Here is a 144,179-nt window from a genome sequence, read left to right on the forward strand (position 1 = left end):
GGACCTTTTGGCATATGCGCTACTGAAGTACAAATAAAGGTAAGAAAAATACAGGAAAACTATGCCATGTAGATACACTGTCTCTCAAAGTCACCCAAATATCTGTGTGTGGCTACTGCTGAAGGCATTTCTCCCCATTCCCAATTATTATCCATCTGTCTTCTCCTCATGGCTGGTTTAACCAGAATAAATGCCTTCTCCTCCTTTTAGATCAATGACATTCTTAAACATGACTGACAGAGGTGTGTGCTAGCTAGTAAGTGTGCTACTGATGCAAAGTTTATTAAAAATAAAAGCTTTGTTTTAAGATCCAAAAGGATCTAGAAAGGTAAATGAAAATAAAATATTTTGCTTGTGAAATCAAGCACTTGAAAGTTGGGGACATGAAATGCCTTTATTTGGGCACTTCTGAATATATTAGGATATAAACTTAATTATGCAGTGACTGACTGATGACCAGAAGGACTCCCATTTCATCCATTCACTGCAAAAAATAATTGTCACCTCGTACATAAAGTCATGCTAATGATTAAAGAAACTCCGGTGTTGCTAAGGGGAATAGCAGCCATACTTCACTAAGTACACACACAAGAGGATGTTAAATTACTTCAGATAACAAGATAAATGAAACAACGGGAGCACACCAAACATCTAGGCCACATACAGAAGGGTTCAGAAGAGATTCACCAATTTCATTTGCACTAAGGTACAAAATGCCAGAGGGGGTTGAAAATGCAAGCAAGGAAATATTTCCATGTTTGTCAGGAAAAAAAAAAAAAACAAAAAACAAAAAACAAGACATTACTGAAGTCTATAAAATTTAACAGAGAAATCAAATCTATTCTCCAATAAAGCAACCTGAAAAAAGCAGGGATAACCTTTTAAGCTATAAAGGGATAACAATACATAATTACAGATTTAGACAGCCAAAGTCTGATAGCCAAAGGCTTACATGGGATACGTTAATTAAAGTAGTTTCAACAATTTACTTTCCTTGCTGATGAGCAGTTTTCAAAGCTATTGACTGGGAACCTGATACTCTTTTATCTCAGTAATTCCTAAAGACTAGAGTTAAATTCTGTAAGTCCCTATACAGGGTTGATACATTCAAAGAAATATTAGACATTAAGACAGAAATTCAATTTATATAAAGTGCTTTAATTTCTTTAATGCAAATATAAAGAATTTTACTAACTCAGGATTTGGCCAAACGTCCGTGTTCTTAAGAGATTAACGCAAGAATGGCTACACCGGCTCAGACCAGCAGCACCTCTAACACTAGTGCCCTGCTTTCACCCATGGTTGGTAGGAGATACTTCAGAACAGTGAAGAAACACTACCTCTGGCTATACGCTCCTGGCTTTCAACAGTCAATGGTTTGAGATCCTCCTAACTGGAAATTGCATCTGATCATGAAATAGCTGCTAAGAGCTCATTTTTCTATCTTATGTTCAGCAAAGTAACTCTTATTTGATCAGCAAACACACAGAAATCAATCTAACAATTGTATGAATGGAATCACTTGCAAGTTTAGAAGTCTAGGCCAGGACAGTAAAACTTTCTGAAAGCAGCCACGTCCACCACTCTCTCTGGAACTCTTCTGTTTCCTCACTCCTTTCTCTAGTCACCTTCTCATGTGCCGTCTTTCCAGTTTGAGCTCGTCATAAATGGCTGAAATGTGAGTACTTATTGGCTGGGAAGGCTGTGTTTCCAACAGCAGGGGCACCGGGAGGATACACGGGCTCTTTGAGCCTGTCAGTCACAGAAAAGGTCCCAGACATGGCTCAGCCAGGAGGATAGGGAAGTGAGGGCATGGAGATATGAGCAACAGAACACAAATGGATGATGAGAATCTGAATAGCAAGTGAAGAGGTTGCATTGCTAGGCTGCTTTTCATTCTCCATTAAGGACAATGAATGCTTCGATTCAAAAGCAATCCCATAAAGGCACATTAAAACATTTAATAGAACTGATCTAAAAATGTTTATTGAAGAGAGACAACAGTGCCTGACAGATTTGAAGGGATGAAATAACAAACCACATTCATATATGGACTAATAAGACTCCACTGAAATTAATATCAGGACTGTGGCTTTGAACACAACTCCCCTTTGTATTTATGAGTAAAACCATCACAGCATTGTGTTTTCATACTAATGGCACAAAAAACTACTGAACTGCCACAGATTGCATACAGCAGACAACTCAGTTTATCCTCTGTTTAGTTATTTACTTACATCTTTCCTAAGTCACGGCAAGGTGGCTATAATATACCATCATCCCAATCTGTTTACCCTCTCACCAAGCAAAAATTTCTTCACAAATACAAGATAAAAACATGACCCTCTGCTACAAAAATCAAAGTGCCTGAATTAAAAAAGATAGGTGAATCCAAAAATGTATTTGTATATTAAGGTTTTATAAGCCTTGATGAGTTTATAGACGCTAAAGTTCTAGAATAAATTTCAGTGGTGCTAAATGTAACAGAAAGCTTCCTTTCTACACATTAAATTTGAAATATTTGTTAACGTCTTACATTTATCTCTTAAATGCCAGTCATGTAATTTCTGAATATGCACGATGAGTTGCCATTTTCACAAGATACATGATGGCCAAGCCCTTATGCTCATCAGCAAAAGTGGCAAGAAAAATCATTAAAAACTTCAATTTAACACATTTGTTCACAGCCACAGCAGGCTTTATTAGACTGTGCAGAGCATCACTCTCATGCAGCTTCACAGCTTTTGGACAAGAGGAGATACTGCTTTACAGTTTGCTTTCCCACCTCTCCATTTATTTATGCCATTTACACTGCTCCTGGTGGAGCTGGTGAATATAAGGTTTCTGGGCAGCAGGTGTAGGTAAAGCAAACACACGCTTGTCTGCCACTCGGCTTAGATACACACAGCTTCTTAGCATGACTCACATTATTCTTTCAGCAACCCCACCGTTTATAATTTGCCTTTCCCGCGGAGTCCCTGGCTGGCAGACTGCTAACCCTTCTGGAGCTGGTACTAAACCCAGATTGGTACTAATGGACTTGCCCTTCCCAGTTATTGTACCTTACATTTGAACTTCCCTGAGTTTAAACACTACAAATTTATGATTGATTTTAAAATATAAGATATTAAATACATGCCTTGTAGCTACAACACTTGAGCAGGTTTCAAGACACATGAGTTCCATGGCTTGACTGGCCACACTGACTTAGAATATTTATTCCTTAGGAAAAACACCACATGGATCACTTAATAGTCGCTTGCTAATGGATATCCTGCAATGCTCCACTTGTGCCTCCATAGCAAACACAGAGCTTGAATATTCACCCACTTTTATGTGAATTAGCAACATCCTGTTTCTTCTTCATATTTAAATCATGTAATGTTTGAATACATAATGGAATTTCAAATAATTTCCTACCAAACTGTGTGATCAACATGTGAATAACATTACCCCCAAAAAATCTGTAAGAAATTCAGCATTGAACTATTAGTTTCAGTAACAGTGATGCAGGTCCTATACATACAGATTTACTAAAGTCTTAGAGACTTTCTTAGTGGTTTAAGTTGCTTCACAATTTCAGGGGGTGGGGGGTGGGTGTATTTTTGTTTCTTTATTTGTTTGTTTGGAAGTGGGGGATTTTTGCTGTATTGCTGGTTATTGAGACATTCTCTACCAGTAAAAGCTGGCAGAAAACTACCATCGCTCATAGGATCTCAAGAGATCTGCTTTCTTCCAACATGAAGCAATCTCCAAGTATTTTGAAAGTTGTCAAAATCCACTAAAATAATTATTGGATTAATTTGTGATGTACAATGTCAATATCCAGCTATTGCTGTACAAGAAACATTTGATTATGGAGATACAAAAAATATACCATAAATCCTACTCACTTATTTTAAAAGACTAATTATTTTCCCAGTAGGAAAATCAGGCGTGTCTGTAAAAGAAACAGGGCAGAGGAAACTATAGATAATTAAGATGAGAATGAGAGCTCGGGTCGGGCAATGTGTGCAGTTCCAGTGTGGATGATCTGTGCTTGCTCTGAAATTCTCAGTGCAGCAAACTACTGTCTAGAACATGATTTTCTTCCTAGACAAGCATAACTTTGAGTTTAAGAGATCCAGAAACAGTTTTTTTGCACATATCTGCCTACAGATATGCTAGGTATAAAGCCCTTCTTCTACTCAGGTGAGATCTAGGAATTAATACAGTTGCTTAAACACTGCTATCCAGTGCTGCTTGAGATACTTTTGGAGAAAAACCTAACTTTTTTCCCTGTGGATGCCAAGTTTAGGTGTCTTAGCAGTAAGGAAGGTGCAAGGCGGATGATCCACTTCTTTGTCTCTTGAGTATGCATGTTTTACTACATCAAATGATGAGCTGAATCAATCAATTGACCAGTAAAACATAAACACTTAGCATACTGGCACCCTCTTACATATCGACAAGTAAATTTACAGACATTAAGTTTGATGCATATCTTATCGGTTGTCCATATATGATGTCCAGTGCCATTCCAAGACACTTGGGTACCAGCACTACACAGTGCCAGGTAAGATGCAGAACCTATAGAACACCACACCTTCCTTAAATGCCAGATGGAGATAAGCATGGTTACACAAGGGCATCTAGTATTGCATTAGATGTGCGGGAAACCTGGACAAAGTTCCAAGAGATCGCGTTAAGGAGAATGTAGAAGACCTAGGAATTAAGAAGTCCTAGAAATTTTCCTCAGTCCTCCACTGTGAAACCTTGTTCATTGCCTTGCTTGCTGCTGCAGATGACCCACACAGACATAATGGATATTAGCCACGTGTTTGTGTAAAAAGATGAAACGATTATTCGGTATTTTTAATTAAATGAAAATTCTGACATGACAAACTGTGGTAAATCCTTAGAACAGACTTATCCTGAGACACTTCTACATATGGTGTGCTAACTGTGGCTCAGTAAAGTTAAATGTATATTTTTAAAGACAAAATCATAGCAGTTTTGCCCACAGAACAGGTAGGATGAGATTCAGCTCTCCTACATCTGAACTAGTCACCCCCATGCGTCCTTTGCAGTCAGTCTGATCTATTCAAACACCTACTTTACAATGAGATTAATTGCACTTTACACTGATTAGACCTCCATTGACTGTAAAAAAAGGCAAGGGCAACAAGTTCAGATGGAGCCATCTGCACTGTATGAATTCCACACATTGTGACAAATGCAAATCAGATGTGTGCACTGAGCCCCTATTTACATCATTTTGGCTGCAAAAGCACCCTTGCACTTGCTATTTCAGATACCAATACACTCCCAGCCAGCATGCCCTCCCAGCTCCCCACGGAATATGGAAGAAGCCCTACTATCCAGCTAAGACAGAAGTTAACAGTGTGAATTATTTTCCCAAGGTCTCAGGATGAGTTTATAGTTTCATTTTCATTCAGTACTCATTCTCACAGACATAAGCTACCAATACACACTTCACTCTGCTGTGATGATAATTAATATTTGCAAAACACATTGAAATCTTTTGATGATATATAATTGTTAAGTACTGTTATTGCAGTTATTATATAGTTTGACTTCGGTCCTGACTTCTGTTCATGCTGCCTAGCTGTACTCTGATGGGACAGTTGCCATAATTTTCGGATTCCCATTCTTCAAGTATTTGAACTTAATAAAATTGAAGTGACACTTGAGTAGCAGAAGGTCAACAAAGGACTCAATAAAGAGCTTGTAGACATGGCTTGCCAGCTGTGGTCCTAGGTACTTGGATGCTGGTTCATTAAAATTTGTGATGTTGGTTCAAAGATCTAACCAGGCACAGAAGATGTACAAACCTGGGTATTTGGATTTCAAGTGAAAATCTTTAATAAGATTTATAGGCCAAACAGCAGAAAGGGTTAGTTTATTGGAACAGGACTCTTCAGTTGAGGGACTAGTAGTTTCTCGTACACACAACAATGAAGTCTTGAGTTACCACAGGCAAATAGCCAAACAAGAAAATTAAGTTAAATTAATATTCAAGTACTCAGTGATGCAGAATTCAGCTGATAAGCCTACAATGCCCAAATTAAGGTGTCTACAGTTACCACAGTGCCTACACCTCTAGTACAGTCAATGGGGCCTATGGTCGCACCTTGAGGGCTCAGTTCAGTTGCTCACATACTAGTGCCTGGTGTCACTGTGGGTGCTCTCAGATACCATGCCTAACCTCCAACAGCCATTTCTAAAGAACATACACCCACTGCACGTCCTACAACATATTTTCTAGCCCATGCAGATGTCTCAGATAACCTAAAGCATCTGAAATACCATAAAATGCTGGAGTTTATTGCATACATAGTTTGCGCAGCTGATCAGCTGAATTTCTCTGCTGCCTTTGCTGTACTGACCAGATTTCCATGCACTATAGTGGGAACTTAGGCATGCAGAGATTGAATCAGCGCACAAATATAGGTGTCTAATGACTTCTGAGGCTGCCTGTTTACTCAAGAGCTCTGCTGAGGCTGGGAGACATTACACAGGACCCAAGAAGGACTGGAGTCCTCTAGCCTAGTAGCTAAGAGCCATGTGGAATAACTTCTGAAGAGGCACTAGATGTCTAAGCTGATGCAGCTGAATCCCCTCATATATAGGCAGGTAACTACATTCAAGTATCTTAACCCTGAACTGAGTATAATCTTTAGATTCTGACATAAATGCTACCCCAATAATTTGTAGTTAGATTGTAGAGCTGATTAGAGCAATAGCTTATAAAGAATGTAATATTTAAAAGTAACCATTTGTGTTCACAGAAAAGTGAAAAGGAAGCAAAGACAGTGGTGCACACAACAGTGACATTTAATAGCTTAGCAGAAAACACTAAAATGCCTTGCACACAAACTTTATACAAAAGTGCAGTGAAACATTTTTAACCTAATAATTTACTGCCTGAATGGTGACAATGCATACAGGCTACAGTTGTTCAGAAGAAAAAGCTTTATGGTCATCTTCCCTACAGAGTACTATTTATCTATGCTTAAATCTATTTTATAGATATCTACTATGTCTAGGTATTGTTAATCTACAAACTACTTATCTTCTTTTATGAATAGAAAATATAGATGTTTGACATGTCTCTACAGTATTAGAATACAACTGATAATGATGGTGTTGAAGAGGACTGGAGGGAAAATAGTCATATCTATATTACACAGTTATCTTATTTTTCCTCAGTGCCTGGCAGAACTAGACTAAACTAAATATTCAATAATCAAAAGCGACCAAATACACTTTAGAAGTCAGTTGGATACAAAAAATGTAACCTCCCCATGCAGCTTAAACACAAAGCATACAGACTCTCTGGAGAAACAAAAACACTGAATTTCTAATAATTAAAATATTTAGTGACCTACTGTAAAGCCTTTGGAATAAAGAACTGCAAAAATTTCTTTGATTTCATGCTTACAGGACAACAGAGAAGGCTCTGTATGTACGCATGAACATGTTCTTACTGAGGATGATGAACTCAGTAGGACTCGGATGACTTACAGAACTTTCATATGAAGCACTGCTTTGAGCTTTTTTAGGTATTACAAGCATCCGAATATAGATTGTTTTGCATATTTTTTTACATTTACATATAAAAAAAAAAGTCATACTCTGAATCACTCCAAGCATTCCCAGTTGAAACCTTCTAACATTGACTCAGTTTGAGAGAAACTTTGTATTGCTTCTAAAAATAGTTGTGTGTGCACCTTGGTAAAACAGACCTTTACATGCTTTTAAATCCCAACAATAAGGCTTCATTTAATTAAAATATTTTTTAAAAAACTTGAAATTTGTCAGATATATCTGCTACTGACAGATAATGGGTATGTGTATAATGATGTGCTTAATATATACTGACAATTTATCCCTTTTACATTAGCAGGGTTATGGAAGTATAAGTTTTGACTAAATATGCAGTTTCAATGGCCATTTTCTCTTTAACATTCTAATGGTCAGTAGCAGATTCAATTCACAAAAATGCCAAAAGAAATTCAGATGGAATTAAAATATGTGTCCTGGTCTTGTTAAAAACAAGACCAGTTCTCTTTTAGTGAATTTTCTTTTCAGCTAAGTTCTTCTGAGTAACTGCACTTTTCTGAATTTGGCTGCATGTTTTTTCAGACACTGTTTGTTCTGGAGCTGATAACGATAGCAATGGTATGCAGAAGAGACCCAGTTTTAGACTTACTGCTATGGCAGCCAAGGTTACTGATAAATTTTGCACGTCCCATAAGTGAGAGGTGTGTATTTGCAAGGAGGGGCAAACAGAACAGGTGACTAAAACTGACCAACTGAGTATTCCATCCCATCCGCGTCATACACCCTATAAAAGATGGAGATCACGAGGGTCTTGCTTTCTTCGACCATGGCTGGCATCTGAAAAGGACCCTGCCTGTCATCCCTGCAAATTCGAGGCCTGGTTCCAGACCCTGCATCCCTGAATCCAGTTCTGGTTTGCTGTGGAATCCAGCCCAGGACTTCTGGGTGCCTGCCCTCCACAGCCGTGGCTGCACTACCCCAGGAAATTCAAGACTGGTTTTGTATATTTTGTATTATTTTCTCTATTTATTAGTAGCATTAGTAAAGCATTTTTACCTTTTTCCAACTTGCAAGTCTCTCACTTTTCCTCCTATTCCCCTTTCTTAGTGGGGAGGGCTGGGGCTTAACAGAGAGCATCTGCCACGGTTTATTTTCACCCTGCAGTAAACGGTGACAATTTGCAAGAATTGTTCTTATTGCAATAAGAACATTCTTTTTACAAAAGAATGAGATTCTTCTCTTTTTATTTGTTTGTTATTCTAAATCTGGGATAAATTAAAGACAGCACGGTACGCTGTTGCCACTTCTGAAACCAACAGCAGATCAGCCAACTACATGCAGGATGTTAACGTTCCAAGAGCATCATGGATGGAGCTGGCGTTTCCAGATCACTATAGGGGTTTCTACTTTTTGGCACTTTAAAACTTGCACTAGAACTACCTTGAAATGAAAAATTCTTATGTTAAAAAGACCAACTTAGAGATCAAAGCTCCTCAGTTCAAACACAGCTGGTGAGGGAACACCAATATTTCTTCTGTGACTGCTAAACTTCCCTTGTTGATACTTGAAGCATGAAGCAAAGGCAATATCAGGTATTCCAAATAGACACTTTTGCCTCTGCCTTATATTCCTCAGTTCTTAACCAATTCCTTACATTTTTGTTAATGCCAAAATATTTTATGCCTCTGATATTTTTATGTACTTAACTACAGGGAGCAATTAGAATACTGGCACTTCCTGGCTACTAACATTTAAAGCTTCTATCACAAGAGAAAAGGAACATGTCATGTATTCACAAGGAACAGAATAATTACCAACAACTGCTATTATTGGCATGTTCCGAATTAGCTCCAAACCAGCCTTTTTCTATGCCTTAACCTCCTGTTGCTCAGCAAGGAATAAAATCACTAAGCATCTCCGGAGATCAGGCAAGAACATATTTACTGGTTAAAAAAGAAAAAAAAGGCATGAATCCCAACCTGCTCCTGTGTGGAGCTACTCTAAATCAGGCTTTTTCTTCTATGAAAAATGGTGTGGACTCAAAGTCCACAGCATTAACTCGAAGTTAATGCAACATTATGACACAATTTTCAACTTCCTGCAGAATTCAATGTGTGAGAACAGTGGGCTCAAATGCATTCTTACATGAAAGAAACACCCATTATTTTTGATGTCTTTATGCATAGATGCTGATTTTAAAGGCATCTCAAGCAACAGTGAGAAACTACAACTAAAAAATTTATTAAGACCTATTTAACTGTATGGCCAAAATTCTACTAGAATGTATTAAAAAAGAGATGACCTGTAAAATTCCCTGATGGAATTCACCATACCAATATATACATCCTTTATAACAGAAATCTGCCTCTGAGCCTTGGTGTTGAGATAGGTGTGACACAGCTAACCTGCTTTAGGGAGAGGTAGCATCATCCCTTTGTGATGCCCATTTCACCCCACTCACCACACAGGGAACCAAGAAGTATGAGTAACTACCAGTTTCTGCCCAGATGGAGGCAACTGTTAATACAACACACACATTTAATCCAAGGAATCTCATGTCCAGCGACAAAAGTCCTAAAGAAATAAGTGGGTCCACGAGTCCACTTTATCACAGTTTTCTTTAAAATCAGGATCATAAAAGCATGTAAAATACATCAAATACTGTGAGAAATAACAGATGTAAGTTACAAAAAAGAACTAACATATTTCATCAAGATTCACAGAATTTGCTAGGCAACAATTCCTAGTACCATACATATGGGACCAGTATTATTCACAGATGTAAGCAGCATTCTTATTTATTTCAGAAAACATTCAGAACGGTAAACGAAAGAACCAATGTCATCAGAATTATGATGACAAGGCAAGGAGATAGCAAAGAGAGAGTATTAGGGTAAAAAAATCTAGCAAGGGATAGCTGCGTTACTTTTTACAAAGAACCTAAAAATGCCTCTCTGTTGGGAAAATCCAGTCCACTCTGAGACCTTTGAGAGCAAGGGCAGAGGAAAGGTCATCTCTGTCAGGTGAGGCAGGAGAATCACTTCACACACCCCAGCACCCGTGGAGCTCAGCTGTGCAGTACCAGTATGGAACAGTTCGTATTATAATACTGCAGGTGAGAGAGGCACAAATCCAGGTTTTACCAGCTCCTGACTTCATGGTGGGCTACACACACACCAGGCTTGAGAAGATTTCCTGGCACACTTGAGGAAATCGGGGAGAAAAAGGTCCAGACTTTGAGGAACAGGGACCCCAGAGTAGAAAGGGAAGCCTGGAATAAAGGAGGAGATACCTTTGAAGGACGTCAGAATGAAGTTTCATTGGTTTTAGTAAGCTGTCTGCTTTACAGAAAGGTCATATTAAGTAGCTAATAAAGGTTGTCATACCAGTCCTGACACATACAATAAATATTGAGGGTCACCGGATTTTTTTATTCTCACTTAAACCTTATCTTATATTTAATACTGCCTATTGATTTCATTTAGACCAAAAATAATTTCATCTTCTGAAGCAGAATTTAAAATAGATCACACGTTGTCAGCTCTTTCAAAGGAAATTTCTAAAAATGGTGGAAAAGCACACACAGCCCTATTCAGGATAAACACTAAATTTGTCCCCATTTTTGGTCCTTACTGGAGCTCACCAGAGTGAAGTGCTCACCACAGTCTTCCCAAGCACTGCTACCTGAAGAGAGGTCAGTGTCCATGTGGTGGGGCAAGTTTTAGGGTGTATATTTGTGGTTTGGTAGCAAAATGCAATCTGCTACTTGGAGTTAGTATGGCCCGAAGACATTGTCTTGGATGGAGAAGACAGAGAACTTCAGGTGCCACTCTCAGGCTTTCTGATGCCAGCAGAGGAATGGCCCCAAATGCTCCAGTAATTCTCATCATGATGGTGACTGGGGCAGATTGCAGCATGTTCAGAGAGATGCACAACTCAGTGACACCACAGAAAAATGGACTCTCCCACTTGCAGATAATTTTGTGTCAGCCAGAAGCCCCAAAGGTGGTATATTCATCAACAGTGCAGAGGCAGAACAAGGGCTGTTGTGGTACCCCTGTGATGAAGTCTTGGTCCTGGGCACCTGGCGTACCTTCAGTGGTCATCGAGGGAAGGGCAGGCTATGAAACAAAGGGGACTGCAAAGTTTGGGGAGAACAACTTAGTGATGCTCTCTCTTCCGGCACCAGCAAACTGGTACCCCAGCACAGTGTTTTGGGATATTTGGCTACTTTTGTGACAAGAGCAAGAAAAAAAAAAAAAAAAAAAGAAAAGAAAATGCTGTTTCCCAGTTTTCCATTACAAGAAAAATAAGAACACAGATTATTTGATGATGTATGACATAGTGCAGCCAAAAATACAGCTTCTCTTGTAGGCAGTCTTAGCTCTTCATGATCTTCATGACTTGAAAACTCTCTGTCCAAATTAGGTGATTATTTTTTTAAGCACATTCTGCTCAAAGAGTTAATATATTCAAATTACTCCTGGGTAAGGCTCCAATGAAAAGAACAGAAGTGTGATACAGCCCAAATACGATGCTAAAACCAAAAGCCTTGCTCATGGCGAGGTGTGTGCTCAAGGATGCCTTTGCCAGCCAGCACCTAAAAAACTAGGTCTGAGTTCAGTGGCAAAACCTTCCTTGTTCACCTATAACTCAAACAGCTGAATTTGAACATTTCAAATATTTGAGATGGCTGGATTGCACCAGAAAGTAGGTTAAATTGTGAAAACTAAATACAAATAAGATGAAATCTGGGCAACTGACAGCTCAAATTTGCACACAGGCAGCACAACGTTCTCCAAGCATATCTGGAGAGCAGTTTTATGTGTGCTCATTTATTATATCAAATAACAAATGGAATACATTTAAATCTCTAGGATCCGTTTGTTCTATATTTGTTTTCACTGTGAAGTTGTTTCCATGAAAGTCAATGCTTACAGTTAGGTAGAGCCTGTTAAACAGCTCCTCTCGGTGTGATGGAAATACACACTTAGGGCAGGATTTGGATGCTTGCAAATGGGTGCCTGGTGTTATCTGGGAAACCTCAAGATACTTGAAGTGGGCAGATACATATCAAGTCGGTACGTATGGCACGTGGGTTACATGGGACACTTCTGGAGCAATGGCCAAAGGGCAGACTACTCTAGGTGACTACCTAGAGTCCCTAACGTGGCCCTGAGCTCTTCAGCAGTAGCAGGAGAAGGCCATTGTGGGCAGCTGGAGCTCCCTGGGGGGCTTCTGGGTGCCCCTGACCTGGACTCCAGCCAGTCTTTGTTGTACCAGCCAGGTCTGCATGGGCATCTTGGAGATGTTGAGGCACCTCAAGTGCAAGCCAGTGTTACCAGTCTCCTCCTGTCAAACTGAGGATGCTGCTTTCTCCTTCACTCCCTGACTCACTCAAACAACACAAAATCAAGCAGAGGTAAAGCGAACAGGCTGCCGGTGGGCAAGAGAAAGCCGGCAATTGTCACAGGGGCCAAACCACAAATGGAAACAGAGATTTCAGTCAGTCCCTTTCATTGCATCAAGAAACTAAGTGAAGGCCTAGTTTCAGGCACAAACACACCTGGAGGGTATTTTTAAGTGAATTCACAAATATATCACTTCAGCACCAGCTGAAGTTTCCAGGTACTCTGCTGTGGGAAAAAAATGACAAAAATGCTACTATTATACCAAGGAAATTCAGAAAGATGTTGTTTCCTGGTGACAACAAGCAACATTCCAGGCAATCCTTTTCAGTGATTTCTGAATAAAACTGTTAAGTCATGGGCAAGGAAGAAATCTATACATAGCCACAAAAATGATATTATCTCATATTTCAGTTTCTGCAGGAATCAGTTCTATTCTGTTTTACTCTTTCAGTTCACATATACTTAGGAACAATTAACTGCCTCCATATGGAAAAAAAGTGAAATTATTACTAGTTTCATCTTTATAATTACTACATTAATACTAATTTACTATTGCTTGGTATTGTTAATTCTATATTATCTTCTAACTTTCTGTTTTATTTTGGTTTATTTTATTATACTTTAGTCACTGCTTTTATATCTTTTTTTCCTGTGGGAATATTTAAATTATTCTTAAAATTTCTGTGAAATCTAAAGCTACTAAAGTTGTTGAAAAATTACTGTTAGGTCTGCAATCTTAACTCTTTCACCACTCTCCATTGTGGAAGGTATATAAATGCTTGGGGAAAATCACAATTTTTTTCTTATTTATACAGTCGATTTTTCTAATAGGTTTACTGTATATAGGTTGGCACCAATTGATGTTAAAACACGAAAAATCAATCAATTAAGAATACCACAAACGTCTCTAGATCAACCCACACAGTGTTAGAAGCTATAACAGTAGTACTGGATGGTAAAGTAAATTTTCATAGATACGGTTATAACGTGAACTCATCAACAAGTTTTTACTGAGTAATATTTCAGTGTATCCATCATTTTTTCATAACCAGGACATCTTGCATGCACGTACACTGCTGTTTATTTTGGCAGTTCTTGCAAATCTTTCAGATGAGATTTCACCAGTGGTAGTGATTGCAAGAGCTGGACATATTTACAAAGGGAGGACAAGACTGGAGAAGACATTTTTATGTTTCACTCTGAAAAAAATAGAAGACTAATGATCACACTGATGTCTTTCAGTAGAGAATTCACACGGGAACAGCCTGGTTGCCAAGAATACTTTGTTCCTTGTGCTCCAAAATCAGAAACACAGGAAAAAATTGTTCCATTGGTCAAGAGGAGTGCAGCTTACACTGCAAATCATGATAATAAAGGGTAAGATATTTTTTCAGGGTAGCTTGGACCAGCCTCATAAAAGATGTTGAAAAAGGCAAATTTTATTCATCATTATGTGGAATTGTGCAACTGAAATTAAGAGTCGTATAACATTTTCTCACAGTAAATGACATCCTGTTTGGTTTGTGGGATTTTTTAGGGTTTTTTTTGTTTTACGGGTAATCTGGCTTCCAAGCAAAGAACACTACAAATGCAGCCTGGCAGCTACCTCACATCAGCTGAGCCTCATCAATACAATTTTACATATCAAGATGCATTATACGATGCTGATGACTGTTTCTGTAGTCAGTACCTTGTACACATGAAAATACTCAAGTCTGTCGATTTTTCATGATGCAGTTTGTGGAACATGTATGGCATCTCAGAAAACAGATGTTATTGCAGCTTGTTGCTGGCCCTTAGATGCAACTAGAACAAACCAACCAAAATAGTCATCCCCTGTACTGCCCTATCAGGATCTCTTCCCTGTTATATCCAGACACTTTCATTTATATACTTGATCATTTGTCTCCTTCTCTTCTGGTGCCAAGCAGTATCATGATGCCTCCCTAAAGCCCTCCATAATATGTTCCTTTTTTCCAATGTTAACCTGGGCTTGCTCTTGCGTCTGTTCACCCTTCGGCTGACACATTGCAGTGTTAAGTGCAGGGAAACACAAATGTTAACACGACAGGCTGTGCTTCCAGAACTGATCTTTCAAGCAGTGAAGCAAAATGTTGTCTTTCATTTCAGCACTGTAATCAATCAGAATGTAAAGCTTCACACATCCTCCTGGTTCCCAAGCATCACATTATTTGGTTAAGTTTCACTGTCCATGGACATGCTGCACAGTAGATGGACATTTGTCAGAATATTTTACTAATTTAAAGAAATGAATAAACACATAGAAAATATTCTATTAAAGGAAGTTTAGAAAAGGCACTTGTTATCTTTCAAAAAAAGAATCAAAAGAAAAATAAAATGCATTACATTACTTGGGTATGTTACTTAATGGAAGGCTACCTACAAGCAGATGCCAGGAAAGCTCCAGAAGGTGATTGCAATCTGAATGTTATACAGGTATATAGGGGAAACTTTTCCATTTTATTGATCAAAGCAGCACCAGCCTGGCATACACGGAAGTTCTCAGCTTTGTGTTTTGCTCTTTCCGCACCATTTTTAGGACAGCAATTGATGACAATTTTGGAAAGTAAAAAGAAACAGAAAATCATGAGGAACTGATCAAAGACCTGACACTGATTAGCAAAGAAAGTGTGTTTTGTAATTTATCCACAACAAGGAGTATTCAAGAGTGACTTCTCACCCTGCTCTAATAAGCACAGTACATGGCAACAATATTAATGTATCAGATTAAACATCTAGTAGGGAATGTACAATCTCCAAAAGCACTGTGAAATGAAAATGTGATTTTAAAATACATTAATTAAGAAGAATGAAATAGACGTCAAAAAGAAAACTCAAAAACAAACAATATAAAAGAACTAACTGCACTTTAAATGACCTCACGAATGAACAGACATTAGTGTAGAAGATCTTTTATTGGTGGATGCAAGAATATTTCCACTGATATATGTAACCTTTAACACTTTATTTTAGCTGCAGAGAAACATTTTTAGGGAGGAAAAAGATCAGAACTTTGGGACGCATCCAAAATCAATGTATCACTTCTTAATTTGAAAAGAAATATTTCAGACCTTCCAACTATTGAATTTAACTATTTAGATCTATTATAATGCTTTGGTCATCTATTTCATTATTTTCAAAGTGCACTGTATGTGCCCTTGAATTCATAAATTAATGTATAACTTTCTAAATCTAATTGCAGCTGAAATCTTGAAGTGTAGAAAGTTCAAGTTTTCCTGAGAAAGGTCAGTGCGAAATAAGAATGTATCATTTTGCAAAAGGAGGAATGAGGCAGAAAAATAATGTAGAGAGAAGCTTTCTTTTTTGAAGTGTCATATATGCTAAGATTTTGGAGTAGTAAATTCTAAATTACCATTTACAAAAACTGTTATCAAATTACTTACCATTCATACATATTGTCATAAAATTACAGGATATCACAACTAATTGCACCCCTCTTCAACTTCATCAAAATAATTTCTTTTGAAACACCTTACTTATACTCACCTCTTCCATAATGAATAAAAGCTGACATGCATGGCGATGGGAGATGCTACAGAATGCAATGCATTTCAGAACTGGCAGCAGAAGTAATAATCCATTTTCAGATGTATTGCTGCCTTTTATGCACATAACGCTATAAACTGGAGATACCTGGAACAGAAGCACTCTGATCTACAAATCATAGCATATTGCAATTTAAATAAACTGTGTGCTGTGAAGGAGCCATGCCTAGTCTATGTGTAACATTTTGATTTCTCAGCCTACTAAAACTTAAGGGGAAAAAAGCAGCAGTCCTGTTTATCCATTTGAATTCCAGAATGGAAAACAGTAAATTTAAATTTCTGTTAAGCTACTAAAAAAACACCACTTACATTAGTTACTTTAAAATTAATCTCTTAAATATCAGAATTATTCTCTTAAATCAAATAATTTATCTAGCTCTGAAAACTAATTCTGGACGTTTGCAGTAAGAATACGAACTATAGTAGCTATACCTAAATGACGCTATTTTTAAACAGATCATTAAATGAGTGAGATCAAAATGTCAGACTGAAATAAAAATCAAATTACAGTGTATACAACCTTTAACAGGAAAGCTTAACAATCACATTTTTTAAATGTCTTACCTTTAAGTAAAACATTATGGCAAAGATAACCCCAAAATAGCCAAAAAACAGGCCAGATGCTGGATAACAAAGCCACAAGTCGCCATCAAAGAAAAGATCAGTTTCAAGACCTGAGGCCAGAAAGGGCTGGAAACATCAGAGGGGCTTGAGTTCTCCTTCAGAGGGAAGGTGAAGCTTGTGTCACTCTTTCCAACGGGAGCCCAAAGTCTTCCCAGCTAGAGGATATTAATACTTCTTACTCATATGGAACATCTTCTTGCTATGTGATGTCTTCATGCCCCAATTAAAAAAAAAAAAAAAGCATTAAGTCTACGTACTATTTCTTCTACATAGTGTTATCACAAGGAAGCCTGGTTAAGGGTATGATAGAGAATTCAGGCAGATACATCGTCTTTTCAAGAAACTTGACTGTGCTTTTTCATTTCCTTCCCTAGCATTAAAAAAAAAAAAAAAGCCCAGATTCTTCCTGTAGCTTCAACTACACAGAATTTAAAAGGCTGCAAGATCAAGGGAAGTAAATCAAAGGAAGAAAAGCAAGGTTTGTCCTCCTTTCTGCTCATCAGGGAAGATAATTGTTATCAATCTCTAAAACTAAAAAATGTATTTGTTCATTTAAGTGAAATCTGCTGTTGCGCAGAGGATAAAGGTGGCCTTGTACTGATGCTCTTTGGAAAGAATTTCACTCTGCATGAATGAAGCAAAAGTGTCGTCTTTTATCTTACTTGGACTCTGTTTAGACAAATTTGACAGAGTAAGTGTGTTTATGCTCTGTAGCTTTATAACTCAATGACTTATTAAGTCATAAATCAATAAGAATGTGAAAGTGGAAGATCCTTTGAGTTTTTTTCCTTCCCCTCCTATTTTTAGATTATAAGAAATAAAAGGAGCAGTAACTACTTAAGATTCTCTCTTTACTGTCTGCCATTCAGGGGAAAAAAAAGATGGGCAAAAATAACCTCCCACTTGTGGCAATTGAAGTGATTTGTTCTGTGATATTTTTATGGGCTACTTGTGAAACTAGAAAGCAGGAGTGAAAGCTGGGAAGATCTTTCTACTCCTCACTGCCAGTGAAACACACAAGAATGTAAGCACATACTTTTGTACCCCTGCAGCTGCACCAGCTCTAAAACTGCCAATGTAAGAGTGAAATGGTTTGGACAAAGTTTCCTTGAAGGCTAAGTTGATTACCTGCATCATTAATAATACCGTATATCGTTTCTAGGAAAAGTCAGCAGCCTATCCAGTTGCGAAACTAAAATTGCTGGAGACTTTGACATTTTATGATATGTAATTTGTGTAACATTATTAAGGCATTAAAAGGTTTTACAATGCAAGTCGTACTGTCAAGAAGTAAAGAATCACAGGAAACTAATTCAGTTGACCTCCAATGCACAAAAATCAATGTCAAGTAGGAAACCAACATATTAAAAACCCCTGGCATGCTAAGGGCAATTAGATTCCAGACAAGCTTAAACAATTAATTTGCATTCTCTCTCAATAATCTTAGGGATCATTGAAATACAGTATCATCTAGATTAAAGAAGAAAGGCAATAAGGATGTGATACAAAATAAAAATATCCCAAATTGTTACTCTCAGTACTGACCTGCTGCCTTTCCAGGGCAATGCTGCAGAGTTGATCCTGCTGAGTGCCAACAGTCCAAAGGCTGAACACTGCTTGAGCAGCCTCTCAGCTTCCAAGATGAAATAGGTAACAGAGACACTTTAAATGACCCCTACACAAGAGACTGGTTCCAATTTCTCCCTAAATTTGTGTTTCTTAGCTTGACACTTTCCTAACTTTTCAACTTCAAGACTTAACCTTCACATTTGCTAGAATAAACTTTGGCTCGCAACAACTTTTTGTTTTCAAACTGGGCTCAGATCAATCTGACAACCCTAAGATGCTCTTTTTTTCCTTTGGCACAACAAATTTACCTTTCAAATAGAGTGTTTAAGATGAAAGATACAAAATTGAGACTGGTAGAAGGATTTTGGGTGAAGAAGGAGTAACTATGAAGGACCCAGGATGGGGCAGACAGAAAGCTCTGGTATATACTTCACTTTTTGTTATTTGTGCATATGCATAGTCTGAATCTCTAAATTTTTGCCTTGTTGGATTGATGTATATATTTGGCCATGTTTTTGACTTGTTTCATTACAGTAAATTTATCTGCTTTATCTACACACAGCGTTGGCAGCATCTACTGAAGACAACAGACACTGACTCCCCTCGTGAGATAAAAGCCTTCACTTATGCTACCCCTCACGCATCTCTGCTAACTACAGGTGTATACTACATTTATTACCAAAAGTGGAAAGTCTTTTTAGATCGTAAGAATATATGGTTATACAAGTAAAAACAAACAAACAAACAAACAACAACAACAAAACAACAACAACAACAACAAAAAAACAACTAATGCCATACTGGAAGCTATTTGTTGTTCATTTTCAAAACTGGCAAGGATGGAGAAATGAGAAAAATGTGGAATGAAAATGCATGGAAGAAAAATAAATTTTATGCACAAAAGTAGTATTTAAGAAAGCACAGTGAGAAACAGATAAAAGCAAAGTGAGATCAAATATATATGCATGCGTAGAAACAGTGATTGAGAAATGTAACTGCAGTGATTTCCATCCTCTTATCACAACTGAGCATGTACTAAATGAATAAACTGCTACTTGACATTTCCTAAATAAACATCATGGGAAGAATACTTTTTTAACTTTAATGAATCATTTTGGCCCCTACAAGAGAAAGTAGCTGTGAAGAACTATAAACTGTTTTGGGAAATATAATTCTATAATGGAGATATATACAGACTGAAATATGAGAAGTTGTGGTCTCCTACAGGTCTGCTTTGAAAGAGATTCTGATTCATCCATGCCCACTTCTACTTATATTTGATCATAGCTGTTGACATACCGTATGTGCCATGCAGAGATATTTCTCTACTAGAGGTAAGAGAGCCATATGGTTTGAGGATGACTATGAATTTTCGCAAGGCAAACTGAACCACATATATTTTTTTCTGTAGTTATTCAAACAAAACTACCCATTTAGCAAACAGAATATTTTCGATTCAGGTGGGATATTTTGGCGCATATAATACATTTCTAGAGAACTGAAAGTCTCTCTTACATACAGGCATAACTGTTAAGCTAATACTAACTTGGTGCATTAATGGTCCTCTTGTTCACCATGCATGGTTAGATAAATTCACTGTAGTAATGAACTGAAGCAGCAAATAAGACTTGTCTTGTTCATGGAGTAGAACTGAAGCAGCTGTTTTTTGTTTGACTGATGCAGTTTGAAAGGGCCCCCTGATGGTATACCCTAGAAAAAACAAGGGTTTATTTCAATGCTCTTTTTATTACCAAAATTACTCCTAGGATTATCATAGCTATACAAAGAAATTGCTTTGGCTAGGTGTAATTGCAAATAGGAAAAAATGTTCCTGCCAGAGCCATGTGTAAAATAACATTTCACAGAATCACAGAATAGTTGGCGTTGAAAGGGACCTCTGGAGATCATCTAGTCCACCCCCCATACTAAAGCAGGTTCACCTACAGCAGGTTGCACAGGAATGCATCCAGGCGGGTTTTGAATATCTCCAGAGAAGCAGATATTTAACCACCTTTATTAAGGCACACAAAAACTATCCCAGTAATTACTCCAATGTCCATAATTTAGCCAAAAAAAGCTCTCAATCAAGATGAAATTTAGTCATCCAGTCTATGTCTATGAATATTTCCTATTAGAACATTCACTGCCAGAAAAAAAAAGTTGTAATTTTGAAGTGGTAACTTGACCAGGACGGGTGATGTCCAGGGAAGCCTGCCGAAGGTACGCTCTTGTACTTGGTGTCCAGACACAGTGGAAACCGAATATCCAAGGCTTCCTCTGGCTTAGGTATGAATGCCCTATTCAGGGACACATTTCTTCTATCACCTCTACCTATTAATATTGAAGTAACTTGCTTCATATATTTGAATTTATTAGAACATAATTTTTAGCCAGCCATAATGAACCTTGACATTTTGTCTTGATTTGGTAACTTTTAACAGCTTGGCACAGCCAACAATATCACCATTAATACTGGCGGGACTTTGCCCTGCACAAATGTGAAATCCTGATCCCACTAAGTCATTAGAGATATTAACACCAAATCAGTGAATACTGGATTTGACTGTGCAGTTTTACACATTATACAGACAAAACACATAAACACATTCCCCCCAACACCTCTGTCAAAAGTACTCAGTGTTTGCTGGTTGTTAAATGCTTGCTTAAAGCATTTATGACTTCACTCTAAGTGTAACTTCAACTTGTAGCAGAAATTTGAAGTCATTTCAGAGGGACTAGAGATTCTAAAAAGTTAACGAAGAGGTATGCCCTATACTGTTCTACTGCAAATGAGATACATGTGCAACTAAATGCAAATAGCACCTTATAGTGCTAAAATGAAAAGCTAAAAATAATCTAAAATAGAATCAACAAATTCATTTGACAGTCTTAGCTTTTACTTCACATGTAACAGAACAACGGCATAATAAATGCATGCTTTATCTTAGGAATATTATGTCACATCGCACAGGGTCTCACTACAGCACTCAGAATTAAATCTCCAATTCATAACATTGTAATTCATAAAATTATTAAACATCATCTGAGTCCATTTTAACCACATACTAGACATCTTGAAAAGCATGAAAAAATCATGGGGGGAACAATCTTTCAAATATAAATGATAAAATCTGGTTAGCACTGTAAAAATAGCTACATGCAGTAAAATTAAAACTTGCTATTTTGAAAGAAAGTGCTTTGTGCAAACCATTTGGAAATTACTTGAAAGCATAATTGCTATATTGCTGAAAGTACAGAAATATAAAACTTCTACTGTTCTTATTTTACCTGTTTTCCAGATAAAACACAAAGAAATGAAACCAATCACAGATGTGAAAGCCTGGTACCTCAATTACATCTGCATTATAAAATAGTATTATCCCCTGCCCTAGACCAGAGCTGCTTTTTAAAACAAGTCCAGTACAACTAATAGGCTCCCATGACACACCCCAAGCTTCAGTACAACAGATTCAGCTACTAAGACGCAACACCAGGTTTCTCAGTCCTCTGCCCTTGGACTTGGACTCGGCCATATTCAGGTGACCCTTCCTCCTAGCAGGATACCCCCTTGCAGCCAATCTGCTACCTAAAAGACTAGAGATATTCAGTATTTCAAAATTTGCCAGTGCTCCGTTTGCAATGCTACTCTGAAGCACACACAGATCTATACAAAACACTCCAACACTAAGGAGGGCATTTGAGTTTCGCAGCCTTGTTCTCGGGCTCACACCACCTAGAGTGATTGGAGCACTTGATGTCGTTCTAAGTGCTTTAATTTGGAAGAGATTCAAATATCACCCGCTCCCAAGACACATTAAGCCGGTGTAAGCCTGTGCCGTAACGAAACACAATCGGAAACAAACAAAAGGTTTGTCGCCGAAGATTAGAAACCCTTGGAAGTTTCAGAGAAGTTGAGGTCGAAGGACTTGGATGTGCATTTATCGCTAAACGCCGCACGTCACCGGCATCGCTGTTAAAACTGGGGCACGGGCAGTCTAAGAATTAGGTTACGAAGGCGACAGAAAGCGAAGCCGTAGGTGAAAGCCCCTTCGGCATTTTCCGCCGGCTGGAAGGCTCCCCTCGCTCCCCTCCCTTGGACCCATCCGCACCGGCCCCACCGCATCGCCCCGCGCCGGGCTGGGAGGGGCTGCCCGCCTCCCACCCGCCCCGAGGTGGCGGCCGCCGAGCGGTCTGGAGGCTCCGCTCCGGGGGGCGAGACGGGCCGGAGCGCCCTGCGTTTTTAATATGATGTTGCTTAATTATTTGATTTCTCCAGCAGACGGTGTTTCAAAGGACCGCGGAGGCACTCGGCCAAGCCGGACGCAAACACCGCCCTCCCAGCGGGGAAAGCTGTCCCTGATCGCCCCGGCGACCGGGGGCAGCGCGGCAGATGCGTCCAGCCCCTGGCGCCCGCCTCCGCGCTTCGGATGCGCGCCCGCGGACTTTTCCAACCGCGCCGAGCCCTGCGCGCCCGCGGCGGAGCAAATGCGCGGAGCCGGCGCGGGTAACGCGCGGGACGCACCCGCCGCCCGCCCGTCCTCGGGTGCCGGGCTGAGGTCACGCCGCCGCTCGGGGCCGGGCCGCCCCTCCACGGGCTGTGAGAGGCCAGGGAGCAGCGCGGCCCTTCCGACGTACCCGCAACCGCCGCGGCACGGCGACCGGGAAGGAGAAGGGGAAAGCGGTGCAGATGGCAGCGCGGCTCCGGCCCCGGCTCCCCCGACCGGTCCTCACGGGGCAGCCACGAGAATCACGCGCTCCCAAAATTTAAATCGCCGCCGGTACTGCGGCTCCGCGAGCAGCATCGCCCGCCCCGCCGCTTTCTCCGGCCAAACCGGCCGCACAGAGGGTCCGTCCGCCGTCCCCCTCCTCCCCGCCTCCTCTCCCGCTCTGTGCGGCCGGTGCCAGCCCGCAGCCGCCCCGCGCCGGTACAGGGCACGCTGCCACGCAACCGTCCTGCCCGGGCTGTGCCGGAGCGAGACCCACGCCACGGCGAGACCCACGCCACGGCCAGCGCGGCGCCGGGACGCGCCGATGATGGGGTAGGACGCCACAACCGACGGCGCGGCTGGCGCGCCCTCGCCCCGCTGCCCGGGGACGCGTCCCCGACGGCGCCGGTCCCCGCACGCAGCGGCACCGGCACCCCCATTCCCTCCGCTGCCTGAGCGGGGGCATCCCGCCCCGACGGCGGCCCCCTCCCTGCCTCCCTACCTTTTTCAGCGCTGACATTCTAGTGCATTATTAACGCGGCGGGCGCGGGCTGCGCGCGGGGCTGCCGGGTCAGGCGGAGGAGACGCGCGGCCGGGAGCGGGAGGCGCGGCGAGCGCCCAGCATCCCCCCGGCGCCGCTCCCCCCGCCGGGGCGCCGCCGCCGCCCGCTCCCCGCGCGCCGCCCGCCGCGCGCCGCCCCCCCTGCCCGCGCGCACCCCCGCCTTCGCTCCCGCGCGCGCGGCGGCGCCTGCCGGCTCTGCGCAGCCGCGCGCCCCCTGCCGGCGCCCGCGAGCACAGCGCCGCACACGGCGGGCGGACGGGGCGGGGCCGCGCGGGCACGCCCCTGACAGCCTCTCCACCAATCGTGCGCGTCCATTTCTGTGACGGACAGGCGCGGCGGCGAGCAGGAAGAAGGGTGAGCGCGGGGCCGGTTGGGCTCCTCGGAGGGCGCCGCCGGGGGCCATGGCCCTGAGCTGGAGGGAAGGTAAGGCCGGGCCGGGTGAGGGGCACGGAGCGGGGGTGTTACTGCTGCCGTGCCTGCTCCCTGGGGCCGGGGACAGAGGCAGCCGGGGTGAGCGGCCCCAGGCGCGGCAGCCCTCAGCTGAGGCGCGTTTCCAGCGGGCGCACCGTGCTGCCTACGGCCGCGCCGCGGGACCCGCGTGTCCCGCTCCTCGGCGACCTCTCGCGCGGGTAGGGGCGGCGGTTCGCCGGGAGCGGGCGAGGAACGGAGCCCCGGAGAGAGAGGCGGCCCGTGCCCAGGTGCATCCCCGGCGGGGGCGCAGGGCTCGGGCTGAGCTCGCAGCTCCGGGCCGGTTCCCTCCGGCGCCGAGACGCCGGGCAGAGCTCCTGCTCTTGCTCCTGCCTGGGGGCTGCGAGGGGCGATAAATAAAATTATTTAATCGTGAACTATTCTAAGATGAACGCTTTTTTTTTTTTTTTCCCTCAGTGTGTATATGCATGTTTACTCGTTAGTGACCACATAGCGTGGCTTATTTAAGGCATGTTAGCACAATTCTAAAATAACCATGGTACTGTGCTTGCATAGCAAAAAGAAAAAAAAAGCCTTCCCTGTCCAAGCGTAACTTCAGTGTGGTTTGCCTTTATGCTTTATAAAGAATGGCCTTGTGCGGGAAGAATGCAATATTAAAAATACAGATGTTCTCGAAATGATATCTTGTTCTTAAGGGGGGTTGAGTGTTGCTGAGCTATAAGAGAGCTGAATGTTTGCCTGCTGTAGTGACTTTGTGTCTGGCTCTTCAGTTTTCAAGCAGTTCCAACAGGCTGAAACTTTTATTTTTCCTGGAAGGATAACAATGTGAGAGTGAGACTGAACAGCAAGGGGTAGTGTATAAGCTGGCTGACTGCAGCTAGTGATAGTTTTGAAGGAAGTATAAAAACAAGGTAGGATTTTCTGTGGTTTTGATGCAGCTTCATTATGAGAAATGGACAAGGCTGATGAAATAACTGGTTTTGCTTCTAGTGCGACTTCCTTTGAGGAAAGGCAGATAATAACATATTGGTGTCTTCTGGGAGAAAGTTAGAGTTGGGAAGAGTGAGTTCATGCACTCATAAATAAACATGTGACTGTAGAGCTGCAAGGGGGGAAACAAATTTCAGAGCACTCAAATTGTTTAAAACCAAAGGTCAGATAAAGAAACACTTGTTTCTGTAGGGTGGAAGAGAAAGCTGAAATTATTGTGCTGAGTGATGGTCTTTACTGTGTGAAGTTAGAAATCATTTAAGTTGTCTTCAGCCACACTAAGGAATGCTGACTTAAGATTGGGACAAAAATACAGTGAGGAATAAAAGAATGGTGGGATGCCATGTGGTCACTCAGGATGAAATAACAAAATTGCAAGAGTTTATAACCTTGTCTGATTGGTCTCTACAGTCAATATATGGACATTTTAAAATATTTTTAAACATTTTAAAGTATATGGGTACATTTTTAAAAGACAGGTGTCTCAGGCAAGAGCTGAAAAACTTTTACATGTGTCTCTTTAGGGTTGATTTTACTCCTTCACATGGGAATAGGTTGAAGATGTTGAAGATAAACTTTTGTCTGCATTACATGTGAACACTTAGGCTTTTTATTTTATGTTGAACTGAGCCATAATACAGAATAAATGGGATGGTCAACAGCTTGTAGGTTATGGGTCTGATTGTCAATGAAGAGAATCTAAATAGCCGAAACACAGTAAGACAGCACTGCAGGTAAGTAAAACACACTTCATTTTGCCAGGAAAGGATTGGGCAGGTGTAACTGAGAAAGCACAAAGGTTTTGAGTTTTGTGGGGCTTTTTGTTTTTCAGTTGCTCATGTACCAATGATTCGTAGCAAGGTAGAAGCAATTGTCATATGTATTACTGCCAGGATGATTATCCTCTCTGGAACATCTGGATTCATAATTCATAGCTGTTAAGCGTCATCAATTGTGTCTTTAAAACTGTAGTAGTAATTCTTGAAAGTTAGTGCAAGGTAATGCTATTGTAAAGGGTTATAGAGTGGCATGCCAGCTGCCAAAGGGTAGAGTTAAGATGTTGGTGTAGGTATAGTATAAGTTACTGACCTTAACTGCTGATAAAAAGTGATATGGAAGTTACTATGACATACAAAGAATGATCCAGTGGTGCTACAGGGGACATCATATTTGAGCGATTCTGTGATTAAACTGAAAATCAAATGCAGCCAATTGATAGTCATCAACACTAACAAAAGGTTTTAAACAGTGAGAATATTTAATAGAGCAGTGCTATTTTGCTCTCTTTGCAATGAGTCAGATGACTTGGGCTTGCAGCAGGAAGCTCATACTTAATAGGGCTTGAAATGAGATTGCAGTTCCTTAGCTTTAGGGGTTTGTTGTTTTGGTTTTTGTTGCTGTGTATTTTTTTTAAATGGCCATATCAGATATTAAACAACTTAGTTCTTGCAGAGAAAAACACACTTAAAAAAAAGTTTCTAATTTTTTTAAGAAAAAACTTGCTTCTTACAGATCTTGGTTGTTTGGATGAGTTTTTTTTTAACTCAGCATAATTTTTGGAAAATACTTTAGGGCTTTTTTTCGCGGGGGGGGGAAGAACCCATTTTTTTAGGGTGGGTATATTTTCTTTCACCAGTGTATGTTTATCAGTAAGGAAAATAGTAATTAGAAATTGAGTTTGGTGCCTGATACTGGTTTCATTTGCTGTGGGAGAGGTTTCCTGCTCCCCCTACCCTCCCCAAGCAATTAACAATGCATGTTGCTTTCAGTGACCAAAGATTTATTACAGCTCATCAAGATCTAAATTTTACTTGGATTGTAGTTGAACAAATCAAGAATATCTGTTGTTTTGTTACAAAATGTAGAAGTTGCCCTAGAGCAACTGGTATTGAAGAAAAGGCAAAAATGACACATCTAATGGCTTTGTATTTAGAAAGTCTGAGGGGAACTCACACTCATACACTGCACAATATGCACAGCCTGTCATAATGTGGTCTTTGGCGTTCTGTATTTTCTGTGGATGGTTGGTTTTTGTGTGTGTGGTTTTGTTTGGTTGGTTTTGGGTTTTTTTCCAGGATAGGGGCTGGTTTGGGGTTGGTTTCTTTTTAAAAATTATACTTTGGAGTAATTCTTATCTACTTGGCAGTGAGATAGGATGAACCACAAGTGATAGATAAGACTGTTTAAACATACTAGGATATTTTTAGGAATGGGTGTATGTACTTGTGTTATTTAGTAAAAGACATAAGTGGGGGAGGAGGTGATATGCGTGTGCCATTTTCATGTGTTGGTTTGGGGTTATTTTATCTTTTTGAACAGTGTGTGATACCTTTCACTCAAAACTGGTTTTGAGCTTGTTATCAGTAGATTTCTGGAATCTGTGGGCTATCTCAGAGCAATTCCTAAAAAGTTAAGGTTGTGTTGTGGTTTAACTCCAGCCAGCAGCAAAACACCACGTAGCCGCTCGCTCTTTTCCCCCAGTGGGATGAGGGAGGGAATCAGAAGAGTAAAAGAGAGAAAATTCATAGGTTGAGATAAAGACAGTTTAATAGATAAAGCAAAAGCCCCGCACACAAGTAAAGGGAAACAAGGAATTCATTCACTGCTTCCCATCGGCAGGCAGGTGTTCAGCCATCCCCAGAACAGCCAGGCTCCATAATGTGTAACGGTGACTTAAGACGAACGTCATAACTCTGAATGTCACTCCCGCTTCCTCCTTCTTCCTGCTACTTTATATGCTAAGCATGATGTCATATGGTCTGGAATATCCCTTTGGTCAGCTGGGGTCAGCTGTCCCAGCCGTGTCCCCTCACAACTCCTTGTGAACCCCCAGCCTACTCACTGGTGGGGTGATGTGGGAAGCAGAAAAGGCCTTGGCTCTGTGCAAGCCCTGCTCAGCACTAACTAAAACATCCCTGTATTATCCACACTGTTTTCAGCACAAATCCAAACCATAGCACCATACCAGCTACTATGAAGAAAATTAACTCCATCCCAGCAAAAACCAGCACAGACTGTTGTTTCCAGTAGGCAGTATCTGGTTTCTTATGTTTTCAGTTCTCTAGGAGTTTTCAACGTTTTGAACTAAAGAAAAGTTTGCATTTCTATTAAGAATTGCCAATGGCTTAAGTTAAAATTCCTTTTATGACTAGAAAGAAAATAAAAATTCTCTCTCACTGAAATTTTTAGGGTTTTTTAATGATGGTATATTTGGTATAATATTTATTTCCATTATATGCATATATACATATGTGGGCATGCTTGCAGAAATTGCTGGATATTCAAGTCACAGCAAAGTGGGATATATTTACTTTCTGAAGAAGGCTATGTAGACATTCAATTGTATTTGTGTTTTATATGATATGGACTTACGAAGTTTCCTTTTAAATAAAGCTTAAATGATGCAGTCTTGTGGAACTTTGCCTGTGCTAAGTGATACTACCCTTGCCAGTTTCATGGTTTGTTTTGTAAATACTGGTATATTGAGCTTCATTTTAGTTTCATATGAGCAGAGGCAGCAATCTGTCTTTTTAAAAATTCCAGACTTTTCTCTTCACTAATCTGAACTCTGACTTTTTTTTTTTTTTTACAGTGTTCACCTATTGTTATGGCAGTGTGTTAGGCCAGTGTAGTACTATTTTTCTGTTTTCTGTGTTGCCCCCAGCATCTACCATGGCATTTAACTTTAGCGCACATGCGTGGTACAGTTTACTCACTTGAAGCCATATGCTTTTTTAATTCAGATAAGAGTTCTTTAGGTTGAAGTCAGGTTTAAGTTTACTGAAACTTAGAAAGTTTATGCCTATGCTGGCGGGGACTGGTCTTGATGATCAGTGATGTTATATGTGCACAGTCTTTTTTTTTTTTTTCCCCACCCTCTGAAAATCTGTCTTGGAAAAGTCTCTTCCAGCTCTGGTTTACAGTTGGCCTGACTTCAAGTAGCCAGAATTACTAATAATAATAACATTCAGTGAAGTTGAGCTTTAGTAAAACTGTGTGAGATATCTTTAGATGTTTTGAGTGAGACCTGTTTGATTGTGCAAGGTAAGATCAAGATAACCGTGCACTATGAGAAATGTATTAAGTATTGTGAAAGATGTTTAGAAAAATGGATAGCATGCACAAATTGAAATAATGGTGAAAATGTTCTGTTTTCCCAGGACTGTAGTAGGAAGTACATATCTTACAAGGTTTCACTACAAGGCAGACAGGGCTCTTATGAACAGCTGGAACAAAATCCTGATGTTCTCATTGTATTGGTTATGTAGCTTCTTATCATCTGTGTCATGCCAAGTTTATTAGATGTCTGGGAGCTTGCGGTTACAATTAAGGTGGCCTACTGAGAGATCTTGAAAGCCTTTGTTGAGACAGGATGGCAGGATCTATTAGTCAGATTCTTATTGAACTACACAGTCATGCAGAATTTGATGACAGATGTACCACCAGTATTACTGATTTGAAACTGCAGTGTGACACAGAGATCATGCTTGAAGCTGAGTCAGTTTTGTCTAAGCTAACAAAATAAAATAAATATCTGCTGATGAACCTCAATATCGTGAAGTTAGTATTACAAACTAGATTTAAAATTACAGCGTCTGAGCTTTTGTGCAGCTCCCCATGACATTTTGATTAACAACTGTACTGATATGCAGATGGCGGATATCTACTAGTTCAGGCACAGAATTCAGATGAACTTGAATACAAGTAAATTCTTCTGTTACTTGATTCACAAAGAGTACTTGTGTGTTCTCCTTTTTCCTGCTAAATAGATAGTCTTAACTGCTAAAGCTATTATTATAGACATTTTACTGAATGTCAGTGAGATTGATTGTGAAACTGGGAAAGAGGACCACTCCCAACTTACGTGTAGACATTCTGTCAGAAGCTGTACAAACTTTTCCCTTTAAGCTGTTATCCAAGTTTTATGAGTCTAGTGGAATTAAAAGATTGTGTGAGGAGCAAGTCCAGTTAAAAATAATCAGTTTGTCACATCAGCATTTCACCAAGGTGTTTCTACTCAGTCTTAATTCTGAGTGTTGTAATTAAAACAAACAAATAAACAAAAATAAAAACAAAACAAAAAAAAACCAAAACAAAACGTGAGCAACCCACCCTCCTTGACATCTGCTGACCCACCCAGATGATAACAGCTCGGAGGGGAAATAGAGTGAACAGCTGAAGATGTTGTAGATGATCTGCAGAATGGCATCCTCTTTGACCAAACACAAGATCTCATAAGTTGTTAGCTTCTGTGTTTGTCTACATGTGCCTCTTTCAAGAGGTAGTCAGCTTCACCCTGAATTTTCTGCAGCAGATGTTTCAGTCCATACTTTCATCCTGTTCTGTTCTTTAGCCACTGTCCTAGGAACCTGTTACTGTAGCTTCACCTGTGGGATGAGGACTGCTTGCAGATTGTGAACACAAAGCAAAATACTGTAAAATCGGATGCTTTCCATTCCTGTGTATGTAAAACTGTACTTCAACCACAGCTAGAATTCTGCATATTTCACACCTTTTTCCCCCTCTTTGGAAAGATCAGTTTTGTTATTCCCATGACAATGTTTTGCTTTGCACACACTCTATCTGTGATGGAATGGAATTATGTCACTCTTGGAAAAGCTCATGTCACTGATAGCAGGAAAATTATATTTTCCTTTTCTTCTTCCTGACTTAAACAAGAGCATCCCTTCTTAAATGTAACACTTAAGATGATCTGAACCATCAGGCTATACAGGATGGAATTGCATGTCACTACATTCTTTTTCTTTTTCTTGTATAACTGTGCAGCCTGAACATTTTTGGAAATGGGAAAGTCATATAAAAGTGAGTGGGAGTGGGAAAATGATAGCCTGTTCAGCTGCCATGGAATGCTTTGTTCTAGTTAATTCCTCCCTTTTCTGTTTGATTTTAATCTGTTGGTAGTTCCTGAGCTGGTATCCCAAGTCTGGGAATATTCTTTGCAGCTAAGTGATCTCTACTATAAGAGGGGTTTGTACTTGGTGCAGTATCACCTGTGCTGTGTACATCTTGGATACCCAGTGGCTGGTTGGCAGAATTGGTGTCTTGTATTCACTAGGTCTCTGGAGGGGTGTATAAATGGCCTTGCATGTGTCTACTGTTGGACATCATAACTGCAGTCTGAATTCTACCCTTAGCGTCTGAAATATAAACTAGGTGCCTTTATCTTTTTGAGACTTGCGGAGCTATGACCTGAGAATCACTGTGGGTTAGGCCAGAGTGAAGACCTTTGTTCATCAGTTTGGCCAGCTGAGCAACTCCTTCAGAAAGAATCCAGAAGACCTAAACCGTGAAACTCCATCCTGTATGTTTAAAGGGCAAGCAAGCTTTGTGGGGAATCATTTAAGGGAGTGGACAGTAGCTTCTCAAAGGTTATCATCAGTCTTCTGCCTGCTAGCTGGTAAGAGTGCCAGTCTGGTTAACATTTTCTGGCTGTAGCAGTATCTTAAAATGCTTTTACACTCAATTGCTTTGGGATCTAATGAAATCCAGGTATCTCTTTTTCAAGTGGTCCAATTCAGTGTCTCTGGTCAAGAGTTGCCTGTCCAACTATGATTAAAGAAGAGGAGATTATCCAGGCAATACAGTTGTTATACCCAACTAGGCAAGGCCCTAAGCAGTCTGTTCTGGTTGATCCTTCTCTGAGCATTAGGATTAAACTAGATGATATCTGGAGGTTTCTTCCAACCTTAACAGTTCTGTGATTTTTATGACCATTCTGTGAAGTAATTGGCCTTTGTAAGAGGTGTGATGCTTACATAATAAAAGAGGCTTTAAGGATTTAAATCCTTTTGAATATCAGAGGGTAATTCTGCACTAACAGAGATGAACTGAACATTTTAATGAGACTTGTCCATATGTTCTGCATGTGGATTATCATTCTGTCTGCTCTTTCCATCTTTTCTGTTCTGCTGTACTAGCTTTTCTTCTGCTTTAGCAGAAATAGCATGTTAACACATCTCACACATGGGATGGTTTCAGCAGAAATTCCTGACTTTTCCCTTTTTGGAAGACTCTTCTGTTTGTAGGAAAGAGAGACCAAGTAGGGCACCTTGCAAGCTTCACAGAGTTCTAATGTGTTCAGTGCTCTTGGTGCCACTTATTTTATTCTTGCTGCCCAAGTTGCATTTGAGTAGGCATAAGGCAACCAATTGAAAAACATGGTGGGGGTGCTTAGAGTATGTATGTCAAGTAGCCAAAGGTACATGGCAAGCATTCTCCACAGAAATGTTTTTGAGGAAACGGCTGCTTCCTACACTCACCTGTACAGGAACACTTCTGATGTTGTTCAGAACTTTGTTTAGTTATTCAGCATACTTTTGTTACAGTTTGTAGTCTTAACTGAGTTTGAAGTCATGCTGGCAACCCCAGGAGAACCTTTATAAATCTGCAGTGCTATTCTAGTGTTGGCACCTGTGTGTGTTTGTGGGTAGTCTCCTTATGTACATAGAAACTGACAGTGGTGTCCATTTAATATGTTGACGGCAAACAATGCATTTATTTGAAGCAGTCTTTTTTATCTTCTCACAAAATTGTGGTAGAAAGATCCTGAATGTTTATAATTTGTATCACTAGCCAGCAAGTGTTCTGCACTCTGTTTCTTGGGATTATACTTTGCTTTGTTTATGTTATGTCAAGCTGTAGAGACCTGGTGCTTTTTCAATTTTCTAATGTATTTGTACTTCACCGTTTACACCCATGATTTGTCAAGAATTAACCATGGAACTAGTTTGGTACTTGTTCTCATTTCTGAAAATACTGGCACCTTTTCATCACTGAGGAATTCCTGGAAAGATAAGTCTTCTGGTGTTGCTTCAGCTCATTGCACAGTAGGAACATTCAGTGCTTTCAATTAATAGGGTGGGTATTTTGATAGTTGCATGTTTTCACATGAAAGTGATTTTTTTTCACTTTTGCAATCTAATATTGTCTTCTGAGTAAGCTTTGCACAGTTGTAGGTCAATTAGAATTGAATTTTTTTATTGAAAATGTTGAGGCAATTGGACTAGGTGGTCATTGTAGGTCCCTTCTTACTGAAAAGTCCTATTCCAGCTGAAGAAATACACCAACTGCTCTCTTCATCTTGTGTTTGCAGCTTTCTGCATCTCAGGCACAAGGCCACAGTAGTTTTTGAAGCTCTAGAAGTACACAAAAGCCATGTACTTCACTGTAAAATGGCATAGGCTTTTAATAAGCTTTCATTTTTCTCTTTAATCTTTATAACCTTGTTAGCAAAGGCAATGTCAGTGTAGCCTGGTCTTCCTCTACAGCAGAAAAGCTAAGACTGTCTTTAAACCTTTAGGATTTGGGCCAGGTATTTCAGTTAATATTATTAGTGTGCAGTACCTCCTTTTGGCTATATGCCTAGCTCTTACATTGTGAAGTTTTCTTTGTGTAGTCTTGAACTGTGTTCAATCTATTCCACAAAACTGGTGTGGCATGCACAACTCTTGTCCTCGCCACCACACATGTGAATACAGTCTGATGTCTGGTAAATCCACGTAGATTTGGAACACGAAGTCATTGTTGGTTGATTATAAAGTCTACTGCTTCTCTCACCTTCACTCACCTTCAGTATGTTGTTTTCAGCATTATACATCTCACAGCATAAAGAATATTTCCACTTTAGTGTTGATGTCCTGTCAGCTTCCTAGAGGTGAAATAGCACACAAAACGTGGCAAGGACTTCTTCACAGTTCTTTTTGTGCTTTCGTTTGGACTCTGGAGATACCAGCAATGGAAAAATCTTTCCACATACTACTCAGAACTGAAATGGCTACTAAGTCTGCTATGATAACACAAAATGCCAGATTGTGGTGGTCCCTTGGCCATGCTCATCTAACCTAGAGGCTCAGAGCTTTTTCCAGTTGTCACTGTGTAACCAGGTGTGCAGAGCCGTGTCTTCCTTCAGTAATATCTACAGCTACAGGAAAATTTTCCTTCACGTTGCAGAATACATTCCCCATTGAACTCAAGAAAGCATCTTCAGTCTCCAGTAGGTTGGGAGTAAGGAGCTATCAATTATACCTCAGAGAAGCAGAGCTGTGATAAGCTACTGTGATATGTTTTTAAAGACTTCCTGCATATTGGGTGAACTGAGGTCTTCTTTTCATTAATTCTTGCCTGGTCTCTTCCCTGTAAAACTTCTTGAATTACTCTGCTGTCTCAGGTTTTGTAGGGACTTGCAAGCAATGCAGTGCTAATGCTAACAAACATTCTGTGTTGCTTTCAACATGAGTTTTACATCAGTCCCATTTCTGTCCCCTAAACCTCTTAGCTCATCTGCTTTCCTCTCTCACTTCCAGTTTCTCATTTGTTCGGGAAACTGCTTTGTTCAAAAAGAGAGATGTATTTGCAGTAGTTTTTTTTCCCTTTTTTCCTTGTAATTGGCTTTTTATTGCTATTCACTTTTCTTTCCTGTTCAATTACAGGCTCAGTTCCAGAGATAATTCCCCTCAAACTATTCTTTCTCTTCAAAACCTGGTATTCCAGTCTGGTAATATGTGAATACAATTGTAAAGAATGTCCTTAAAAACGTATTCTGTAGAATATATTACATTCACCTTCTTGTACCTTGTGCATTAGCACTGTGTGTAAATGTGACAATTTTTGTTGGTTCTGACTCCAGATAGTGTAGCCCTGATCCTTCTGCGATCTCCCTCGTATTTTCTTTCAGTCTTTTTTTTTAAAAACACATCTCAAAATTATATATGCATGTTTAGAGACACCAGTCGGGTATGAAGAGTAGAAAAGTGTTCCCAGATTGGTCTCTTGAAAGCCTACATGAATCTGTACAGATCCTTCATTAGTTATGTTGCCTGGAAAATAAAGGCAACAAATAACCATATGTACTTGGCTATGCTATGGTGAGAGCAAGTCTCACAACATTTTGGAACTCTGATAGGTTAGATATGTCTTTGGTAGTACATATTTTTCCTTAAATTTTCTTTATTGCAAATCTCCTACTAAAAGAGAGTTCTTTTTAAGGGTTTGAGCAGTTCTTACCAGATGGACTAATCTCTGAAGCTGCGCAGTGCCAAAGACATCAGGGTAAAGAGAGTTTGGAATAGGGGAGAAAAGCTGCTCTGTAGCATCAGGCAATACCAGCCTCCTGTAATTAAGCCAATGCTCATGGATATCACAGGATATCTTCTTTTTCTTTTTTTTTTTTTTTAATTTATTTTTTTTTAGGTAATTGCAGCAATAAAACCCTAAGAAAAGACCATCTTCTGTCATTTGAAAAATGGTTTGGTTGCTCAGCTGTGGGACTCTTACCTTAGCAGAGTGCTGCTTTGGAGTGTGTAAAGCTGCTGAGTATGGCAGGATAGATATTCCTCAGAGCCTCATTTCCTTGTTCATTGATACGCAGACAAACTTGTTCAAAAAGTTTTGGACTGCAGGCAGATTTTTTTCAGGCTAGAATATACTCAGGATTCAAAATAGTTCAGACTAAATCAGTCAGGTTTTTTCAGCTGCTTTCTGTTGATACCACCTTCTCCATTTTCCTGAGGAAGGATACTGCTGGAAACATGGCTTCCTTCTGCCATCGGATGGTTTGTGATACATCTGGTCGTGAACAAGGACCTAGGTCATACCTAGATGTCACCACTGCTCGTTTCTGTTCTGTTGTGATTATTAGGATTTGCAAGGCCTCTGAAGAGCGGGCTTTGCAGTGCCGAGGTGCACCGACACGGGTGTGAAAGCATTGCAGGCAGTGACGCACCCCCCACTCTGCATCCAGCTGCCTGTGCCTCCTGAAAACTCCAACCTGTAAGACTGGATGTTGCATTGCTGTTGGCAACTAAACCACATCTTTGCTGAAGTAAATCTATTGCTGCTACTGATTTTTCTTTCTAAGCAAGAGAGATTTTTGTGGAAGAACACTTCCCTCAGTATTCACACTCTCCAAAGGCAAGCGTTGTTTCACCCTGTTTCTGAAGTGTAGGTATTAGAGATGGGGAGAGCTCCATGTGAATGAGAAGGAATGAATGGCTCAAAACTGCTCTCGTACTGCTTTCTGAAGCAGTGCTAATGTGCATATGAGTGTAGTCCCTGTATTTTAAAAAGGAAAAAAAAAAGTAAAGTCATTTTTTGTGGGGGTAACTGAACAGATGACTAGGGAAACTGGATTTTAAGCATTAAATACACTGTACTTATGAAGAGGCTGCCTCTCCTCAGGAGATTTGGAAAAGATCTATTTCCATATATGGATTCATTGGTATCGCAATGATCATTTACTTTGGGAGAATAGCTTCCTCAGTGTAAGTGCCTGGATGCTAATTTTGTGTACTGGTTTTGGCTCTGTTAATTTTCTGCATAACAGCTCCTATGGTGCTATGTTCGGATTTGTGGTAAAAGTGTTGATAACACCCCAATATCTTGGTTATGGCTGAGCAGTGCTTATGCAGCGCCAAGACTGCCCTGCCAGTGAGCAGGCTGAGTGGGCCAGAAGCTGAGAGGCAACACAGCTGGGACAGCTGACCCCAACTGAACAAAGGGATATTCCATGCCCTGTGATGTTGTGCTCAGCAATAAAAGGTGGGGGAAGGAGGAATCTTTGGAGTGACGGTGTTTGTCTGTCCAAGTAACAGTTACACGTGATGGAGCCTGGATTTCCTGGAGATGGCTGAACACCTGCCCATGGGAATGAGGGAATGAACTTTTTGTTTTGCTTTGCATACAGTCATGGCTTTTGCTTTACCTGCTGAACTGTCTGCATCTCAACACACAATTTGTCTCAGTTCTACTTTTCTGATTCTCTTTCCCATGTCACCTGTGAGATATTGAGTGAGCAGCTGTGTGTGGCTTAGCTACTTACTGAAGTTAAACCATGATGTTTAGTAATGGCACTACTAGAGTTAGAATGCTGCCATGTCAGTAGCAGTACTAGGGGAGAGAATCCAGAATAAATCTCTTGGATAACTTGCTTTAGAGTCAAAGATCTGCAGAGGGCAGTTAACTTTGTTGAATTACACTGCTTATTTCTGTTTATTTTCCCTGGTTGTCATCTGAGGAGAGAAATTGTAGATTTTGTCTTTCTAGATGTAGAATATCCTGGCAAGGGAACCTAATGAAAATAGACTTTTGAAACACTTGTTGATGCATGTCTTTCTGGGAATAGTAGTCTTAACCCATAACTTGCAAAATGGATTGTGCTTACTTCATGGGGACATCTCTGGCAACTTGTCACAGGTTTTTTTTCACAGCACTGAATGACGGATAAGTATAAAAAAAAAAACCAGCCTTCATAAGCACAGTTTCCTGGACAAGTATCTCTTCAGGCTTACAGACTTTTTCATAACGTCAACAATTATTCAATAGATGGGGCACAAGCAAAAACTGATAAAGTATGAACTAGTAAGAGCTCAAGAGAAGTCTAACAAGACGTTCTGCCCCATAGTTAGTCATTTACATGACAATTGAAACATATCACCAAGGTACATCTGGATACATGACTAGAAGATAAAGTTTGTCTCTCAAGGACTGGTGGTTCAAGGATTTCTCAGTTTGATTATGGTGATTTTTTTCTTTTAAGTTGTAGAAGGAAAGTTACTTATTGAAGAGTTACGTGATGATAGTATGTTTTTCTGTTAAGTTGCAAAAGGAGCCATTCTTCTTATAAGAAGTCCTTTCCTCTTGATAGAATTGTTTTGTTAAGAATCTGCAACAAATTGCTTGTATAGTGTCCATACACTGTATGTTAAATTTACAGTTGGAACTTGGGTAACATATTTTTCTCCAAATGTGTCTTTTTCACTCCTCCCCCATCCCACAATATCTGCTTGACCGTGTAGGATTTGTGAAACTGAGGATGTTGTTTTGCAGTAGATAAATCTTTTAGTATTACTTTATATTTTTATATAATATGTAATTTCAAGTGATTGAAATATGCATGCATATAAAGATGATAGTTCTGTTGATGAGTAGATTATTTGCATATATTTCTTTAATCAAATGATGCTTGCATTTGAGTAACTCGTAACAGATTGCTGGTGAGAAAGGGGCCCATAAGAGAAAGAGGCGTGTAAGAATACTGCTAATTCTGTAGAAATAATTGGGTTACCATGTGTTTCTGCTGCTGTCTACTTTTAGTTTTTCTGTGTGATTAAATAGTTGTAGCTTACTGATTTTAATGAGTGATTCAATTGCAATGCCTCTGTGCCAGAAAAGAGACCTGCATTTTGAGCAGCCTTAGAACACTTGTGTAGGAAGATACTTGTTTAAAAGAAATTTTAAAAATTAATGTTTATTTAGTGTGTAAATGCACTGTACTAATTTATTGCCAGAATGTAGTTGAACAGAGGACTTTATATGTAAACTTGCTAGTGAACTCTGAAATTTTAAAGCTTTTTTTCTTACGCAGGTTTAGGACTTTGATATGTTTTCAGCTTTACCTGTGAGAGGTAGGGGTTACTGAAGACAGACTTGTATGGAATATGAAGGAAACTATCTCGTATTAATTATTTAAAACACTGTATTTCTTATCCCACTGGTTTCTTATCCCACAGTGTTCATAGGGAAAGTACTGAAACGACTCTATCCTGAAACTTCATCATCTTCTCTTGCACATACTTCGACTAAAGAAGAGGAGGCGTATCCCAGAAATCTGGGCTCAAAATCCAAAGAAAAGGATTTGGATAACGTTCAGACTTCATCAGCAGAGGCTAGCACATCAACTGCTACACTCGGTAAATCATTTGAAGGTGAGACTGCATAGTCCTTTTTCTGATAATATGCTTTTAACTATAGTTATTTTACTTGAGAACAGTATGTTATCTACTTTTTTATCTGTTGATACCAACAGACAAATTTGAATACAAGGGCTAGTGGTACTTAATACCTAGAACATCTGAGGTCAATGCAGAAGTCCTCTGTTTATACCTGGTTCCTAATATATTGTTCTTCAGGTTAATGAAACAAAAGCTTTTGATCCAGAATCCTAATACAGCTAAAAAATAAAGCTCATGGGGAAGGGAACACGGAGTGAAAAGAACAGTTCTGTATTTAGGATTTTCACAGCAAAGCAGCAAGGCTGTTCCTGAAACTAACAGCAAACTAACCAAGCATATTTTCTATTGGAGGCAAGCAAATGCTGTGGTAGTACAAAGAGAGTTCTGCCTTGATTGTTCTACAAATGTGTACTTTAAAAAAAAAGTCTTGAAGAGGATTGCAGTGATAAACTCATAGGAAAAACAGAAATCAGTTACTTATCTGTGAAACCAACATATAGCCTAACTATTCTTCTCTGGTTTTGATTTTATTTAAATTTAAGAAGCTCTTGCACGAATAGTCATTTACATGTTGTGATTTTTATGGCATTGGACACTGAAGGTACGAGTTTAGTGATAGGTCATAAGATTTGGAGCAATAAACTGTGTGGGATTGGAAAAGGAAAAACATAAAAGCATCGACTTTTTTGATCATACACTATTTTAATTATCTTCTTTCTTGTAGACCGTTTAAGTAACAGTAGTCAAAGATGGACAATAGAAATGGAGAGGTGGATATTTTTGTGTGTGCTAATATGAACTCCTTGCTAGAAAGTGATTATTTCAGTCCTGCAAAATCTACTGAAAAATTCAATTGTGACAATTGAGGATTTCTTCAAAAAGAAGCTGACTTAAAATCTAAGTATTTTTTAGCATTAACAGCTTTTTCCTGTAGAACTTATCCCAATGTTTTACTTGCCTTTAACAGTTATTTTCAAATTGTGAAAATACCATTACTGATATGCACAACCTAACTCCCTCTAGATTCTTCTTTTTATTGGAATGCAGCTTGCAGCATTGCCTTAAATGTCTGCATCTTGACGTGTAATAGGGACTTATGCCCATAAAATTTAAAGATCCTACTTTTTATATCCTGTAAATATTTGCATTTATTTGCAAAATTATTTGCATTTGAGATAAGTAGAAGTTGAGATGTCTAAGTGTATAAGAGATCAGGACCCATGTAAATGACTGGTTCTTATCTAATAAGAAGTTTAATAATTTAGTATCAGAAAGGATTGTCCCACAAAGCTCCCCACATAGTTCTGGAACTAAAGCTCAGAATAACTGGCAGTTGAAGAAAAATTCAGAGGGACACTGTCCTTTGACTACAGAGTGAACTTCTGAATGGTATTTGCATTTTCTTTGGGGAGGTGGTTGTTCTGTTAGGGAGTGGAGAAAATGTGGAGATGCCACGCTTCTTCTCAACCACAAAGGAGGGTGGTCACATATCTTGAAATGGGAGGCCGGTGAGAGGGGAGTGTTTGGTTTTTGTTTGTTTTCCCTGAAGTGAAATAAAAACCCCAGCAAACCCAACCATCTGCTTGTGGCCAAAACTTCCATTCAGGGGCATATTAAGATGTACCTTCCCTTTGGATTCTAGTTGTCCTAAATCAGTGGGGTTTTTTTACCCTATTCTACCAAAATACTGAAATGAGTGTAACCAAAATAGGGGTTCCCTCACCCCCAGGACAATTAGATAAGACTTTTTAAACATTTTTCCCCTTGAGGAGCTTGATTATTCCATTTCATGAGCTGTAGTTCTTAATTTTCAGAAGATTTAAGAAAGGAGCTTTTTATTGCTTCAACATAAAATTAAAAGACTGTCTAGATAACCAGCTTTATTACCTTAAAACCTTTAAAAATTACACATACATGTAATAAACTTGAGCCTTCTTGGCAGTCGAAGTATTAAAGAGAGCAATGGAAAACTGAAGGTTCTTTCAAGTAAGTGGACTAATTTTTTTTTCTCTAAGCTTGTGAATATGCTTCCAAGTGCGGCATTATAAATGCTTAAAAACCTGCTGTGCTGCAAAAAAAAGTGTCTGGCAAAAGACTGAGAAAGCATTTTTAAATATGGATAGCTCACTTGGTTCTGAGCTTTGACTAAATTTTGTTCTGAGGATTCGTTTTGTTTGGTGTTGACCCTTGTTAGGGCAAGATCTACTTGCAAAAAGCATTAATTTCGTGGAGAATGTTTCTCTTGAGGTCTGCAGTTCTGTGATTTCTTTACTTTTGTTGATACTTTAAAACCTCACTAATCACTTTTAGTAGTTTTATAGTATACTTTTGAAGTAGACATTCATGCTTCTGAGTAGAGACTTACTGATTGTAGAAGTGGCTTTTTTAATGGCCGCCTTAGTCTCAGACTTTTTTCTTGGTAAGAATTACAACCAACTTTTGAAGGACTTGGGATTTACTGATCAATGTTTAGCATTTTCCTTATAAAAATTAAAATTTAAGAGTTGCTGCAGAAGTATAATTGTATGTGAGCAAAATGTATTGTATACAATTTTTCTGCATAAACAAAAGTGCAACGGCATGCTCTGTGTTTTCCTTAATTCTGAAAAAGGAAATTGAAATGCAGAGAGCCTAGGCAGACTCTTGGGTCTTGTGGAGGACACCTGTTTGATCACTTTTTATCTCCTTCATTCATTTAATGAAGAAATTATTGAAAAATAATTAATGAAGAAAAATACTAAACTAGTATTACTCCTAAGTTTTAGGGTTTTTTTTCTTTTTTTCTCTTTTTTTTTTAAAAAAAAAAAAAAAGAGAATCCATATTATGTGATATTAATAGAAAAATGCAATTTACTCCATATTAATTAAACAAAGACAATGTCCACCAACTGGGCAATATATTTTCACCTTTTTCCATTGAAGTTATTAGTGCTGACAGTATGCTGTGTTTAAGAAATCACCACTGGGACACCTGGACTGTGTCCTTACTCATCCTAATCCTGTCTTCCTGCAGCCATTCTGTTATAGAAAACTTAAGTTTGTGACAGAAGTGCCTAGAAGACAGAACTTTATTAAAAAATATGCATGGACAGCCCTGGTTTTTAGTTGATGGAATTGATGAAGTGCATATGCATAAGAAATTAAGCTCTAGCAGTACCCAGTGCAGTAAACAGCTTTGAGACTTGTTCAACAATTCAGCTTCGTTTGGTTAATTACTCTGAAAAACTGTCTGTTGTGAATAAGCTAAGGAGAAATGGTCATTATTATACAATGAAGTGTTGGTACACACGCTTTTGGTTTTCTCTCAAGGGTTTAAAAATTCTCTTATTACATACTGTATTATAGTGACATTATACTGTGAAAATGAGATTGATACATGCAGAAGCGAGTAGGGTATTTGCCTGAAGACGCCAGTCTCTGGAGGTTATGGTAGAAATGGTGCCCAACCAGAGTTACCAGCTGGTGGCTGTATGCTGGGGGATGATGCAGAGATCTGAGGTTTGGGAGAGCAGGGGAGAAAAAAAAAAATCAAACTCAAACCACAAACAGATAAACCTGCCTTTGTTCAGGCTGAGTGAGTTGCATGTATAATATCTGTAACTTTTGTTGTGACAAACAGCTTCATAGTTCAGTCTCCAGTTCCCCTAGCAATGCTTTTTTTTAATTTTCATTTTGCTAGTGGTTAGCAGATTCCTTCCTTTTCAGGTGTTCTTATGTATATGCATTCACTCATTCTTCTCTTCCACATCTTCATTTCAAACAGCTTACCTGTCATAGAGAAATCTGCTGGCCTCTGTGACAAATGAAAGCAATTTAACAAGTAACTCATCTAATAGTATGTAGTTGTTGCCTAATTGGAGTAGAAATTGCCAGCTTTAGCTGTGAGTGTAAACAAGCTCTGAACCTAAATGTAACCAGCTGCAGGAAAACTAATTATCTTGAGAAAGGAAATGGAAAAATGGCTTGTGTAAGAATGTGGTAAGATGGATGTGTTTCAGCTAGAGAAGGGCTTATAGACAGTCCTGAGGTGAATCTAACCATAGCATAGTAATTATGTGCGTTAATGTGCCCACTGTCCACCTTATCCCCCTGTTTGAAATGATTTTTAATGTCTTGATGACAAACCAGGTTGTGGGAGATGCCTCTCCTGCTCCTGTGTACACTGGCGAGTTTATTACTTCAAGCTGCCACTGTCAAAATCATAGTTATTCAGAGACAATTTTTATGTTTTCTACTTTTTCACGTGCTTACTTCCCAGCAACAGTACCCTCTAACCATTATTTGAAAAGAGGAGATGCTTATCATGTGAACTTGTTACTGAACTAAGTTCAGGGCAAATGATTTTCCGTAACTTTTTGTGGTTTTGTGGTTTGCAATATTCTTGTACACAAATGGGAAGGGACTCTTACTGATGACTTCCAATTCTGGAATAAAAACAAAAAATGTGTGTTTTTTGGGGAGAAAAAAGGTTTAAAACCTTAAACTTTTACTTGCATTCCAATGAGCACATCTGTTTTTCCTGGTCTAGTTTCAGGTAAGTCCCATAATCACTTAATAAGTGAGGGTAATTAACTAATTGTGGGTAATTAACTAAGTGCAACTTAGACATGGCCTTTTAGATTCAGCGCTGTTGCATTTATTAAAAAAAATATATATTGATTGACAGGGATGTATTTGGCTTTTGAAAAGTGTGTTGAACAAATAAGGTCTGTAGCACTAGGAGAAATGTAATAGTTGAGCTGGGTACTAACTTAAAATTACGATAGCTTTATTCTTTGTCCAGCTAGAATTCAAAGACATCTAATCAACATATCGCTGAAGCTTTTAAGTTAAACAAACAATGTAACAGGTAGCTGTATGGTTTGTTTCATCATTACCTTGTATGTTCAACTTATAGAAAACAAAAAGTAGCTTGTAGCACTTTTTAAATTGGCTGCCTCGTAATTCTAAAACTGCCAGCTGCCTATAGTCAGATTCCACTATGCGAAGTGCTCTGTTTCTTGGTTTCCTTGATCAAGGCTTTTTCTCTGCTTCACTCTCACTTTGTATTGTGCTTTGTTTTCATTACTTTTTCCAAGGGAATGTAGATGTTTTAAAGATTAATAGGTAAAAAAGTCTTCCTCAGATGATGAGTGAGAACAAGAGGAAGAAGGATTTCTGCCTTTTTAATCTTTTTTTTCTCTGCGACAAAGAATGTCTGCCACTTCTGTTGTAATGAAACTGAGGCTGTGTTATAATGGTAAGTTCTGTCTCCAATAGAATTGGCTATGACGCAGCCTTTCTATGTGTCTGAAAACCAAAAATGTAAGAGTTAGTATACATGTGGGAGGTGGTGGTGAGGGAAATAAATTTGAGCTCTCTTATTCCTTGTTTTTCATTAATTTCCCATCCCAACTTTGGACCATTTAAAATGGGTATGTCTTTATTGAACTCAGTTTCCTGGTGAAGTTTTTTGTTTCCATGAGGCTGAAGGAAAGGACAACAATGAAGTACTTCTGAGGATTTTTCAAGTTGTTTTCTTCTTTTAATGCTGTAGTCCTCTGGGCATCAAACCTCATCTCCTCCCTTTTCCTTGAAAACAGAAATAAGGTCTGCAAATTCTGAGTTTGACCATGTTGCTTTCATTGATAACTCCACTGGAAATAGTAGTAGTAAGCAGAATGGTTTTAAAATTTAAGCTAAACTTAGATGGTGATGTGATTTTTACTAGCCACAGACACAAAAATGCTTGTAAGGAATGAAAAGCAAGAGAAAACAGTGCCTTGTTTTGGTTTTGTTTTCCTTTTTATAGATTTAATCTGTGCCTTAGGTCATTATATAATTGGGGGGGGAAGCTTTGTGTTAGTTTTTAGGTTATCTTGCACCTGTTTCAGCTCTTAAGAAAGAAATTGGATTCCTGCTGTTAACACAAATGAGAATACGATAAGGCCTAGTATGCTCTGGAAGAGAATGTTAATTTTATACTGAAGAAGCTGCAGTCTACATTTAAATAAACACATAGCCATAGAAAGTGTAGAAGTAGAAGCATGGAAGTGCAAATGTGTTTGTGGAAATGAACTACTAGCCTTGAGAGTAAAATTGTGAGACTGTGGCAAAATGCTGTTGTATGGGAAAGAATTGACTAAGCCTGCAGAGCAGATAATGAGCCAGCTTTGAGAAATAACTCTGGGCAAAGAATTGACACAAAAAAAGCCCCACCCTATTCTAAAGCCCTCAAGATGGAGGCTTTGATTGCTCTTAATTGCAAATAAACCTTAGCAGCAGTTTTAGGAGTTGAGGACCTCAGCACTGATGGTTAACAACACTTCAGTTACATGCTTCTCAGTTGGATGATGAGTCTGAATAAGGAAATGTTAAGATAACCTGTAAGAGGTGTCTGAACCTTAGTACAGTAGATTTTAATAAAATTGAATGTTCATTTAAAAGACAAAACAGAATTTAGAAATGTAATAAATAAAAACCAAAATAGATGTCTTTTCCAAAGTGCAGAGGGTTTAACAAAAAGGTAATGAAGTTGGCAATATTTGTAGAATTATTTGAGACATCTAATACAAGGTGAGTGAATGGATCATCATTCATTTGGGTGGTGTCATTATTCCTCTTTCCATTCTCCCTCCCTTCTAATCATACTTATACTTGTACAGGAACGCTGAAATGTAGCTTGTCAAATATTAAGTAGACCCTTCTTTCAAAAACTGTCACATGTGCTTAGCAGAAAAGGGCTGGGAATCCTTCCCACTGAACTCATGGGTACCACTAAATGACTGTATCTGGTTTCACTGAAAATCTAGTCATTATCTTAGTACATTTGAGAGGACTAACCATAAGGCTGGCCAACAACTACCCTTTTCCTTGTCCATTCTGTTAGATTTGCATGTTTTCCACAGGGGAGAGAGCTGGGAGGGGAGTTGCCATAGGAGTTGGCTCCAGACCCTTCATCTGTGCTAAGCCATAAGGAAGTGTCAGCTCCCCTTGTACTCTGAGCTCCTAAGAAGCATGGTGGTCATGAGGACTGGGTAGAAATGGTCACACACTAGTCTTATTTACCCACATGTGGAAAAGGTGGGATAAAAGAGAAACTAATTGTGCTCATCCATCTTGTTGGCTTTTCATCAGTGTGATAACTGGCATAAGTCATCACATGCCAAGGAGCCATGGGCTGTGGGTAGAAAAAGGAATTTTTATTCAAAAATACGTCTTTGAAGACCTAGGGTTTTTTTATCTAATCAAATGTACTGAGTCACCAAGTCATAAAAAAAGAATGCTGAGAGAAGGCTCCTATAAGTACTGGGTTCATTTACTTTACAGTGATTTTCATCATTTGAGAAGAGGGAACAACTTCTGTAATCTAGACTTTCTCTTTTTAATGAAGTGTCAGGAGGGAAGTTGGAATGGACTGGCTTGAGTGACAGTGTGCTTCCAGACCCAGGTGGTGCACACCCTAAGAGTCAGGAGTGGTCCTTTGTAATATGGCTAAGCTTCTACAAAATAAATAAAAAAAAAAAATCTATGAATGCTATTTCTTTAACATCAAAATGTAGTGGACTTCTTCTGTTTAAAGATAACTAAATCAAGTAGCAGAAATTAAGGTCAGTCCAAAAAAACCAGTAGTGCTGTCCACACTAGTTTGTAGTGACCAATAGTACTGTCAAAAAAAAAGGACTGGAATAAAATGAGTGTATTGTACTACTTTTCCGTGATGTTCTCCAACGTTTTGCTGCTTGAGGATTTTCTGAGTTAGCAGACAACATGTATCTGTTTAATTATCTTATTTTTTTCTTTCATTAATTTGTTGTTTGAATCTGTGTAATTTTTCAGTTTGGGGTAGAACTACACACTTAAGTTCTACCTGGCAAACGGAAATTTATCATTCAAAGCAGAATAGCAGACACCTTCAAAATTTTAAAGCTGAAGGGAACTCTGGAGAAGAAAATACTTTTTCAGTATTCTGTGATAGGTATTAGTGCCAATAAAATATGTGACAGTAGCAAATAATGTGAGATAATTAGATGTCCAAAAGGCATTCAGTAATTTTTTTTTTTTTTTTTATTTAGAAAGAGATGAATAATCTTTGGAAGGAATATATCTTCAGCCAAAAACTGGCTTGAGTGACTCTCCTTGTTTATTCCAATAAAGTAGACATAATGAGTGTGATGGATTGGACACTAATATTTGCATATGAAATAAATTTTTCTATTCGTTAAATTAGTAAGATTGGACACTAGAGATGTTAAAACAAGTAAAGGAATTAGACCATAATGGTAAACTATATTAGCTCTCTGTAAAAGGAGTTCTGTAATTTTGGGAGAGGCAAATTCCTACCTGCAGTAGTGAATTTGTACAGAAATAATTCATCAGCTACTCGAATCACCTAGCAAAGTAGCACAACATTTCCATTATTGTGTGATGTTTATAATTTCAGTAAGATAAATTACCAGTAGTAGATGACTGTTCTTTGCCAGGTTGCTATTATCATGATCATTTTTCTCTCTACCCAGTGTGGCTTCTCTAGTATTGAGGGAGAGAATCCTGCTGAAGGCTGAGGTCAAGCAGCAGGAATTATCCAGCACTCCAAGGAAAAGGATTGTACTTTCCCATTGCACATAAAATTAGTTTGGCTAAAAGGTTCTGCCTTTGTGGAAAGCACTCTAGTGTGCATGTTGACTTGAGACTGGAAAACAATCCTGTGAAAGTCAGCCTGTGAGCAGAGGATGATTGTACGCAGTAGAAGACCATGAGGGACTCAAGTAACTGTAGCTCAATGTTCAGGATCTTGGATATCATCTGAACACAAATGTGTCTGTGTTGGGGGGAGGGGAGGTATGTAGGATCACTGGACTTGTTTTATAATGTTCATGCTGATGAATGACAATTTGATGTCTTTGCACCAGTCAACTGGAAAGGTACCTTTTTTGCAGTTCTCAGGAGGACCCTCAAGGTGTGTATGTACTACAGTTACTCACTGATATAACCTTTGCTATGCTGCAGTTTGTGAAGGTTTTTTGGAAGAGATGAAACTCTTGCACTGGATTTTCATGTGCACTGTCTTGCTTGTCAATGACAAAGAAAGTGATGGGGTCTATTATTGTGTAAAGAGAGGTTATGTATTTGTATTCGGGGTTGTCATAGTTTTCACGTAATAAAAATGACGAATAGCTAGAACGTGGTCATAATCTAGCTTACATTAAAAGTTTGTATTAAAGTACATTTTTACTTATTAAAGGAGGTAACAGACCTTCCAGCCTTATTTTTGTCCAGATTGTATCTACTGTAACACCACACATTAAGTGCTTGCTGAGAATAATTACTTTTGTGGAAGGTATGATGCTGAACTAATCAGACCTTGGATTTGATGCAGCATCAATCTGTCTCCTCCTCTGCTTTTGTGAAAAGACTTGTTTTTGGGGATGAACTCTTTTCTTCCCATCAGAGAAGCGATAACTGAGTGTTTCCAGGGTATAATTCTGTGTAAAAGGTCACAGTCTCAGTCAGATTGGGCTTAACTTGACAGTTGTTTGGGGGAGGCTGCAGGAGGTTCTAGCTGGCATCTGCAGTTGGGTCCTCGTTTTGTTCCACAAGTCATAGAATCAAAGTGCTGCCCTGTGGGAGCACAGCAGTAGGTTACCAAGGCTTTCTGAGTTGCAGGGATGGGTGCCTGGGCACTGGGGCTGCAGGGGTGGCTGAGGAGAGGCCGGGGCTGCCCTGGGCCAGGCACAGCCGATTCCAGTGGCTCCAACCACCCACGGCAGGGCACGGCTGAGCCCCCCAGCCGAGGTGGGGGCACCTTGGGGAAAACATGTTTGAGAAAGGAGACAACACTCCTGAGAGAGGAGGGAACTAGAAGGACTGATAACCAGCAGCGTGAACACCAGCTTGGAGGAGGAGGTGCTCTGTGTTGAGCAGATGTTCTGAAGAACATCTGAGGGCCCATGGGGAGCCCTTGCTGGCCTAGGGAAAAAGTGAGAAGGAAGGAGCAGCACAGAGAAACAATTATATGTTGACTGTAAACACCCACCACCACCCTGCTCTGCTTCTTGCCTCACTGGAGGGACTGAGAGTCACCTGTGGCAATAGTAAAGGAGGGAGGAGAGTTTGGAGTGAACATGAGCTGGGCAGGAAAGGTGTTTTTCCTAAGTGTTATAATGTTTGTTTCTTTTAATTTTGTTTCTGTTCCCAGTACCTGAGTCAGTAAATAAATGCTTCAAGTAACTGGCAGTAAATTAAGTTAATTTTCCTGTTTTGCCCACAGCAGGAGCTGGTAGGTGTTCTCCCTGCCTCTGACCCATGAGCTCTCGCTTCTCATCTTCCCTTTTTTTTCCCCCACCCTCACCCAGCTGGGGGGGAGCGAGTGAGCATGTGGGGGGGGGTGTTGGGCTGCCAGCCAGGGCCCCCACCACAGAAACTAGAGGTGATTCAGTCTCTCCCCAGGGTTTAATCACTCTTACCAGCAAGGAAATGACCAAGATGATATGAGTGTGTGTTCTGGCTGTGTCCGTATTCGAGGTCTGCCCCAGCAAGCTGTGTGTTCTGGAAGCCATGCTGGTGTTATTTACCCTCTTTCTGAGGTGTGGATAGAGGAAAGTTTAGGGATTTTGAAAAATAGCCTTAAACCCAAACACGCTATCTGCCTGAGATGACAGCAAACTGGGCAGCTGGCAGTTTTACAAGGCTAAGGTGTGATGGAAGCTTTACCCTCAGCTCCTTTTTAAAAGGTCTGATAGTTGTTTGTAGTAGGATGGCAAAAGATAACACAGCCAGTCAAGCTACCGACCTACTGGAGCTGTAACCCTGGTAACAGCATGGTTTAGGTGCGCTGCACTGCTCCTGCACAGGGCTGATTTACCGGCAAAGGAGTTCTTTGGGGGGAATGTTGTAGAGAATAACATGACTAGGGGACAATTCAATTCAAAACATTTATTCTGTATTCTTACTTTGTTGTTAAGAGTAATGCTGGTTGGTTGTTTTGTAAACATCCTTTAGTTTTGTGTTGCCCCCTCCCCCCCCCCCAATAAAATACAACTTCAAAAATAGGATTAATGACTTTTTACTAGTAGGAATAAGAGCATTCTTGAATATCTCCAGTATCTGATTACTTTCGTTAGTCAAAAACCCCTTTTTATGTCACATATTCATAAGCTTAGCCGTTTGCTTTTCAGCAATTGCAGCAATGTTTCCACTTTATAACCAACCAATCTCTTCTTAGCCTAAGGAGACCGCCTCCAGGCTGGAAAAATCCAGACTTAATGGCTTGAGACTGGGAGATTTGTTGGTACACTGAGGTTATACAGTTGTGTGTATATTATTTTTAATGTATGGTAACAGTTCGGTTTGACATACTTGCACAGGATTAGCAAAGGTTAATGCTTGATTTTTAGTTTGTAAACTACTTGAAGATGCATATGGGGTGAATAAATAAATAATTTGGTGACTCCCATTTAAACAGACTTTAAAAAATTGTTTGAGTCATTGCTCATTTACATAGTAAAAGTTGATTCTCTTCTTCTTTGTAATGGGTGTTACAGGTAGTTCCACAAATTCTGCCGTGTAACTGTTTTGACCTGGGAAGTTAATATCCTGATGTATCTACTCCTTTTATGATTGAAGGGTTTGAGTTAGGGCTGCTGCAAATTGAGTTTTATGTTTGCATGGTCATCTTTGTTTTACAAAGGGTAAATATAAAGAGGGAAAAAAAAAAAGAGGAAACTTGAAATTGGTCAGAAGAGAGTAACTCAATAAACATGTATACATTTAAAACTGTTACTAATTAGCACTTTATTAATCAACCTGGGTAGGGAAAAAAGAAATGAATGCAAGTATTGCTGTGTAAAAATTATTCCAAATTAATTTTTAGTGGATCTTTTTTTTCCAAATCACAAAATTGCTCATCTTTATTACTTAATTCTTTTATTATCCTTTAAGCATCATCAATATCAGTTTGCAATTTTCTGTCTTGTTTGAGAAAAAACAGTAACTTTTTAAACATTTTCTAAAACCAAAAGTATTATATCTTGGTGATGAAAACAGCTGTGATGTAGCTTTTCAAAAGTGCCTTAAATGTTCTGAAATGCGCTCTATCATAGATACCTAAGATGATCAGTCATGCTGAACTCTTTGAAGTTTGCTGAGAAATGTCAGTGTAGACTTAAATTACTTATTTGCATACAATGTGAGTAGTTAAATTACATATTAGAAACATAGATCCCCTACAAGACTTATTCCTATCAGACACAACTGCATTTTAAATGTTTAGGTATTGGTCCAGCCATAGCTGTGGCTTGGTAATAGTCTCAGAACACCTGGGATCTTCTAGCGAGTTTGTGGTATGAGATTAATGGTGTTCACCTGCTGAAGATGTTGTTAAGGGCATATTATTTTAGCAGTTCTGTCTATGTGTTTTAAAGGGGCAAATTGCCCTCAGGAGGGGAAGGCAAGTGCAGTGTCTGATCTGGCTGAGTGTAAAAAGAACACAGGGAACCACCTAAAATTACATTGCAGCATTTGGAGACATCCTGAACGTCCTGGTCTTCCGGAAGGGCTTTTGTCTCCCTGTAGCTGATCTTTACAGTTCTCGTAGCTGAGCCAAAACAGTCTGCTCTGGACTGGTTATGTATAAGTGGAGCAGAGATGCGTCTCTGTCTTTCCTACAGAGTTACTTCTTGTCTGGTGAACAAATGGAGTTTATATTTCCAGTCTTGCACGTATTTTTAGATACCTTTTAAAGGGGAAAGAAATTCTACAATGAGTCTCTTGCCATCATAGCAAATAGCTTCTTGTACACTGAAGTACTTGGAGAGCTGGCCCTTGGCATTCTTCCCCCCTGCCCTGCCCCAGAGAGAAGCAGAGAAAAGATGAGGACATGAGCCCTCTCGGGCAGGCACTGCTGAAGCTTAATCAAGTGTGGCTTTCAAAATCCCTTTATCTTTGTGCTCTTCAGAACAGCATGGGCTATGTTTAAAAGCACTGCAAATGGACAAACCAGAGTCCTATGATTCTATTACTTCTGTCACTTTGTAATGAGCTTGTATCTCTATCTATCCATCTTTTATGAAACAGTTCTTAACGGAATAGTGTCTGCTCATGCTGAATGGGGAAAAATGTGTAGAGGGTCTCTTGAAACTTGCTGTAAGGAGAAGCTTTATTTGAAGTTAAGGCAGAAGAGTTGTCTGACGCAAGGGGAAAAAAGTGTTTCTCCTGGAAAGAACTAACCTGTGGAGTATTTGTTTATTTGTAGCTTGGTGCAATTTTCTTGGTTGCAAGATAATTTCAGTGCTCCACACATAACTTTCTCTCATGTCTTTTTCCTCTATAAGGATTTTTGAGACCACTTCCTATCATTGCTATAGTTGAGAAAGTGTTTGAGAAAAATCTATACTTAGATCAATAGCCAGACACTTTTTTTTTTTTTCTATTTTGTAGGTAGTGACAATACGGTTCTGTCTCCAAGGAGAGTGTACACAGTGAATCTTCCTCCGGAGGGTTACGTCTCAGTTACTCCAGATGCTGTTAGTATTTCAGTTTCCGAAAACTCAGACAGTAGTGCTGACTCAACAGGTAAGTCTGGATGGTTGTTACTATGATGATTTTTTTCTCAAGAGAAGCTTCTTAGCAACTCTTATCAGGTAGCGATCCATATTGCAACAAATACGTATTTAAACTATTGCTGCCAGTGGGTGTCACTGTTTTGCAACATAAGCAAAATGAGGATGTACATCCCTATGTGTTCATTTCCGTTCTTAGAGTTTGGAGACCAGATTCAACGTTTGTCTGGTTACAGCCACATAGTGCCACTGGTCTTACTGAAGTTTCATGAAGTGTAACTGCAGATAAAGTCTTCAGCTCCTGCCACTCAAGTGCCATGTGTATATCCATATTATGCCTGCTTACAGTCATATTATTTTTAAGAGTAAATGTTAGATGAATTTGTTTTAATAAGTTGTATTCCTGATGTTCTGAGGAATTGAGCAAAGACTTAACCTTTCAAATTTAACTCTCCCAATTAGAACAGATGTTTACTTAATTGGAGTTGATGGGGTGGAGATACCAATCCTTTAGTGTTGAAAGGCTCTCTGAGAAACTGTGACCAGGTAATTTCAGAACCATTATTTAGTGTTGTCAAAGGGTGCAAGAGAAACAGCACAGGATCTGTAAAGAAGTGGGCTCTAAGTTGACCTCCATTCAAAACATGGTTTTCTGAAAGACGTTGCCAGAATTAAGTTGATTCTTTCTGTCTTGGAAGGAAGTCCTAAGCTCAGATAAGACAAATTAATTTAGTTTCTTCAGTTGCTATGTTCCTGTGAATGTATATTTGTCCAAAGTTGTGTGTCACTGTCATTTGCTGCTAAGGGCACTCTACGGCAAAGAAAATAATCCAGGTGAGCCTGCTGAAGTAAAACATTTGATAAGCAGTGTTTATTAAACTACTGTATCTATTTCAGCCTAGAGGCTGCCTAAATGTAAGGAAAACTTGAGATATAGCCTGCAGATACAGAAAGGCAGATGCTCCTTGCCTTTGAAAACAGTATCCATGGGGTGAATGTTCAGCTCGGAAATTGCGTCTGCACTCTATTCTGAGCTCCATTCAGAATCTGAAAACTGTCAAAGTAGCTCAAGAGGCTGAAGCAAAGTACAGCATGACTGGTGGCACATCAAGAATATTTTAAGTGTGAAATAATTTACAGACATTTTTGGGCTTGGGGAAGAAGTAACTATCGGTGCAACATAACAGTAGATCTTCATACTGTTGGGATTATGGATAGGAAGGTGTTCTCATGCAGTTTCCAGGTTGTGCTTTTTTCTTTATGTTAGATAGTATTCATGTTCGGAATGCAGAGTCTGTTTCTAATCTATCCTTAAATTTGTTTAATTACACAGTTCTCTTTGGACAGTTCACCAAGCTTCTGTTTCCCAGCATGTTGTATTCAAGCTGCTTCTCTCCCTCCTTGCCATATAATCTCTGTTTATTCTTTGATGTGATCTCCTTTCAGATACTAGAGGAACACTCTCCCTCTTCTGTGCTTTGCTAATAAGACTAAATGAAGTATCATAATACTTTGTAGGTAAATAGACCTATAACATTCACTTTTGTACAGGGACTTAAGTGACTTCTAAATAAAACACTAGAATATAGGCCTCTGAACACAACTGCAACTGAGATATATCATTACTAAGGTATCAGCCCAGAACTTCTGGGGCAAATTTGGGCGGGGAAAAATTTAATGAAATATAACAAGGGAAAGTGTAGAGTCTTGCATCTGGGTAGGAACAACCCCAGGTTCCAGTATAAGTTGGGGAATGACCTATTAGAGAGCAGTGTAGGGGAAAGGGACATGGGGGTCCTGGTGCACAGCAGGACGACCAAGAGCCAGCACTGTGTCCTTGTGGCCAGGAAGGCCAATGGCATCCTGAGGTGTATTAGAAGGGGGTGGTTAGTAGATCGAGAGAGGTTCTCCTTCCCCTCTGCTCTGCCCTGGCAAGACCACACCTGGAATATTGTGTCCAGTTTTGGGCCCCTCAGTTCAAGGACAGGAAACTGCTGGAGTCCAGCGCAGGGCAACAAAGATGATTAAGGGAGTAGAGCATCTCCCTTATGAGGAAAGGCTGAGGGAGCTGGGGCTCTTTAGCTTGGAGAAGAGGAGACTGGGGGGTGACCTTATATTTGTAAACATTAATGTAAAGGGTGAATGTCATGAGGATGGAGCCAGGCTCTTCTCGGTGACAACCAATGATAGGACAAGGGGTAATGGGTTCAAACAGGAACACAAGAGGTTCCACTTAAATTTGAGAAGAAACTTCTTCTCAGTGAGCGTAACAGAACACTGGAACAGGCTGCCCAGGGGGGTTGTGGAGTCTCCTACTCTGGAGACATTCAAAACCCACCTGGACATGTTCCTGTGTAACCTCATCTAGGTGTTCCTGCTCCGGCAGGGGGATTGGACTAGGTGATCTTTTGAGGTCCCTACCAATCTCTAACATTCTGCGATTCTGTGAAATTTACTCAGCTTCTGTTTAAAATCTGTGAATAAATTAATGTGTGCATATTAGATGTTGAGATATTGCATAGCTGTAAAGTAGAACAGAATTTAGGATTGTGTTATGTTGTTCATTTTTAGGGTCATATAAATATTTGTTTGGTTTTACAACGGATAGATTATTGACCAGTGGCTTTATTTGCTAATTTTTTAGATTTAATCTTTTGCTCTAGTATTTCAAAACAAATGTACTCAACCGTGATAGCAATAATAGTGTTTTGGTGTTGCTTAGTGACAGTATTGACTGTTTGATGGTGATGTCTCTTAGCTGATCCCAGTCACAGTGTTCAGGAAGAGCAGGTTTTGGAATTTTTTTGACAGTTAATAAATGTATTTTGAATTTTGGGAGACTTATTTTTAAGTTTGTTTGTTACTTGACTTTACAGTTTACCACACAATCAAGAAAAATTAAGTTTAAAATGATCTTTGGAGGCTTTTAATCTCTGTTCTCTTTGCAAGGTAGATATGACTATAAATGTTATTCTTGCCAGGTATTTGCCTAATTTTTCTTAAAAATCTCCCTGTAGGGAGATTTTTCTTGCATGCCCTTTCCATTTACACTGCTGTTTCAGTACCCATTAATGCTAGATCTTTGTTGCTGCAGCTTAAGACTCTTATTATTTGTTCTATCTAAATAGGGATTGGAAAATTAGATATCTGTGCTAATCCTGCACGATTGAGGTACATGGCAAACTTACTTGTGTGTTTAATTTGAGCATGCACATAACTTCTATTGCAGGATGAAGGCTGTGATTTCAGGCAGTGCTCATGAAATACAAAAGGAACAGCTGAGACAATCACACCATGGATTATTTAGTTCACCTAGATTTACTGGTATATCCCTTATTTAAATTTTTTTTAAGGTAAAAAAACTCCAATGAGAGCCTTTGACATTGAAGAAAAAAAGGAGAACATGCATGTCTGTATGTGCGAACATTCTATATATATAAAATAAATCTGTTTTGTTTGGAAGTGACTCAGGTAATATTCCCAAAGTACCAGGTCTGTAAGGTATAAATGCAGGTCTAGTGTGCATTGGTTTACTCCTAATCCTATCTGCACAGTATATTTTGAGGGGCAACAGACTCTCTTCTGTTGTGTTTCTTAAAAAATGGAAGGATGTGTACATGCTGGGTAACAAAACACTGCCTTGCTAGTCTTTTCTAGCCTTTGGACCTAGATGCAAGGGAAATAAATTCTGTGGAAATTCAAACAAACAGAAACCTGACTCAGGATGATAATTTTGTTGTTTGTCAAACCTGTCTCATGAAAATAATCTTACCATATTTGGAGTTTAAATTTTTTCAGTTAGTTATGTATTAGTGTGATTTGCTATGTCTTTTCAATAAATTAAGTAAACCAAATCCATGTTTATTTGAATTAATATAACAAGATTATTAAGAGGAATAGGTCTGCCATGGCTGATATTTCATGGCATTAAATTAGTCTGTGGAAGAATGAAATAGTCAGTAGAATATTAATTTAGACATCAACTGTTTTTGATAGGTTATTTAACAGTTAAAGTTAACTACAATTATAAATTAAAATAATTTCTTGTCAGCACTAAAATATGTTTAGGTTTGTCCACTATTATTCTTCTTTAAATTAGTAGTTGCCTTATGGTTGATACTGTCAAATGAAATGAATCTTGTCCAGATTAGCTTCTGAACAAGAGGGGAAAAAGAAAAAGGCGAAGCAGGCCTGTGTGAATATTTTGGTATCTCTTTCTCCATCTGTCTCTGCATGTTGTTTTTAGCACTTCAAATAATTTTTCAAATACTTTCAAATCATTCTCTCTGTGTCAGAAAAATTGACCAGTTATGCCTTTAACATTACACAGTCACCTTGTGATGTATGTATTAATGACTCATGGCATTGGGATTTAAGGTTTTCTAAAGCATCTTGGCTTCTTTGTGTACTACTTTTATATTTTTCCCAGAGGTGGGGGTTCGAAAAACTGCTCTTTCAGGTTTGTTGTCTTCACGTGAGCGTGTGATTGATGAACCTGTAGTAATGAGAAGAAAAATCTGACTGCCTTGTTTTTCAAGAAAACAATGAAAAATTAAATTTATCCAACATTCCTACAATAATAAATTAGACTTGGGTGTCCGTTTTAAAGATTCCCTTGATTGTTCTGGAGGAACTGAGTTGCTGTGATGATATGGTCATGTCAGCCTTCTGTTGACTGAAATCAGTAATAGGAATTGAACAGTCAAGGGAGGAAATAATGCAGAGAACTTCTTTTGTTTTTCGTGTGATTTTAATATTGGCTTCAGTAGATGTTAATGCATTTCTAACTTTCTTTTAGCAATAGACACTTTTGACAAGGGCATTAAAAATGTTTAATGTCAAAGCTATAGCTAGGTTATCATCCATCACATTCTGGTCATAAACTCAAAATCCTCATAGCTTAAAGCTCCTAAATCAGAGATCAAAAATAATTAATTATTATCAATTTATTGAGAAATATTTCTTCAGGAAGACTTACCTGAGAAATACATCATCATGTTTAAAAGGGTGTTCTATACAGAAGGAGGACACAGGAAACTGTAATTACATGTTCCTTAACTTACTAGGAAGCAGTAGCTTAGTTTTCATTTGTTTAGCATTTTAGTTTCATACGTTGAAGTTAAATTGTGGAGTTCTTGCTTCTTATTTTAAAACGGGTGAAACAATAGGAAATACTGTATCTTGCATTAAAATATGAATGCTAAAAATGTAACCTTATTCTAAAAGATAAGCTGTTTGATTTTATTTCTTCAGCTATGTTTCTTCTTGGATACTCTAAGCTACAATAGAAGAATATAACACATAAAATTATTTTATTTGTGCACAAAACAGTGTGCTGGATTATAATTTCTCTCTGAAGTGTTTTAATATTAAAATCATACTTTTATGTAGAGTCCCAAAGTGGTGTTTGGTGTTTCTTAGACTCATGGCAGAGCAAATTCCAGACCGGAGACTGTGGAAAGTAAAAAGCCTGTGCACAGGAGTTTAGGAATATGCAGTAGTTGAGGGCACCTGGAAGAAAAAGAGCATCCAAAGAAAAGTATTCTTAGGGTATTTTTTATTTTTTAATTTCATATGCCATTCTTTTTGTTCTTGTAATGTCTCACTCATTTTTCCTTCATATTTTTGAACTGCAATGCAGTATTCAGCTGATAATATTGTGTTGTTACTATCTGGTTAGCAACCTACCCAGTTTTGGTGAAACCCTTTATGCAAACAAGAGAGCAAACCTGCGTGCGCTGCATCCCGTCTCCTAATGAGTACGTTTTGGGGCAAAGTTTTAGCTGGGAGGAGGGGTCCAGTCTGGTTGCTCCATTCCCATGCTGAGAAGAAGTCTAGCTAGGAAAAATGAAGCAAGAAAGCCTTTTTTTCTACCTTTTGAGAACCGGCAAGTCTAAAATAACGTGGAAGGTGGTACTTGCGTGGGACACTTCCTCACTTAGTTGAATTTGCTTGTTGGCGTGAGGCGATGCAGTTGTACATGTATCTGGCCTTTGGACTTTTGCTTTTTTTATTTGTTTGTCAGAAAGGGAAATACTGAAAAAGAATTGCTACTGCTGCAGCAAGAGGTTCGAGCTGAGAATATGAATTTAGAGATTTCCATTTACATACAAGCAAATCAACTTATTCAAATCAGGTGCACCCCAGGAAATTATGAGCTGTGTCAGTGCAGGATGGGGACATTGTGGGGGTCCTTAGCAGACCTCCTGAAAACTGCTGCATTTCTTGAGTTTGGTTCTGATGGCCAAAATGTTTGGACTTACTGATCGGCAAAAGATAAAATTGGCAAAGGCATAATCAGGTGGTGTCTTATCTGTCTGTTGTGCCTTGATTCACTTAAGGTTTAAGGCAGCCATTTTAGGAAGACTTAATAATGTTTAAACCTGTGTTTGTTGTTAAGGAGATGCCAGTGTGAATCATGTGCTGGCTACTTAGGTTCTTGGCAGGTGGTTGGGAATGTGATAGATGACAGAACCGATACACTCACCGCACCAAAAGCACAGTATATTTTTAAGCAGCTCACACCAGCAGCAAACCTTTTTCACTGGTAGGTAGCACCAGTTGTGAAACTTGAGCGTTATGCATCTCTTTGTAGCCTTCAAACCAGAGGGATCATTAGACCATGTAATTTAATCTTCTGTACCTGTTAGAGAGGTCTTACCCCATATTGAGCTCAGCAGTTTGTGTTTGCAAAAAGAAAAAAAAAGCACATTTCAAAATGCAGAGGCTCCACTACTTGGTAATTTATTCTAATAGTTAATTGGCCTCAGTCTATTTAAAAAAAAAAATAAGGGGGCAATTTGAAAATTGCTTTTTTTTCTCCCTTCTTCCATTTGAGTGAAGAGCCTTTATTAAGCAGTATTTGCTTCCCACAAAGCAGCACAGTAATCAAGTCACCATCAATCTTTTTTTATTAGATAAGCAGATTCACTTGTGTATGGCTTTAAGATATTTACTTCAATACTCAAGTCACTTTTGTAGCTCTTTTATTTATCTCCCTTTTCATAGCATTCTTTTAAGAATATAAACTCCAGTACTGTGTGCAGTTTCTGTGGTTTCAACAAGGCCATGTGTTGAAATAAAATAGTCTTTGTATTTCTACCCACTACTCTTTTTATTTCCCGATATGTTAAAACATTGCATCAATGTTTATCTGCCACGGCATTCCACCAAGAACTCCTGTTATTTGGTATGTTGATAGCTTGGGCATTGCCAAAAGTCGGTCTCTTAGAAAATGTTTTCTGATAAACAACTGCATTTGACTGCTTCTGTGGTTTAGGGTCTGGGTTGTTTTTGTTTGGCTGTGTTTTGTTGGTTTGGGGTTTTGTTTGTTTGTTTAGAACTAGGTTACCAACTAGTGCTAATGTATAAATTTGCATTGCTTTTTGTGTATCAACAGTAATTTTAATGTTAATCACTGATGAAAAAGCCAAGTAGCTGCAAGTTTCCCCTCAGTCCCTGCAGAATGGGCTTATTTTAAATTGTCTGTTGTTTGGCTTTTTTTGACACAACTCAAACTGTATCTCGAGTCTCAGTGCTATGAGTTCATAGGCTCTGTGTTGCAAGAAAAGGGTACCAAAACTGTATTTTTATTTTCCCTATATATTAATACAGCACACATACAATTACTTTTCTGAATCTGGTATCTGAAAGAACTATGAAAAGGAAGATTGGCTGTCCTGAGCCTTGTGGTAACTTCTTGTGTTCTGAATATTTAAAGCTTTTAACAAGACAGATTGAGGGAACTGTGGCAATTTGAGGATGAGGATTCTGTATTTGCAAACAAAAAGTAATAAAATTCTTTCCATCCTATTTTAGTCCATTAAAAAAAATATCAAACAACAAATCTATTTAAGGATACTTAGAGATGAAAATCATATCTAATTTAGGATTTAATTAGGTACACCCAAATAATGAAAGATGCTAAATAATCATCTCCAAATAATGAGATGCTAAAGTACAGCTCTTAACCTAGTATTATAGTCAGTGTTTTGCAACACAGATGCACCAAATAATATTTCAAATGATAACATTAATAAGTAAATATGACTGATGTGCAGATATCCAGGTTTTTCTTACAACTTGCTGAAAAAAGAGAGAGGTTTTTTGTCTTGCATTCAGTAACTTCTAAAACTATTCCTGTATGTCTTGTTTCTGTCTTTTCCTTTCCTCAGACCTCTTAGCATGGGTCTTTCGTCTTCCAGAAAGGATAGTCTGGACTTGCAGATTGAAATCTTATTTGTAAGAGTTGTTACTTTAAAATTGATTATCAATAGTTTGGTCAGGAAGAAGCAGTGATGATATGTTGCTTCTGCATCTTTTGTATTTCTGATTGTCAAGTTAAGTCTTTTTAAAATTTCTATTAATGAATTCCCCCAGTTAATTTTGGATGTTCTGGTTTTAATTCTCTGCCAGTTTGCATGACAGTGTTTGTTATTAAAACAATATCTTTGTGCATGATAAAATTATAGGAGATAGCATTCTGTGATTTAGCTCTGTCCTTGCAGAAATTAATTTGTGACTCTGAGTTTGCGAATGGCAGATTTTCCTGAGCTCCCAACAGCTTCAGGCGTTCTTGTGCGTATGTCATCCTCAGAAAGCTGTAGCAACAGTGACACCTCTGTTAAGGTTGTTAATATAAGCCTTTCCATAATGTTCCTGGTGCTTACAGATTAATCAATAACTTGGAAGGGGAGTGGTCTATGAGGTTAAGCAACTTTCTCCTCTACAGCCAGTTTCCTCTTCAGCATAAGTGTACTTGACATTTTGGGACCAGTTACAGTGACAGATGCCACAAACAAGTAGAGATGTTAGACAGCTATAGCTGAAGAATTTTGTACTTCAGATGTTTTCTCCTTGAATATCCTTTCCGCAGACCTTGTATTTGTTGATAGATGCAGTGACATTACTAATAGATAAGATCACCACAGGTTTCTATCTGAAATGGAATAAGATTAAATAAGCATTCTTATTTTCAGAGTTCAGATAAAGTATTTAATCATTTGTTATCTCAGGCTCAATTTAAAATAAAAATCTAGATCCAGTGGTTCTCATATTTACAGGGACACTGTTGTCAGTTGACTTACATCACTGGAATTAAACTGCAAGGTTAAGAACAACCTAATCAATTTCTCTAATTTAGTATTGCTTCAGAAAATTTTTAAATCTTGTTCTACATGAACAGGAGAAGGTTTCCTTTCTAAAGTGACACCTGATTTAAGAGTTGTCCAGAATTCTTGTCATGTGTATATTTAACGTTTATCGTATTGACTTCCAAGGAACCAAATGTATGCTTAAAAGGAGGCGCTTGCTCATGTGATCACTTCTTTTTGGAAATCTTTCTTTAGTGTACTACAGGTGATATAGATTATAAACATGTGAGGCAGGTGTAGCTTGGGCAGTCACCTACAGAAAACATCTCCAGACTACTGGAATCCTATAGCAGTATTATAAGCAATTTCAGTGGTCTGTCAAGCAGGCAGCTACAATCAAGTCATCGCCTCTCTTGATTTCACAACAAACAAGTCTGAACTTCCTGAAGGTGAGTGTGAAATTCTTCAAGAAACTCACTGCTGCCCACTGAGGGTTTTTAAACACAGGACTGGGCTATCAATTGAAAGTGTAAGTATGAATCTCTAGTTTAGGTTTATATACAATGTAGGAACCAGTCATTTCTAACTACCACTGTCTGTAACTATTTACATCTTCTAAATGCTAATATATCCACAAGCATATGGGACTATTACAGAACTTGTGCATCATGGTATGGGTGAGGAGTTGTTTAATGTCACTGAAGTCTTCAGGAGTTCTCATGTGATAGTTTCTAACATTAAGACATTGGTAGACACTACATTTAAAAAAAAATCTGGAAAATAATTTTGGAAGTGGAATGGAAAAGAATTCTGCCCCAAATTTTTAGTCCAAATTCATGTGTACTGTTAGGAAAGGCTGTAAATGCTGAAAATGTATTAAGGAAAAAATTAATTTTATAGTAATGTGATTCATAGGCAATGCTTTACTTTACCCATAGCTCCACATTGTTGGTTTATTAAAGATCTTTGATTTATATTTCTACAACTATAAATAAGTATGCTTATAGATGCTGTATTAGTTAACTTTCTACATGCTTTTGAGAAAGCATTGAACACTTGATTAATGAAAATGTACCTTGGAAATGAAATCTTATTCCTATGTGTTTCTGTAGCACAGAAAGCAAATGTAATCCTGGTATATGCCTTTACATTTGAACAAAGAGAATATTCGGTTGGAACACAGAGGGGAAATGTGTGCTTAAGCAGAGTAAGAACTCTCCAACAAGTGTGTTTTTAATGAGACATATTTACTTTGGCTGTTACCTTCATCTTCTTTAGTGGTGGTTGTCCTTCATTGTGTTTGTTTCTTATTCCTCCATGATACAGTCAGTGTCTCAAACTGAATCTCCTCTTGTTTACATGCCCCTAAATCTGAAAGTAATTCAATTAAAGTAGGTTCGGTGTGTCAGGTGGCAGGAGGAGAGGGAATTAGGCCCTTTATCTCTGTGGCATTTTTCTTTTTGTTTTATTTTAAATACAATTTTGTGAAGACAAACATTTTGGTTGAGCATCCCCTCCTCTAATAGATGAGCCTTACAGAATGAAGAGGCACTGTGGCCTTCTATTTTCTCTTCTTTCCTGACTGCATCTCTTTAGCTTCCCATATGATTTTTCTGTTCTTGCCCCCCACCCACTGCCACACTTCTCCCCTCTCAGCTGGAGGGTGCTTCCCTTTCTCCCTCCTTGCAGCTGTGTTGCAGGCTTCTCGTTGTCACGGTGACAGCCAGCAACTGATTGGAAAGGAAAAGAAATAGAGAACAGCACCAACAACCACCTTAGTTCCCAGCAAAAAGCCAGTGCTGTTAGAGTTGCTGCCTCACTTGAGCCAGACACCCAACACTTTGGAAATCTGACACTGCTTGACCACTTTCACCTCTTTATTTCATAACAAAAATATAATCAAGACCTGAGTTTTTGTACTTAAATTGTTGTGGAGCAGCAGGGAGGAGAGTCACAGTAACCTCCAGTGCTCTGCCTATGAAACTGTTGGTATTGAACCAAAGCAACATGTTGCTGTCCTACATCTCAAGACCCAAATATTTCCTGACAACATACTTGTGAATACTGAGTATGAGAATGTGACCCCGGCTCACCCTCTCGCTGTTGGGGCTCATGTTGCTCTTCAAGGAGACTTGTTTCAATGCAGTATTTTCAGTTCTCACATTAAAAACAAATACAGGGAGCAGGGGACAGAAGTGCTGTTTGAATGCAGAATTTCTCTTGTTACATATTGTCCTGCTGTACAAATACTCTGGACACTGTAAATACAAAGGAAAAAGCCCATTTCTATCATGAAGTGATTTACAATCAGTATGGCTGTGTGGACGAAGAAGATGAAGACAGCAGGAAGAAGAATGTGTGAGTAGTAGTAACCATGTCTCTTTTTTCTTTAATAGTTTCATGTGTTTTGTATAAGTTATAGAAGGTGCTGGTGTCTCATGTTGGAACTCAGAATCAGGCCTCCCCAATATTGCATTTTATTGTTATTCTGTTATAGCAGCTGTTTTAATTTATGGCAGTTTGTAGTGTTACAGCCACACATTGATATAGCTTCCAGTAGGCTGTCCACCTTCAGTCCACTCTTGGGAAATTTATTGATCTTTGTCTTTGGTTAGTGCCCTCTGCAAAATGTACAGTTGGCAGTGTTTTAAAGTACTGAACAACCCTCAGTACAACTGAAACCGGGGCCAGTCAAGCTTTGAAACTCATCCTTGATCCAACTCTCTTTCCCAGTACTTTTGTTAAATCATTTTGTTTGCTAGTTTCATGCTATTTCCTTCCATTTTATGCCTGCAAGTGGAAATTGGTTCCTAGTTGGAGCACGCCCTGTTAGTAATTTAAACTTGATCAGAGCCTTCTGTATAGCAGAGCAATGGAGAAAAAGGAAGCCCCTTCACGGCAGAGTCAGGATCACTCAGTGTTGCAGGATTTGCACTGCACATGCTGTTCATCAGCCTCACTCACCCTCTCTCTTCCCAGCAATCTGTGGAGGGCTGAATACTGAAGTTATGTTGATATAGCAAAAGACAGAAATACCAGCACACACAACTTTATTGCTGTAATCTGGCCAAAATGCACTACAAGCAATCTAAGTGCATTCCAAGGATCCCCAGTTGCTTTGAACAGCATGTTCTGGCTGACCAAAGCTACTGCAGTTTTTCTGACTGCTACCAAAGTGGTGTGTTCTTTTGCTGCATCTGTGTACCATTAGTTTCATTTCCCAGCTGCTTTGGCAGTGTGCAACTGCATGAGGAGGCATTAAGGCAAATACCCTGTCTCTCCTGGTAAAGAGCAAATCTCTCCAACAGCTGCATCTCTGGGACACAGTACTGGGTGATTTGTATCCAGCTGGTGATGCTCCACCTCACAAATTCCTCTGCATGAAGTCTGAGTGTTCACAGACTCTCAGCTGGTGTAACCAGCACAGCTGTACTGATGGGAATGCATCTGCTCGTTTGCAGTAGCCGAGCACCCAGCTCTGTATGGTATGTCACCTTCACTGTGGGCCACTGCCAACATCTGACACTTTTCTCCATTTCTGGATGCAGGAATTTTCAACGATAGTCTTGAGCCTTCAGTCTTTGCCTCACTGGTCTAATGGCAGGTGAAGTTTTGTGTGAATTCAGACCTGCTCTGCCTGCCTGCTTCTGTATTTATCCATAAGAATTCAGTTACCTTACTTTCCCAGAGCTTTTTATTTCTGGATGGGTTGGTGGTATTTGGCTAGGACTTCCATACTTCTCACCCTACAAACTATCTCTCTGCATCTTGTTGCTAAGGGAGTAGGAGAGAACTCAAAACCAGTTTTACAGAACTATTTTTGCTTTGTTAGGCATATGATACCAATTTTTCACCAGTCTAAGTTAATAAGCATGAATGAAAGGCTTCTTAAGCTGTTTTTTTTTTACAAGAGATTTTTTTTTAAAGCTGAATTCATAAGTGTTAGGAACATTGAGAATATGCAACACAAGCCTAATATGCTGATAACTCCAACTTTAAGGTGTTTAGAACAAGATGAAAAATGCCATGTTACCAAAAGTCTTGCCTACTAGAAATATATTCTGCCAATTCAAATTCGTTTGGTACATTAGTCTTAGTGGGTGATGTGGTGGTGGGATTTTCATAACCGGGACCAAAGTGTGAGTGTAGCACTGAGCTGGTTATCAGCATCCTTGCACAGCTAGCCACAGAAGTAAATTTTTGTTGCTTTGTTTTTCACTGGCAAGTAAGAATTGCACTGTCATAATGCCAGATATAATATTAGATAAAAACTTTGTTTACGTAATTTGCAAAATAAACTAACTAGATGCAAAACTTAAGTATAATGAAACTGTAACAGTTGCAACACCTTAAAGAGAACCTAGCAAACATTTAATAAAAAAGATGCATCCTTAACACACGAGGAGCTTAATTCCTTTCATGTTTCTGTCTTAAATCCAGCTTAGGTACTTTCTTATCTGGATGTTTTAGGTTTGCAGTGTGTTCACAGACCATTCTACATTTTTAGTATACACTCGATTCTATTAGTATATCAGTGTTTTTTGAGTATTTACAAATGGAAACATTTCTCAGTCTGTACAAATAAATACCTCTATTTCTTTGGTCATTGTCTATCTAAAGATGAGATGTTAGAAGCTAATACTCTTTATTACATGTGCCCTTTTTTTTTATATAGAATGATCTGTTATCCTGATTGTAAAACTAAGTGTAAGACATGATTTCCAAAAACAACAAAGGCATGCAGCTCTTTAGTTGAGAGGATAATGCTTTGCCGTGAAACTTCATGGAAAGTGGCTATCATTAATACAGCAATTATATCTGTACTCAGCATTCTAGAGGAAGCAGCAAAGTGAAAACATCTCAATTCTTAGTACTCAAATGTAGCATCTATTATTTTCCAGCCTTCATTCAATATACTAACAAGCCTTAGTTCTTTTATGCTTACCTAACAAATTTAGATTAGTTTTCTATTAGCTCATCAGCTTTTAAGTCCTTTATTTGTCTCATTTCAGTCATATCTATTCCCTTAAGTCTTTATATCTCTGTCCATCATCTATACTGATGCTGACACAGGAAGCTCAAACATATTTGGGTGCTGTTTTAATAAACATTTGTGTTGGGTTTGAAGGCAAAATAGCTGAATTAAGTATGCACCTTTATTAAGAATCCTTCCCCAGAGAACTTGACTTTCCTGAGTGCTCAGATCAATGCACTTTTCATATGCCAAGCTATGTAAAATAGTAAAGATTCTGCTGTGGAAGCCCAAACATATAAAGACAGGAGCGAAAATACGGTTGAAAATGTGGTTGAAATTGAGACAGCGATGATGGATCAGCACAGAGAGGCAGCAAATGCTGCAGGCGCCAGGGCTGGTCTGCAGGTCTCTAACACCTCATACCCTGAGCTGCTGCAATTTGTGCAGGGACCTGATTTTATTCTGCCTCTTCGCTGAAAGCATATGAGAATACCCTACTAAACTGCTCATATAATTAGAAGACTGAGGCATCTAGTGATATTATAACAAGTGATGATAATAAAGTCTAGCTAGGATCAGACATACCCTTTGGAGGAGCCTGTCTCTGTGACCACAGAAAGGAGAGTGAATATTATGGTAACTTATATGTCTCAGTTAAGTACCTTAGCTGAACTGTAGCACTTTTACTCAAAAGAACAGTGTCCATCATTCCTGTTCTTCTGCCAGAGAAAATAATTGATTGATTCTTTGTTCAGTACTTCTTTATTTGCTATATAGGTGAACATTGTACAGGAGAGAAGTGTTAATTTCTCCTTAAAAGCTTCTTAAGAAATGGAAATACATAGCCTTAGGATAAACAAGAAGACTTAAACTAATAAAACATACATAAAACATACATAAATAAAAGATACAGCTCTTCCACTTTCATCTCCGGATCCAGGTTTAATCTTGTCCATTTTTGATTGGTTTTGTTTTTTTTCTCCCAGCTTTTGTCCTCCTGAAAAAAATGTCAGATTTTCTTGGCATCTCCTTTGTAACACTTGCCAGTGGAAATCTCATGTTTACCCCCATTGCTAACTCGCTGTCCCTCAGGCTTTTTCTGGTTTGGTGGTTTATTTGGATTTGTTGGTGGTATTTTTTGGTGGGTTTTTTTGTTTGTTTTGCTTTTGTTTTTTTGTGGGTTTTTGTTTGTTTTTGGTTTTGTGGGTTGTTTTTTGGGGGGAGGGGTAGGTTTGTTTGGTTTCTTTGTTGTTGGTTTTTTTTTTCCCCAGACATTTTCTGATGCCCCTTTTGGTTTTCCTGTTCTTAATGGTTCTTTAGCTACGTTTGCCTATGATTGTTTTAAGGTGTACAGGTGCCTGGTGACGTAGGTACTCAGAGTCAGTTCTGAAATGCTGCTCAGCTGAACTTTGATACGATAATCTTGTATATACTATTGATGGGTGAACCCTTTAATGCTAAGTATTATACAGCTTTGGATGGAGATTTTTTTTTTTTTTTTTGAAAGAGGAAAAATATAAAGGAAGAATGAAAGATTATCAAACACAATATGCAGTGTTTAGTTACTTTGTATGTATAACATACATATGTGTGTATCTGTTTGTAATTTCAAGCAAGTTGTAAGTTGTAATTTTAGTGATTGCATGACATTTAGATATATAAAAACATTTTGTTTGGAAGAAACCCTCAAGATCGTAGAGTCCAACCATTAACCTAACTCAGGCACTAAACCATGTCCCTAAGAACCTCATCTGCGCATCTTTTAAACACCTGCAGGGATGGTGACTCCACCACTTCCCTGGGCAGCCTGTTCCAATGCCTGACAACCCCTTCTGTGAAGAATTTTTTCCTAATATCCAATCTGAACCTCCCCTGGTGCAACTTGAGGCCATTTCCTCTTGTCCTGTATATGCAAGTAATCTCCGAAATTACTTTTCCCAAGAAAAACTTCTGTCACAGTATTTTCTTTGACATATATCTAGAAATCATAATGGTATACAGCATCCACTAATAATCAGAAAGGTTTGCATTTGAAAATAAAAATCACACTTTGTTTAGTGCAAAACCATGTATGTATGTATGGAGAACTTCAGCAAAAGCATTAGAGATAGTGTTACAACTTTTGCACATATGCAGAAACATATCTAAGTAAAAATGCAATGGTTAAATTACTTGAGTATGTTCTGTAGTGATCACCTACAGTGCTTTTCCTTTGCACTCTACCTCTGGCATTTTTGTTTTATTAAATACATTCTTGATTAAATATGTGTATTAAAATGAAATGCCCCTAGCAGTTATATTACAAGCTGTATAAACTTTCATTGTGTATTATGTATCTGTTCAAATGTATTTACAAGGATTTTATACTTCCCTTTTTTATACCTTCTCTTTTAATGGCAGTAATTCCGTACACTTAAACTTGCTTGCAGTTAAATGCTTATTTTGAAAGCCAAGTAAATGGAAAGCCCTGAATTATTTTGAGCTATTTGCAGTCTATTTTCTGGTGAACTCCTGCCAGCATTTTGTGTCACCATACTAGTTAGTACTGCGAAAGTTCTCTCTACCCGTTATACTATAAGGCAATGGCAGAAACTAATCTTATGTGAAGTCTTATTAATGTGTATCTCCTTCAGAGGATGAATGAGTAAAATTCAGGCTGTGATCTTCCTTGATGTTGTTCGGCCAGAGAAGGAGCCACCACCACAGAGCCAGGCACCTGCTGTCCCCATTGAGGTGGCTACTGCTCCCAGTCTTGCTTCCACAGAGGTTGGTGTTCTGGCCCATAGATCTCCAGAGAACTAAAGCCATTGCTGCGGCTTGTTGGTCATGTCACTTGCTGCAAGACTTTTGTGAACTCTTTAGTGTTCCAGAATGAAAAAAGCCCTGTGAACACAGGAACTGACTCCCAAAGTCAAAATGCCAATTCTTTGAGAAGGCAGAAACCTGTGCGGTGTGGCCTCTTGTCCAGCTTCACTGAAGGTGGCTTTTATGAAGGGTCCAGGAGGGGGGGACCTATCAACCATTGCTTATGGTGATTTCGAACTCAGTGTTCCAGTGAAACCTTAAGAAACTCGGTTTTGCTAATGAGATGTGCAGATAGCTTATAAACTTACTATGGATTTCTTGGAATTCATTTTTTTGTTTGTTGAGTTTCTGTCCTGCTTTCACTTTGCTGTTCTTCAGTGTATAAGAAAATGACGTGCTTTTCCGTGGTTCTTTTTGCATCTCTTTTAGTGGTCCATTGGAAAGAGTTGAAATGGAGCTGAGCTGTGGATAAAACCCTGTATCTGTTGGATCTGCATAAAACGTAGTACCTTGGGGTTATTTTGCTGGGGATTTTTGCTTGTGTTTGGTGGGGTTTTTTTAAAGCACTTTTTCATAAAATAAACAGCCATCCAGGAGTCTTTATACAAAAAATAAAAGCATACTTTCCAGCAAAACGATTTTGATCTCCCGTATCCCTGCAGAAAATATTCAGGGTGATACACGTGCAATAAATGTTCGTATGCCTCATGAGTAACGTGTGATACAGCCATAAGAGTAATGGTAGTATAATATGAAAACACTTGGTAATTCGTGCAGATAGGAAAAGCAACAATCATGTGATATATATAATTATTCCCGAAGCACACAGATCTTTTAAAATTTATGATACCTACTTAGCCAGCCTGCATTGTCTAATCAGCTGTAAAAATTTATGTATTCTCAAGGTGAAAAAGAAAAGGCTAAATAAAGCTATCATCTTTTACTCTAGCAAAATACCTGCATTTGCCATGCATTTTTTTTACCAGATTTGCATTTGTTAATTAAAGTTAAGGCAACTGTTACTCCTTAAACAAATTGGAAATTGTTCTCCGACCTATGTTCCTTGCATTTAAATCCAATATCTTCACCGTGTGCAGTTGACTTAAGAATGTAGGGGACAATCTCATAACTGGAGCCTGTATCAGGCTTCCTTGTGTTCTATACGAGTAAAATGAAGAAACAGTTTTTACATTTTCTCATTTAAACAAAATCTGCATTGGACATCTCATTGCGTTCTGAATATAAAAATATAATATTCCTTTAGTGGAAGAAAATTTTATGTGGTTTAGTAGCTATCTTGGGAAAAATCTGATATGACTTGGCTGCCCTAAGTATTGGTGGAAGCAATTTCTGCAGCTTAAGCATAGGAAGCCTGAATACCCTTTTGACAACAAGCATAAGTCAGATGAGAGAGACCAGGAGCAAAGTCTTTGGGGGGAAAAAGGGGAAGCTATATCTTGTAATTTGTTTCCAGCTTTTGAAAACGTTCAGATTAAAGCATAGCACATATCCAGTGTAGAGGATATAACGTATCAAGTAATCTGGTTTTGTAACCTTGTCACTACTCTAAAAGAACAGTGTGGTTGGCTTCAGGCTGAGTATCTTAGGTGTGCTAAAGGTTTGAGTAAGTTCAGAGTACCTCTCTAGTAGAATAATGCTGAGATACTCCAGTTCCAGAAATGGGAAGCAGTGTGCTTTTTCACTCCAGACTGGAAGCAACAATGTCAAATGGCAAAAATGGAAACAAGAATTTTGCATCCCCTGTCAAATTACTTCTAGGTGTAACCAGACTAGGAGGAGAGAAGCAGTGGGGGGGCCGCTGTTGGTGTGCGCTTGTTAAAGGTTTAGCTTCGGATCTATAGTCTGAAAATGTAATTGCATCTCTTCAGGAGAAATTTACCAGGTAGATTTTAGTGGTGAACAGCAGCAATGTTAGAGGCATTGCACAATTACTGACAGCTCAATAAAAGGGAACTCATGTTGACTAGATGAGAAGGCACTCAGAACTGTAATGGCAGGAGGATGAGATGACGAAAAACAATTCTGCCCGTGTTTTTTGCTGTGCCAATCACTTTGTAAGCCTTTGTGATATGTGTTATTAATTACTACTAAAAGGTCAGGAAGAACAAAACAATGAGTTACTTTCTCTCCTGAAGTAACTCTCTTGTAAGCTGTCATAAACTGGACGTGGCTCAGTATACAGGTTTTCACTGCATCCCTGGAAGTAATCCAGTTATTTTTATATGCAGTGCATACAAAAAAACTCAAGATTTTTCAAATGCCTCTTGTGAGCTCTTCATACTTGAAATAGTAAGAAACTACTGAATAATAACAATAAAAATAAGCATGGTTTTCCACAGTACCCCTTTTCATTCTTGAAAACTGACTTTTGTATAATGAAATATGCAAGGATTTTTTTTTCCCTGAAATAATAGATTTTGGCAGTTGTAAATCAGACCAAACTTGCCTACCTAATCCACCACAGTCCAAAAGGGTTGATGGAAAAGTGAAACACAAATGTTGCTGTGCTGTCCAGTTCCATCAGGGTGAAACCATCACTCATTTACCTTTTTTAAGATTGGAAGTGCACACTTTAAAATTAAGCCAGAGGAAATGTGGAGGGGTTTTTGAGGCTTTGTACTCCCTAGGTCCAAAAAGTATTCAAAACTAACTGCATAGGCAATGGCATGTGTGCCAACAGTATCCAGTCCAACTCCAGATGCTTATGGCAAATTGTAGTCTGTGTCCTAAACTATACTCAATGACAAAGTAGTACAATAGCCTCATATATCAGAGCTGCCAAATATCTTATGTCACAATTTTTTCGGCCAAATATGTTGTCTGGATTGTGCAAGATGTAGAAAGGAAACTTATTAGACCTGGATTTATTCCTCCTTGCCTTCTCTCACAGAATTCCTTCCTACCTCCAGGCATTTCATTTGTGGAAAACATACTGCCTGAAGTCAGCATATAGGTTAAAGTTAGATGCTTGTGGTGGAATAAGTTATCTTTGGGAGAACCTTTTTTATTCCTTCCCTGAAAAAAATGTCATGCCAACAAGGGGATTTGCCTTCCTCCCAATGGGATTAATAGTAGTGTACATCAGCCAGTTCACAAAAACCTGTGAGGGATTTAGTTAGTAATGAATGTCTAAGTGCATGTCTAGATATATCAAGGAAGGGGAAAAAAATTATGTATATCCATAGTGTATTATGTGTAGTCTATGACTTATAGTTGTTGATACCTAAAGTTCTATGAAGTGGAAAAGAAAAAATTATACTTCGAGTTTGTAGAGGTGTCAGGCAGTGCACCAAGTAAAGAAAAAGAGCAATAGCATCACCACTAATTTGTACTGGGGTGCAGAGTGTCATTGGAAAAAACCTGTGTTCTGCAAGCAGATGACAGTTTTTAAAATTTGTATAAAAAACAATTTCAAGTGTAGACAGATGCACACATTTTCCTTTATCATAGCAGGATTATTTCACAGATCATGTCATATAGCTGATGAACAGTAAGAAAGTCTCTCCTTTTCAGGTAAAGATACTATGCTTCAGTAAGATGCAGAGCAACTCCTGTTTTTCAACAAATTAAGTGGGAACTTGAAGGGACTTGACATTTCACTAAGCTGAACAGAGAAGTCATTGTGCTTGCATTGCCATTTTGAGTGCTTTTGCTTTTGGGAAGCAGCGCAAGAAGTCCTGGAAACGATAAAGACTGAGTGATCCATGTTATCCCAGTAGTGCTTTGCTCTGCCTATAACTAGGTGATGTGCTAGTATGAAGCAAATTATGTATAGTAGGATCAATCCTTAGGAAAACAGAATGTGTAGTATGTGATCTCTTGTTAAGAATATGTGACAAATTTATTTCAGTCATTTTGCAAGCATTTGTGTAGCAGATTGTATTTTTTTATTTGCAATTTCTTAAGAATAATCACACATTTATATCACAGATCATGTTTCATTATTTGAAAAACCATAGCTCTCTGGTAGAGAAGCCAGGATGGAGCCCTTAGGAGATGAGATCTTTGCAGAGAGCAAATAACTTTTCAGAGCATTAAGGACAAACAGCTTGCAGAGAAATGATGGTGGGGAAGGAATAAGCCTGTGCGTAGCAGAGCCAGATGTCTGCTGCGGACAGCTGGAACCCAGGCTTTGGAGGGACATTCCCCGAGGCCCAAAGGGGGCTGTGCAGGCTCCTCTGCAGCTCTGGCAGCCACCGATGTGCTGTCCTGCGGACAAGCAAAGAGGACTGATTTGCAAGGATGCAGTAGGCGAAGTGGATATATGGCTATGTATGGTTTTTGAAGTTTCTGCCCCCTCTAATTGTTTTTCCTAGTGTCTGTCCTAGTAAAACTTAGCTTTCCTATCTAATGAGCCATTTCAGTCTTTTGGAGCGTTCAGTGTGGAAATAAAGGTCTGAGCAGTCCGACTATAAGAGCCCAGGCCTGGGCAGAACCCCATGGCAGCGCAAACCTGCACCAGGGAGGGCTGGAGCACCAGGTTCCCCTCTGACAGCTTACCAGTTTACACAGCTTTTCAACATCTTTCCTATAGCATTTCTCATTTTTACAGCATGCCTGTCTGCGGATTTATTTGTATAATTAGCTTAACACAGAGCACTTGGTCATTAGGAAATTACTTGCATAAATGTTTTCAACTGTTCTTTAAAAGGTAATTAATTTATAATGTGATTAATAAGAATAAACTGAACCCCCCCTAAAACATCAGTTTTTACAAAACCTCTTAGACACTATGTGATTAGATTCAATTCAAATCAGAGTTAAGATGCAAAGATAAATGGATAATGGAAATAGTTTAAAATAAAACACTTGGAAGGTTTGCTTTCTCTCAGACTTTCCTTTTCCAAAGTATTTTGAAATATGATTTGCTGAAAGAACCATTTAATAAATTGCAGCCGTGGCAGCTCTTTCATATGTGGGATTAAATGTGATTGGTTATTGGATGCTGTGTAAAAAGAAATAGTGTAAAATATTGCAAAAATAGAGTTGACGTATCATTTAAATACTTGTTTACTTAAATTGATAAATTGGGCCTGGGTTTTGCTGAGTATCTCCATTTTGCTGTGTCAATGTCTGTGTATTTTTAGATAGCTCTTCTGTGCAGAAGATTGTACTTTTAGTTTAGATCTGCTCTTTGATATGGTTTTGTCACAGGGAAAAACTAGATATCAATTTTTCCTTAGTTTGCTTATCATTTAGTATTCTGTGGTCCTGCAGCCTAAATAACTTCTTACACTTTATACTATTTTAGCTGGTATATTTGGAAAGAACATTTTAAATGCTAAACAAGATTTTAAGATTGCAGCTTTCATAATTTCTGTTGTTATTCTGAGCAAAGGGAGAGTTTTGGATTCTTTAAACTAAGCATTTGCTGAAAACCAGTTCTGGGGGGAAAAAAAAAGATTTTAAAGAACACTCTTGAACATATATTTGTATGCTGTAAAGTTAGGAAAGAACAACATTTTTAAGTGTAAATGTGACATCAAATGTTTAAAATGTCTACAGTTTTTTTAATATAAATGTTAAAAATCCCTCCCTCCAATTCACAGTGATGCTTTCTGCTCAAATACAAACACGTAATCTTATTAGCCAAAGACTAAAAAGGTTTCTGTATTTAGTACCAATTAATGTTTGCAGTTGCTGAACTGTAGAGACTCCATAGGCAGCTTTGGGGTCCTGGAGCATTTCTGATTTAGCAGCCTTCCGAACAGTTACTGAGTGTCATTGAATCTCTGTTCTTCCTTCATGTCTCTGGCTATGCTCAGCTCCACAATTTTATTTTTTTTCCTCACTAAGTCAACATAATAGTTCTCATTTTTTTTGGGAAGCACCACTGAGCTAAATGGGCTCATTTAAAGAATGTTACATGGTGACTCTGTACAATAGTGACTGACTCAGATTGTTTGCACATCACCCCAAAAAAGCCAAAATGAATTAAGACAGTGAGCTTGAAATGTAAAAAATAATAATGAGAAGCACTGCTAAAAGGTCAAAATATTTGCTTTCGCTTAAAGATTGAGTCATTGAACAGTACAGGATTTGTATCAGAAAATCTATGTAAGAAAACTTGGGGGCTTCATCAAGCTTTTGCATAAAGCAACAGGTGGCCCGAAATGTTATTGTCAAAAATAATTTATTCATTGATATAGTTTCAGATACCTCCTGGATGGCTCATATCAGTGTGTGTGTACTGAGTGTACAGAGCAAAAAGCAAAGCGACTTAGAGTCTTTTTGAGCGGGTATCCAGCTGGGCTTGTGGGTTTCCCTGCTGCACGCTGAGAGATCAGAGCGGCCACAGAGGGAGTAATCACAGGGTCTGCAGTTTCTCCCCGTTCTGATGGCATCACTCTCTGGTCGGGATGTCATCAAAAGTCTCATTTTTAAGACACAGCCAATAACCAAGCCATTGGTTGGTGGGGCTGTGAGAGGAAACGTGTCTCTTTGTCCTGGGTGGAGTTTGGTTCAAAAGAGGCACATTGCAACAGCAACCATTAACTTCAACATCCTACTGAAACACCACCACCAAAAATCCACAGCAGTTGTGATCCACTTCAAGAAGGGACGCTACACAAAAATAAAACTTACTAAAAAGAAGCTAGAAAAGGTTAACTAAGAGAAGGAAGCTGTACCAGGTGGTGTGGAGACTACTTAAGGACACCACCATATGTGCTATTCAAGGCCAGCACCCACCACCTGTCATGAAAAACTTGAGAAAAAGTGAAAGGAAGACAGCAGAACTAGACAATAGAGTAAAGGAAATTGTTAGAAAGAAGTAGGTGTCCTGTGAGACGCTGAATTCATAACCAAATGGTATTTTAAACAGATTTAAATGTCAAAACATGGTAAGACAGGCTAAGGAATATTTGAACAAATGGTACAAATAATTAAAGCTGGTAATAGGTCTTACTTCTGATGCACAGCAGCAGTGTGTCTGCCAGAATCTTTTGAGCCAACGATAATGGTGTAGAAGGAATACTTAGGGAGGCATGTTTCAGAGAAGTTAAAATTCTTCGCACTATTGTCATCTGTGGAAAAAACTATGGAGAATCTTATGCTGGAACACTCCTCCTTGCACTTTCTTAAAGGATATGTGAAATTGAACTGATTTAGTGATCATGCAACAAAATAAATCATAAAATCACCTGTACCAGATGTTATTCACCTAAAATTTCTAGAAGAATTTATGGAAAAATATTGCCCACGTTACCGACAGTGATGCATAACCACTTGCTTCTAAAATTGCCTTGTTACCAGAGACTTTGAGGCTGGATAGCGTGATGCCAGTTTTTTTAAAGTTCTTAAATCATCCTGGGAACTGCAAGTCTGTAATCATGGTGTTTGCCTCTGGCAGTTCAGCACAAATTATAATGCAAAATAAGATTTGTGGATGCTTGAAAACCCGTGATCTGCATGGGAAAGATCAACACGAGTTTTGCAAAGAGGAAATACATCTTGGAATTCTTTGAAGAGCCAGGAAGTGTGTGGGTGCTACAGCTGATGTGGTTTCCTTGAATTTCCACAAAGTGTTTGGTGAAGCGCCTCGCCGAAGGGTTTTAAGATCTAGCATGAAAGTGAAGGTCCAGGAATAGGGAAGCAGATGAGGAGAACGCAGCAATTCTGAAAAAGGAGCGAGGTCCCAGCTGGAGGCTTGTGTTCCATAGGTGGCCAAGTACAAAGAGTGAAATCTGAAAGTTTCCTGATGGCTACCCAAACACTAACTGCACTAAAGGCATGAATGTGCAACGTAGTTGAGTGCAATGGTTGAGTGATTTGTCAAAAATGTCAGATGAAACACATTTTAGGTAGCTGTCAAGTGATGCACTTAGGAAAAAATAACCAGTCGAAATTCACCTGTAAAATGATGGGCTCGGAGCTGTCTGTTACCAGCAGGAGTAAGATTTTGTGGTATGATGAATAACTCTGTGAAAACAACTTTTCAGCGCTCAATAGCAGCCAAAAAGCAAATAAAATTATGGGAATTAAGGTAAAAGGTCCGAAAGAGGGAACATTGTTATACCACTGCATAAATCCCAAGTTTGCCTTACTTCAAATGCGGTGCATCGCTACTGCTCGGTACAGGTTACAGAACTAAGTAGATGTTTGTTGTGACCAAGTACAATTCCTCATATGGCAAAAGTTTGACATAGTTTATAAGTGAGAGAAATTCATCCATATGTACAGTCAGATGGACATTTAGGATTGAACACTGTTGCAGACCATGATATCTGCGTTCACTTACTAGTATCATTTCTTTTAATTTGATTTACTTTAAATTGAAGCGGTAGTACTCTGTTGTGGTAGGCAATGTATATGCAATATTTGACAATTTTTAAATGAATTGTTCATTTGTAACTATACAAACACAGAGCAGTATGAATGAACAAACAAAAGACAGTCCCTATCCAAAACAGCTTCCAGTCTTCTCCAATTTTCTCCCAACATCGAATGTGTTGTAGATTACTAAAACCTTTGAAGGGTTTGTGGGTTTTTTTTTCTGATCTTAAATGATGATTTGAGACAATTTCAGAAAAAAAAAAAAGGTGTAAAAATAGTAATGTCATCTTATGCTCCTGAGATCTTTTCAGCATTGTTTTTATTCTAATGAACCATAATATTTTATTGCATTTGTTAGCCACAGCTTTTCACTCTTGGCCAACTTATAGCTGCCGATATCTTAATTGGCACTAATAATAATATTTTTTCCCTTACAAGATCCTAAATCAAAATTAGACTCCTGTGTACTGGATGATTGGTACACTGCAGAAAATCCATCCAGTATATCAGGGAGATAAAAAGAGTTTAAACTGGATGAAAAATCAGGAGAGGCACATGTCCTGTTTCATCTGAGCAAAATAACATTACCATGAACAACATCCAAAAAGCCCACTATGGGACGTGGTCCTTGAGCAGGAGAGTCACCAGGAACAAGTTAGAGAGGAGATTTCTAACGCTCAGAGGATATTCTTTGACTGTCTTTTTCCTCAGCCTGCCTTATCTCTTTTTCTTTTTTTACCTTGTCCTTTCTTTTTTTTTTAATGTGCTGTTCTAAAGGTTTGTTCTAATAATATTTAGAGCATCAGCAGCTTATCTCAGATGTTCAAATCCAAACTTCAGTTTGACATGCTGTGGTGCTTCATATATCTCAGCCTTGCAGACACCTAAGGAAATAACCTCCTGTTTTTCATTGTCCTTTGTGATGCTTTCCCTGAATGTTTCCATCTGCCATTGTCTGAAGGAACTGAAATAATGCAAATAAATTTGAAGCAGCTCATCTTCATTTGTGGAGTCGCCAGCCGTGTGTTCACAATGACAGTTCTTCTGGATGGGAGGAGCGGTCAGAGATGGTTGTTGCCAGTAGCCTGTGTTAGGCTTTGCATTTAACCTCTTTGTGTGTCCAGCTGCCCTGATGATAAAGACAAAATAACTTGCTAATGTAATAAAAATTAATAAATAAAAATCAGCTTATTCAGAGTCTGGATGGAAATAATTATTTTTATTCTTTAATATTTTTCCTGGAAGATATAAACTTGTATGCACTGACTTTTCTTTTGTACAGCCACGAAGATGATTAAGGGAATGGAGTGTCTCCCTTATGAGGAAAGGCTGAGGGAGCTGGGGCTCTTTAGCTTGGAGAAGAGGAGACTGAGGGGCAACCTCATTAATGTTTATAAATATGTAATGGGTGAATGTCACGAGGATGGAGCCAGGCTCTTCTCGGTGACAACCAATGATAGGACAAGGGATAATGGGTTCAAACTGGAATACAAGAGGTTCCACTTAAATTTGAGAAGAAACTTCTTCTCAGTGAGCGTAACAGAACACTGGAACAGGCTGTCCAGGGAGGTTGTGGAGTCTCCTACTCTGGAGACATTCAAAACCCACCTGGACACATTCCTGTGTAACCTCATCTAGGTGTTCCTGCTCCAGCAGGGGGATTGGACTAGATGATCTTTTGAGGTCCCTTACAATCCCTAACATTCTGTGATTCTGTGACATTTCATTATGAAAATTCAGTAAGCAGTATCCGTAAGCTGAGTCCTCTGTTTCATTTCAAGCCTGTTTTTTGACGTATTTCTGCCTCTGTTCTGTTAAGGAGAAATGCAGTTTGTGTGGAGAAAACTTTGTAGTGTTTCAGACCGGATGAGATAGCCTGCTGGAAGATGACTTTTTCTTTTGGTTCTGTCTTTGCTTTTCAGGCTGCTCATTCCCACTTCCACATCATTCTGTCAGTCAGGCTAGTGTGACAGTGCAGCTGCATGGTAAGCTGCATCAGGAGAGTAATCTAGACTAAAAATATTTTTTTAACAAATCTATTTTTAACTCTGAACGGTTCATAAGGAGGATGTTCTTATTTAGGCTGAAAGAAAGGCTTGTGAAATTATGGCCATGGCTGGAAACGTGGCCGTTCTGTCTGGAAGCCACTTTGCTCAGTCTGAGAGGACACTAAGTCCAGGCTAAACAGGTTAAAGACAATTGCTTCTGGATAATTGGATTATGTGATAAATTAAGCCACTTGTGGAGGAAAACTGGGTCTTAGGAGGCAGGGAGGTGACAGGCCTTCATGGAATAGGAGGAGAAGAATCATCAGCTCTTGGGGAATTAGGACAAGATGTAGCTGCAGTTGTGGCTATAGTTGGTGTGGTCCAAAAGCTGATATTTCTGTCAGCGTTGCTTGAATTATGTATTCAACACCTTACTAAAATTGCTTATGTGGTACATATTCCCTGCATTTCTTATAATTATGCTGTTGTGACATAACGAACCTCTTCAGTCAGTGGGAATACTTATTGGAACCAAATTCATGTTGACTGAAATTTTATCAGCATCCCTGCTGGTTTGAAATGTAGAGAATCAGTCAAAAATTGAGCTTTTTTTTTCATAAAACGGTGGATTCTGTTAATTAGTAAAAATCAATCTGATGAGTAGACTCATGTTATGAGGCACCTTCCTCCATGCTGTTAATTTTTGTAAAAGAGAACAATTTTTCTCAGTTGTTGCAAGCATCCAGTCCAAATTTATTGTCTACATTTCCTGTGTAGTTAATGGAAGGAGGAGAGAGAGCTGCTCTAGGATGAGGTAAATTGCTTTCCGAGGATGCCAGCATCTCTTGGTTTATCAGAGAGAGCACAGGTCTAAGTATGCGCTAAGTGTTTTCCTTTCACACAGCTAAAGATGTAGGAGGTGAATCCCACTGAACATTTCATTTAAGATCATCATGTGGGCTGTGACCTAAACATTATGGTTTATACTTTTTGTACAACTCTTATTTATATCTTAGCAGAGCTGGCTATATAAACAAGCAGTTCTTGAATCCCTTTCAGCCCCTGTCTCCTGTGCATATCACACACATGTGAATTCAACGAGCTATCTGTACCATTTGTAAAACCAAGTATTTATTTTCTTCTATTTGCTTGTGAAACAGCTCACATTAATTAGATGTCATCTTGTTCGTGCATGAGGAGGCAGAAACAGAGCCCATTTCATTACTCTTTAAGTCAAGTAATACAAATCTTTTTTCATAACTTTTGTGACAGTTCTCTTGTGTACCAAAGTGTTACTGTGCTGGGATTATGCTAAGAAACATAGCATTAACAAGCTTGAAGAGTACAACAGATTTATATAATAGCTTTGGAATATTTTTCCTGTTACTTTCCATCCTCTTTCTTACATATGCAAACAAGGTGTTTGCCATTTTGATCACTGATACCCACTGAGCAAATGTTTGCATTGAGCTTTCCACAGTGATGCATGTATGGCTTTTGTTTTGCTTTTCCTGAATTGATAGGACCTCAGTCTAACCCTAGCAGTGAGTTGTTCAAATGAATCTCTTTTGTGTGCATTGCTTTGCATTTATCAGCATCTAATTTCATCTGTTTCTGATGTTGAATCACTAGTTGCTCCCACGCATGGAGCAGTAGGTACTAAAGAGGTATTAAAATACGGGGCAAAGAATGACAAAAACTGTTAGTGGACTGCCAGTTTAACTCCTGAAGAGAACTGTTTTGGTTTGTTTTCTTTGTTGGAGGAAACTCCGTACAGTTCTGATTTCCTTTCAATGGGGTATTTATCTTAATAACACACCTATAGGAAGACTGCATTCATTCTGCCTTTTAACAGCTTCACCCTGGTCTCTTCAGACCTTCTGCTGTCCTGAGCCACCGAGGATACACAAACTTTTGGACTTGATTCAAATCATCAATTATCTTAAGCCCTGTTCTGCCTTCTACCATTTCTTTCAAGTGGTTTCAGACCAACTGAGGGTGTTTGGCTGCACAACGTGTCATAGTATTGCTGAGATTCAGTGGTGGTTTTATGCTTCAAGAGTGTTTTGGGCCACTTTGGCTGAGAGCACAGATTAGAGGAGCTTTATTAGCAAACAGTGTGGCTCAGGTTAACAGGGAGCTGAGGAATTTTATGGAACAGTGTATCTGTGTTTACAGGGGAATTCACCTATTGTAACACAAATACTCCCATGAAAACCCAAATTGGGCCCTAAGATGAAACACTGATGTTTTGTTTATAGGATCCTTCACCATTCATATCTGCTTTCAGTTCTGGTATTTTATTCCTACAGAATGACACAGACGTTATTTTTCCCACTTCCCATATGTCCAAATCATGTATAAAGATATTTAGCTCAAATAACATGCATGCAAAACATTCTACTCTGTGGGTACAAGTTGATGTTTGGTGTGTTTTTGACATGCTGTGGTGTTCAATTACAATACAGCAAATTTATTTTTATGCAGCCTTCTTCATAGAAAGTATGGAAAATTGCTTCACAGTGAGTCATCTGTCAGCTAAAGAACTAAAAGTCTTGTAGTGATATTTAAAGAGAGAAAGTGGCTCAGAGATGACAGAGTTCAAGACAGAAAAAGAAACAGAAATGAAAGAGAGGGCCTCCAACCACGGAGAAAATAGAGGCAAAGACTGGTGAGGGGAGGAGTGATGAGAAAGCCAAACAAGCTGCGAATGTCAGAGGCAGTTCAGGGGACTCTGCAGATCCTTTGGAAACAAATGTTGGGCTTCAGGTGGCTCTCCTGCGTTACACCAGCGTTAGGCAAGCAGAGATCCTGTGACTCTAAGAGAATGGTGTAAGACCAGGTAAATGAGAGCACTGGGCTCAGTGCACTGTGAGGAATTTAGAAACAGTCAGGTAGAGGATGAGGGAAAGAGAAATGGCTTAAGTTTCTAGAGCAAGACATTAGAAGAACACTGACATTCTGCACTCAGTGATGTTCAAAACGTGTGAGGATTTTGTTAGAACATGAAAGAGGGAATTTCAGGCAGGAATTATTGTAGGTATGAGTACAGATTTCAGCAGCAGTGTGGTCAAAGGGAGTCTGGATTCTGGCAATGTTCTCTTGCTAGTGCCACAAGGGCTTAAACTCAGAAGTGAGCCTATGGGAAAGGCAGTTCAGGGTCGGAGAAGACTGCAGAACTCTGGCTTTGTGTATGGGGATAAGATCTGAGTAAAGAAGTGTCAAAGCTGTCTTGGAAAGCAAGAGGGACTTCTTTCCCTTGACATTTGAGCCTTTTGAAGAATTAGCTAGTAAGGAAATTGTAATGTAGAAAGAGAAGGACAGAACCAGGACAGGCTGTTGGAGGTTGCCTGCCAAGATCACTGATGCCTTGCATGCTTTCCCTATAAACTGATGTCGAAAGCTGAGCTAGCAGTAAAATATCCCAAAGGAGGATGATGTTTAAGGAGGAGAAAGTAGAAGAATCAGAAATAGGTGCCTTCTGTTTTTAAGGTACAGCACTATCATGGGGGGATATCATTGATGTAAGTGCTGTCGTCTTCTGTTGTGAATTATATGCTTTCTTCTTGGTCAGGTGGTCAAGTTTACCAGCTGATGGTGTGGGGCTCCCTCATCCTGTGTTCCCCACTCTGTCCATAATGGTTTTTGCCCTGGTGATTCTTTTGACTTTACTCTCTATAGAACCATATTATCTGCCTTAATAAAGTAAATATGATATAAAGTATGTAGCACAAAGGAGAGTACAGTCTTTATTGAAAGCAGAAGGGAAAGGAACTTGTCTTCTTACTCAATGCATTCAGAAAAGTTGACTTTGACATTGTAGAACTGAAAGGCATTCTAAGCATAAAACTAAGGTTAGAGCCACTCAGACATCCCAGAGTTTGAAGGGAGTAATATTTCATTGTACGCAGTTCCAAAATGCTTATTACAGATCTTAATATTTACAACTATCATGTCTCTTTTGAATCTGCAGAGGAGGAGTATCAAGGACAAACTAAGAGAAAGCGGATTCGAAGAAAGAAACAAAAGAACAGTTTGCATAGCTCTAATAATTTACATGGAGAACAAACAGAATCTGGAATGCAAGAGACTCTTGTTCAAGATAATTTACAGCTGCAGCAGCAGATAGACATTCCTAAAGTAAGCAAAAACAAAAAGAGGAAAATGAAAAAGAAGCGACGGAAAGAAAAAATGAGAGCAGCTGGCTTGGTAACAAAAACTACTGGTGTGGATTTTACATATCAGCCTGACAAAAACAACGGAGAAGGCTTAAAAGGCTTAAAAGACATAGATGAAAAGGCAGATAGCGTTCTGGACTTCTTGCAAGCAACGCAACAAATATATTTTGCTGACAGTATGTACCACTCTCTCTCCTTTCTTTTCATGAGTATTATTACCGCATAGGGGAAAACAGATGTGTGCTTTTTATTACTATAGAATGGACAAAATCTGGTAGAGAATTATCTCTTTTGAACTCAACAAGACGTGTGGGTACATAGTATTTGTCCTGTTTTCTGGTGTGTACATGTAAGAATCCACATTGATGTAAGAAACTGTGGTCCTAATCTTTTTGTGTCTCTCACTCTTTGAAAATATACATAATATTCCTTGTTCTTTTTTAATACATTCCAGTGCACTAGAATTAAATGTGCTGGTTAAAATGGACCAAATTCTTCTTTCTTCTGCAAGCAAACATCTAGAAGGATGAATTGCTTCCAGAGAGCTTCAAAAGAGGACAATAATTGCTATCCTAAACTATTTTTATGCTTATTCTCTCCAAACCAACCTACTCTGAGAACGTTTTCCTTCCCAGGAGATTTATTTGTAATATATAAGGAAATCTGGACAAATGACATCCAAGAGGAAAGAGGAAGATACTGTTGGCACTGGGAAAGTGTGTTGGCATAAAGCACTTGTGAACAAGATGAATGTGAACGGATGTTCACTGCACATTCCATAGCACTTTAAAAAGAATTGCATGGATGTTATCCCTGATGACCTATTGAATGTTCATCTGGCCACTAAATTCCTACTGTGGCTTCCTAAGAAGCTGCTTATATGGTGCTTATGTCATGAATGCCCTTTAGAAATAATGGGGTTGTCATGGTAAGTATAGTAATGGTCTGTATATACACCAGATTATGTTGGCATCATCTAGAATTAAATATGTTTTCTTGAGGGCAAGTGTTCTTCAGTAACTCAGCTCAGAACATATCTTTAAAATGATTACTGTCTTGTAGAACTGGAAGAAAGTAGTGAACATTTTTTTAAGTGCATGGCCTTGCCTGTCTTTGTGGAGCTGAATATTAAAGAGCTTACCTGCCTGTACGAGCCCATCTTAAGTCAGAGCTGTCAGCTCCTAGCCCCATAAAATTCATCTTTAGACTACAGAATTACTTTAAAAACCCTTTTAAGGTGACCTCAGGGATTTCATGTTAATTTTTTTTTCTTAAGATTTATACATAGAATTTTCTTTGCTTACTGTTAGAATATTTCTGCTGTGTCAGGTCTTCATACTAAGCCTAGTATTCAAAATCCATCCTACTTTCTGGCTGAGGTATTTCCATCACCAAAAATAAGAATTTTACTACTTCAGTGTATGGCTAAATAAGCTAAACTACGTGCATTTACTATAGTGTAACTTCAGAGTAACTGAGCAAAATTGTAAACTCACTTAACAGTTCTGCTGTTAATACGTGACCCAGAAGAGACACGTGGTAAATTGTCCACAGCTGTAGTGCTTGTTGAATTTTAAGAAAAAGTGTTGAGCTTCCAGATTTCCCTGAAAGTCAAATCCAGGTTTTAACAGTGGTTGGCAGACTGACTGGCCCTGCTGTCAAACCTGCAGATCAGAGGCTTGAGCAAGTGGGAACTTCAGAATCCATAGAGAGAAAGTCTCAGGTAAAGTTCATCCACAGATAGATGTCACATCCATAGATCAGAGTGTGACTATTTTTCTTGTTAGGCAAATCCCAGTTTATATATAGACATGAAATTACGCTGTTTGCCTTTTCTAGTTGAGTGACTTTAACATTCCCCATTTTTTTCACATAAAATTGGAAGCCGTTTCTTTTCGTAGTGTTTTTAAATGGTCACATCAGATTATATTTCTTGTACTTATGTCAGAAAGCTGAATCAGGAAAAATTTGTTCTTAGTTCGCTCGCTGGTAAAAACAGAAGAATTATAGGGAGTCTGGTTAATAAGACAGACTATGGATTGTTACTGGAATGGAAGAATGAATTCATGCTTTAGTACTGTAGAATCAACACATGTCCTTCTCTGCTCTCTTACATGCTCTAATGTCTGCTTTTTAAATAAAAGCTTAAAATTACAATAATAAGAGAACTCAATGTCTCCAGAAGTGCTTTGCAGTAGTTCCAAGGAGTTGTTCCTTGTCTCCACATTTGTGTACGTTTTTGTAATACATAGTATGTAGGAAGCGAGAACACAGTGCATTGACCACCGTGCACTTTCTTCATCACAGCTTCTTCCTGTGCTAACCTTGAAAATTCAGATTCCTCTTGCATTCCTGTCACTATGAATCCCATTGTCCTTTTTCCTTTTTTCAATTTGATACTTCTCCCTCTTAGCATTGCTTTAATTTTTAATGAAAAATGGGAGGGGCAAGCTGCTCTTTAGTACCTGATATTTGGTTGTAAGTTGTACTAAAAAGGGAGATGCTGTCTTCGAAAAGAAAGTATGATTAGAAAAACTCTTTGTGCTCAATGAATATTTTTAATGTGGTTTACCAATTGTTTTTCCAGATAAAGCAAAATGCACAGATTCTGCTGTAAATTCAACAGCTGCCCAAGAGCTTTTACAGTATCTTGAATCTCGCACCATCTCTCCGTCAGATGTGACTCTTCTACATCAGCTGAAATCCCTTGTATTGCTACAGGATATTGAGAGATTGGAGGATGCTTTGAAAACATTCCGAGAACAATCCATGATGACTCCTGGTACGTACCATTCACTCGTGTTCATTCACTGATGTTCTTTTTTGTGTGCATTAAGGTTCAGATTTGTCACAGGTTATTTTACTAGGAAGTAGTAAAAAATTATATACTGGTAAATATATGCTTATACAAGATTTGAAAGTATAATTCCCACCAAAAATGTGGTGATTTTCCCTGTTTCTTGTTTGATTACAGTCAATACAGAAACTTTTAATACTTCATAGCAACTATAGAGTGCAAGATGATCCAGGTTCTTAAAACAATATTTTTAAAATCTCAACTGTTTTAAGATTTAATCATATCTAAAGCAAATTTTTAATCCATTCTCTTTGTAGACCTTTTAAATCATGGGAATTAATTTGTTTGTCTTGGAGTTTTCACTCATCAAGTTAAGGATTAATTTTACATGCATAAGAATCAGGAAAGCCCATTATTTCATTTCTTCTTGGTCACCTGCATGGCTTTGTTTTTGTTTAGGTATAAACATCTGGTTTAAGTTTCTAAAAATGTGCAGTCAGTCTTTATGATAAATGATATTATTAAGTCATTCATAAGAAGAAAGAGTATTCTGATACTAAATCCCTGAGGCACAAGACTGATTTCATTTGTGTTCCTTTTGTTATAACCCCTATAATTTTAGTAGAATTTCTTCTTGGCCAGTTAATAGTTCCTCAAGTGAATGTGGGGATCAGCATGTAGTCCATAGAAGGTATAATAATTCATTTTCCAAGTAGTCTTCAATTAAGCAATCATTGTTGCTTAGTACTTCTGTTGCAGCATCAGCCAAATCTACAAGATGAGCTGAATTTTCTTGCCTCCCAAAGAATTTAATCAGAATTGAGAGGACTTGCTGTGGCACAAGAGAATCTCAAGTATTTTAGATAGTGCTCTGAGTCTTTTGAAGACTTCGCTGGTAGCAGTGTCGTAAATAAGATAGTAGCTATCAGAGACTAAGCAATGACACTCAAAGAAGAGACTACTGCTTGTAACATCATTCAGTAGTTTACAGCATAATAGTGGCTAAAGATCCCAGTCAAGACTGGAGCCTACTGCATGCTGGGCAGTGTAAAAACACAGATGAGAGAAAATTCCTGCCTGTAGAGTTCATAGCTGATACATTTTGAAAAGGACACATTTACAGTAGTGCATAGGTGTTCTCATATTAATAAGTTTACATGTGGAGTATGACAGCCCTTAAGGTTCTAACAGATCTGAAGTATCCACATATACATAGAACAAATTCCTTCTGTGCATTCAAGAATTGATTTCAAGCCTAGACATTTGCAAACTAAGTAGGACCCAGCAGGAATAGTGGTAATGGTATTGGCCCTTTATTAAATGACCTAATTCAGCTTCTGTTGATTAAATTAAAACCAAACTGTTGGAGTGACCACATTCAAGATATTCTTTACAGGCCTTATCTAAATTCTGCTCCATACAGTAGGAATTCAGTGCTGTTCTGCAGCCTTGAGGGAAACTGCTCTATTTAGTTTTATATAGCAGAAATGTCAAACTGAAGAGAGAAGACAGAAGGAAGTTAGAAACAAGTCCATGCAACTACCCTAATTTTCTGGTGTATGTATTTGTCACTTAAAAAAGCAGAAAAATATTTTGAGTGATTTTAAAAATTCATTTATGTTTTTGCTGATACAGCCTCAATTTGTTTACTCTTCCATTTGACTTTTTTTCCTAGTAACTCTTGTCACTCCGGGCTCAATTCTAATCTCATTCCAGGTTCACAGTGTTGTAACCATAGTAGTTGATTTGATATTCATGAGGTACAACAACATACGAAAGAGGAAAATACTTTGTTATAAATTATTAAAGGATAATTAAACACCTGCTAGATATTAATTTCCGTCAACAGAGTTTAACAATGCATTCCATTTGTAATTCAGGAATTTCAGTGAATGAGAATATAGTTGTCTGAAATTTTACCTTGAATTAAGCTTTTATTATACTTTTTTTTTTCCTAATTTTGCCTCGAAAAATAGATCGTCTTGCCCTTTTTTTAATTTTAGATTTCACTTCCGATGAACAGGTGATAAAAGTTAGAATTATTACAAAAAGTTGTTGTCTCAGCAAATTCAAGTTCTTGGTATAGAAATACAGGTTAGGGCTGTTTATGAAGGTAAAAGGTACAACACATCACAGTAATCTCAGGGGTTTTTTACAAGTTTGCCTGATTATCTTACCTTTTTTCATTTTTGTTTAATTTACTGGGGTGTGATGTACTGGAAGAAAAGGTCATTCCTTATTAACATGATGAAAAGAAAACAAGTTTTCTTAATTTTAGCAAGGTGTTTTATTTTTACAAAATAAACGTATTTTATTCTCTGTAATTCAAGAAGCAATATGTTAACCCTTCTTCCCATGGTGATGCTTTGTTTAAGATGACAGCACCAAAGGAATGATAATGCATGCTATGTTTTGTTCAGTTTTATCTTTGATTCACGGAAGGAAAGAACAGGCAAAAAATGAGAAGTGATCCATCTCTTTCATGTGAATGTGCATTCTCCATTTGTAAACTTTACAAAGTAAATATACCATTATATATCTTTTATTTCTTCACAAATATATATCTAATTTTCCACTGGAGCTACAAAGTGCCATTTAGCCAGTGTGTGCCTACTGATGATAAAACCTGTTTTACTGATGATAAATTTGCTTTTCTTAGTATCTTTTTACAGACCACATAGTGTAAAGCTATGGACTGTCCAAGGTCTGCAGATCACAAATGGAAAACCATGAACTGGTTCATGACCATGTTTTGGTATTTCCTGCACACCTCTTAGCATGTCATTCAGATTGGGAATCGTGGTTCAACCGAAAGAAAAAAGAAATTATGAAGAAATTAAAAGTTTCTGGTTTATCTTAAGCTCTTAGATCTCAGTATTTGCAGTCATATCGAAGAAGGGTCTAACAGGGTTGCTGGTAGCATCTGGAAAAATTTACAGGAAGAGGAAATTGCTAAGGAGATTAAAACAGAAAAATTATCAGCGTTCAGGTATTATCTTTAGCCCTTTTTTTGAAGTTAGGAAACATACCTGAAACAAAGCATCTCTCTGGTTAAGAGATACTGGTGGTTCTGTCTAGTTGTCATTGTCCATCAAGTTACCTTGTACTTTGTACTTCAACTTACCCCTTCAGGTTACTTCGGAGAACATACAAAGCTGAGATTGGCCAAGAGTTTGTGTTTGAATGTGGCTATTTCAAAATGTCATTGTTCTCAGACTGTAGAAAGGAATAAATTGTCCTATTCCTGTTCCCATTTATTTGGTAATCTTTAACAAAAGGTGCCTACCTCTACCTGAAGTGTTCCGTCAGTGCAGGCAAGACAATGTTGGCAAGTCAAACAGACACTTGTTTCTCATGATGGGAGCTTGGCTGGTCACGGTCAGGAATTCAGTAGCCATTTGCGGGAGGAGGCCAGACCCCGGCAGCCTGCACAGGAGAGGAGCTGGGACTGGGGAGAAACTGCAGCTTTGGAAATGAGGGCTACTTAATTCCCATTTCACGTCAATTACTAAAGCATAGGTGATCACTTACTTAAAAAAAAAAAAAAGCACAACCTCATTATCTCCTAATTTATGAACTCATTCAGCCTGTACTCATCAGCTTTATTCCATTATCTGTTAACACCCGTTGTTGGTTAGCATCAAGTCTCAAATATACTCTTCCCTTGTTGCCTAGGAAATTATCACCCACAAAAGAGGCAGAAGCTTCTTTTAACTGCCTTTTTTTGGAGAATTGTCCTTTATATATGTCTCCATTGTGGGGGGTGGGGGATACATTTTGCAGACCAGAAGTAATAGAGTGACTGTGTGTGCAACAATGCACAGACTGGGTATACGGAGGCCCTAAAATGATTAAATTTAACCTTTCTTTTGAATGAACATTCAAAGAAAAGGAAATTAAATGTGAAAGCTATATTAGCATAACATTATAGAATCATCTTAAATGTGATATTATGTGATAAGTACTGTAGAAAGTCCTGTCATTAAAAATAAATGAAGTCACATACATAACCTCTGAATTAAGACAGAAGCTATGGCATTTTGAGGCTTTAATGCAGCTATCTATATTAGACGACTCATTTTCAAATGGGGCTTCTACGTGCTACTGTAAGTTAAATAATAAAGTGTGAAATTACTCCCCAGACAGGAAGAAGCACAGAAGATGGCATTCTTTTAGCCTTACCCATATGATCACGTCATTTCAATCTCCTTTTTTTCTGAATTATTGAATCATAACAAACAGGACATTCCAAAATATAGAAATAAAATTGTTTCTTATACAAATAATTGACCTCCTAAAAGAAGATGCACCTGTTTATGTAGAAATGTATATGTCTTAGTCTTCAAGCTCCAATATCTGCATTGATTTTACTGGAGTGCTAATATTGAATGGAAACGAATGTTCACACAAGTCATTTTCTTTGATGTTCAGAAATACCACAGAGGTATTTCAAAAGGAATGTGTTTTTTTTGTTTCAGATCACACCAGGATAGTCACATGTCTGTTTCACTACTGGATTACAGATATCCTTCCTGTGAAGAACAGGAAATAAAACCTTACCCGTGTCCATGTTGTCCATCTCAACCACGACACCATGTCCACAGAATTTAAATTTAATATACAAACTCTTAATCGGGTAGCGATTGGTCAGGAAGAGCAGTGTCCATACACATTCTACACCTTCAGGTAAATGAATTACTTTTCTGTGTTACAAACTCCAGAAGACAATAAACAGGGCATAACTACATGTGATTTTTGTGTTTGGTTGGTCAAGAACATAAGCTGTGTGGCCTGAGTCTTCAGCTGGATTGGTATGTTCATTGCACTTTGGGATAAGGGACTTATCTGGAATGATTATGTCTATATCAAGTATTTTGTTTAAGAAGTATAGTATTTTTTTGTTGTTGTTTATAATTTGATTGTTCCTTTATGGAAGGTTTATTTCTTGACTTTTCTTGTTTACCTGATATATCCGTTTACCTAAAACCCAGAAACACATCTTTATATTTAAGCAACAGTATGTCTTAGGAATGTATTTTTGCTGAATAAACTGCTAAATTATGGAAACAGATGAATGTCTGCCTGTGGGTCATGTAGGTACTGTTTGGAGTTATGCAAAAACTTGTGTGGCATTTTCAGAACTTCCATTGCTCAGCCTGTGACAATCCCATGGGCATCACTGACTGCAGAATTATGGGACTGGGTTCTCTCACTGATTACTGTGTTGTCTCTCTGCAACTGAATTTGTCCATGTGTAGATGATACAGTAAATAATATCTATGGTTAGAAAATGTTTCAGAAGAGTGAAGAAAGAAATGCTTCGTAAGTGAGAGTCTCCTGTCTCAGCTGAATCATTCACCTCAGAGCAAACCGTTCCTCAAATCTTAGTGTATTAGCTTCCTCATCAGTAGGATAGGGTAATGTATTTATCTCTTCCAACGTGTGCTTGGAAATACATTACTGACAAGACTATATAAACATTGTGTGGTGTTATTGTTTGTTTGTTGTTTGTTTGGGGTTTTTTTAATTATATTGCCTGATATATCCTATTGCAAGGCATTGTTTTTAGTGATGCTCAAAAATGTGTAATAAAAATACAATCGTACCTCTTTCTCATTAATTGAAGAAGTTAGAAGTGGTTCAGTAATATGCCAAAGGATTGCAGAGGCAGAAGAAGTGGTCTTATGGCTAAGGCTGCTGTGTGCAGCTCAGCAGAACTTGAGTTAGGTCTGTATTGACTAAGAAATATATTTAAACCAGACTTCACAGAGGGGAAATGAATAGTATGTTCCCTGTTTTAATGCTTCTGACTTGCTAACGCATAGGCACTGAACCGTAGCTGTGACTTTTCACTGAGATTCTATGTGCCTCAGTCCCACTTCTGCAGAATGAAGAAAATACCTCTTGAATGTGAAGTACCTGGATATTCTATTGACAGACCCCACAGGAAATTAATCACTTCATCCTCAGATTAAGGTTTGAATGTCATGCAGTAAATGAGGCCAAGGAACTGCACAAAAAAGGATATGCAGCAATTCATTAGGTAAGCTTCATCTGTCCTATACTCTGAACATGAAAAAATAAATGAGATAATGTAATTAAAGACAGTATTTTGAAACACGGGTACAAACCATGTCAAATTAGGACTGTACAAAGAGCTGTAGCGTCTGCATTTCCTGATGCTTGAGTGACTGTCCCGAGGGATGTTATAAGTCTGCTGCCTTGGGTGGACCCCAGGAGCTGAGGATCCTCCTTGTCCTCTGGATCCCAGGCTGGTGCACCTGGAGACCTGGGTGTCTCTCCATCCCACGCCGGCAGAGGTGACTGCAGGTTTCAGGTTTCCAGGTTCAGCTGGTGATTCGGCTCAGCATGTATGTCAGGGACACGTCCCCAGGCAGACATGATGCTCGCATGGCGGGCTGCACAGGCTGCCAGGGACGGGGCACTGCTTTTAGTAACACCCATGAGTAACCTTGCCAGGACTCACGTAAAACGCAGGCAGAGCTGTCTTCTCTGACTGGCTGCAACTGAAATTCACGAGTGACCACACACGTGCCCTTCCCTTCCCAGATTCACAAGCGCACCCCCATTCACAGATCCCTTGAATACCAGCCCAGGCCCCCAGCCTCTCTGGGATCCCTGCCTGGATCCTGGGCCCTCTAACCAGCCCTGCGGGTCTCCTGCTCACCTGCTTGTCCAGCCTGGCACACACTGTCACACGTTCACACACTCATCTCACAAGCACTCACACACTCGTCTCACAGCTTTGTTTAATGCTTTGATTTCTTTATTATTCCTGTTGCAGTGTTCGGCCACTTCGCATAATATTAAAGTGTTTTTTAAATTACGCTGATTTTTAAATATTATAAGCTGCATACAGAGGAGCAGCTTTGGATCTCATTGCCAAACAGAAATATTTAGTACTATCAGTAGTCTAATCTGAAAACGTGAGTAAAATTTTTCAGGTCAAAAATGTACTTTGCTTGAATTGATTAATAATGGGGAAAAGCTTGCTTTCAGTCTCTTTTTTTTCGTTAACTGCTGTAAGAGCCTTATATTCCGTGCAGAAATCAGATGGTTCTAACAAAACAAGCCTGGGAACAGTTTCAGACCACAGCTAGTTAGAGCCAGTGATATCTGATGTCTTTGTAAATGACCTGCAACAGGAGCTGAATCGTACACTTATCAAACCTGCCGCTATTATGCTAACAGGGATTATAAAGAGTAAATGATAAAGTAAAATCTGAGATGTTGGAGAGTTTAGAAAATTGGACCAAAGTCAAACAGATAAATTGTAGATTGGCATTGTAGATAAATGTAGTCACGTAAGAGTATATTTGTTTCTGAAACAAGCATCATGCCAACAGTGGTGTGCTGAACAGCAACATGCATAGGGACACTTGAGAGCAATACACAGCAGAACACAGCAGAAAGATCCAGTTTAAAAGCAAGCTGTATGGACATTACTCATCCTATAACAATAACAATTAGGCAATGTACTAAAAATGGTAGGAGGAAGGATTGTTTTGTTCGCTGTTCAACATTTGCAGTCAAAAAGATTTCATACACCAGAATTTTAATACCTGGTCACTTTTCTGTGCTGCTGCTCTGAAAGAAATGGTGCTGAATCTCCCTATGCCTGTTGTGGTTTATCTGAGTAGCGGTATAACCAACACAACTGGAATATGAAAACTAGAGAATTTAAATTAATATCCACCAATGAACAGTGTGGTTTACCTTTCACTGTACATGGCTCTTTCAGCATAGCAATGAAACATTTATTGCTTTGGATTTCCATGCTAAACTAATAAATGGCTAAGGAGATGGCCGTGAATTTTTCCTTCATCCTCATCATTCAGCCTAGTCAATGTAGAGTATCATAGAATTTCTGAGGCATGGAAGAATTTTTAGTGGACTTTGCATCAGAGAACTTCATATTGAACTGTACACACACTGTGATCAGCATATTTCAAGATAGATAGATAGATAGATAGATAGATAGATTAGATAGAAAGAATTTCAACATTTTGTTTTTAAAAACTACATGGACTTCAATAGTCAGAAGAATTTAAGGATCAACTAGGAAGTAGCCTACATGTGGCCTCAAGAATTAACTTTCTAGTTGCATAATTAAACATTACACAGTAAGGAAGGAACAGCAGCACAGTGGGAGAGAAATTGGGCTCTGAGTAGGTGGTGGTCCCTTCCCAAGAAAAACCACAGGGGCTGAAGTAGTTTTGGGCATCTGTAGTAGTGAATATCTGGTCACTACATCTGTATGCAAAGGTAAAAGTTCAAAGCCATTTTCTCTATGTATAGATACATGTTTTATTCTCAAAATTGCCTGTAAGACCTTAATTATTCTCTTTTGTGGATGTTTAATGTGGGAATCATCCTCTAATGTTACAGGTTTTTACTGCTTCGTAAGTGGTGCAGTATTTTATATAGTACTTTACAATCACGTGGAGCTATCAATTCCTTAATGTGTTTTCTGTGACAGCTGGCTTTTCTCCCCTGCACCAGTGCAAGGGAGCACTGCTCAGTAGGCTGGATCTCTGAAATGACATCTGGGAGAACAAAAAAACAAAAAGCTTTAAAAAAAAAAAAAAAAGAGACAAGGAAGGAAAAAAGTGGTGAGTGGCAGCATGAAGGCAGAAAATTGTTCTCTTTGACTGAAGAAAACTTATTTCATCCAGTAATATCTGGTATAATATAAAACTAGTCCACAGAGGTAGAGTGGGAAGTGGTGTGTGTTATGCTTGTACAGCATGCTGCACATTAGGTGTGACAACAAGGAGTGGTACTGACAAAAACAGGAAGAGGTTGGAAAAATGCATTATGCGTAATATTTAGGCCAACCTCAGGTTATAGCTGTGTATATTTTGTGATTAATTGCTTCAGTCCTAGATTGCACTAAGGGGGGCTGCATTGCACATGTTTATGCAGCTCATTTGGCTTCACTGTTAACTACTTTATCCTCTGCGTTGCATCCAAGTAAATTTTGTTGAATAGGCTAATTGTATTGTCTGAGTATTTCACAATTTTTAATATATGTTTTCCTTAGATGAAAAAAAATATGTATTTTTAAACTGCTAGATATATGGTGAACTAAGCCATGGGGGAAAAACAGTACATAAGTATAAAGAAAAAGCAGAAATTTACAAATGGTGTTTGTGTTTCCCGTCTCTAACGATCTGGGAAAGAGCAATATATTCTGTGATTACTTGAAAACAGTGTAAATGCACCTCAGCCAGTCAAGGTCAAGTATAGCTTTAATAAGGACATCCTCCAAGTTGAGTGCTTAACTTTGTAGAATTCATAGTCTGTAGTCATTTTAATGAACTGTATACATTTATAAAATGTATAAGCAAGCGGTAGTTCTCTTTTACAGTATTACTGCAGTGCTACATCCTGATTTAGGGTACATAATAATTAAAAAAAAAAAAAGTGTTATCTAAGATTGAAGAGGACTACGCAAAAATAGAGAAGCAATGAATCTGTGGTTCAATACCTTCTTTTCTGTTGCATCAACTACAGACTGGTTTCTTCACCTTCAAAATCCTTGCCCATCTTCTCAGTCCCTTAGCGCACAGATGATTCCTCCATCCTCTCAGCCGATGGAACCAGCTTCTGTCACCCACTTGCTGCATTTTCAGATGAACACATTTGTGCTTTTTCCCACAGTGCCTTTCCCAGCTCTCTGCAGAGCAGTCTTCCTTTTGTTTTACTTCTGTTCTTTAGAACACTCCTTTGCCATCATGCTGCCAAAAAGCTTAGCAACAGCTGGGTCAGTAGTGTGCTAAGCCAACTACCTGCTGTGCTGACTAATGTTGCTGTGTTGCATCTGTTTACTCCCACATCAATCTGCCTGTTTTCTCCTCTGTTTTCTCCTTTCTTAAACTAGAAGCCATTCGAGGCAGGATCTGGCCTGCTGCTCAGTCCCCAGCACAGTGAATTTCTATTACATCTGAGGTGGCAGTGTGCCAGGGGAATATAATAGGCCTAACTACAGTCAAGAACATGCTAGAACATGTAAGCAAGGCTGCCAATAGTTAAAAATGGCGTAATTTTACGTTGCACACATGATCAGTCTGGTAGGACAGGGGCCTGGTTCTCCCTAGTGGACACTTGGGAGGCCGTGTTTATCTGCAGCTTGCTAAGGAGAGCTTGGAGGCAGCCGGGGTGGGATTAATTTCTTCTGATTTCAGATGTCTGCAGTGTCTACTGAGCTGCCTTAAAGAACTTTATAATCACTGGGATGCGATAAGTACTTGTACAGCCCAATAGAACTGATTGCATCTCAATATCTTTTAGCAAAAGAACAATGGCACAAATAGGAGAACTTAAGTCTTTTGGTTGACTGTTACGGCAGCATAAACAGGTAAGTCAGATGGAAACATCTGCATTGCAGGCATCTGGATCTTGTAAAAAAATTCATTTACTGCATCTGAGAAAGGGACAGGAGCATACATGTCTCATGACCAAAACGTCCCCTGCTCCTAGTGCTGGTCTGGCAGTGGCAAGCTCCTTCAACTTGTACAGGGCTGTGACCCCCCTCTCCTTTCTGCTTTCATATCTTCTCTTAGGAAGCCATTGCCTGGGAGTGTAAAAGGGAGAAGGAGAAGAGTAAGGAGCTGTTGTACAGCCGTAATTGGAACTCACCCAACATGATCTGAGGAGGTGCTTCTCCTGCTCTTCCTTTTGTTCCCTTCATGTGATCATGCACAAAATGGCCTCCATCTCTTCTCAGGCAGGCTCAGTAAAAGATTGCTGTGTAATTGATTCCTCCTCCCAGTAGCACTAAGTAAAAGCAAATATAAATGCACAGAGGAGTAACCATTGCTAGGAAGATCAAATGGATCACCCATTATTTGTGTTCTAGAGAGTGAATCAATAGCAAACATATTTTTTCGGAATCACAGGTGTAATCACCGAACTCTGTAGGCCCAGCAATAGCTGTTTGATCTCTGTCTGGCATGTTGGAGCTTAAAATGAAGGTCATATTCAAATCTGATTGGAATTCAGGGAAGGCATCTTAGCTTATTACCATTATTATAGTGCTAGATTCTACTTACATTGGTAAACAGTTTAAAATACTTGACATGTTATTCAATTAAATCAGTGATTGCTAACTGACAGACCAAAGTGCATTGATTTTTCCAACCACATTAAACTAAGTACATGGCACAGTGTTTCATTAGCCTGTCTGCTTAACCCTTTCACATTTAATTCAATTACCCAGTATAAAATTAAAGTGTAAAATATTTAATAATTCTGGATTTCTAAATTAGAAGGCATTGCAAGGATATATTCATCTCAATAGTTTCTGACATATATTTATTACTGGGTGATTTACAGTCTGCTACGTATCATGTTGTTATCCAGACGGCAAAAGTCACTCAGAAAGTTTTTTCTCTGTATTCACTCAGTAAATGGATACATTCATAGAGCGTAAGATTAAAAGGACATGAGCTTATATTTTTTGACCCCATCCAGATCCCTGGTCATAAATTTTCCTTTTACTTCAGGGTGAAGACCAGTAACTTGAGACTGACAAAAGCACAATTTGTGTATTTTGCTAGAGCAAGTCTTCTGCAGAGACAGGCAAGGTTGGTTTAAAGACATCAAGAAATGAAGATTTAGCCCCTTCTCTGGTGTTTTATTCCAGAACTCAACCACTCTCACGGTTAGAAACGTGCCTTATTTTAAATTTTAATTTATCTAGATCTAACATTCAGCCATTAGTTCTTGGTATGCTTTCCTTCACTAGATTAAGTAGTCCCTCAGTAGCCACTATTTTCTGTCTATGAAAATTTTCAAACACTGTAATCAAGCTACAATGCAGCTTCCTTTTTGCTACCTTGAACATTATCTGCTTAAGTGATTTGCTTTAAGGCATTTCCTACAGCCTTCAAATTGTTTTTGCGGCTCTCTTGTACATTCTTCCCTTTTTTTTTTTTCCCCCACCATTTAGAGAACAAGTATGCTGGAACTGCACATAGAACTTAATTTAACATCTCAGCAGTGCCAGCTTTTGTACTGACTACTCCATTGTGGGTCCATTTTTTGCCATAGGATTGTATAGGGAGTCCATGTTGAATTATTTGTCATAGTAGACAAGTATTCTTGACATGTATTGCTTTCCAGGATTTAGTTCCTGGTTCCGTATTTCTTAAATGCCTCACTTTCTGTTTGGCCATATTAACATTAATTTTCTTTGATTGTGTCTGGATTAGTAAGTGATGGATTGTTTTGTGTGCCTGTACTGCTTTCATTAGTCTCGACTATCTGCGAATGTTGGTGTCGTCTGCAGATTTTACCACAATGACTTTATGTTTACTTACAGATCCTTAATAAAAATGCTGAGCAGTGTCAAGCACTAGTACTGATCTTTGTGGGATCCAAAGACAAGTAACATCATTCAGTCATGATTCCCTATTTATAACTTTTTTTGAAAACAGAAAACTGAGATAACCTATCAGATTTCTTATGGATTTCATGTGTACTTTATTGTCTTAGGTGCTTTTCTGTTTTGATCAGGAAGTCTTGTGGCACTAGGTAACTTCACAGGAGTATAAATAGCACAAGGTGTAATGGTTGTCTGCTGCTGTCAACAAGTATTTCTTCAGTTTTCTACAAGAACAAGCTTTAATTTTTTTAGGTAAGGATAAGAGTCTAAACTCAAGACACTGTACAAGAAGCTATAGAATTGTGTCTTACAGTCTGTTTAAGGGAAAGCAGAATAATTGAAAAAGTGTTCAAAGCAAATAGCCTCTAAAATTTGTCTTATGTGTTTTTAATTTGTTGCTCTGTGGGGAATGATTTCCTTTAGTTAAGAATTATTGTTGTGAAAGATTGCTTATTTTTAAACATCAAAGGAAAATTAGTATTTCTTTTTTTTTCCTGCAAGATATTATCCATAACTTTAGTTGTGCAGGTGTGTAGTGTGTGCATTATCTGTTGTGTTGCATTTCTTCCAGCTGGTAGTTGAAGAAACACTAACTTCAGTTGGTTAACTGCTGGTGAATAAAACTGGTTTGAGACTTAGAAGTTTGCTTAGGAAGTTGCATTAACCCTTTTATAGAGGGATATGCAAATTTTCACTTTTTTACAGAAGCAGTTCTCTGAGTGCATTTCCAGGCCATAGCACAGATGTGTTAACTGTCAGTATCAGCATTAACTGTCTAAACCTTAAGCTATTGTTGGAGACTGGTGTAGGGATTCATCAGAGATACTCAGCAAACTTCAGCTTAGTTTACCAGCTCCTGCTGCTCACAGAGTGCCAAGTTGCAGTTGGTGTCATGAATCAAGATGCAGGCAGCCTGAACGTTTTCTGTTGGAGCTAGAAATGGCAGAGAAAAGTCTCGTTTAATATCTACGTGGAGCTGTCACCGTCTGGAAAGAAGCAGGAGCAGATTCTCAGGAGGATCCTTGTATGAGACAGAACCACCGGTGGGATTCCCACTTCATTGCAGTGGTTCATCACCCTCATGGCTCCCTGGAGTCAAAGCTGTGTCACAGCCTGGCCCCAAAGCTACACAGCGGAGCAACAGAGGAGTAATAGCTGCATAGCAGCACAATAACCAGCAAAGCCACAGTAGGGCCAGTTGTTACAGAAGCTAAACATGAAAGGAAAAGGATTTTAAAGCAACTTGGAACTGGAAGTACCGCGCCTGCACCAGCGACAGCAGCCTGCTGTTGAAAGGCAGAGGAGAAAACTGAAGTGTTTTGTACCAGAAGTTACAAAAGAAAAACAGCCAAAGAGAAGACGTATTCAGAGCAATGCAGTGACTCATTTTCTCAGTGTGAATAAAGCAGTTCTCCTGCTTTATTTGAGGAAAGTCTAATGGCTCTAGCAGAAATGGCTGTATAAACCCTCACATACAAACAGCCCAGAGCCTCCAGCTCCCAGGTTCTGGCTCTGTGTGAACACAGAACATGCCTTGCAGGACTCCAAAAGGTTCCTTAACTCTCCCCTGCACGGGAAGCTGTAGGGAAAAAACAGTGTCTGTCAGAATGCCCTGGCAGTATCCTTTCTTTCAGTCTGATTCCCTTATGCATAAGCAGAAAACATCAAAGTTCGGTATCAAGCCAAAAACATTTCAGGTGTCCTTGTCAAAGTACCTGAGACACAAAGACTTAGCTGACTGTTGTGTTTCTGGAAGTCCCATGCCCATCCACTTTCTCCGTCATTTGCAAGGCCTTGCCCTGTTTCACGGAGTGAAAATCAGTCTGAAACCACCTTGCAGGTACCGTGGGATGAGAATCAGAACGTGGGCAGATCCTGGGAAGCAGCTGGTGACAGTGCCTTACCAAGGTGATGTGAACAGGAGGGACGGAAACACAGGGCTGTGTGGGTGTAGCTTTTCCCTTGTAGGTTGCGATGGTGATTCGCAGAGCTGTTCTGCTCTGACCACAACAATGGTCTTGTGGATAACCTGAGACTTGCACTTTCGAATAAGAGTGGTGGGAAACTTGGGAGGTAAAAGTCACAAAGATGAGATGTCATTGAGCAAGTATCTCAAAGAGGATAATTAGTCTTTTGAATAATAACTAAATGTCCTCTGTGTCAACCTTGATGCAGCTCCAGCTGTCTAAGGCTGATCCAAATCATAGGAATGGCTGTTATCCAGAAATCATAGATGCTTTGTACACCAGTCTTTTGCATAGTATTTTGTTTGAAGCCAATCAAAGAAGTCTGAAAAGAACCCTATAATACTATAAAAACCATGAAACTATTTGTTAGAAATCCAAACTAGGACAGTCTTTGCCACCTTTTTTTTTTTCCCTCTATAAATTGTTGTTATTCTTTGTGAATATCCAGGACAAGCAGGTCACTTGAAAAACCAACCCAATAAAAACAGTCTACCCACAGTTTCTGTTTCTTTTCTTTGGGTTTAAATATTGAATATTGTCTCAGTCCAGGGACTGGTGTGCTCGCATTGCCATTGTGCCCTGCAGGGACATTCATTCCATGTCCCAGTCTGTGCCTGCGAACAGGAGTCACTACGAGGGAGCTGCTGTTCTGAGCTCTGTCCTAAGGTGACGGAAATGTCTGTGGTCTGGCTCTCAGCTTGAGAGTATTGTGCACCAGGATATTAACTGTAAAACTGGCAATATTGCTTTGGTGCAGAGTCTTCCTCTAGGCACCCACAAGACAGATGGCTTTATCAGTGCACAGCCATTCACCTCTGCATTGCAATTGAGAAGAAATACAAACAAATTTCCAACTATCTTTGCTAAGCAATTTTACAGCTGTCTGTCTGAAATTAAGGCACCCTCCCTTGGTTGTGCTTTGCATTTTTATAGTGACTGGCAATTTTTTTTTTTTCCACGATGCTACGCTCAGCCTTTCACAGAGTTTTTAATGCTCACAAAAATATGCGACACTAAGTTAATGAAGATGAGTGCTTCAGACTGTAGGGAACCAAGCAAAGGAGGATTCTGCATAATCTGTATAATTGGACGCTTCCTATAGACCCGTGCAAAACCCAGATCATCTCTGGCAGGGAAAAAATTCTGTATAGAAGTTGGCAGTGTTGAATTGATGTGCACTTGTGGGAAGCAGAGCCTGTATGAGGGGCAGCTCCCAGCCCATCAGTCCTGTGTCCCCTGAACTGGTCTGTGCTCCAGTCTCTGAGGTGGTATGAGCCAAGGACTGAAGCAGCGCCTTTCTCAGTAACTGAGTATCTGTCTGGCTCAAATGAGTGGGAATCCATGAACTTATCTCTCAAGTGAGTTTTCCATCAAAAGCTGTTCATAGCTAAATTTTAAGATGAAGCAGTCAGGGCATTTGCCCCCCCTGGCTATTGTAGTACCTGTGCTCCAGTTTCCAAATAAACTTAACACAAACTTCCCATAAGTGAGAGGGAAGACTGAGCTGTGCTTACCTGGTAGTACCACCTCACCCCCAGGGAAAAAAGCAGTTGGCTGAGATTTCTATAAGCTGTGAAATGGGAGGAGTTTGCAGTCAGCTCTGAAAGTAACTTGAAGGTGGAACAGTGTCACAGCAGCGCCTAATTCACAGAGAAGCCGCGCACTGTACACAGTCTCTCTGCCTCCGAACTGGAGAAGTCCATGTATGATAACTGGTAAAAATCTTGCTGACAAGGGTGTGATGAAGGAAGGAGGTAGAAAATTCCAAGGAGTATTTTTTGTCCTTGGTACTTGGCAGGGGATGGGGGGGTGGGCAGTGAATCCTTGTGCGTTTCCTGCCCTGGAGACTTGGAGAAGGAGTACGGGAAGCTCAGAGGAAGCCTTCCCTCTCGCTCTGAGCGAGGAAGGAAAATCCCCAAATCCCAACAGCTTGTATGTCAGAAAATCCATTTTACTGCAGGTCTGGGAAGGCTGTAGGTAAGAACAGGGTAACATGAAAGGGAGAAGAAAACATGTAGAGGAAGTACAGAAATAGGGAAGAAAATTAAAAGGTCACATCTGACTTGAAGAGTCTTCTTTACTCATTCTTCATAAAGAAACTTTTCTTACTTCTCGTTATACCCTTTTTGCCCTTCGTTATATCTTTTTCAAGTCTGCTTCTTCCTTTCAGAGATGGGAGGACCAAAACTGCCTACGTTATTAAAAATGCAGGTTCATCATGTTGAAGTGTGCCTTGATTTGTTCTCTAGTCCTTTCCAAATAAATTCAGTTGCTTTCTTGACCCCTTACTGGGTACTGAGTTGACATTGTCATAGAATTATTTCATTCCTGAACGGTCCTTATCAGTTTCTGTAATTATGTGCACCACTTTGCTATATCCCACACGGAATTTCATCTGCCATTTTATCACAAGTTGTTCATGATCTTGGTGTTCTTCTGCTGCTCTGCACAGTCAGCTTTCAATTTTAGTCCCTGTGATAAACGTAGTGGCATCAGCAGTCTCTGTTCCCCCATTATTCATCACCTTTTCCAGGTCATTTAGGACTTTGCTGAGCAGCACAAATCCTGGCATGAAGTCCCATAGGATTGCTTTGGCGATTTCCTTCTAGTGGGAAAACTTTGCGTCCCTGCTTTTTCTTTTGTATCTTTTAATTGTTTGTTTATTTAGATGAAGATCTTTGTGGCCCCTGAGGGTTTTTTTTTTTCAATGAATTTTACAAACGCACTTTAGTACACCTTGTCCGCGTATTCATTGATTCCTCAAAAAAAATGCCAGTAGGCTTGTGAAGTGTGTCTTCCCTTTACAGAAGTTCAGTGGAGTGCTCCCTGATATATTTTCCCATGCATGTACTCATTCTGTTCCTTGCAATGGTCCCTGCTGATTTGCTGAACGAGAACATCAGGTTTGCTGGTCCATAATTCCTCAGATCACCCTGGAATGCTTTGGAAAAATGAGCCGTTTCACCACCTTCCCGGCCCCTGGCACCGGGACAATTCCCAGTGCGAGGTTCCACACCACGGCTCGCAGTTGTGTTATTTCATCCTTCAGTTGGTTCAGGGCTCTCAGGTGAACACCATCTGGTCCTGGCGAGCTGTTAGCGTTGTGCCGGGGGGAATAGCGTCTCTGCAGAGAGCTCTGTGCGGAGCCCAGGGTATCGTGCTGAAGCACTAATGTTCGCTTCTTGTTCCCCTCTTGTTTTGTTTTCCACTCCTAGGTAATTCAAATTCTGTTTTAGTCATTTCTGCTTAGCCTCAGAGTCAGACAGCCACAACGCCTAATCAGAGTAAAGGCTACCTAATGCAAAAACAAATGTTATAGAAATGCTGTTCTTTTGATTACTGCTAAATGTAAGTAACTTTCCTAGTGGGCCACAAAGGAAGACTTCAGAACTTCTCCATGTGCAGATACATTTGCCTATGCAGGAATGGTAAACATCAATAAAATTATATATTTTTATAATAGCTCCGGGTTCATTTTAACTGTGATCGCATGTAGAACAAGTTCCAGCCCTTCCAAAAAGAAATTCTACAGGTTTGTTTAGAAGGTGGATCAGGTGCTTCAAAGTGTAGACCTTAAAGTTTGGGATTAAAAAAAAACAAAAAAAAAAACCCAACTTTGTAGGATTTGTGACTCACAATTTATGGAGCCATATGGGATATAGTAACCCACACATTTTGACTATCTGAGATTTGTTTTTTAAAGAACAGAGAGGTACCAGTGAAATGATTGAAGCTGTTTACTTCTGTTGTAAATCAGTGCTTTAGAATTAAAACTAAAATTGTGGTCGTGCTTTGAATGTATCTATATTAATCTTGTTAGAATAAATCCATCTCCATTCCAGAGTCCTGGTACCTCAGACATCGTTACTATTTTTTCACGCTGTGACTGTGCTCTGAAACAAAATAAAAATGTCCCTGTCTACAGAAGAGCACAGGATACTGTATTTTAGGGTCTTTCTCATACCTAAAATATGGCAGTTCTTTGCAAGCCTCCCAGTCATCTGCAGCATCGCAGGAGATCTTGTGGCCTTTCATCCTTGGCTGCCGTGCCCAAATATCTGCACTTCCAGAATTGCATGTCAGAAAGCTGCTTCATGAGCTCTCGTTTGTGTGCTTCACAGTGGAGATTTGGCATGTATGTAACAGGGCTGCAATGTGGGACATAAAGTAGGAGGAAGAATCCTGCTCATGCGCATAGTTTTACTGATGAGAAAGTGTCCCAGCAACAATATAGAACTGCTGGGAATGGTCTCTCCAGCTTTTTACAAACAAGTGGTTCAGATTCTAAAGGCTGTGGGCTGTGTGCACTGCACAGGTTACAACCCTACGCAGCCGTACACTGTGGACACTGTACAACCCATAGCTGTACACTGTGTACCAAGCCATGGAAGATATCTGGGATGGTGCAATGGAGGCTCATGACCTGGGATCCTCTGCAGAGGGGGTGAGGGGTACCCATGAGGATGTGGAGTCTGACAGTCCAGCTTTTTGTCTGATCAGCCACAGAAACAGCGAAGGACACAACATGAAGAGTTCTCATCACAGGTTGTAATATAATTTCTCATATTGACTCTCAGTGAAAAACACCCCCTGAGGACTGGCGAGCCAGGAGCACGTGTTCAGCCTGGCACAGGAGCCAGTCTCTGGTGGGAGCCTTGATGTAGATACCCATTTTAGTGGCCTTTGGGAAGCCGAGTGACAGGACACTCCTCACTCCTTAACAAGCTCACACCTCTTTGTTCTGTCTCTTCTAAATGGAAAGGAAATTGCAGGCCATTCATGGGAGCCTAATGCCTTGTTTCTTTACAAATAGCCGCCATACTATGTCACTCCCTTAGAGCAACAAATAATACACAGTCTTGGATTAACAACAACTAATTGGCACACACAGTCACAGGTGTGGACATGCTCTTGAGTAACGATCTGTCTTGTGAATATTACTTATCCAAATATATCCATAGATGTGCCATAGGGTTCCCTAGTCAGAGCAGCGGTGCCTTGGTAGCTGAAAAATGCCATTACATTAAATGATGATGCCCACCTTCTTCACAAACTGTCAAGACTGCATTGCTTGTCCTTCCAGTGCGCTACCTTGCTGATGTGGTTGGTACTTGCTCTGAATACTGGGATCGTTGCAAGACAGGGCGTTACACTTGCGAGAAAAAGGGAACTCTATTGCCCACTGTTTCCAAGGTTAACTGGGACTCTGGACCACTACCCGAAGTCTGTCTGCTGCCTGTCAGATGTGAACCTTCCCAGAATAATAGCTATAGATAAACATTTCCACTAGTATACATCCAGATAATCCTCAGACCAATGAGAACAGCCCATATAGCCCATGTCTGCGCTAGCTGTATTAACTTGCTGTACTATCAAGCATCGCTTCTTTCCCTGCTCGTAGGTAAATTACAATGGGAGTTTAGAGCAACTAGTTCGGGTGCAGGCATCTGCGCTGGTCACATCTGGAGTCAGGAGAGACTCCAGCGTGACCAGAGTGGGTTCCAGATGAGCTGTGCTGGTGCTTTGAGCTGCGCCTGTGCCGCTGCCAGTGACAGCAGCGCTTCCCTGCCTTTGCCTTGCAATACTTCAAAAAAAAACATTCCAGGATTTTTTTTCCCTGTAGTTTCTAACAGATACAAACTGCAGCAATTTCTAACATAAAACTTCCTTTCAAAGCAGAAGTTCTCCTTTCTGTGTAGCAGAAATTAACTTGATTTCCTGCTATTAAGTATTTTGCTGTTGAATTTTTGTCTGTTGCTATCATTTTGTTCCTCAATGGTATCAAAGCCCTTTGGGTAGGTAGGCTGGGAACACAGAGGTAACTGCTTGGCAGTGGAGCTGTGGGAAGTGTACGAGTCAATTCTCAGCAGGAAATAAATGAGTCGTTTAAGCTGCTTCAATGGTAACTCCATAAGCCTCAGCAACACAATCTCTTGCTGCTCTCTATCCGTAACCCTAGATGACTTTGAGAACAGGACTATCTGTAATTGTCTGTTCCTCAACTCATCCATACAGTGTTCCTGTTCTCTTTTATTGACAGTGTTTCCTACTTCTGTCGTCAACATATTCCAATACATCTCCCTAATTTAGTGCTCCACAAAGATATTACTGTGTAATGCAACAACATGACTAACATTGTTCCTGTTCCTTGCCTGCCTTATAATCTTAAAATTCATTAACCACCTTCACATCCCTTCACACAACACTGTGCTTTGCTGCAACGCCTACAAAAATTTGGAAACAATGTGGCTGTGAGTGAGTTGAGAACATTGCCTGGCATGCCAGCCTTGTGTTCTCTTTGTTTGCCCGTGCTCTCCCATCTGGTGGCATCCATCTGCCTCCCCACGGATCGTGGTCTCTTTGGGGCAGGACCATCTCCTTTTTCTCTGAGCTGACAGCTCCCAATCCTGTTACTCCTACAGAGCCGGTGTTTTAGTTACCTTTGTTTTAGGCAAAATTCCTGTTAGCTTAGCTGTAATTTTTAAGTAATGCACAGAATGATGTGCAAGGATGTACTCTCTATATCTAATAACTGTTGAAGTCAAAAAGCCCAGGATTAGTCATACAGTTGTGTGTAGAGGAAGATTTGCTGGACTGTTTTCTTTATATGGTTTATTTATTTGCCTACAGCGACAGCACTTTGTGTTTACTCCTATCCTGCACAAAGAGCTGCAGTGGAAGCCATGGGTAGGTCCAGAATCCTGCCTGTAGTCCTCAACCCTGGCCTCTTTAAGGATGATGAATTTTGGAAAGTACTTCTTCAGTTAAATACCTGAATTATCTTTAAAAATTATGTCAAAATAATACGTTTTGCTATTGTTGCCCAGGTATAGAATGAAAATTGTGTATGCTTTATGGGAAATACTCTTTTAAAACGTTGCCCCCGTATCAATGTGGAAGGCAGAGAGTAAATCAAGCTTAATGACCCGTGAAGCCAGTGGAGAGTCTTGCTTTAAACCAGTTTATTGTTCAGAAATGTGTCCACACACAGGCAATGTCCTGCAGTGTTCTGCTGCAACCTTCATCCACCAGGTAGGAGCAACAACTGTCGGGAGACATCAGCTGTGTCCACCTGAGCGTGCGGTGGGTCCCACGTCACCGGTGCCTGTGCCGAGGGACACTCACCACCGCCTCGCCGGGGCTGCCTCAGCCAAGGTGCTGCCGGAGCCTCCTGCCGCAGGGTCCCGCCACCCCAGCCGCCCCAGGGACAGAACTTGCCCCTCCATGGTCTCACGTTCTTGCTCCCACACTGTCATTCTCATGGCCTTGCCCCACCAAAGCCATTACTGTGTTGGGTTCTCATAAGAAGTGACTGCGGCAGCAGGAGAATCACCTGCCTTTCCCCAGCTTCTCCTGCCATTGCTCGTTGCCCAAATAACGCACGTGCATGGAGCGAAGCAGTCGGTCAGCACACACCAGCCCCGGCCAGCAGACACCAGTCAGCAATAATGGCATCGCAAGCAGGAACCACCAGCAGCAGTTTGAGCGGGTCCCAGTGAGACTTGCGTGCTTCCTGCAAGGGACTTTCTGAGGTGACTCTGCTGCACTGGAGGGGAGCCCTGGGGAGGCTGCTCGCCTGGGCACCCCCATCACCTCTCTTCCTGCTGACTTTCCCTTTTTTCCCCTTTTTTATTTTGTCTCTTTCACCTTCCCTTACTTCTCCCTCTGTCATTTCCCTTTTTCACCAAAAGCAACTCCATGCGTGCCATCAGCTGCAGACCCCACTGGTGGATCCTTGTGTGTGAACATCTGGATGTCTGTCCTTGTTTAACTCCAGCCAGCAACACTGTTATCAACACTGTTTTCAACCCAAATCCAAAACATAGCCACATATTAGCTACTAGGAAAATTAACTCCATCCCAGCCAGAACCAGCACAACATCCTTTGCATGACAGCCATGTGTTGGCTGCAACTCCATAGTCTGGGCTTCCACAGTGTGCTTGCCCTGCTGCGCTGGGTGCTGCTGACAGGAGTGCCCCTGCACCCTGCCCTGCACAAGCAGCACAGATTGCTTTTCAGAGAGTGCCAGTCAAGGAGGGGGTTCCAACACTGTGAAAATAAGTTGTTCCTCTTGGTTGATTCCTGTTGCATTAGGGGAAACAGCCCTTGCTAGTCCCAGAGGCACAGGATTACAGCAGAGAAATGTTAAATTACTGATGTCTCCTTTTCATGGAAATATGGCACAAGGTGGTGAATATTGGCAACTGGCTCCAGAGTGTTCCGTGCCTTTAATTTTGGGATTGAGAGGATGTCAGCATATCATTTGCATTCTTATCTGCTTGATGCCTGTTAGAAAGCAGTGTGTCCCTCAAGCAGGGAAGGTGTTAGCAGGTGAATGAGGTGAGTGGTCTGCACAGCCCTTTGCTGCTTGTGCTTTTCCTCCTCCTTTAGCTGGTCCCCTGCCCAGGAGGGGCACGTTCATCTCTGCATCATGGCAGTCAGGACTCAATTCTTATAGGCTTGAACTTCAAAAGGAACAGAGTCAGCCCCTTGTTTGTTCGAAGTTCTCCTGGAACAGCCTGGGAGGGTTGTTCTTTCAGAGACCTAGGAAAAGTAATACAGATTTTGGTAACACCTGCAATGACAGAAAATGTTCTACGATTCAGTTGTGTTGAGTGTGGCCAAGAAATCATTTTTAAAGACAGCTGTGGTATTCAAGGCATACTCTTTCCCTTCCCTTTTATTTTCCAAAGAAACTTGGTTGGAAAGCTCCCCTTTTCTGAATACCGTACCACAGGAATCTCACTACCCTTCTCCAAACAGAAAGAATTACACTCAAAAGGACAGAAGTTGTTAGTAATGCATTTTTTTCAGCTGCTGAAATTCTTGTACTGCGCTAGGTACGTTCTCCCTCGAAGGCTGGAAATGGAAAGCTCAGCCATCTGTGTATTTCCAGAAGAACACGGGCTCTGCCGTTTAGCCTTGTCCTGCCCTGGACAGCGAGCCCGGGCACTTTCCTGTTGGTGCAGGGAAGTCAGCACGGGGTATACAGTGAGAAACAAGAACGACAAAAAAGCCTTTGCCTTTTTATAGTGCAGCTCTTCACCCTAAATACATTTGGGCAGGTACAGTGTCTTGTGTTTCCTGATACACTTTCCATTAACTTCAGTCAACTCCCAATTTTATGTTGTTTTCCGTTAATACAATATTTCCTATAGCTATGTTATACAGCACTTCGGGTGTAGCATGAGGTCACTGTGCAAGTTACATATTTAAAAACAAAAAACCCCACCAAAACACAACAGATTGACAGGTTCTCAGTCCCTTTCTTTCAGTATTTAGATAGATGCTATAGGAAGGTTCAACTCAAGTTACCTTTTTTGTGAATGAGCCATCGCTCTGCAGGTGCTGATGGGGTTCATGTGGTATAAACGTGATGCAGCGAGAGGAAAATGGGCTCTGGCTGCTGCGTGCCGTGGAAGACAGAGCCTCACAAGAAAACAGCAACGTTCCTTTATATAACATTAATTAGGCACCTGCTGAAAAAGTAAATGAGTTATGAGAATTCTTGATACGTGATATTGTTGTGGAATACCTAATGTAGAGTGTTTCTCCAGGTAGAAATATTTCATGTTTCTCTTCTTTTATGTCAGGAATATTTCTCAGAGAGCTTTAGGCTGCCATAGCAGAGACTAAAGGGGTGTAAATCAGCACTACTCTGTGGAGCACGTGTGATGAAAACCAGTTTGGCCTCACGGTGCACACTGGTGCTGTACTGACTTACACCACCTGGAGATTTTGACCCTGCGTGTTTAGAAGTACAACTGCAACTGAAGCCAAATTCTGCCTTGCTATCCATCTTCAAGGTTGTGTGCATTGAGCTTTCTCAGCACAGTCTGTCCATGGACACTCCTAAAATTAGGAGAAATTAGTTTAGTGGATTAGATTTTACCACCATTTTTCACATTTTGTACTATATGACCTCAGGAGCAGAACTGAATCCAAGCTCACTACAGTGAAAAGATACCACAGTTAACAGAAAGTAGTAATAACAGTAATAATAAATATTAGATTAGGTATTTTTAGTGGCAAAGCTTTAGCAATAGAAAAAGAGGTAAAAACGTGCATAATGCTGAGTGAAAGAGAAAGCTATCAGAAAAGAAAGAACTTATTTTTAAATGTGCCTCCAAATAACCCTATTATATTAGCACATCCTTTCAACTTGGGGCATGGCTGCATTAAGCTTCCTACCCAGTCAGGTCACCCTATGGGTATAAATATATGTTCGAAGTTACATAAAAGCCATCCAATCCTATTTGCATTGTCACTCTACGACACAAAATGCTATTATGACCTCCTTTTTTTATGTCCAGTGCTATCTATAAAGCAGGCTTAGGCCTTTTTGTTCTTAAGGAGGTCAGCTGTTGCCTTGCTCCCTTAATGAGCTTCAGGCATTCCCGGAGAGTTTCCAATATTACAAGACATACCTGGGATGGTCGGGCTCTGCCAACACCTGAGGGGTGCAGACAGATCCCATGTGACGGGTTATGCAACTGAGCTGGGCTTATATACCCCTGGGAGCTCGGGGAGGTAACGGGCTCGGGAGAAGGAAGCATCAGGTGAGGATAAAGTGTTTGTATATGTTGCTTCTTGGAGTGCCTTGGCATTGTAGCAAACCATATTAGATTTAATCTTCCATTTCATTAAGGGGTCAACTTGTAAAAAATCCCTGGGATTTAGTAATGGTTTGTGTGTTCTAAAATTGTAGGGGCTGGAATTCTACGAAGACTCAGAAATCATGGTTATTCCTCTCCGGAGAATGACACCTGGGTATATAAGGTTGTTGCAGGTATGAAAATTCAGTCTTTTTTTTTTTTTTTTCTGCTTTTAATTAGATCTTCAAAATACCAGTATTTCTCTTGCTCAGGCTGATTTTATTTCAAATTATTGTATGACCAACCCAAGGGAACACTGGATTCTGGTGGGTTAACTTGCATAACAACTCAAAGAAGTCTTAATTAAGCCTCTGCTGAAAAGTAAATTGGTATCCTGATAATTGGTATCATGCTGGAATACCAAATGCAGAATACTTGGAAGGAGTTTATGTTTCTGCAGGGCTTAAACAGAAACTACTTCTACATCATTTTCTCTTGCAATGGCTTTGTGTGTTTGGGGCAGCAGGAAAATGTTAGTGGGAAGATGGATGTTTGGTTTCTAAGCAACTCAGATGAGCTGCTGGTCAAATGCTTCAACCAGCTTCTATGGGTATGATAAAGAAAACTCAAGCATTATTGACCTCTGGAACATTGGGGGACTAGAGCTTCAACCATTATATGCAGAAAAAAAAGGCATAGAAAATGTTTATAATCAGCTAAATAACTGAGAGTAGAACAGCCCACAGCCTCACAGCCCTTACTGATGTGATTTGCATCCAAAATCGTAGACTACAGTAGCTGAGAGGTGATAGTTGAATAGTTGAGAGGCTGAGCTAAGGATACCATGTTTCGGTCCTAGCAGTGATTTTCTTTCGTGCCTCCTTGCGTATCTTTTGACATCATCTTACCTAGTAATTTTATTTTGAATTTATTTTGTCTTTGTTTATTCTGCTGCTGAAGTAGCCACACTGTCGGCCACATTTATCAAGGTAAAAGCACTGAGCTCTCATTATTTAAGCTCACATTAAAAAAATAATCTGGAAGTGAAAATCAGGTTACTTGGAATCTGTCACTCTGGTTAGTGGTGCTATGCCTTCTGTCCATGGACTGCAAGGGAAATCATAAAAGAAATCATCATTTGAGGCCCAGTCATCATTTCACATAAGAAACGCTGCAACTAGAAAGACACATGATCGGTTTTAACTCATGGTGCCAATATGTATAGGAATTTGTGGTTTGCTCTCTCGGGAGTCCATGCAACTATGCTTCTGCCTCTTGGTCACTGTATTGTATGTACTAGGCAAGCAGCAGTAACTTAGTTTGTTTTCTGATTGTTATTCAGATAATAATTTGAAGTATTTTTTAATCTTTACTTCAATTGGCACTTCCTGCTTCTTTGTTGGACTTGACAAAGAGACTGTGTTAAAACTTGTCTGCTTGGTCTTGTCCTACCTGTGGAGCTGATAAAAGCTGTTACTGATCCCTTCTAGCCTTGCTTCCCTGAATTTGTAACTAACATTCAAGGGAACATCACTGTGTTAGGAGCTAATCTGTGGAATGGAAGAGATCTTTGTACTCCACAGAACAAGAAAGTCCCTGCTCTGTTATGCCTCAGCGTCCACGCTTGACTCAACTCTCCTCTCAGCCTAGGCCAGAGGGAACCCCACAAAGTCACTGAAGTCAATGAGTTACAACTGAAAGAAAAATCATATCAGAAATGTGTCCTTTCTATTACAAAGTGACAAAAAGGAGGGCCTTCCAAAATGGGCAATAGTTTGTGCCAAATGCTCTTCAGCAGAAAGTGAAGACATTATATTAAATGACAGGGAGAAGGAAAAAGTCCTTTGTAGGTTCTGAAGACCCGCGTTTGTGCTGCACGCAGCTGAGTCAGTGAGTCACTTGCCGTGTTTCTCCCGTAGACTCAAGCTGCAGGAAAAATCGTTATCAACCCATCAGACACGCTGCTGCAGCGGGCGGCCGTGCTCCTGGGCGTGTTTGGGGTCAGTATATCCAGCTACAGCACACACCAGCTGACCCAGAAGAGGAGGCTTCCCTTGAGCCTTTGAGCCGCGCTGGGCTGGGACCCGAGGGAAGGTCTGTTGGTGCCGCCGAGCGGCTCGTCTGCTGCGGTACCGTGGTGCAGGTGATGAGACGCTTCGCAGCCCTGAATTCTACATGCCAAGCTAAAAAGATGGAAGAATTACAGACTTCTTCAAGGAAGAAAAAGGGAATAATGACTAGCAGGGGCATCAGATTTCCAAATGAGATGAACTGTCTGTAAATACAATGGACTTATTTTGTTATGCAGCATACACGTAGCGCCCTAAAGGTATAAAATACAGTTAAAATCAGAGCAGGTGCAAACAGATCGATGGGGTGCCATGCTTCGTTAGTGTCACCTCGTTGCAGCTTTTGCAAATCGACTCCTATGCAAAGACTGGTTTTGAAAAGGAAAAGTTAGAAGCAATATATTCCTCATTATAAAAGTTAGACTAAATAAAAATAATCTCTCATAGATTCTTTGTACTGCTATATCTTAACTAGATATGTACGTTTGTGTGTATGTTGCAGAAGTTGTACAATTTAACCTTTCCCATTGAATCGTAAACATTTCTCTACACCGTTTGGGTAGGAATGTTTGTATGTTGTAACACGGGCTGGTAGCAGAGACCGACACAGGCTGCACCGGCCGTGTGCTGTTGGGAAGGGACTGTGGCACCAGACCAGGTAACTTTGTAATTCTGTACAGAAACTCTATACTCTAGAAAGTATCATTAAAAATATTGGGTCAGGTTTCATTGCGGAGTTCAATATCTGACCGTATTCCTTTGCAAAGCCCACTCATCCCATAGTATACATTCTGATTAAAATAAAAGTAGAGTTTGACCATTTTCTTCCTCCTTTTCCCATGTTTTCTTTTTCTTCTCAATGCAATTTATTATTGAGGAATGTTCTCTTATTATTTGTTTGCATTTTTCCAACTGTTTCTGATGTTTTATGTAAACATGGTTTTGTAGGCTCTTCTGTGCATATGTTAGCATTTACAACACTTTGTTCTCAGTTAATAAATACAAATATTATTTTATTGGGTTTTGTGCGTGTGTTTAAAATTATTTCTTCTGTCCACAGTGTTTATATTCAGCCACTAAGGGGCATCCTACACAGCTGAATATTTCGAAGTCTTCAGATTGCGTATTGCAACATTCCAAACCACAAATTGAATGGGGTTGAAATTTTAAACTTTTTTATTTTTAAATTGTTCTTTCCCCTGTTTTCCGTTCTCAGCCACGTCTTTCCTCCCTCCACAATTGTTGTTAAATTGAAGAAGATTAGAAGATCAGTGTTTACAAGATCTTTTTTTTACAGTGTACCAGGTCACAGATTACCTCCATCTTGTATAGCCATCTGTTTATATTAAAAAAAAATAAATCATATGATGGAATATTCCATCTTCTGCCTTCACTTATAAGAAGTGAAAAAAAAACACGAAACAACTTGATCCTTTTGACAAAAGTAAGAATGATATCGCTGGAAGGCATTTAATCACATTGAAGATATACAGCATGACCCCACCACCTCCCTCAATTTGCCATATTTATGGCTTTTTAATCAATGCATATGATTTTGGGCAGCTGTATTTTTGTTAACTGAGTTCCTGCCCCTGTGCAAAATGAATGTAAGATCATTAGCTGTTTTCAGTGTCATTACTATGCTGATATGAACGCTTCTGTTAGACAAGGGTTATGCGTAATAACAATATACTTTTCAGAAGGTACACTAGAATAAAATAAATCATAACTTGACCACTGAGTTCTTTCCAATTTACTCTATCATGAAACCGAATCTCATGAGGAAGATGTATTTTTTTCCATGAGAATTGCTTTGAATAATTTTGAAAGTTTTATCTGGTACCACTGAAAATGGCAGGAGGACAACACAGGCAATAGGTAACTTGGGTGTGGAGAGTCTCAGTAAAGGTACGGGCCTTACGAGCCTCAGGAGCATAAAGTGAAGCAGCAGGAAGGTGTCATTGAAATAAATTACAAAACAGACACATTTCAACTGGCTGCTGATGATTTGGGCCTGCGCTAAAAGCCATATTTATGTGAAAAGTTAGGGCTCCACCCATCAGAAGGGGTAGGCATCTCTAGCCAACCTATCTGCTCCTGCAAACATCTAAATCCAGAATCTGGACTTCCTACAGCACACACTGGGTGTGATGGATGGCTACATGGCAGTCCCTGGAAGATCTGCTGTCAGGTTTGCCCTCAGCCAGGGGTACGTCGAGCACCAAGACATTGAAAACTTGTGAGGGTGGGTGATAAGATGCCCATCTTCTCATCCTCCTCTGGCTGGAAGCACCAAGGTGGACTCGAGGGTGCCCAAAATATGACTGGAAGCTGACACCCCTCGTCCCCTTTTGTCCTGTTGTGTGTTGGAGAAAACACTGTTGGGCAGAGGAAGGACAGGTGTGGAGGAGGCTGCGGTGCTGCATTTTCCCTCTGCGTGTTCTTCTGAAGGACCAGCATGGTGCTGTGGAGCCCTGCATCCCAGAGGAGCCTCACCACATGAACCTCTCCCAGCGCTGCATCCACTACAGGAATGGGGCCCAAATTCACGATTAGGATGAGCTAAGGGTTCTTTTCTTCTAATCGCCTATTAGGTAAGTTGGCCCTCACCCCTCCCCGCAGTCAGTGTGCTGTGTGCTTGGATCCTACCTCCATTTGTCATGTTTGTAGACATCTAAATCCAGCCCACAGGTTCAGGACATGGCAGGACTCCCAAAATCTGGGCAGGATACTGCTCCATCCTGCAATTCCCAAACCTGTCTGTGAATTTAGTCTTCAAAGCTCTAAACATGCCAAACTTCAAGCATATGTTTATGTCCTGCTGAAGTCAAAGGGGGATTTAAGGAACATCCTTATATCCTTTGCCAGACTGAGGTATTTAATCTCTTCCTTGATCTCCCCCAAAAAGCATTTACATTTTAAACATATTTGTGCTTTTGTTTATATGGCTTTTACTTCAAAAATGTTGGCAATTCATCAACAAGTGAATGCTGATGAAAGTCAGGAGCCTGGTGAGCTTGGGGAAGCTAACGCTGCTTTACTTAGTTTTGCGAAGGTTTTAAGAAACACCAGCAATGAGTTTCATTTGGCACATAATTTTTTATGTTTGATGAGTTATGCTCCAGGAATTACTTTTTACCTTCCCTAGCTTGTAAAAGTATTTAAATAGAAGTACCATTTAAGCAAGCAAATATTAGACCTTCTTCACAAATATACTTTAAAAGTCATTTAATGAAATTTATCATATTGGTTTTACCTCTAAAATCGGGAAAATACAGGTTAATATCTCCTGATGCCAAACAATTTTAACTAAACTAATCCACTTCTATCAGCAATAGCTTCCCTATTTTGAATTATGTCTTGATACATCAAGTTAATTACATTGTTCTGTGAGAAGGAATCCCAAGAGATTTTGTAGCTGTTTAGTTTGTATGCCTGAGTCCACCTCTTAAAGGCAAGTGAAATGGAAGTATTAAATAATCAGAAACTCTAACATTGGTGCTCTAATCAAACAGGTGTAGCGTAGACTGGAGAGTTGTTTGAGATAAATGGAATTGCTAGCAAATATCAGAGAACATTCAAGCTTGAGCACTGTGCTAAATAAAGCCAATTAAATTCACCTGAATTGGCATCTTTTATGAAAAAGTCTTTCACCTAAATATATATTCAGTTGTCTATAGCAGAATTTCTGTCTTCTTCCATCAGGACATACAGCCTAGGACTATTACTCAAGCTAACACTCATTTACTATTAAGGGAAGTATAAAATGAAGGCAACATCTCTGATATATTTTCATGCATCCTCTGGAAATTGCCTTTATTATTATTTTTTATCTCTGAAGCTGAAGACTACAGAATTGCAGGTTGTGCATTTCCAGATACGCCGCAGACCACGAAGGCAAATTTCAGTAGTTACCAATCCGTGGACACGTAGTCACTTATTAGATAGAGGCAATATCATCACGTTGCTGAGCCTTTAATTCATATATCAAACCAAGAGCAGAATCTGAACAAGAAAACTGATTTATTTACCCCTAAATTACGTGCGTGTCCCAAGTAACTGCCCCAGCCCTTGATGGGCGGGTTGGTGGTTGTTCTGGCAGCATGACTCACGCCACCGGTGCCTTGCTGAGAGCCCCTTTGTGTCAGACCATGTGTTTTCCCTAGTGCCAGATCCGTGGAAGTCTGGCCTCAGCAGGGGTTTTGGGTGCTGCTGTAATGGTAATCAATGTCACCAATAGAACTGGGGCACTGATGCTCCATGGGAGCTTCCTTCTGAAGAAGTTCTATGTCTGCATCACTTTTTTGGTCACAAGTGGCATGGTGGGTTTCTCAGCGGCAGTTATTCACCTCCCTGGCTTCAGTCAAATGTGGCCATAAGGATTTAACTTCAAAATGGTTTTACCTGTGCTGTACTTTCACACTTCCCTATGATTATATTAGTGATAAAACAATACAAAAATATATATTAATGCTTGCCACGTCTTTTCCTACCTTGGATAAAATGCCTCTCAGTTATGAGTAGTCAATGACAACACAAAATAACCCCCCAAATCAGTCTTACCTTTTGTATGACTTTCTTGTTACTCTTCTGCAACTATCACAATTTAATAAGGAAGCTGCAAGGTAGTTTAATCAAGTGGTAGATTAATACAGTTCCTGGAGCTATGTTCTCTTCAGTTTTTAACTAAGCTACCGTTTGTCACTGACTTTTAATCATAGGGCCTCTGTCTTTGTAGTGAGTGTGTTTGTAAGCATAAAAGCAGTCCAAAAGGGCCTAGGAGGAGATGTTTTTTCACCTCTGGAGCGGCATTTTTGCAAGTGACTTCTTTTAAGAGCACTAGGTGCTTCAAAACCAACAATCCACACCTTTTCCAAAGCTTTTAGGAACTTCATGTAATCCACAGCACCAGACATTGGAGACAGGGTGGTCAAAGGAGGTGTCTGACGCCAAACGGAGCAAGGACATGAATTAAGTCTCAGTGGGTGCCTCGGTGTGTTTCCATTCAGAAGCGACAGGTGAGGTTCAGGTCGGCTAATTGGAAATGTTGACCAAGTCTGCCAGAGCCCTGAGCTCCCTCCACAGACAGCACAGGGGGGTCCTGGGGGTGCCGCCTCCACCCTGTCAGCCGGCAGCGGCCTGAAGGGCTTTAAGATGAGCTGAAGGAATGTGAGTGGTTTCCTTACATATAAAATCACTTTATGTTGGGGTTTCTTTTATTTTTCTGTAATTTTCCTGACTGGGGGAAGGGGCTGTGTCTTGTTGCTGTTATTCAAACCAGAGTAAGGAAAAAATACCAAGGCAGAATGATCCTGCTGCTGCTGCTGCTAAAGATTTTTAATCTTCTTAAAAAAAAAAAAAAAAGAAAAAAAGAAAAAATAAAATAACAGATTGGTTTGTCCTTCACTCTGTGTGCTTCAGTAATGAACTAGAAGAACTTGAAACTCTCAGGCCAAAAGGGATGGCGGCAAGTAAATCCAAACTTCATGAAAGCTTGAACAGAATCATCACCACCTGGGAATAACTCAAATACCACATGCCTTCCCTGTCATAGCTGAGCCACATGTCCTTCTAAAAAGCAAGCTTTGCCCTAAGGGAAAAACCAAACCAAAAACTGCTGTGCTCTGCTCCCTCAGGAGCTCTTTAGCTGTACCGTAGTAGGTCCTCGCTGTAAGTGAGGAGAGGAAAGGTGGAGGAACAGCACTGAAACCTTTGCTTCACCAGGACCCTCTGATGGCACAAGAGCCCCTCAGCTACTGCTTCAGGCCAGCACAACCAGAGCATTGCTGAGCCTTCAGCTGCCTACAAGAAAGACACTGAGGTGCTGGAGAGAGTGCAGAGGAGGGCAAGGAAGCTGGTGAGGGGTCTGGAGCACAAGACTGATGAGGAGCAATTGAAGGAACTGGGGCTGTTCAGCCTGGAGAGAAGGAGGCTGAGGGGAGACCTTATCGCTGTCTACAACTACCTGAAAGGGGGCTGTAGCATGGAGGGGGTTGGTCTCTTCTCCCAAGTAGCAAGTAATAAGACAAGAAAAAATGGCCTCAAGTTGCACCAGGGGAGGTTTAGATTGGATATTATGAAAAAAAATGTCACAGAAAGGTTTGTTGGGCATTGGAACAGGCTGTCCAGGGAAGTGGTGGAGTCACCATCCCTGGAGGTGTTTAAAAGATGTGTAGATGAGGTTCTTGGGACATGGTTTAGTGGTGGACTTGGCAGTGTTAGATTAATGTTTGGACTCAATGATCTTAAAGGTCTTTTCCAACCAAAACAATTCTATGATTCCTCCACCCAGAGCTCCTCTGAAGTGTGGGGAGCTGTGATGGACCCTGTCTGTCTGCATGTGCATGTAACGGAGCAAGGGCGAGGGCAACCACTGGCCCTGAGGCTGCAGGAGGGGGTGAATACCAGAGACATGAGGAGGGAGGCCAGCACAGCATCAAAGATTTGTGCAAATCCCTGGCTCTTCCCTGAGTAACGTGTCATCTCCCGCTGGGTCTTTGCTTTCATCTGCAGCCCAGCTCTGGCAAGAGTCCTTTCATCAGGTAACTCAGAGTCCCTTTTCCACTCACTTGCCAGTTACATCCTGTTCATTAGTCCCAGAGCTCGCCTAAGGAATTATTTTTAATGTTTCATCCCCAAATGAATTTGACTGTGAATTTGATAGCATAATATCAAGAGGAGAAACTAAAGAAACGCTGGGAGTGTTTGTCTTGAAAAGATACTGCAACGATTTTTGCCACCTTCTTCAATTATTCAATTATTCAATAACAGTTCTGCTCATATATTTGTGTCCCTGCATCTCCTTGCCTTTTCCTTACCAAGCACAAAGGCACCTGGGCCTCAGCTGACCCCATGTTGCAGAATGGTGTGGGATGGGAGAAGAGGCATCACTCAGTGAGGAACAGGAGAAGCGATAGCATCCCTCCCACTGGGTGAGAGGGGCTGTAAATCTCAGCTTCTGGCCATGCAGTGAGCCCAGGATCACACTGAGTCCTGGCTGGCTTTCATGAGCTAGTGCTCCTGCAACTATTCTGCAAAGCTTTGAGTAGTTTTAGCTGTGGTTTCACTATGCATCTGTCTCAATACAAGTTTGTGCCAAAGTGACAGGACGATGAATGTAAAGCAAACAGTTTATACTGGGTCACTAACAGTTTTTTGGTTTTTTTTTTTTTAATCATACAGTCTGAATTCCACTTTATAATTGCTCTCTCACATTAAAGCAAAATTAGTTCCTTGCTAGGCAGCACATTAAAAAGCCCAGAGTTTGCTCAAAGATATTGGTACAATGCTGCACGTTTATCTCACAGACCCTTAGCCACTAAGTGTTAAATATTCAGCATGAGCTATTTCCATAGGTTCTCTCCACAGCCAGTACAAAAAATGAGCACTTCCAGAGGTGTCTAGAAGAGGTGGGCCAACTCTCTCTCTGAATGTGTTCCTCTGTCCTTGCTGACTACGAGCTGGACACCTAACTTTTAGAAAGCTTAGGGTAGGGGAGACAAATCATCCCTATCTCTACAAAAACATCCTATTCCAATAATAGCAATTTGCCACTCAAGACAGACACTGAGATAATCAGCAAATTTAGAGGCGTGATTGCCAGGTTCTGGGCAGCTTCCAGCGGGAGCCACTGAACTGCAGGACACTGTCTCTGGGTCTGAGAAAGGGGACTCTGGGCATGGACCAGCGTGGGCAGCCCACCTGCAGCTCACCTGCTGCATGGAGACACCTACAAACCTCTGAGAGCTGAAGCAGCTCAAAGTAAGAGCGAGCCTGCACCAGAGAGGTGAATGCAGCGGTGTGTACAACAGTAGCAGGGGGGACTTACATTAAGAAAGGCTGCAGTGAAGATGCACAGTCCCAGGCATCCACATGGGAAGTAGAAGCCCACAAAGGACATTTTGAATTTCCTTGGAAGCTGAAGCCCTTGCCACTGCTTGTCTGCTGTCATTGCTCTGTGATGGGAGCTGCTGGATGGGATGTTGGCCTGTGCCTACTGACCACCCTCCCTGCAAGCAGCAGCCTCCAGAGCTGGATGCAGAACTGCAGGTGGGGTCTCACCAGAGTGGAGTAGAGGAGCGGAATCACCTCCCTCCACCTGCTGGTCACCTAAGGTCGCCTAAGGAATTATTTTTAATGTTTCATCCCCAAATGAATTTGACTGTGAATTTGATAGCATAATATCAAGAGGAGAAACTAAAGAAATGCTGGGAGTGTTTGTCTTGAAAAGATACTGCAACGATTTTTGCCACCTTCTTCAATTAATCAATTATTCAATAACAGTTCTGCTCATATATTTGTGTCCCTGCATCTCCTTGCCTTTTCCTTACCTTGGTCCTTTTGATGCAGCTCAGGATATGGTTGGCTTTTGCACATTGGCAGCTCATATCTGTTTTTTTGTCCACCAGTACCTCACGTCCTTCTCAGGGCTTCTCTAATCCATTCCCCCAGCTTGTGTTGATATTGGGAATTGCCCCAACCCAGGTGCATGACCTTGCACTTGGCCTTTTGAACTTCATGCGGTCTGCAGAGGCCCACTCTACAAGCCTGTCAAGGTGCCTTCCCTCTGGCATATCAACTGCACCTCTCAGCTTGGTGTCATCTGCAGTCCTTCTCAGATAAAAATGTTAATTAGAGATACCCTGCACCTTGGCACCACACAATGGGTGTTGAAAGAATTGTGAAGCAGCACAGCAAACAATCGCATGTGTCAGCACTGAAGTCTGTCCAGCTCTGGGCCATCTCATGTTGCTCATGAGTTTCACTGTCACCCCTGAGACTTGATTAAAAAAGTGAATTGTGCTCCACCTCAATATTCATGCTTTCTTTAGAGCTGGACTTCATGTACTTGTAGTCTAGTAGTCCTTCAAATGAAATATTCTTTTGTCAATACCTATACTATAGTATTATTTCTGTTAACAAAATGTTTAGCTTACAATGTTACCGGTTATTATAGTCTTTAATCCCAGGGACTGCTGAGAAGTCCTCAATACATAATATTTTTCATTTGTTTTCAACATAGGCATCTATAAGTAAATGTGTAATATCACTGAGGGTGAATTATCTGCAGGTACACGCTGAACTGTAAATAAAGCGCTGCGTGTGCTTTGTGCTGTGTGAGCTGAGGTGGTGCCAAGAACCTGAAATCATCCACTTCACCAAGAGAGAGCAAGAAAAGGAAAGGGTATGTGGAGGGCACAGCTCTAGTGTTATGTTTCGGTCTGATTAGGGCCTCCAGGAGTTGTTTCAGTTCCTCACCTGCAACAGACAAGTGATGATACTTCCTTTTTCTCAGGCTTCTGCTCTGTGTGTGGCACCTGAGGGGTGGCGGTGGCCGCCCCCGCCAGGCAACGTGAGCTCTGGGTGCCAGGTCCCACAGACAGAGACCTGCTCTGCGCTGGGGTAGCACTTTGGGGTCACCCTGGTTAGCCATAGCCCTCCCCTCCCCCCCACCCCCAATTGCCTGATACCATCAGGTGCTTGTGCCGAAGAGCCTTGGTCTTCACAGGGAAGAATATGAGCTGCTGCCATAGGTAAGGATACAGCAGTAAAAAAATAAATGGACTGTGGCGTAAGAAAAAAAACAATCTCTTGAATAGAAATGATGGCCTCCTGGGTGCTTACGGTCCTCTCCTTCTGAGAAAAAATCAAAACCTGCCAAGATCTTAAGTTATCTGGCTGCGTATCTATCATCTGCAACTGACCCAGCAGTTTTCCCTTCCTCCAGCTGCAGAAGTTGTGTGTTAAGTATCCTTAAGCCAGGGGTGATTTCAGTCCCTGATGAATCAACATCTACTCCTCCTATTGCAGATGCTCCAAGAGGCCCCCAGGATGTCCCTGCTGCGCCAGGCATGGACCAACACTGAACACCATTTCCTTCCCCAGTTCGCTTTCCAAGCAAAACAAGAGGTAAAGTTTTACAGGCCGTGTGACATGTTAGTGTTTCTGAAAAGCCAAAGGTGAATATAGACTTATTTTCCTTGCCTTTTTTGCCAGTGGCTCCTATTCAAAGGAGTAGGAAAAATATCAATATGTTTGCATGGTGAGAACAAAGCAACAATAGAGTCACTCAGACCATCAACCTCGCTGAGAAAGGGCTGTATTGAATAATCTTGAAAGGGAGTTATGCCAGTTCCTCAGATGCTTTGTACACACCAAATCCGAAACAGTGGTATCTAACAGTTGTGATATCTAATTAATATAGTTGGGGTATGGTTATTTTAAGTAATATTTCAGTATCAAAACCAATTTGCTTCCATTACCTTAGAGGTGCTGCAGCCAGAGAGCAAGGATTTACCTAATAACTATGCTATTAGCAGGTGGACCTGAGGAAATTCACTTTGGAGTACTTTGGGATCTAACTGAAGGAATCTCAGAGCCATTAGTGGTTATAGCTGAGGTTCATAAAGGATGGGGGAGGCCCCAGAAGGCTAAAAAAAGGGTAAATATCTTTCAGATGGAAAAGCCTTGGATCAGCTTCCCACTCAATGATGATCAACAGACACTCAAGAGTACTTTACAAATAATCAGAGCTATCTGCAAACCCACAGAAATATAAGAGGATAAAAAGCAGCTAACATGTTTATCGGGAATAAATCATGTGCATCCAACCCAGTTTCCTTCTTAGACAATAGTACAAGCAAGTGAGCAAGTACTGTAATGCATGACTTCAGTAGGATGGTTGCAAATAACATTCTCATACACAGGCTGAGGGAAAGCACTCTTAAATGAACCACAGTAATAAGATTACAGGTCCTGTCCTTAAACCTACAAAGAATGAGCAGTATTGTCTGAGTGTCTGGAAAAAAAAAAAAAAGTGAGGAACGGGCTGCTGCACACTGCTGTGAATGGAGCTGCCTGATATTTTTACTAATGACTCGTCATGAGAGTTGGTATGCATAAAACATCAACCTCGGAAGTTCTGCAGGCACAAATGACAGGAGCAGAATTCACAATCGTCTGAAATCTGCAAAGTGCTCTCAGATTGGCAGTGGGATTCAAGAGGGACAAGCAAAAAAAGCTCAATGCTTTGGCAAAAGCTGTGCGAACACGGGGTGAGGAGCAACGCAAGATCAATGGAGTGAATCACAGCACCAGCCAGCAGCATCACACCCTTGCGGGGGCATCAAGGGCAGGAGTGCGGGCTGGAAGGCGTGTGGAGGGGTCCTCCTGCTTTGCCTGGTGCTGATCACCGCTGTGTCTCATTTTGGACATCACCCTTCAGGGAAGACATGGACCAGCTAAAGAGAGCTCAGAGGAAAGTGACAAAAGTAAGAAGTGCAAAAATGTGACCTGCACAGAAAGACTGAGGAAACTGGTAGCCTGGAGAGAGGAAAGGTGATAAATGCCATGGACTTGACCATCTCCCCACCAGCCCTGATCATGGATACCATACCCACAACATGCACCTCTGCTGACTCACAAAAAGCAAGGGTTTTTTTTCACTGACCTACCACATGCTCTGTGTTACACTCGCAAAGCTAAGGCTGTCCTGCTTGGCGATGCTGTAGCTGATACATAATACACACTGCTACATCTGCAAAATTAATGCTGGATAAAGCTGGTTCGGACAGCAGGCTGAAGAGAGGTTGGTTATCCTGGAACCATCCAACATGTCCTCCAATGCTCAGTACTGCAGAATTACCAGAGGGAAGATGCTACCTAAGGTACGAGCAGGGATGAGCCATTTCAGACCTTTTTGATCCTGCAGGTTGGCATCCAGAGACATTGATGTGAATGGCTGCATTGCCAAGTGATACCAAGGGGTGTCTGGTACAAGGGCAGTACTGGAACTTGTAGCTTTGTTTTCAGTTTCAGTTAGTAAAAGAAATTCCAGTAAAGTTGATCTCTTGCTGTTCTGCCCATTCTGCCTGGGAAAGGACCCATAATATTGGGAGGAAAAAAAAACCACACAAAACCCACAAACAAACAAACAAACAAACAAAACATGTAAAGGCACTGAAGTCAAAATCATGACTTCCTACTTCAGGTGCCTTTCTTTAGATACCACGCATCTCACCCTCACCAAAATGAGCCGTACCATGCCAGTGAGGTGCCAGGGCTCCCTGCGGGGGCAGGGAAAGCAGAGAGACTGCAGAGCAGCCCAGCAGGTCTGCAGCATTCTAGAAATACCTGTGAAAAATCTGAGCCTTCATCAGTGGTTGGACACTGCTGGTCACTGAGGACCCACCAGTCAGTGGAAACCTCTTCCCAATGCATGTATCTATGGACAGTCGGTGCCCCTGAACACGCAGCTGGAGGGGAGCAGATGGTGCCACTCACTCCTTACAAAGAGCCCAGCAGTCAAATCACCTGTCCCAGAATGACAAAAGCTGAAGGTGGCACCAGGCTCATCCCCAGGGCTGCTGTATGCCGGGCTCTGGTCACCTTCCAGCCCCACGAGAAGCCCTCAACAGGAGGCCTGGGGTGCGGGCAGGTCCCTGCTGCAGGAGACCTGGGCATGGGGACACCAGGGGAGCAGGAGCACAGCTGTAGGTGAACAGCTGGAGTGGGAAAGGAGAACAAAAGCTTTAGACCACAGGTCTCCTAGTGCTGCCCCGCTCTTCCTGTGGCTCCCCAAACAAATGTAATTAAACACTGAGAACAGACTGATTGAACTTCAGCATAAGTAAACTATTCAATTTCTTCAGTTCTTCTTTCCATTATAAATTCTGAGACAGAGCTGTGATCTTGTCTGTGCTCTGTAGAAGATTGTTTGCAAGTGGTAAAGAACCATCACTATCTCCAGTGCAATACCCACTCAAACACCCAAATGCATCACGCACGGAAAGACCACTCAGCTCAGCAAGTCTGCCATCATACATGTGGCAGACAGAGGCAACTGTCTCATGTCTGCACTTGCCTCCCCCTTCCCCAGCGATGAGGGGTGGTTGGACCCACTGCAAAACTTCGGTGTGGGACATCTGTTCTCACCAGTCCCAGCTGCACATCCACAGGACAAGGCCTTTCCCACGCATGTCAGGTGGATCTGTGTGAGCCCCCGCTTTGCCTCATTGACCAGGCGGTGAGGCTGGTGTCCAGCTTTGATGCAGGAGCCCAGTTTCAGGTATGTAGGATATAGGCAAAAATATTCATACTTTTAACACATTTGATGCACCAGCTGGGAACAGGAAAGCTGCCCGTGACTTGTAACATTACCGTTGTACTATGAAATGTCATAAACTGTGCACCCAAATGTCCTTTTTTAGGTAACAACATAACAGTTTTATGCAAGTATCTGCTCCTTTCAGGACTGTTTCGCTCCCTATCCTGGAGTTTTAACTCCCTTCATAAGTCCATCTTATGCCCATTTCTAGCATTTGACTTCAAATACATGTGATTTATTTTGTTATTCTCATTGTTGCATAAGGTCCAATTCACCAGCCTGACTATTTTTTCTTATTCACTATTCAATATCATGCAACCCAAATAATGGCTTATATGCCTAAGGTAAAGTCAAATTAATGTGACAGCAGAAATCTCTAGTTTATTTTTAGGAATGGAGCTTTTATTTCATATGTTATTGATCATGGAGAGACAAAATGTTATTGCAGGTTTCCTCTGAACTGTTCCTATAGCACCAGCTTGGGGCAATTATGAAGATCAAAAGAGCAGAAAAAATATGTTTCTTTCAGAAATTTGGATGTAAGTAGAACTGGTAAAAAAAAAAAAAAAAAAAGGATAAAAATATGTCATGAAATGTTCTGTCTCTCTGTTAATCTCCTGTTGAAATCTAGCTCTTCTTCGACCAGCTCCAGGACAATTCGAAGGACTTGGGCAAACACCAGACCAAAACCGTTTTTGATAGCGTTCTGAAAGTATTGGCCACCTTTTGCAGTTGGCCATGCAGAGAGGTATAAATTTAAACATTCACTCTCAAAATTGGCATCATTTTATCCTAGTTGCAAAAGCCAGTCAGTGCCCTTGCCCTGGTGAAGGTGACTACCTCCATGCAAGCCCTCACCCACATGTCAAGTCAGTATAAATGAGCTCTCCGAGCTGCTGTCCCACAGCTGGTGTCACACTGGGAAAGAAAGGGGGTCTGGAGCTCAGTGTGCCCTCAGGATATGTTTTAATTCACTGTACATCTCTTTTCCATGTTGCCTGCCAAGGCTCTTCTATAAAAATGATGTACATGTTTCATTTTAAGTAACCTCTGGTGAATTGTAGCCTTGCTCTTTGAAATAACCAAATCTGAATATCCATTACTGCAAGGTTTTTGAGGGTAGATTTCCATACAAGATCCTTCAACCATCCCTGTAACATACATGTGTTCACAAATCCACCTGTTATTTTGAAACAACTCTAAATATATTTAAAGAAGGCAGAGGTTACAAATCTGATGCAGAAGCTGCTGGGTAAGGCTTTTCTGGTGCGCTGCGGTCTCCCACTCTGATTTCACACACAATACGTCCTTCTGCCTGCTAATGCTCTTGCAGAGAGCATGCGGAGAAATACACAGATTTTTACTGCTGTAGGAAATTCTGGGGACCAAATGCAAGGGTCCAGTTTTTGTAGTGGTCCAGTTTGCTCCTGCACCAGGATGGTGTCCTCATTCCTTAGACATCTTACCAAACCATTGGGAGGTTTCAGTGTACGTTCCTGGAGAAGAGTCGGTATCACATCCCCCACCACCGTGCAGGTGTAACCACAACAGCCCTTCACCGAGATGGTCCCAGAGCAGCACTGAGAGCCACGTTCCCCCTGTATGAAAAGGATGTCTTCACAAGGTCAAACCTACTGGCAAAACACAGATGGGTGGTTATTACAGGAAGGATTCAAGGTAACAAACCCATTAATAAGCTTTTCTATATACTTAGTGGCATACTAAGTATATAACTATATATATAACTCATTAGGAAGGGCTTTTTTACACTTAGTGGTATACCCCAGGGGTCAGGGCAGGGCAATACTCTTTAGTTAATCTATGAGCAGATGATAACTTGCTCTTTAGTAGCAGTTTGTCAGGGAGAAACATTGAAGTGAAGAGTGACTCCACAAGACATCATAATTTTGGGGGGGGCTGTTAAAAAATAAAATCTTGGTGAAGGAATAGCTGACTGATGTTGCAGAATGTAGGACAAGAGGAAATGGTCTCAAGTTGCACCAGGGGAGGTTTAGATTGGATATTGAGAAAAATTTCTTCACAGAAAGGGTTGTGAAGCATTGGAACAGGCTGCCCAGGGAAGTGGTGGAGTCACCATCCCTGGAGGTGTTTAAAAGAAGCGTAGGTGAGGTTCTTAAGGACATAGTTTAGAGGTGGACTCAGCAGTGTCAGACTCAGTGGTTGGACTCAATGATCTGAAAGGTCTTTTTCAACTAAAATTATTCTATGATTTTGTGAATATAAAGCAGGAGGCAGTTCAGCTTGTGGGATGAATGCTACAAAGTATCTCAGAACGGCAAAACCCTAAATAGCTCCAGCATTTCTCTATCACTTTGGAAAAGTTCAAATTTTACACACGTTGATTCAACTCCACTGAATTTGGTAGCACCCTGCAGTGTTACCAGAGAGAATGATTTGACAGGGCAGGCCTTCTGCATCAAAACTGATTTCATTTTTTTCCTTCTTTCCACTTCATTTATAGCCTGTGCTGTCTGCTCAGTCTTGCCTCTGCAAGTTTCTGTTGTTCTCTGACTTCATTTGTTGGTAAGAAGCCTTCTGACCACTAGGTCCTGTGGATGTATTTAAACGTGCTAAGAGAACACAAGTGCTCACCAGTCATAATGCACTGAGCCATGGTGAAAACACTCCATGGACAGCAGAGAAGGTCTGCTGACCATGACAGTCCAGGCATTGACTTCATTGGGTTTGGATCTAAACTCATGCAAATCTGCCAAATCAACATCACAAACCCCATATTTTTTTGTTTAATTCTTGGATTCTCCAGACTGATTTTGTCTTGTGTCTTAGAGTTGTTTCTGAATATCAAGAAAGAAAAAAATTAGAGATGTTATTTAATAGTGGACATTTTATGCACTATTATTGCCTTACCCTTGTAAGAACATGGAATTTCAAAACATTTTCTCAAAACTAATAAAAAGAAAAGATGCCTGTCATAAAATTCAGCTGAAAGTAGTTCTGTGGAAAACCACAGAGTAAAACACACAAAAATAAATAATAAAAGAAAAAAAAAAGACTGGTGTGATCTGATGAGTGTTGGTGTGGTTGGGGACTGGGAAATCAATCACTGCTTTTGGCTGTCTCTACACATTTCTTCCTGTGCCCAGTTGTCCAAAGCTATTTCTCAAAATTCCTGTCTGAAGTCTCTGCCACCACTACACTTGTCCTTTGTGTAATAACTAGCACTGTCTTTTTTCTTTTCTAGAGAATTCTGAACATTTTATTCCTGTAAGAAGTGAATATAATGGTAGGTATTATCTTGAAAGTATGAAACAGCACATTCTGCCCAAGAAATACTTTCTGAGTACTTCAGATAATCAGCTCTTCAGATGTTTGTACCGAGGCAGCTTCGCAGCTCTGAAGAGTGCTGTGTGTCGTCTTTACCCCAAGACATAAATCTCACCAATCCTGAAGAAATCTCCTACCAGCCACTGCTCTCAGGAAAGGAGCCATATTCAGAAATCTTGATTCAGTGTTTAATTTTTTACTGAGCTATTTCCTTGGAATTAAACATAATCCACAAAAAGAAAATAATAAGCATCTGGGCAAATGTGTCAGGGCAGGGATGTCCTGCAGTGGTGGGGTAACATCAAAAGAGCTATTCATAGCCCTTTTATCACCACCAATATATTTATCTTGAAAATGCTATGAGTAGAAAAACAGTATTTTTTTCTTCTGACAAACATTCAATAAAAATCCTTTCAAGTGTAACTTCCTCACCAGTTACTTCACCTTATAGAGTTTCTGCATAGCTTCTTATAAATTTAATATATAATTACAGAGCTTATAGTTTCTTATAGCTCGTCTTACTTCCCCTTATAGAGCTTCTTCTCTACCTGATAGCGCTTCTGTAAAAAGCAGCTGAATAGCACATAGCAACTTAATTTTATTCAGGAGTTCATTAATATTGCATCCTTTCTCAGGGCAATCCAAAGAAGAAGCCACCGAGCTGATCCAGAAAGGTTAAATGACAGCAAGCCCAAGTGTCCCAAGGTGTTTGGATCCCCGGTTCCTGCGCACTGCCCATGCCTCTGCTGATCTGCTCATTCCCACCCTCTGGATTTTTCCCTGAGATCATGATTCTGCTGTTAGCAAGCCAGAAGTGACAAGTCACATATTGTGATTTAGCGCTACTCCTGCAGAACCTCAGGACATCAACAACAGCTCTGATATACACCTCCTGGAAGACATATACACATACATCCCTATAAGAACCTATAATTTATGTATATATATATGTGTGTGTGTGAAAACTCAAAGTGGAAGCACATTTTCTTGCTAATAATGTAATCAGAAATGCAGGCAAACTTCCCTACAATGGGGATTTGGAGCTACCAAGGAGTAAGGCTGCTTTAAAATAAAAGCAGACAACCCCCAGCATCCTGATGTGCTAAAGCTGCAGCTCTTGTGTATTTAAAGTAGTTGTGAGACACAGAAAAGGCACTTGAGGGGCAGAAACCAGAGCACCCTGGGCAGGAGCCCATAACACCCTGGCACAAGCAGAACAGGTCTGTGAGCTGCTGCTGTCCAAAGGGAAACAGGAAAAAACACCGGCACACAGCCTAGAGAAACCAAAGGCAAAACAGGAACTAGAGCACTACCCAAAACAAGGAAATAAAAGCAACTTTTCAGGCGGACCCCACAGGGAAGGAAGCTGGAACTCCCCAGCACAGAGCTTGCCATCTGCTCTGGAATTCCTGCCCTCATCAGGAAAACAGTCATGTCAAAGAGCCACCTGGGTCCGGCAGCAATTTCTCCATCTGTCTGGTAAAACAATCTTTCAGGGTATGGCTTCTTTTAAATTAACTGGTTCAGTGAAAAGAACATAACTTCCTCACCTCACACAGCTCTAGCGGTTTTCTAAATATACAAACAAATGCAAGCTTAATTATCCCGATTACTTACCATAAAATTATTACTTGTTTATTTCCCTTGGTCTACTCTGATTGGAATCCTAATTAAATTTAATTACTGCATGACCTATTCCTATTGTTTCTTCAGGCCTTTGAGTTTGGTGCTGCTCTCAGGATTAATTATGGACCTGTTGGCATGGTATCCTCTGAATTTGCTATGTGTTAGCTGCGGCACAGCAACTGCTAATCTCAATGATTTTACTCCATGGGTAAGAGAAATGTATTTGGGCAATTGCTGCTGAGCAGTTGAATGAAAGTAGCCTGTTAATCCCCAGCATGTCCATGTCCTCAGTTACATTAGTGGGAATCAGGACCAGTTTGACAGGTGAAATCTGTCTGCCAGTAGCATAGTCTGATCTGAAGGGAAGCACTACTATTTCCCTGCCTTAAAGAATATTGTTGTGATTGCCGGGGGCTGAAGCATTCAGCCATGCCTTGATGTGGACTGGGGACATCTTGAGTGCTGCCTTTTCTGTTTCCAGCAAGCAGACACAAGAGGACACAGACACAACATCTACATGACGGGTCTCTTTCCTTGACTCTTCAAGTCAAAAAGGAAAAAGTGACTTAGTGCAGGAGTGTAATTTGGTAGCTAAATTACAAGCTGTGACCATTACAAATTCGTATTTTCCTGATTACTGTAGGACTAAATAAGTGATTTCTGAATACATCTTCTCTCTTCCTTGTGCCCCTGAGGCCATACTGTCCCTGCTCTCCCAGCCTCCTTGATGCTTTTTCTTCAGGCACATTGATGTTAACAGCTGCGCTACAGTTAAATACATGAACTCCTGCATTTGGGATTACATCCAAATACTGTTCTACCTAAATTAATTCCTACTTAAGCCTTCCTATGTGGCCCAGTGTTTTGGCCTTCACTGTGCTATTTTAGTTGTTGCACTCCATAAAGAAGTATCACACTGGAGGGTAATTTGCTAAAATACCTGCAACTATAAACCTGTGTAAACCCCAAGAAAATTCTAAGATCAGAACATAATATAGGATATTTGATATATGAAGCCTCCCCAAGTCCAATTGGTGTTGAGTGGCCAAGGCTGAAATTCTCTTTCAGTTGAAGAAATAAGTCATGGTTCCCACCCTGAAATAGGTCTCTTTCTGGGGAAGATTTCTGTAGGTGCTCTCCCCTGAGCCAACACTGGACTGTCTACTGGAAGACCATCTAATCTGGATGAAGACCCTGACCTTCCTTCTGCAGCACAGTTAACTGAGAGTGCAGGAGTGATGCACAGGTTAGATTAGACACCTAGAAGAGCTGTGTTAGCCAGTGTCACCTCCTCTAATGAGGAGCTATTACAATCACATTGGCTACATGCCCCTGATTGTACATAGGCTTCAGCTGCTGGTCTGACACCATGGGAAAGCTGCTTTAAGACAGCATGTGCTGAGACTACTTTTTGAACAAAAGTCTCAACATTGTGGAGTGCCCTTGAATAAACTCTGGATATTTTCTTTTCCCAGTGCAATAGGTGTGCTGAAATATTGCTTTGAGGATGGAGGGCTTAGGAGGACACCCAGATTGTCTGTCAGTGGGCCTGTCATCACCGTTGAGTTGTGGTGATGGGAAAGCAGACTCTATCTGTATTTCTGTCCATAACACGATGGCCTTTTGAACCAGTATCAGAAGACTATGATGAATAGGCATTGCTTTCCTTGACTGCATGGTAGACTGAAGACATTTTTATTCGAATACAGATAAAATCCTCCTATTGTGGAACTTCATATAGCAGCCTGGGCTGCCTTGCAATCTAACGTGATGTGTGACAAGTTAAACTTGCTGCTCAGGGTTCAAGAACTCTAAATAGATTATTGTATCCTTCTGAGCCCCATTTTTTACAGCTGGATGTGATTGAGGAGTGTTTACTTATTCCAGAAATTCTGATTGTGGCATGGACTGGTAAATGCAGAGAAAAGTCTTGCATGGAACTGATAAAACGCACATGTTCCTTTTGCATGTTTAGTTGACGATGCAGCCCAGCACACGTAGGTGCAGCCTGGCCAGCTCGGGTGTGCTCGCTTGCCTGGAAGCCCTGCAGCCCATCCAACAGGCTCAGTTTGATTCCTACAGATGCTGAGTGAGGAGAGGTCACCTCTAGGCTAGAAAATCAAGTTTCTGTGGGTGAATTCCACCCACAACCAGCTCATAGTAGGACCAGTTCACAGGAGTGTAGGCTATTGTTTGGGGCAAGATCTACCTTTAACCGGCAAATTATCTAGGTGAAAGTATAATAGGATTGTCTTCCCTGTAGTCCTTGGTGCTCTCTGAAGGTCCAGTGTGTTCTGTAGAGACACAAAAATGCTGTGAGCTTGCCACGAGCAGCAGATTTAGATGAAAAGCTGAAAAAAAATCCAGGTTTTCTGAATCCCATCTTTCTTGGGGTAAAAGGAGGAAAAATCTCTAAACTACACAAAGGAAATATCACATAGAGAAGTTTCTTCTTCCTTATACTGTGCATGCACCTCCCTTGTAGCTCCCGGGCCATACTGGGGCTAGTAGGAGAGTTCTTTTAGACTTTTATTTCACACTCTAGTTTGTTTGTTTGTTTTGTACTGTTTCATGCCTTGATTTTTTTTTTTTTTTCCCTCAAATGACAGTGCTCCTCTCTTTTTTTTTGACAAATTGTTTCCGATCACTTGAGTGGTTGATACTGCTGAGTACTGTATTTAGCAATTAGTAACTGTGGGACAACAGGTTCCTCAGATACAGCCTGGTACTATTTTTGATCAGTAAGATTGTTTTCACTTTCAGAAAAACTACTCATTTGAGGCTTATGTTACTGCTTTTTCGCCCCCAACCCTCCCCCCCCCCTTTTTTTTTCTCTCCCTAACACCACGAACACGGACATATTTTAACACTGGGATCTTCTCTATAGATTTTACCTTTTCCATTGTGGCAGTTCGTTTACACTTTGCTCTCACCGGGGCATTATGAATGCAAAGATTAATTTGTGAAGCTGATTAGGGAGTCTGGGTTTTAGCAAAGCAATAAAAATGCAAAAGCAACTTGTAAACTTTTGTAGTTTCACTGCTGAGTTCTCCTTTTTACTATTTTTATTAATTAGATTGTGTGTAAATCAAACACATATAAATGTCAGTGGCAACAGTAGTTAGCAGAAATTTAAGTGAGCTTCTGTTTCCTTCTTTGCTGTATTTTCCCCTTCTGATTTTGCTATGAAGGAGCAGTGAAATGAAGGACTGCAGGATTTCCTTCCCTTTTGTTAAAAAAAATGTGCAAAGAAACAGAAAGCTTTAAGCAGGAATGAGAATGATAGGGACAAGAGGGTAAGAACTGGGGAAACAAAGGGAGGAAAATTAGAAAAATATAATTAGATTTGGGAATATGTAAGAGAAAAGGAAAGCCTCTGCATGGTAGTACTCAACCCAGGGATTATTTTAGTATTTACTACTTATTTATTCCTCATTAAAATGCATCCCCTGTGTTCACTACATTTCAGCAAAATGATTCAGCTGCTCTTACTACATAATGTCACACACTAACAGTAATCAGTGGTCACTTGCTCTGGAAAACACTCAGGCACCTGTACCATTCTGAAGCTAAGGAATGGTGGCTACCAGTAGCTATTTAACCCCCTGAAACCTGTTTATTACTCAGTATACCTAAAACTACTAATTAGTGTCAGGCTTGCCTTGCGATAAAGAATTGTCATTTTATGAGATCAAGATGGCTGTGGACGACAGAGGCAAGGACACTACAAGTCTTTGCTAATAAGAATCCTTTGCCTACAAGCACAGCAAAATATACTAACCTGTTGGCAGTTTGTGTCTCACATTGATGGTTAACACATCTGCTCCTGGATCAAACAGGCCACAGGCTGGGTGTCATTCTTCTGGTTGAAGAGACGGGATCCTGACGGATGGTTCTTCACTTGTCCTTTGGGAGGTGGGGGTTGCTCCTGTCTCTCACAGCCAGTAAAGTCCTGTGCTACCTGCACTTTAATTTCCATTAGCTTCTATATGTACCTGGCTGCTGTGTTACAGGTGTTGGCAAGGATATCTGGTAAGACACTGAAATTGTCCTCTTTTCAAGTTACCTCATCCCAGTTTCCTGTGAAAGCTTTTTGCATGAACTACAGTTTCATTTCAACAAGCAAGGAGTAACACACCTAAAAATTCCAAGTAGCAGCGAAAGATGTTCCACCCCAGCAGCTCTCAGCGAAAGCAGCGTTTCAGAGCTCCTGCCGGGCACAGCTGAGGGGCGGTGGGGCTGTGCCGTGGGGCTGTGCTGGCGCTGCCGGGCTGCAGCAGGGCTCGTGGCGGGGATTTCCAAATTTTCCGGTTTCAAGTCAGTGGGCAACTTTTAAATACCCAAGCAGAGTCCTCAGATGCAACAGATCAGACATAATACTTTCATTCTTTTCATCTCAAGCATTTGCCTTGTGTGCAGTGCCTTGCGCACACTTCTCAAGAGGAGAAAATGATGACAGTCAGCTATTTCTTGGAAATGAGTATGTTTATTGGCAAATAAGGTTCTCATAAGCATGAATACCATACAGAGCCAATTTCCTTTGTCACGTTTCCAAACCTGGCCTTCAACTAGCATTCTGTCCAAAAAGTGGTCTTCTGGTTCTCTTTCTTACTTACAAATGTGACTTTTACTGTCTGCACAGCTTTCTGCTGAAATTCTGCCTGTTCTATAATGCACACACACACATAAGCCAGAACTAATTAATTTCCAGTGTTAGTGTTTATGTTCAATCTAGTCCTTGGCAGCCACTACCATTGTTTTAGGTCTGACTGAGCAGTGGGATATTTAATTGTTTGCTCATTTAGTCTGAAGAGAGAGCAGCCAGCAAAACCGTAAAATCCAGTGAGGATTGTATGTGATCAGCTTGAAAAACAAAAATATATTTGCTGGATTTCACCCAGCCTCCTGCAAAGCAATGCATTCGGAGCAGGGCCGCTGCCTTCGTGTGCTGAACGCAAGACTCACCACAGCAGAGGTCCTCTGCACCACCTCTGCAGCAGCTGGGGCCTTCAGCTGGCCCCAGCTTCCCTGCTGCTGCTGCTTGCTCCTGTCACCATGCATTCCCACCAAGGGAACTGCACAATTGAAAAAAAAGAAAAAAAGGGAAGACCTCTGCAGAAGTAAACTATTTTTTAAAATGTTATTTAATACTTTTTTTTGCGTGTTAATCTCCTGCGTGGAAGTGGTCTCATGAGCGATTGTGCGAACATGGCTGAGGAGCACAGCAAGGTTAGGGGTGATGGATAGCTTAGGCTGGGGGGACAAGCACATAACATGTTAAGTCAAGGATTGCCACCAGCCGTGAAACTGGTACATGAGACTTAACAGGAGGAAAACCCCGGATCTTGCTTTCCTTGCCAGTTCTATGCCTCACATGGCCCATCTCTGCATTTCTGAGAACCACCTTAAGATGTTATTTAACATCAGAAGCTTTGAGGTTCCCAGGAAGACAATGCCATTTATAACAGAGGCTTGTTTACTTCTAATGCCTACAGGTTATACATCAATAGGACCTATTCTGCCACCGCAGTCACTCTGTAAAGATACTGTATAAGTGTTTCCACTAAATAAATGATTGGATGAACTAATATAATTTGCATAATTATTTCATATCTATAATTTATAAGTTTTCAACACCCATTAACTCATAATTCACAACAGCAGTTTATTTCTCTGCACTCATCCAGTATTTATCTGTCTACTACAAATAGCAGTGGCCTATTTTTGGCCAGCACAAGTAAAGAAATTAATAGACTGACTTTACAATTATTTATTACTTGTTGGCCTTCTAGCAGTAACTATGAGAGTTCCGACAGCCTGACATCTGTCTTTTGACAGGCATAGCACCTCACTTTTTTGGTCTTGAGCATAGATCTGAGGGAAATTCAGCCTTCCCATTGCTGCTGCATGCTATAATTTTATCACAGACCTAAATGTTTTTGAAGCTGTGAATACCACACATGGTAAGAGCACCTGTTTGAGACCCAGATAATCTCACTTTTCAGGCAATGAAAAGAGAGCACTCCAGAGCACCTCAGCTCGGCGGCTACTCCGGCTTCTCCTTCAAGGGGCTGCTGACTATGAGGAAGGCAGTTGCCCAAGTACCTTAAGCTCATGGCACAGACAGCTTTCCTGCCATGCTTTCTAACATCCATCTTCATATTTTAGTACTAGAAAATGTATTAAATTGACAGTGGTCCTTACCGGAATATGTGCAACAAACAAGCAGTTAACTCCTTTGGTCCAGCGGCATTTCTGTTCCAGTTGGCACTGTGGAGCTGAGTGGGGCAAACACGGAAAACAAAAGCTACAAAGTCCCCCTGGGCAGTGTCCTTCAGGTGGAAGGGCATGGAGCCGACTCTGCTTTGCCCTGCCTGCAGCAAATTGTGCCTGAGCATGGGGACAAGAGCTGTGCAGTGTGGTTTAAACTGGTTGTATTCCTGCTGCCCTGCTGGTGAGCCAGGTTTGAGCCAGCACCTGCCTGCTGCCTCAGTTTCCTGGCTTGCACCAGGGTCTTTAAACAGCCAAGTAATTCGGATTTAAATGGTATCTTGAGACCCAAGTATAACCTTGATGTTACCACTTGAGTACCAGAGTACTGCAAAACCCAATCTAAGTAACACTGTCAGATAAATAAACTGCTGTATTATTTCAGCCTCCTGAATGGCATTTCTCTTCCTTGCCATTAATTGTCCATGAATCATCTTTAGTTAAGTTTAGGGCAATGAGTAACTCAATGATGCAACAGAAGCTACAGCTTGGAATTAATCTCTTCAGGCACCAGAAATAAAGCATGGTAGCACTGATTGATCTATTGTTAAAATAGTTTAGAGCAAGATTTTATGTTTAAAGGTTTTCGTTTAATTTCCCAGGACTTCAGCAAAAGTATTTTCTTTACCTGATTAAGGTGGTAGAATGATTAGGGCTTACCTCCGCATGGAAATACACTGGAAGGGCTATTCCTGAATAACTGTGTCTGATGCAGAAACAAGAGCTGTAATTATTATTCCAGAATAATTATTTTTAATAGCTATTTTGGTTTAAGTCTCCATGCAGCCATGCTATTTCTGAATTAGCTCTGAATATGGATTACAGTCCATCCAAAAAAGCACTCCTATTCTGAAATAGGAACATCCAGAGACGATGTACGCCCAAATAATGTTCTGGAATAGCTATTTCAAAGACTTTCCAAGTGCTGAGGAGCCCTGAGGGCAGGCAGTCTGAGGTCTTCCAACACCATCAGGGTGGCCAAGTTTTGCATCGCTGACGTGCAAAGTGCTGTCAGACCCAGGGCAGAGAAAGCTGCTGCAACCAGCCCTGCATGGAGCTCCTGGAAGGGTTTGGGGTTTATTGCAGAGAAATGGATCCTGTCCCTGAGCACACATCTCCCAGCTCGCAGATCTGAGTACATGCGATGCTGAATGGGCCTGTGTCTGTTGGTCATGCCAGGATATTCGAGCTTGACCTCCTCTCTTTCCTGTGTTTTGGCAGACCGACAGTCATTTTTATAGGGGTAGCCTGAATACATACTGAAAATATACATTTTAATTTCTGCTTCTCATTTGCTCTATAATGCCTTACACTTAAAGAACTCCTCTGCATCCCTTTTCAGAGGGCCAAAATTCAGCATGGCATGCTCTCTATTAACTTGAAAACTGCTTACCTTAATGTTTTAGATTTTTTTTGAACGAACACTAAGGGCAGAGGTGTCTCAAACAGATCTGTGACTCTAGAAAAAGAGGTAAGTTCTTAGAGAAAAACCGCTTTTCTCTTTCCTATTCTCTTTCCTCACCTGTCACAGAGATCTGAAGAAAAATTGAAATAAAACTTTCATGTGAGTAATTTTTCTCAAACTAAACAGTGAGATAATGATTGGAGTTTTATCTACAGTATAATGACTGTATAAACGAAAGTATAAAAGATTTGTATATTCATTTTCCTACCTTCCTCTATAGCAATACAATTTTTCTCTCTGTTGCATTGCAACCTATTTACATATGCAATTATAGCTTTCCGTTTTGCTAGTGAGTCAACAGCCATGCCTTGTTTTCAGTGTTTCTATTATTTTCCTCTTATTGCAGACATATGTTAACAAGTACAAATCTAAGTTTAGATTCCCCATACCTATGAATGCAATACAAATTGTATTTGTTATAACCCCAAACAAAAATATGTTTATTTCTTAAAGATGTATAGAAGTTTTTTTCATCTACCCAATATACAAAATATCTATAATTTCTGAAGAAATTAATAAAGGGCTGTTTTGATAAGCATGTAGCTACTTCAGATATTTCTAATTTCCTCTCTATTTCCATTATTCTGGAAGAGACTTCTGGGAAATTTTGTACTTCTGCATATTTTCTTCTAGAAACTGTCCCTCTCTTGCCTTGATAGGAGTCCAGTAGCCCCCTCGCATCCTTGAAGTCAGGTGGGAAGAACAGACCCAAGTAAATGGCTGAGGACTTTTGATGATGCTGGGATGTCATTTGGGCAGGTGACACCAGCCCCCTAGGAGCCGGTGGGTGGCTACACTCCTGCTCTGCTCTCTCCAGAAACCCACAGCACGTGCTCCCAGCAGGACCTGACCAACTCCCAGTCCAACAAAAACCTCTCGGGAGCTGCCGAGCAAATCTGCGGGTCCCTGATGCGATAGCGCTGAGGGCATCACCAGTGCCATACAGCCCCATATGTAGGTACCTGACATGAGCCAGACTAGGGCAGTAATTATGAAAAGATGATATTAATACAGGTTGTTTTGCTGTTGTTCTTTAGGTAGGTGTGTTCCTTGATCCACTTCTCAGCACAGACACGCAAAAGGTTAAGCAGTAAAAGGAGGTAATGGAGCCCCAGGAGTCATTGTGGATAAACGTAACGAAATACGAAGCAGAAATGCAGAATTAGAGTTTGCAAAGGAAGAACTACAGAACAATGCAGAAAACATTGTGTTGGTTATGTAGTTACAGAAATTCATGGTACAGCTGCATCTTGAATGTCATGTGCTCTTTTCTCATCTTATACAGCGAAACAGAACACGGTACAGGAGACGATGTATGTGTCTGATGACAACATCTGACTATGGTCATGATGATGCCATGGAAAGCACGAATGGAGACAAATCATATGGTGGCAGAGCGGTGGATGTTGTCTACCTTGACTTCAGTAAAGCCTTTGACACAGTCTCCCACAGCATCCTCACAGCTAAGTTGAGGAGGTGTGGTCTAGACAATAGAGTAGTGAGGTGGGTTGCAAACTGGCTTAGGGAGAGAAGCCAGAGAGTGGTAGTCAATGGTGCGGAGTCTAGTTGGAGGCCAGTATCTAGTGGAGTGCCCCAAGGGTCAGTGCTGGGGCCAATATTATTCAATATATTCATTAATGACTTGGACGAGGGAATTGAGTGTACTATCAGCAAGTTTGCTGATGACACCAAGCTAGGAGGAGTGGCTGACACGCCGGAGGGCTGTGCTGCCATCCAGCGGGACCTGGACAGGCTGGAGAGCTGGGCAGGGAATAACCTGATGAAATTTAACAAGGACAAGTGTAGAGTCCTGCATCTGGGCAGGAACAACCCCAGGTTCCAGTATAGGTTGGGAGATTACATATTAGAGAGCAGTGTAGGGGAAAGGGACCTGGGGGTCCTGGTGGACAACAGGATGACCATGAGCCAGCACTGTGCCCTTGTGGCCAGGAAGGCCAATGGCATCCTGGGGTGTATTAGAAGGGGGGTGGTTAGTAGATCGAGAGAGGTCCTCCTTCCCCTCTACTCTGCCCTGGTGAGACCACATCTGGAATATTGTGTCCAGTTCTGGGCCCCTCAGTTCAAGAAGGACAGGGAACTGCTGGAGAGGGTCCAGCGTAGGGCAACGAAGATGATTAAGGGAGTGGAGCACCTCCCTTATGAAGAAAGGCTGAGGGAGCTGGGTCTCTTTAGTTTGGAGAAGAGGAGACTAAGGGGGGACCTTATTAATGTTTATAAATATATAAAGGGTGAGTGCCATGAGGATGGAGCCAGACTCTTCTCAGTGGCAAACAATGATAGGACAAGGGGTAATGGGATCAAGCTGGAACACAAGAGGTTCCACTTAAATTTGAGAAGAAACTTCTTCTCAGTGAGGGTGACAGAGCACTGGAACAGGCTGCCCAGGGAAGTTGTGGAGTCTCCTTCTCTGGAGACATTCAAAACCCGCCTGGACATGTTCCTGTGCGACCTCACCTAGGTGTTCCTGCTCCAGCAGGGGGATTGGACTAGATGATCTTTTGAGGTCCCTTCCAATCCCAAACATACTGTGATACTGTGATACTGTGATATGAAGGGACTATGGCTCATTACCTTGAAAGAGGCAAGAGTGATGTCATATTTGAGAGAAGTCTTTAAAATCATGAATAGCATGGATACAAGAATTAGGGAGCGTTCAATGAAATCATCAGGCAAAGTTTTGAAAAAAGAAAGAAAAAAAGGGTTTTTTTGTGCACTGGAAAACTGAAATGTGAACACATGTTGCTCCAGGATGTGAGGGGTGGCGTTTTGTCAAGGGTTAACAGATTCACTAGGTAGGAGATTGCTGGAAGCCAAGGGCAAAGTGTACTTGGAGGAACACCATGCTATATTGTAATGTATTTCCCTTAAGGAGCAGCTTTTATTCAGGGTTTGCATGAATCTTTTCTGCAGTTTTTGTTTGTTCGTTAGTTTTCGGATGTTGTTATATTCTGTAGCATAGGATCACTAAAAGGGAAATAGATGCTTTGGATTAATATAAAAATAATAAATCATTTTCATTTGAGGCATCCACAGAAAGCACAACTATATTACGTTTAGTAAGTTTACCCAGAGGGGCCCCAGATGAATCTATGGGACATCATGTACACTACTGTTGTTATTGAACAAATAATTATCTGTAAAAAGGGAATTTCAGTGCCTGTGGTGCAACCCATTCGTTTTAAGTTTAATAAAAAAAAATCTGTAAGACGTCTTCTTCAAAGCTTATGCTTACATGTCCTAATTTTATGAGTCCCTACCTGCTTTGGAGGACTGCAGATATCAGAAATCGCAGGGTGGAGGGAGGGATACAGCAGGTAGCAAAAAGACTGAAGCCCTCAAGTGCCCGGTGATCTCTCAGGTGGCTGAGCCCTGGCTCTCCTCCCCTCGCTGCTGCCTCCTCTGCACACATACCTGTGTGGGATCTCCCACCATATTTCTCATGAGGCATAACTAAGTGCTAATTGTGACAAACACAAGATGGTAACACCATCGTAGGGGTGGGGTTTCCCTTGCACTGAGTGCACTTACCCAGGCAATATAGTGATAGTGAAGAGATAAAACTGTACAGAAACAACATGAACCTTGATAAAGTGCATCTAAGTGCATGTGTATGTGTTGAAATATGATCCAATTATTGCCTGAAATTGTGAAGAGAGCAGCCATTGTGTTTCATGCAATCTGTCTCGGAGATGAGGGAGATGAGAGGTTGCACAGATGTTTGCTTTTTTAATCGCTGTTTTTAGAAGGATAAAAGGTATCTGCACTTTTTTTAAAAAAAAAAAATTATGGTGGGAGTTGAAAGAGTCCTTTAAAGTGGATGGGGCGATTACTATTACTGCTTAATTTCAGATCAGGGTGAGGACTTTAATCACTGGAGTTTGGAGTCCGGCTCAGTGACCTTGACTGTTCAAAGCACACAGAGCCAACCCCATGAGCAGAGCTGGCCATTCCCAGGCAGGTTGGTGGCCAGGCCACCGCCACAGGTCGGGGAGAGATGGGTCCTGGTCCTGCCTGCTCAGCCACTGTTGTCCTGGGTGGGCAGGATGGTTGCCTCTCCCCACAGGAAGAGGTTCTTTTGGTCCTTCAGGAGCAAGGACAGTTTTTGATGGTAGAAGGAGACTTCATGATCTCTGGTAGAACAGGAATCCAAATGGAAATTGGATTTTTTTTTTTTTTTTTTAAATACCTCTAGTTCTCATGTTACCTACCCAGCACTAGTGATCACTATGCTCTGAATGTACCTTTTTTTTTTCCTCTTCCTGCTGTATAACCATAGCCACAGCTCTGCACTCTTCTATAGCTCTGGTTTTTATTTTCCCTGGAGGATATCCTGTGGACTTTGACAAAAAAACACAAGAAAAACATTTTACCTTGTAAAAAAAAAAAAAAAGCCCCTGTATCTTCTTTTGTTCCTGGATGTTACTGAACCTTTTGTACCAGGGAAGGGTGCTCTTTCAGGCCTTAACACAATTCAAATACAAAGTA

The 144,179-nt window shown here is 40.2% G+C and overlaps 2 protein-coding genes and 1 long non-coding RNA gene across 4 annotated transcripts; 2 read left to right on the forward strand and 1 right to left on the reverse strand.

Moving 5' to 3' along the window:
- Nucleotides 1-10,144: 10,144 nt before the first annotated feature.
- On the reverse strand, nt 10,145-24,134 carry LOC309437176. 2 transcript variants are annotated; one of them, XR_014183509.1, is made up of 4 exons: nt 23,966-24,134; nt 17,129-17,398; nt 13,133-13,202; nt 10,145-10,837 (listed from the first exon to the last, which is right to left on the reverse strand). It is a non-coding gene; the product is annotated as an uncharacterized lncRNA (long non-coding RNA). The 2 variants fall into 2 exon arrangements; XR_014183510.1 differs by lacking the exon at nt 23,966-24,134 and adding an exon at nt 20,304-20,425.
- A 207-nt stretch (nt 24,135-24,341) lies between these two features.
- ERICH1 (glutamate rich 1) lies at nt 24,342-92,465 on the forward strand. Its single transcript, XM_082047444.1, has 6 exons — nt 24,342-24,448; nt 38,971-39,165; nt 52,609-52,743; nt 83,859-84,239; nt 86,651-86,845; nt 91,339-92,465. Exons 1-6 carry the CDS (start codon nt 24,427-24,429, stop codon nt 91,410-91,412), a joined length of 1,002 nt encoding a protein of 333 aa, XP_081903570.1. The 5' UTR covers nt 24,342-24,426; the 3' UTR covers nt 91,413-92,465.
- Nucleotides 91,429-114,922, forward strand: LOC309438064 (uncharacterized protein; the record flags this gene model as incomplete). The annotated part of the gene is made up of 4 exons (XM_082048971.1): nt 91,429-91,433; nt 91,512-91,546; nt 111,946-112,026; nt 113,752-114,922. The coding sequence occupies 4 exons, from the start codon at nt 91,429-91,431 to the stop codon at nt 114,111-114,113; spliced, it is 483 nt and encodes a 160-aa protein (XP_081905097.1). The 3' UTR covers nt 114,114-114,922.
- Between the last annotated feature and the right edge of the window lie 29,257 nt (nt 114,923-144,179).

This window comes from Streptopelia decaocto (genome assembly GCF_964273445.1).
Source record: "Streptopelia decaocto genome assembly, chromosome: 3".
In the NCBI taxonomy this organism is placed as follows: domain Eukaryota; kingdom Metazoa; phylum Chordata; class Aves; order Columbiformes; family Columbidae; genus Streptopelia; species Streptopelia decaocto.

Excerpts from the sequence above, each read along its gene's own strand:
- ERICH1 (XM_082047444.1), top strand. The coding sequence starts at position 24,427 with ATGGCCCTGAGCTGGAGGGAAG. Across the intron at positions 24,449-38,970 it reads GGCCCTGAGCTGGAGGGAAG|TGTTCATAGGGAAAGTACTG; the intron begins GTAAGGCCGGGC and ends CTTATCCCACAG. Across the intron at positions 52,744-83,858 it reads CAGTAGTGCTGACTCAACAG|AGGAGGAGTATCAAGGACAA; the intron begins GTAAGTCTGGAT and ends TTGAATCTGCAG.